The sequence below is a fragment of the Dendrobates tinctorius genome, unplaced genomic scaffold (assembly GCF_039654945.1).
Source record: "Dendrobates tinctorius isolate UK_male_01 unplaced genomic scaffold, ASM3965494v1 ptg000156l, whole genome shotgun sequence".
Lineage (NCBI taxonomy): Eukaryota > Metazoa > Chordata > Amphibia > Anura > Dendrobatidae > Dendrobates > Dendrobates tinctorius.
Genome location: NW_027361823.1, coordinates 4,488,417 through 4,612,449, shown reverse-complemented (window position 1 = coordinate 4,612,449; position 124,033 = coordinate 4,488,417). Strand labels below are relative to the sequence as shown.

At 45.1% G+C, this 124,033-nt stretch overlaps 1 protein-coding gene across 2 annotated transcripts; it reads left to right on the top strand.

Annotated features, from left to right (window-relative positions):
- The first annotated feature begins 34,082 nt into the window (after positions 1–34,082).
- On the top strand, positions 34,083–123,164 carry DNA2 (DNA replication helicase/nuclease 2). Of its 2 annotated transcripts, XM_073548145.1 has the most exons (21): positions 34,084–34,340; positions 38,488–38,655; positions 39,987–40,173; positions 42,483–42,628; positions 42,739–42,861; positions 61,754–61,967; positions 64,605–64,722; positions 68,774–68,939; positions 75,500–75,694; positions 79,210–79,440; positions 80,690–80,806; positions 82,310–82,419; positions 83,150–83,259; positions 85,557–85,781; positions 105,811–106,004; positions 106,908–106,997; positions 107,083–107,284; positions 107,397–107,486; positions 111,197–111,379; positions 120,611–120,759; positions 122,529–123,164. In XM_073548145.1, exons 1-21 carry the CDS (start codon positions 34,237–34,239, stop codon positions 122,569–122,571), a joined length of 3,165 nt encoding a protein of 1,054 aa, XP_073404246.1. In that variant the 5' UTR covers positions 34,084–34,236; the 3' UTR covers positions 122,572–123,164. The 2 variants fall into 2 exon arrangements, with proteins under 2 accessions (XP_073404245.1, XP_073404246.1); XM_073548144.1 differs by having other exon boundaries at positions 34,083–34,340; positions 120,611–123,164.
- Positions 123,165–124,033: the final 869 nt, after the last annotated feature.

Below are 124,033 nucleotides of genomic sequence, written 5' to 3'. Positions count from 1 at the left end.
TTAGATTTTTCCTTATTTTTAGAAACAGCACTGTACTGTTTGGCGGCATTCACATGCGTAAGATTTGACATTGATTTCACTGTGAAATTCCTTGCCAAAATCTGTGTCAGATCAACGGTCGCTCTAGATGACATTTCTGTGAGTGGGGCTTCTGGAACCTAATTTGCAAAGAGCACAAAGTATCCAGGCCAGGTTTTCTGCTGACATACACGGGCTTGTTTCATATTTTGCATTTCATTTCTTTTGGATTTTTAACGGAAAAGAAGGCATGGATCACGATCTTCCTCACAAAGTATGAAGCACATTTCATTATATATGATGCGTAAGCTGATTTTCTGTCTGAACTATATTTGTGTTGCAAATAAATATGGTAGAAATTGCCGTTCTATTGTAACCTCGCATATAGATGAAAACATATGGAGGAAAAGATCAGTCTGATCACACTGCTAGAATCATTCATACCAGCTTAAGAAATGAGTTTCAGGATATTTGCAAAACATTCCTTTCTTTTTCTCTTAATATACTGGTTGATAATGATATACTACCAATTATTATATTACATGCAGGCAATTCTTTCTAGGCCGCACTCTCCTAATGTTTTTTTGACTGCAGAATTGCAAAGGTTTATACCACTATTGGGTAGATCTAGGAATACAGTTGTGATGAATACAGCAATGCTACCATACTTTCTTTTTTCTCCATTAGTTTTCATTAATAAAAACTAGTATGGACAACAAGCAAGAGTTGCGCATAGCATCTAACCTGTGCTGGGAATATGTCTGGTTGCTGAGGGCCACAGATCATCTACACTGGTGTTCTTAAAGTTGTTTTCTGATTTCAGAAAACCCCTGTCTCCCAGCTGTAGTTTGTTTTATGCTTTACTTCAACTCCCCAGGTCCAGGGTGAGTCTCAGCCACTGTTCCTGGTTTCTTCTATTGTCTGCAGCGCTAACATCATGTTGACAGCGCTGCACTCAATTCATGGGTTCAGCGGCTCTGAGTGGTCGTTGCCCACAACTCTGACAGAGCTGCTGAGCTCCCATATTGGCTGCAAACAAACAGTAATTGCCACCAGGAGCAGCGGCAGAGACTCTGCACTGGACACGGACTGGGTGAGTAAAGCAGAGTATGTTTTTTGTTTTTTCTTTTTGTTAAACAAACTAGCTGCCCTCTACCGGAGACTCGCTCTTAATGATTCCATTCATATGCAGTATTCTTTAGAATTGCAATGTTTTTTTTTTGTTTTTTTTTATTGGTTTTATTGACCGGGGGTGGGGGTTCTGTTTTCTTGGCCAATCTGAAATTAGGTGATAAAAGACAGAACTATCTCCGGGGTGGGAATGTTGCAGTCCCCCAGTGTGTATCATGTAGAAGTCCTTCTACCTAGATGAGGACATGTCCACGATACTCGCTGGGTGCATGTGTAAGGCTGGAGTCACACTAACCAGCGCAAAATACGGTCAGTATTTTACATGCGTAATACGGATGACAGACCCCTAAATAGTGCTCCGTATGTCATCCGTAATCAAGGTGTGGTCGCGTATTTTGCGCATGTCAGCATCCGTATGGCGAGATTTTCTCGCAGGCTTGCAAAATGGACATATAATGGAGCCCTATGACAGGGTTTCTAAAAGATACCTGGTGCGTATTTCTCGCAAGTCACATGTGTGGTCCGTGTGTAATCCGTATTTTTTGCGCACCCATAGACTTGCATTGGCGTATTACGGGCGTAGTACGCTGACAATCGCAGCATGCTGTGAGTGGCACGGAGCGTAGGATACTGAGGAGAAATATACGGCTGGTGCAAGTGACCCCATAGAAAATCATTTGTCCGTGTCTAATGCGTGCTTTTTGCGCCTCTCACTCTCCCGTATTCCTTGCCAGTGTGACTCCGGCCTAACTCTTCCACTCAGACTGCAGTTGCTTCTGATTGGCATGAGTGTACAATCTCTTTAATTCTGTCTTAATGTTTGTCCAGATGGAGGCTGGCCAGACTTAAGGCCCCTTTACATTTAGCGATGCACCAGCGATCCCGACCACGATATGACGCGGTCAGGATCGCTGGTGCATCGCTAAATGGTTGCTAGTGAGCTGCCAAACAGGCAGATCTCACCAGCGATGCAGTAGCGGTCGGCGGTCGCTCTTACCTTTCAGACGCGCGAGGGTGACTACTTCCGCCTGCATCCATGGCTCGCTCGTCGGCGCCAGCAGGAAGCCGACGACGAGAAATTGACCAGGCCGATCTCGCGCGATCAGCGATAACCAGCGGGGGAGCCGGTCGGAGGTAAGTATCACATGCTCCGAGATCGCTGCTGCGTCACAAAATCGGTGACGCTTTAGCGATATTGCTAGCGATACCGCTATGTGTAAAGCCCCCTTTAGGAGTTGTCAAAGTACACTTTCCCTTTCCTAAATTAGTATTGCTTTTGTAAAGTCATTGTGATTTCTCCTGATTTTTAATCTACATTTAACTAAGTCTTCTTTAGCCTTCAGTAGAATTGATTGAATCCATATTCACATTTAAGGCTCAATATCAAATTTAGAAAATTAAGGCCTAAGCGACGACGTACGTTCTATTTTACTGCAGGGTCATTTCTGAAAAAAATATGAGAAGTAGACCTATTAGTCTTCCACTGTTGAATATTCTTCTTGGCAACTCATGATAACCCTGGGCTTGTTGTTGAAAATGCTGGCAAATTTCCAGTTTTTGTGAAGCTAATTTAAAGGTGACAACCAATATGGCTGCTGCACCTGATTGAAAAATGTCAGTATCTCTGTAAGCAAATAAAACAAACTGCCTTCTGCTTTCCATTTTACTTGGTCTGAAATAATATAGACCAGTGTTTACCAAATTCCAGTCCTCCCGGCCACCCAACAGACCTTGCTTTCAGGATTCCTTAGTATTCCTTGTATCTGCTGCCTTTCTAAAGGTACTGTCTCACTAAGCGATATCGCTAGCAATATCGCTATAACTTGTGACGTTATAGTGATATTGCTAGCGATATCGCTGTGTCTGATACTTACCTACGACCGCTCCCCCGCTGCTTATCGCTGATCGCGCGAGAACGTCCTGGACCGTTTTTCGTCATCAGCTTCCTGCGGCGCTTCCTGTGGAGAGACGAGCGTGGACGCGGGCGGGAGGACGCAGGATCGCCTAGTGTGACAGGTAAGCGATGTCGCTGGTGAGATCTGCCTGTGTGGTAGCTCACTAGCGACCACTTAGCGATGTACCAGCGATCCTGACCGCGTCATATCGCTGGTCGGGATCGCTGGTGCATCACTAAGTGTGACAGTACCTTAAGTCCATCACCTGTGCAATACTAGGGAAATCCAGAAATCATGATCTGTTGGGGGCCGGGAGGACTGGAGTTTGGGAAATGCAATGAATTAGCAATAACAGCTATGATGACCTGCTGCATAAGCTCATTAAGGAAAAATAAATTCTGTGACAAGAAGGATCTGTGGTCATGTAGGGTCTGTCCAGCAGAATCCTGGGGAGCGGCAGAACTGTTATTTCTAGTGTATTCTCCTCATGAGATGTAGAGTCTCTGTTCTTTAGCAGCAGTAGGACTACTAATGTTGTAAACTACTTTTTTGATACTGCTGAAGGTGATCAGAAAAACGTCTATTAACCCCTTACCTATAATGGACGTAATATTCCGTCCATGTGACACTGGACCTAATTCCCATGGACGGAATATTACGTCATAGCGATCAGCGGCGCCCACGTGTTGAGCGCAGCTGATCGCGGCCGGGTGTCAGCTGATTATCACAGTTGACACCCGGCACAATGTAGAATAAAAGAAAAAATAAAGATGCGCACTCGTGCTGTAGGAGGAGGTGCTGACTGAATGTGAATATACCACAGGTAAAAGTCAACGGGTAGACAGTCGCACTCAAAATTGAATGTCACTTGCATCAGAGTCATTAAAGGAATTATGATTTTTTTTTTTTCTCTTTTCAATAAATCAAGAAAAGTGAAAAAACACCGCAAACAGAGATCAGATTCTAAACATGAGTATTACACGGTTACGTTTCGACCTATACCTAGGTCTTTCTCAAACCATACTCAATAGGAGTGTCAAGGTATATGGAAAGAGGACAATTTTTCAGAGTCCCAAAGTAAGGGCTGTGGCAAGAGAGCGGCAGGGATCTGCGGTGTTGTCCCTGCCTCTGATCTCTGTTTGCGGTGTTTTTTCACTTTTCTTGATTTATTGAAAAAAAAAAAAATAAAAATCATAATAATTCCTTTAATGACTCTGATGCAAGTGACATTCAATTTTGAGTGCGACTGTCTACCCGTTGACTTTTACCCGGCACAATGTGTCAGACCGCCCCCGACATGTTAACCCCTTGCACACCGCGATTAAACACGATCGCGGTGTACCGGGGGTTAAAGGGAAGCATCGGCAGGGAGGGGGCTCCCTCCGTGCTTCCCTGAGCCCCCCACAGCAGCACAATGTGCAGCGCTGCTGCGGGGTGCTCTTTCCCTGCAGGTTCCCGGATCCAAGATGGCGACGGGGACCTTCGGGGGCCTGCAGGGAGCTGGCTTCCTCAGTGCCTGCAAAGCGCAGGCACGAGGAAGCCTTGTGCAGTGCCTGTGACAGATCGCTGATGTGACAGATCAGCGATCTGTCACATGACAGTTATGTCCCCCCTGGGACAATGTAATAAAGTTTAAAAAAAAAAAAGTGTAAAAATAATTTTTAAAAAATCGCTAAATTAAAAAAAAATCCCAAATAAATTCATTTTTTGGAAATTAAAAAAAAACAATAAAAGTACACATATTTGGTATCGCCACGTCCGTAAAGACCCGCCCTATAAAACTGTCCCATTAGTTAACCCCTTTAGCGAACCCCTTAAAAAATAAAAATAAAAAACGAAGCAAAAAATGATATATTATCATACCGTGGAACAAAAAGTGCAATAACACGCAATCAAAAAGATGCATATAAATATCCATGGTACCGCTGAAAACGTCATCTTGTCCTGCAAAAAACGAGCCGCCATACATCATCATCAGTAAAAAAATAGTTATAGCTCACAGCATAAAGCGATGCAAAAATAATTATTTTTTATATAAAATTGTTTTCATTGCATAAAAGCGCCAAAACACAAAAAAACGACCTAAATGAGGTATCGCTGTAACCGTACTGACCCAAAGAATAAAAGCGCTTTATCAATTGTACCGCAGGCGGAACGGTGTAAACGCACCCCCCAAAAGAAATTCATGAAACGCTGTTTTTTGTTCATTCTGCGTCCCAAAAATCGGAATAAAAAGCGATCAAAAGATGTCACGTGCCCGAAAATGATACCAATAAAAACGTCAACTCATCCCGCAAAAAATAACACCTCACATGACTCGGTGGGTCAAAATATGAAAAAATTATAGCTCTCAATATGTGGTGATGCAAAAACTATTTACAATAAAAGCGTCTTTTAGCATGTGACAGCTGCCAAATATAAATACCGCCATAAATAGAAAATCAAACCCCCGTTATCACCCCCTTAGTTAGGGAAAAATAATAAAATTAAAAGAAAATGTATTTATTTCCATTAGGGTTAGGGGTGTGTTGGGGTTAGGGTTGGAGTTATAATTGGGGGGTTTCCACTGTTTGGGCACATTAGGTGCTCTCCAAATGCAACATGGCATCTGATCTCAATTCCAGCCAATTCTGCGTTGAAAAAGTCAAATGGTGCTCCTTCCCTTCCAAGTTCTGCCATGCGCCCAAACAGTGGTTTACCCCCACATATGGCATATCAGCCTACTCAGGACAAATTGCAAAACAACTTTTGGGGTCCAATTTCTCCTGTTACCCTTAGGAAAATAAAAAATTGGGGGCAAAAATATCATTTTTGTGGAAAAAAATGATTTTTTTATTTTCACGCGCGGGCGTTATAAACTTCTGTGAAGCACTTGGGGGATCAAAGTGCTCACTACACATCTAGATAAGTTCCTGAGGGGGTCTAGTTTCCAAAATGGGGTCATCTGTGGGGGGTTTCTACGGTTTAGGTACATTAGGGGCTCTCCAATGGCAACATGACACCCGCAGACCATTCCATCAAAGTCTGCATTCCAAAACGTCACTACTTCCCTTCCGAGCCCTGACGTGTGCCCATACAGTAGTTTTCTCCCACATATGGGGTATCAGCATACTCAGGACAAATTGGACAACAACTTTTGGGGTCCAATTTCTCCTGGTACCCTTGGGGAAATAAAAAAATTGGTGACTAAAACATCATGTTTGTGGAAAAAATATTTTTTTTTTATTTTCACGCCCGGTCTAGTTTCCAAAATGGTGTCATATGTGGGGGGTTTCCACTGTTTTGGTACATCAGGGGTTTTCCAATCGCGACATGGTGTCCGATCTCAATTCCAGCCAAAAAAGTCAAATGGCGCTGCTTCCCTTCTGAGCTCTGCCATGCGCCCAAATAGTCGTTTACACCCACATATGGGGTATCGGCGTACTCAGGACAAATTGTACAATAACTTTTATGGTCCTGTTACCCTTGGGAAAATAAAAATTGGGGGTGAAAAGATCATTTTTGTGGAAAAAATATGATTTTTTTAATTGTACCGCTGTACGTTATAAACTCCTGTGAAGCCCTTGTGGGTTCAAAGTTCTCACCACACATCTAGATAAGTTCCTTGGGGGGGTCTAGTTTCCAAAATGGGGCCACTTGTGGGGGATTTCCACTGTTTAGGTACATCAGGGGCTCTCCAAACGTGACATGGCGTCCGATCTGAATTCCTGCCAATTTTGCATTGAAAAAGTCAAACTGCGCTCCTTCCCTTCTGAGCTCTGCCATGCGCCGAAACAGTGGTTCCCTCCAACATATCAGGTAACCGCGTACTCAGGACAAACTGCACAATAACTTTTGCAGTCCAATTTCTCCTGTTACCCTTGGTAAAATAAAAAAAATTGAACCTGTTGTTTTTTTTTTGTGAAACAAAGTTAAATGTTCATTTTTTTTTTTTTTTTAAATATTCAAAAAAATTCCTGTGACGCACCTGAAGGGTTAATAAACTTCTTGAATGTGGCTTTGAGCACCTTAAGGGGTGCAGTTTTTAGAATGGTGTCACTTTTTGGTATTCTATCATATAGACCCCTCAAAGTGGCTTCAAATGTGATGTGGTCCGTAAAAATAAAATGGTGTTGCAAAAATGAGAAATCGCTGGTCAATTTTTAACCCTTATAACTTCCTAACAAAAAAAAATTTTGGTTCCAAAATTGTGCTGATAAGTAAATATGTGGGAAATGTTACTTATCAAGTTTTCTGTGTGCCGTATCTCTGTGATTTAAGGGCATAAAAATTCAAAGTTGGAAAATTGCGAAATTTTCAAAATTTTTGCCAAATTTCCGTTTTTTTCACAAATAAACTCAAGTTATTTGAATTAAATTTTACCACTAACATGAAGTACAGTATGTCACGAGAAAACAATGTCAGAATCACCGGGATCCATGGAAGCGTTTCAGAGTTATTACCTCATAAAGGGACAGTGGTCAGAATTGTAAAAATTGGCCCGGGAGTTAACTTGCAAACCACCCTTGCTAGTGAAGGGGTTAAATCTTTTTACACATGAATGTTTTGTGATTGAATTTGCTTCTATTCTTGAGTTTGTAGTTATATCTTGACTGATTTTTGATGAAATGATACTGATATTGCACTGTCCTGTTCCCTCTCATATTAACCTCTTCAAGACCGCCCACAGTAGATAAACGTTGGCGCTTGCTGGGCTTTGTGCAGCGCCGACGTTTATCTACTGTCGGCGGTTTTGTGCCCCCCGGGACCCCCACATACCTTCCAACGCGGGGATCCCGGTGCGCAATGCATGCTGGGACCCCCGACGTCATCGAGACCTGATTGGTTCAGGTCCCGATGACGTCAGCGTCACAGCAGCCAATGGGAGCGATCGCTGGGAAAGCTGCTTGTTTCCCGGCGATCTCCCTCATTGTAACGCGGCTTCTCCCTCTGATCTAACACTGACAGCTGATCAGAGGTGAAGCAGCGTTATTGTGTGACTAGATCGCTGCCTGGCACAGCTGATCGCTGCCTGGCACAGCTGTGCCAGGCAGCGATCTTGTCACACAGTAACGCTGCTTCACCTCTGATCATCTGTCATTGTGAGATCAGAGGAGAAGTCGCGTTATTATGTGCCAGGCAGCGATCTTGTCACATAGTAACGCTGCTTCTCCTCTGATCTCACACTGACAGATGATCAGAGGTGAAGTGGCGTTACTATGAGTCAGATCGCAGGGCAGCGATCTTGTGACAAAAAAAAAAAAAAAGTAAAAAAAAAAAAAATGTTAGGGCTAGGGCTGGGATTAAGGTTATGGGTGTGTTGGTGTTAGGTTTGTGGTTAGGGTTATGGTTAGGGCTGAGATTAGGGTTAGGGGTGTGTTGGGGTTAGGGTTGGAATTAGAATTGGGGGTTTCCACTGTTTAGGTACATCAGGGGCTCTGTAAATGCAATATGACGCCCGCAGACCATTCCATCAAAGTCTGCATTTCAGAACGTCACTACTTCCCTTCTGAGCCCCACCGTGTGCCCAAACAGTAGTTTTCTCCCACATATGGGGTACCAGCGTACTCCGGACAAATTGGACAACAACTCTTAGGGTCCAATTTCTCCTGTTACCCTTGTGAAAATAAAAATTGGGGGCTAAAAGATCATTTTTGTGGAAAAAAAAATGATTTTTTTATTTTCACGCCTCTACATTATAAACTTTACTGAAACACTTGGGGGGTTCAAAGTGCTCACCACACATCTATATAAGTTCCTTGGGGGGTCTAGTTTCCAAAATGGGGTCACTTGTGTGGGGTTTCCACTGTTTAGGTACATCAGGGGCTCTGCAAACGCGACATGACACCCACAGACCATTCCATCAAAGTCTGCATTTCAGAACGTCACTACTTCCCTTCCGAGCCCCACCGTGTGCCCAAACAGTAGTTTTCTCCAACATATGGCGTACCAGCATACTCAGGACAAATTGGACAACAACTCTTAGGGTCCAATTTCTCCTGTTACCCTTGTGAAAATAAAAATTGGGGGCTAAAAGATAATTTTTGTGGAAAAAAAATGATTTTTTTTTTATTTTCACGGCTCTACATTATAAACTTTAGTGAAACACTTGGGGGTTCAAAGTGCTCACCACACATCTAGATAAGTTCCTTGGGGGGGTCTACTTTCCAAAATGGGGTCACTTGTGGGGGGTTTCCACTGTTTAGGTACATCAGGGGCTCTCCAAATGCGACATGGCATCCGATCTCAATTCCAGCCAATTCTGCATTGAAAAAGTCAAACGGCACTCCTTCCGTTCTGAGCTCTGCCGTGTGCTCAAACAGTGGTTTAGCCCCACATACGGGGTATTGGCGTATTCGGGAGAAATTGCACAAAAAATTTAGTGGTTCATTTTCTCTTTTTACACTTGTGAAAATAAAAAAAAATTGTTTTGAAGTAAAATGTTTGTGAAAAAAAGTTAAATGTTTATTTTTTCCTTCCATATTCCATTCATTCATGTGAAGCACCTGAAGGGTTAATAAACTTCTTGAATGTGGTTTTGAGTACATTGAGAGGTGCAGTTTTTAGAATGGTGTCAATTTTGGGTATTTTCTGTCATATTGACCCCCCAAACTCACTTCAAATGTGAGGTGGTCCCTAAAAAAAATGGTGTTGCAAATTTTGTTGTAAAAATGAGAAATCGCTGGTCAACTTTTAACCCTTATAACTTCCTAAAAAAAAAAAATTATGTTTCCAAAATTGTGCAGATGTAAAGTAGACATGTGGGAAATGTTATTTATTAACTATTTTGTGCGATATCACTCTCTGATTTAAGGGCATAAAAATTAAAAGTTTGAAAATTGCAAAATTTTCTAAATTTTTGCCAAATTTTGATTTTTTTAACAAATAAGTGCAGATCATATCTAAAAAATTTTACCACCATCATGAAGTACAATATGTCACGAGAAAACAATGTCAGAATCAGCAGGATCCGTTGAAGCGTTCTAGAGTTATGACCTCATAAAGTGACACTGGTCAGAATTGAAAAAATTGGCCCGGTCACGAAGGCAAAAACAGGCTCGGGTGCGAAGGGGTTAAACTCCCTTTATGGTACTTGCTGTTTCTTGTGCATTCTTTTTACTCCTTATTACACTAAATAGGCGTTTTAGCATGAAAAGTAATTTTCTATTTCGGTGCAACCCTTTAACCATTTGGAATGACTTAGGGTTGAATTTTCATGCCCTTGATTTTCTTGTGGTAAGTAAAGTTTTGCTATTGTCCATTCAGATGAATACCAATGACTTTCAGTCGCAGGCGTTTTTTCATTAGAAGCGTAGAAATTCACCCTTAGGTTATGTGCAGACGCTGTCGTTCCAGACAGCCGAAAATGAGTTTTCCAGCTGGAAACCGCTTCAGCAAATGCCAGCGTGGCTTTTTTCTTGGATTTTTTTTTTTCCTTTTGTTGATTCATGACTAGTGATGAGTGCTCAGATAAGGTCTTATCAGAGCATAATCGGTTGCTAACCTAGTGTCTTCAGCGTGAATGAAAAATATGTTCCAACAGGTAGACAGCCACAACACATGCACAGAAAAAAAATGTGCATCAAAAACTGATCATGGAAATTTATCCTTAAAGGAGTTGTCCAATACCCCTTCTCAATCAGCCTGTTTGCACCCAGCAAAATAACCTTATACTCCCATAAGATGCTGTTCCAGCAGTGTGTTGCACTGACTCTCCCTGGGATTGTTACGTGATCCCTGCACCCATTCAACACTGGCTTCACTCTCCCCTATCAGACCTCAAGAGGAAGTGATCGCCCAGCCGCAGCTCTGACTTCCTCTTGATGCCTGATTCGAACAAAGGAGGGGAGAGTGAAGTCAGCACTGATGACACGACTCAGTTGTCAGGTGACCAGGGGCTCCTTACCTGTCCCTAACGCTAGGGGGTGCCCTAGCTTGCCCTATTCCTCAGGTTACTTCTTAAGGTGTAGATGCTGGGGTCACATACCTTGCTTTATCTCCTGTATCCGCCCTCCGTCTGTACCCTTCCTCCACTCGGAACAGGGGAGCAGCCATGCACCGCAGTAGACTAACCAGACGAACAAGGGCAACTGAAAATAGTAGCTATACAAATATTCTCCCTCATATAACAGAGGAATGCATCAGGGAGTGGAGGATGGGGAAAAACCAAAATAGGAGGAGTGTGAGGAAAAAAAAATCAGATGTCACACAGAGCATCCGAACAACATCCAATTTTTTATGGACAGATTTCTGTTATAAACCTAGGAAACTGAGTGTGATCATGTACATGTTTTAATGCAGATGTTTGAAAGCAAATTGCACAAGGACGTCACATGGATATCACATGGATGTAAAAAAAAAACAGATGGCACGTGGATGAAAATTAGAAAAGAAATCAGAATTTTCTGAATGAAACCAATGACATTCATCCGCTCAATGCCGACTTTTATTCCCCATTGACTTGCATTGGGGTCGGGTTTCGGACGAAACTCCGACTTTTTTTTGCCCTAGTCGGACCAGTTTCATCTGACTCAAATTTTGTTTCATTCGGGTTTCACGAAACCCGATCCGACCAAAATCGCTCAACTCTAGTTGTTTTTTATTCGGTCGTCCATGACAGCACCACCTGAGAGAGGGGATCCTGTTGTGAGTTCATTTTCCGGTCCACCAGTTGTGAGTTCTCCTTCCAGGCTCCCTCTGGTGGTAACTGGAGGTAGTGAGGCTGATTTAATCAGTAGAAATCTGCCACCTGATAATGAGGATGACGATTGGACCTCAGGAATCTCAGACTGGATTTAAGACAGCCGGCGCCCTAGTCTGGTGCTGGTGATTCTTTCTGGCTTGTCAGGTCTTGGTTTTCAGCTCAGTTCCAGTCATCTAAATCTAATTTTTTTCTGCTAATGTTCACACTTGATTTTATTGGTCTATTCAGTTTTTTGTGTGGTCAGCCAGCCCCGGCTGGGGCTGCGCTAAATTTCCACTCTTATTTATCTGTATTTGCCAATTTGCTTTTTGTCACTTATTGGATTGGCCTCTTTTTGCTCTGTCTCAGAATATTTCAGAGTGTTGATATAGTGGAAGAAGTCTAGTGACTTCAGGGTTAATTTTGCTGTCAGAGGTGTTGGACTTTATTTTTGTAGGGTTTTTTGCAGATTGCAGATAGTGTCTTTCCTTTCCTATCCTTTCTAGCTAGTTTGGGCCCCATCGTTTGCTCAGCCTGTTTTCCTGCCTGTTTGTGCTTTCATCTTGTTTCACCGTCAATACATGTGTGGGGGCTGTCTTTCCTTTGGGGTCTGCTCTGGGGCAGTTAGTTTTCCCCTTTTCTTACTTCAGGCTTATTTAGTCCTCCGGCTGTGACGAAGCGTTTAGGACCATCGTAGGTACGCTCCACGGCTGCTGCTAGTTGTGTGGTTAGGATCAGGGATCTGCAATCTGCATAGTTACCAACCTCTCTGGTTTTCTGTGACTTTGCTTGTTTTGTTTTTTTTCTTCTCGGTGACCCATTCATAACAGGATCCGCCCTTCAGGAACAGGAAATCCTACAGATACATAAGGGCGGCACCTCTCCCACGCATCAGTTGGTTTCCTGTTCCTGGAGGACAGGATTCCCTACAGATCGTACCATCATGGAGGAATTCCCAGGACGGCTGTCTGACTCAGGTAGCGGGGGGGTTCTCCTACCTCGGCAGTGCGGGGTCCTCTGGAAGCGCCACGGTGGGCCCGGGCAGGGCTCCGCGACAGTGTGCGGAGCAGGTGGGAGTGGGGTCCGGCGGATGCCCGTCTCCAGGGCCGACACCGGCAGGTGAGTATGGATCCCCCCTCGGTCCCCGGTCCTCCTGGTGCCTCCTCCCTTCAGTCCAGGTTGCGGACGTGGGCCGGCGGCTGTGCCTCGGTGTTGTGCGGGGTCGGGCGCTGCCGTGGCGCTGGCGGCCTGCGCACCCCCGCGCGTTCACATGGACCGGTGTTGTGAGTTCATTTTTCCCTTCACCGTTGAGGTCTGATGAACTCCCTCCTCTGGTGAAGGAAGGTAGTGAGGCTGATTACCAAACACCTGGGCAGCTAGATGATGACTGGGTGGCTGGAATTGAGGACTGGATATAAGGCAGCCGACGCCCTTCTGCCTTGCTGGTGATCCTGCTGGATTCTTGGAGACCAGTCTGATTCCTGCGTCTCAAAGCTAAGTTTTTCTGCTCTGCTTTGTACTCTTCAGTTTTATTTTTGTTTTGCCTTGTTTTTTGGGAGTTCTGCCATCCCCGGCCGGGGGTGAGCTGAATTCCATTTTTTTCTCTGATCTGTTGATCTTTTGCTCTGTCTTCAGAATATACCTGAGTGCTGATATAGTCTTTTGAAGCCTAGCGACTTCAGGGCCTATTTTTCTTATCAGTCGGTTGGCACATTTTGGATAGGGTTTTTGCGGATGGCAGACAGCGGCTTTCCTATCCTGTCCTATTTAGTTAGCTTGGGCCCCATCATTTGCTCAACCTATCTTTCTATCTGTGTTAGTGTTTTCATCTTGCTTCACCGTCATTATATGTTGGGGGCTGCCTATTGCTTTGGGGTCTGCTCTGGGGCAGTTTAGTTTTTCACCTTTCTGTCTTTAGGCTATGTAGTTCTCCGGCTGTGATCGAGGGGTCTAGGGCACCGTAGGAACCCCCCATGGCTACTGCTAGTTGTTGTGGATAGGTTCAGGGGTCTGCAATCCGATAGCTGCCAACCTCTCTGGTTTTTCTGGACTTAGCTAGAATTTTGTTTTTTCCTCCTTCGGTGACTCATCATAACAGAATCACCAGCCATACCGCAGATCCTAGGGTACTCAATAGCAGGAGAGAATTGTAAAAAAAAAAAAAAAGAAAAAAAAAAGTGCCAGAATTTTATTTTTTTTTTTGTGCATATTTTTTCCTCTATATCTCTGAGGCCGTAGGGGGAATTTTTCTCTCAATGGAGATGAAGCAATTGTCTGATCGTGTGGAGCAGCTCGCTGCTGAAGTGCGGGGAATTTCCGCCTATCTTGCTCATTCACATGCTGCTGAGCCAAAGCTTCATACTCCTGATGTGTTTTTTGGGGATCGGTCTAAATTCTTGAATTTCAAGAATAATTGTAAATTATTTTTTGCCTTGAAGCCTAACTCGTCGGGGAACTCCGCGCAGCAGGTTAAAATTGTCATCTCTTTGCTGCGCGGCGATCCCCAGGATTGGGCATTTTCTTTGAAACCTGATGATCCTATTCTGAATAATGTGAGCGCATTTTTTCAAGCCTTGGGGTTGTTGTATGATGAACCTAATGCTATTGATCAGGCTGAAAAGACCCTGTTGGCATTAAGCCAGGGTCGGGATTCGGCAGAGTTGTACTGTCAAAAATTCCGAAAGTGGGCGGTCCTTACTACCTGGAATGATTGTGCCTTGGCAGCCCTCTTTCGGAAGGGTTTGTCAGAAACTGTAAAAGATACTATGGTGGGATTTCCTGCTCCCTCTGGTCTTGACGATTCTATGTCATTAGCCATTCAGGTGGATTGGCGTTTACGTGAACGCAAAACTACACAAGAGATCTTGCCACCTGTTGAACAAATGTCTGAACCTATGCAATGTGATAGAGTTTTGTCTAGGGTGCAACATCAGGAGTTCAGAAGGCGTAATAAGCTGTGTTTTTTTTGTGGAGATGCCTCGCATATTATTTCTGTCTCGTTATTTCTGAACGAGAGAAACGTTGTGCACACACGTTTTCTGTGGGTGGTGTTCAACCTAAGTTTCTTCTGGCAATTACTCTGATCTGCTCCGTGTCCACATTTTCAGCCAAGGCTTTTGTGGATTCGGGAGCAGCTCTGAACCTGATGGACTTGGATTTTGCTAAACGTTGTGGATTTCCTATGACACCTCTGCGGACGCCTATCCCTTTGAGGGGTATTGATGCTACTCCTTTGGCAAAGAATAAACCTCAGTTTTGGACCCAGGTGGTAATGCGGGTTGCCCCAGACATCAAGAAAATTGCAGATTTTTGGTGTTGCATAATTTGCATGATACCATTGTTCTGGGGTTTCCCTGGTTACAAATCCATAATCCAGTTCTGGATTGGAAATCTTTGTCTGTGGTGAGTTGGGGTTGTCGGTGTGCCGTTAGTGATGCTCCTGTTTTCTCCACCTCTCCCCAGTCGCATGATGTTCCTAACTATTTGGCTGACTTTTATGATGTATTTAGTGAGAATGAGTCTGCGTCTTTGCCTCCTCATAGGAGTTTTGACTGTGCAATTGAGCTGAACCTGGGGTGTAAATTCCCCAAGGGTCGGCTTTTCAATTTATCTGTACCCGAGCACGAGGCTATGCGATCCTATATTAAGGAGTCGTTGGAGAAGGGTCATATTAGACCATCCTCTTCACCCTTAGGTGCTGTTTTTTTTTTTCGTGGCTAAAAAGGATGGTTCATTAAGGCCTTGTATTGACTATCGTGCCCTCAACAAAATTACTGTTAAATATCAGTATCCGTTACCCCTGATTTCTGATCTATTCTCCAGAGTTAAAGGTGCTTGCTGGTTTACCAAGCTTGACCTCAGGGGGCGTATAATCTTATTCGCATTAAGCATGGGGATGAATGGAAGACGGCGTTTAATACTCCGGAGGGACATTTTGAGTACCTGGTGATGCCTTTTGGGCTCACTAATGCCCCTTCTGTCTTCCAGTGCTTCATGAACGATATATTCCGAGACTTTGTGGATACATTTTTGATTATCTATCTGGATGATATTTTGATCTTCTCCAAGAATTGGGACTCTCATGTGGAACATGTTCGGACTGTGTTCCGGATTTTGAGGGAGAATTCCCTGTATGTCAAGGGATCGAAATGCCTTTTTGGGGTACAGAGGATTTCATTTTTGGGATTTATTTTGTCTCCGTCAACTATTGAAATGGACCCGGCCAAGGTACAGACCATTTATGATTGGGTTCAGCCCACCTCTTTGAAGGCCCTCCAGAAGTTTTTGGGTTTTGCTAATTTTTATCGGAAATTTATAGCTAATTTTTCTGGTATTGCCAAGCCATTGACTGATTTGACTAGGAAGGGTGCTGATGTGCTGAATTGGTATCCGGAGGCTGTTTCTTCCTTTCGGGAGCTGAAGCGAAGATTCACTTCTCCGGTTTTGCGGCAACCTGATGTCTCACTCCCGTTTCAGGTGGAGGTGGACGCTTCTGAGATTGGTGCAGGAGCGGTGTCCCAAAAAGATCCTGTGACATCTAAAATGAATTCTTGTGCTTTCTTTTCCCGAAAGTTCTCCCCATCCGAACGTAACTATGATGTGGGGAATCGGGAACTGTTGGCCATGAAATGGGCAGTTGTGGAGTGGAGACATTGGTTGGAGGGAGCCAAATACCAAGTCGTGGTCCTTACTGACCACAAGAATTTGATTTACCTGGAGTCGGCCAAGCGCTTGAATCCTAGACAGGCTAGGTGGGCCTTGTTTTTCACACGTTTTGATTTTGTGGTCTCTTTTCGGTTGGCTCTTCCTGTCACATTTAAAACTCATAATGTGTTTCATAAGTCCTTGTTGAAGAGGTTTGTTGAACCAGTAGTTCCTGTGGTGGCACCTCCTGACCCTGTATTGGTTGAAGGTAACATGGAATATGAGGTAGAGAAGATACTGGATTCCCGTCTGGCTAGACGGAGACTCCAGTATTTGGTTAAGTGGAAGGGTTATGGTCAGGAGGATAATTCCTGGGTCTCTACCTCTGATATTCATGCCGAAAGATTGGTGCGTGCCTTTCATTGGGCTCACCCGGATCGCCCTGGTGGCATGGATGAGGGTTCGGTGACCCCTCCTCAAGGGGGAGGTACTGTTGCGAGTTCATTTTTCCCTTCACCGTTGAGGTCTGATGAACTCCCTCCTCTGGTGAAGGAAGGCAGTGAGGCTGATTACCAAACACCTGGGCAGCTAGATGATGACTGGGTGGCTGGAATTGAGGACTGGATATAAGGCAGCCGACGCCCTTCTGCCTTGCTGGTGATCCTGCTGGATTCTTGGAGACCAGTCTGATTCCTGCGTCTCAAAGCTAAGTTTTTCTGCTCTGCTTTGTACTCTTCAGTTTTGTTTTTGTTTTGCCTTGTTTTTTGGGAGTTCTGCCATCCCCGGCCGGGGGTGAGCTGAATTCCATTTTTGTCTCTGATCTGTTGATCTTTTGCTCTGTCTTCAGAATATACCTGAGTGCTGATATAGTCTTTTGAAGCCTAGCGACGTCAGGGCCTGTTTTTCTTATCAGTCGGTTGGCACATTTTGGATAGGGTTTTTGCGGATGGCAGACAGCGGCTTTCCTATCCTGTCCTATTTAGTTAGCTTGGGCCCCATCATTTGCTCAACCTATCTTTCTATCTGTGTTAGTGTTTTCATCTTGCTTCACCGTCATTATATGTTGGGGGCTGCCTATTGCTTTGGGGTCTGCTCTGGGGCAGTTTAGTTTTTCCCCTTTCTGTCTTTAGGCTATGTAGTTCTCCGGCTGTGATCGAGGGGTCTAGGGCACCGTAGGAACCCCCCACGGCTACTGCTAGTTGTTTTGGATAGGTTCAGGGGTCTGCAATCCGATAGCTGCCAACCTCTTTGGTTTTTCTGGACTTAGCTAGTATTTTGTTTTTTCCTCCTTCGGTGACTCATCATAACAGACCGGAAGGCTTTTTTCCCCTGTGCATCGTCGGGCACAGCGGAGCGAGCACCGGCATAGCGGCAGGGGAGGGGAGGGAGTGATGCGCAGGAGGGAGTGTCCATGGACGTCGGGAAGGGGGGGGGGAATTAGCCCCTGGCCAAGACACCTGTGAACCTGGGTTGCCAGGGGGGAAGATAAAAGGGCACAGAAACGCTGCAGAGCGGCTTTAGCTCAGGGCAGAAATGGATGACCCAGAAGCTCCTGTGACCCAGCTGGATCGAGAGCAGGAACGTACCTCAGAGAGGTCCCAAGCCAGCTCCCAGCAAAAGAAAAAATTAACAGGACAATCCGGCCATAGAAGTTCCTCCAGGCCGAAGGATCCAGCTCGCCCCCCTCCCGTGATCCGGTACCTACACCTTCTGCTCAGGGTAAGAGATCTTCGTGAATGTGCCCTGATGCAGTGTTCCCCTTTGTTTTCCTCCTATAGTGGAAGAAGTGCACTGACAAAGCAAAAAACAGGGAGTGCGCCCTTTGCAAATGCCCCTTGCCGAACGCCTACCCTAAAAAACTATGCCAGTCATGTATACGGCAGAAGGTAAAAAAAATTTAAAAAAAAGAGGGAGTAGTCCCAAAAAGTTACCATACATGCTTCCTTACCCTGTCCCTCCTCCTGTAGGTGGCGGAAGAAACCTCTGACTTTGCTACAAGTCTAAGGGAAATTATCAGGACGGAAGTTAAGGCCCGAAAGTCCATATCTCAGGGGGGAGTCATCTAGGAAAAGAAAGAGAGCAAGTTTCTCAGGGTCGGGCTCTTCAGCTGACCCTAGAGGAAATGAAGACTCCTCAGAGCCCTCCACCTTCTCGTCTGCGTCCTCTTCAGAGGAAGACGCCAGTCGTTTCTGCCTGGGTCTGGAACAAGTGGACAAACTAGTCAAGCCGGTCAGGGCTACCATGGGGATATCACACACAAAACCAGAACGGTCAGCGCAGGACCTAATGTTCGGTGGTTTAGACCCCAGGAAACGTAAGTTGTTTCCATTAAACGACAAGGTCCAAAATCTGATCAATAGGGAATGGAAGAAACCAGAAAGGAAAGGCTCCCTACCACCAGCTTTTAAGCGGTGTTATCCCTTAGAGGACGCCGTGGTGAACAAATTTGGGCAAAGCCCCGAAATTGGACGCAACAGTGGCTAAAGCGTCCAAAACGACATGGTTTCTTTAAAAGATCCACTAGATAAAAAGGCAGACTCCTACCTGAAAGGGATATGGGAAATGTCAGCTGGCGCCCTGAGACCGGCAGCAGCAGCTACCTGCACAGCCAGATCTATGATGGTCTGGCTGGACCAGCTGGAATCACAGTTAGAGGACAGAGCCTCAAGGGAATCTATCTTGATGACCCTTCTACAATCCAGAATGCGGCAGCCTTTTTAGCAGACACTTCGGCAGATTCCGCAAGAATGGCGGCCAAAGCCGCAGGGCTATCAAATGCAGCCCGACTGGCTATATGGCTGAAATGCTGGCCCGGGGATATCCAGGCCATATCCCAGCTTTGCTCCATCCTGTGTGAGGGGGAATATCTATTCGGACCAGTTCTAGATGAACGCCTGGAGAAAGTCGGCGACGATAAAAAGAAATTCCCTTCCCTGCCCACCCCTTCCTATAGACGTCCCTTTACTAGGAAGAGATTTTTCCGTAGACCATCCAGAGACCGGGGCAGATGGGAAGATAACAGTGACTGGATCCTGGGGTTGGTAGCCTCAGGCCTAAAGCTAGAATTTGCCTGTGCCCCCCGGAATAGTTTTAAGGTCACCCCGCTCAGGTCTTCCCTGGCGGAACGGGCTGCCCTAGAGACCGAAATTCACGACCTATGCAATAAAAGAGTATTGATAAAGGTACCAGGGGCGGAGAAGGGCGAAGGCTTCTACTCCCCCCCCCCCCCCCCCCCCATTTTTGGTCCGTAAACCAGATAATTCCTACAGGACCATAATCAACCTGAAGGCGCTCAACAGAAACCAGGTCATTCGGCCATTCAAAACGGAAAAGATCAATTCCACAATAAAGTTACTGTTTGAAAACTGCTTTATGGTGGTGTTGGATTTAAAAGATGCCTGTTACCATATACCAATCCATGCGTCTCATCAGCGTTTCCTTAGAGCGGCGGTTCATTTAGAGGGGTTGTTACAGCATTTTCAATATGTTGCCCTTCCCTTTGGTGTAGCAGTCGCCCCCCGGGTGTTCACTAAAGTTATAGCGGAAGTTATGGCCCATCTACGAGAGGCAGACATCCTAGTAATCCCCTACCTGGATGACTTCCTTATTGTAGGCAGAACAGCAGAACATTGTCTGGATCAATTGCAAAAAGCAGAATCAGCTCTGGAATGGTTAGGGTGGCTACTAAACATTAAGAAGTCCCGTCTACAGCCCATGAAAGTTCAGCAGTTCTTGGGCTTAACCCTAGATTCGCAGAATCGGGAGTGTCGTCTTCCACCCGAAAAATTAGTTCGCCTACATCAGCAGGTCTTGAACGCCTCCAATAGCCCTACCATGTCTCTTAGGAAGGCAATGTCACTCCTGAGTTCTCTCTCATCCTGCATCCCCGCAGTCCGGTGGACCCAGTTCCATACAAGGGTGCTACAGGGCGAGGTTTTACGCCATCAAAAAATCCTGGGCGGTTATCTAGAAGGGTCACCATGTTCGAATATTCTCCGACAACCAGGTCACCGTGGCTTACATCAACCACCAAGGTGGGACTCATTCCAGGCCCCTGATGGAGGTAGCAGAATGGCTGTTCCAATGGGCAGAGCAACATCTCCTATCTTTAACAGCTCTGCACATAAAAGGAAAAGAAAACACCACAGAAGACTTCCTAAGCCGCAACCTTGTAAAGCAAGGGGAATGATCCTTAAAAACGTCCATCTTCGACCTGATCGTACAAAAATGGGGGCAGCCAGAAGTGGACCTCTTCACCACCAGAGAGAACAGGAAGGTGCCTCAGTTCTGCTCTCTAAATCCCAGAGAGAGTCCTCTGGCAGTAGATGCTCTTCTGATCAAATGGGACTTCGGGCTAGCATACGCCTTCCCTCCCGTCTCTACTACCCCTGGTGATGAGGAAAGTCAGGAAGGACAAGGTGAGGATTATAGTGATCTCCCCGTTTTGGCCCAGGAGGGCATGGTTCTCGTGCCTCAGGACCATGTCGGTGTCCCACCCTTGGGTCCTACCAAACGTTCCAGACGTCATATCCCAGGGCCCAGTTTACCATCCTCAGGTAGCTGGCCTACATCTGACGGCGTGGATTTTGAACGGGCACTACTAAAGGAGAAAGGTTTCTCCCGAGCACAAATTAACACCCTGCTCAAAAGCAGAAAACCTATTACAACCAAAATCTACGTTAGGATCTGGAAAAGTTCCTTCAGGGTTCAGGGGTAGTAGCTGGGCAGTCCACTCCCATAGCACAGATCCTAGAGTTCTTACAAAGAGGCCTGGACTTGAGACTCTCCACCAGCACCCTTAAAGTACAGGTGTCGGCTTTAGGGGCGCTTTTTAACTGCAACATCGCCAGTAACTATTGTATCAATAGGTTTATTAAGGCAACAGGCAGGTCCAGACCAGTAGTGAGGAATAAATTTATGCCATGGGATCTAAACCTAGTCCTCACGACCATGACAGACACCCCATTTGAGCCTATCTCATCAGCTTCCACAAAAACCTGTCTCTTAAAGTGGCTCTTCTGATAGCGTTGACATCAGTCCGTAGAGTAAGTGACATCCAGGCGTTGTCCAGACTTACTCCTTACATACAATTCAGGGACGACAGGGTAATTCTTACACCCGATCCAGCATACCTGCCTAAAGTAGCCTCCAGTTTCCATAGAACTCAGGAGATAGTCCTTCCATCCTTCCTCCCTAATCCCACGAACGATAAGGAAAGGAAACTACACACTCTAGACGTTAGGAGATGTCTCCTAAGGTACTGTCACACTTAGCGATGTACCAGCGATTCCGACCGGCGATATGACGCGGTCAGGATCGCTGGTACATCGCTAAGTGGTCGCTAGTGAGCTGCCACACAGGCAGATCTCACCAGCGACATCGCTGGGGTCGCTACTTACCTGTCACACCAGGCGATCCTGCGTCCTCCCGCCTGGCTCCACGCATCGCTCGTCGTCACAGCAGGAAGCGCCGCAGGAAGCTGACAACGAGAAACAGTCCAGGACGTTCTCGCGCGATCAGCGATAACCAGCGGGGGAGCGGGTTGTAGGTAAGTATCACACACAGCGATATCGCTAGCAATATCGCTATAACGTCACAAGTTATAGCGATATTGCTAGCGATATCGCTTAGTGTGACAGTACCTCTAGAGTACCTGGCAGTTAACGACCCCTGGAAAAAAGATAATGCCTTGTTTATCTCCTATCAGGGCACTAGGAAGGGCCTTAGGGCTTCAAAAAGCTCGCTAGCGAGGTGGATTAGGGAGGCCATTTCATTAGCATACACCTCAAAGGGCAAACCGGCTCTGGGCAAGCTGAGGGCGCATTCCACCAGGGCCATGGCAACCTCGTGGGCAGAGAGATCGGAGGTCTCGATGGGCCAAATATGTAAGGCAGCTACCTGGTCCTCTCCGAGCACCTTTTATAACCATTATAGACTAGACCTGGGTGCTACCTCAGACCTCTCCTTTGGTGTCAGGGTTCTGCAGGCTGTAGTCCCTCCCTAAAGTAATTATTACTCTCTGTAATTCTCTCAGGTGGTGCTGTCATGGACGACCGAATAAAGTCGTAGTTACCGGTTAATGGTATTTTTCGGAGTCCATGGCAGCACCCGTATATTCCCTCTGTTTAGTTTAGTTTGGGTGTGCACTTCTTCCTCATATATGTACACGGGTAATTAGTAGTCGTGTAAAGTATTGTACATAAATTATGCTATTAACCTTGGTGGTCCTCTTGCGCTCTGTAAACCAATTGATGCTTGGGAGAGGTGCCGCCCTTATGTATCTGTAGGATTTCCTGTTCCTGAAGGGCGGATCCCCTCTCTCAGGTGGTGCTGTCATGGACTTCGAAAAATACCGTTAACCGGTGAGTAACTACGACTATTTGTCTCGCATCACCAGAACCATGAATCCTATGTGGTGCCCATAATGCTGTATGCAGGACTATGTGGGGCCCATTATTCTGTATGGAGGACTATGTGGGGTCCATAATACTGTATGGAGGACGATGTGGGGCCCATCATTCTGTATGGAGGACTATGTGGGGAAAATTATATTGTATACTGGTTAGCCTGTTCAAGTTTTTCATTTTGGCCCTCTGTGTGTGTTTGGCATCACTGGTCTAAGGTATTAGACAGATGGAGGAGGCTTCTCTGTGAATCTCCTGACACCCCCAGCCCCCATTGTTAGTTTTGGCAGCCAAAGATTTAACAAGATTTTAGTTGTATTAGGCCGGGGTCAGACTTGCGAGAAACTCGGACGAGTCTCGCACGTCAATACCCAGCACTCCAGCCGCACTTGGATCGCAGCGTTCAGCTGCATGTATTTCTATGCAGCTGAACGCTCCGATCTGAGTGCTGGAGGCAGTGCTGGGTATTGACGTGCGAGACTCATCCGAGTTTCTCGCAAGTCTGACCCCGGCCTTAATAGTTCAATTCCCAGAGGGTAAAATAAAGGATAATTATTGTTAATAAGGCTAGTTTCACATTTGCGTCTTTGTGCGCAGCGTATTGTGCGCAAGTAGAAAAGCATGCAAAAATGCGCATGCGTTTTTGCATTCGTTTGCGTTTTTATGCGCATGCGTTTTCTAGGTGTCACATTTCACAGGAGAAAAATCCTTGAAACAGACTCCACCAATGGGACACCAGTTGGCGTGTGTAATGGGAATTCATTATATAGACCCTGTTACAGCTGAATTCATCAGATTTTGCTGTTGATGAAGAAGATATGCTGCAATAAAAAAAGAGACATTAGTTCCTAATATAAATGGAGAAAAAAGTACAGTCAGACATTAGTTTTTTTTACTCACATTTCAAACAATGTTTCTTTGTGTAGGGGGTGGTTTAAACCAGTGTCTAGACATGTTTACTCTTAAAACGGATGCGTACGCAAACGCAGGCGTACGCGTGTCCATGCGGACGCCTGCGTTCCCATAGACTGTAATGCGTTGTTTTGACGCATTCCGTGCTCAAGCGTGCACATGCGGTTTTTTTACGCCTTTGGGCGGACCCAAAAATGCAACAGGTTGCGTCCGGCGCGTCTAGACGCACAACTGGAATAAACGCATGCGCACAAAAACGCCGACTAAGGCATGCAAACGCAAGACCATGCGTACGCCATGTTAAACATAGGTACGCATGATGCATGCGCATGGATGCGCTGCGCACAAAAACGCTAATGTGAAACCAGCCTAATAAATATACAGTCGTGGCCAAAAGTATTGACACCCCTACAATTCTGTCAGATAATACTCAGTTTCTTCCTGAAAATGATTGCAAACACAAATTCTTTGGTATTATCTTCATTTAATTTGTCTTAAATGAAAAAAACACAAAAAGAATTGTCCTAAAGCCAAATTGGATATAATTCCACACCAGACATAAAAAAGAGGGTGGACAAAAGTATTGGCACTGTTTGAAAAATCATGTGATGCTTCTCTAATTTGTGTAATTAACAGCACCTGTAACTTACCTGTGGCACCTAACAGGTGTTGGCAAAAACTAAATCACACTTGCAGCAAGTAGACATGGATTAAAGTTGACTCAACCTCTGTCCTGTGTCCTTGTGTGTACGAAAAGAAAGAAGACCAAAGAACTGTCTGAGGACTTGAGAAACCAAATTGTGAGGAAGCATGAGCAATCTCAAGGCTACAAGTCCATCTCCAAAGCCCTGAATGTTCCTGTGTCTACAGTGCGCCGTGTCATCAAGAAGTTTAAAGCCCATGGCACTGTGGCTAACCTCCCTCCCTCCGGAAAAGAAAAATTGACAAGAGATTTCAACGCAAGATTGTGCGGATGTTGGATAAAGAACCTCGACCAACATCCAAATAAGTTCAAGCTGCCCTGCAGTCCGAGGATACAACAGTGTCAACCCGTACTATCTGTCGGCGTCTGAAAGAAAAGGGACTGTATGGTAGGAGACCCAGGAAGACCCCACTTCTTACCCCGAGACATAAAAAAGCCAGGCTGGAATTTGCCAAAACTTACCTGAAAAAGCCTAAAACGTTTTGGAAGAATGTTCTCTGGTCAGATGAGACAAAAGTAGAGCGTTTTGGGCAAAGGCATCAACATAGAATTTACAGGAGAAAAAAAGAGGCATTCAAAGAAGAGAACACGGTCCCTACAGTCAAACATGGCGTAGGTTCCCTGATGTTTTGGGGTTGCTTTGCTGCCTCTGGCACTGGACTGCTTGACCGTGTGCATGGCTTTATGAAGTCAGAAGACTACCAACAAATTTTGCAGCATAATGTAGGGCCCAGTGTGAGAAAGCTGGGTCTCCCTCAGAGGTCATGGGTCTTCCAGCAGGACAATGACCCAAAACACACTTCAAAAAGCACTAGAAAATGGTTTGAGAGAAAGCACTGGAGACTTCTAAGGTGGCCAGCAATGAGTCCAGACCTGAATCCCATAGAACACCTGTGGAGAAATCTAAAAATGGCAGTTTGGAGAAGGCACCCTTCTAATATCAGGGACCTGGAGCAGTTTGCCAAAGAAGAATGGTCTAAAATTCCAGCAGAGCATTGTAAGAAACTCATTGATGGTTACCGGAAGCGGCTGGTCGCAGTTATTTTGGCTAATGGTTGTGCAACCAAGTATTAGGCTAAGGGTGCCAATACTTTTGTCTGGCCCATTTTTGGAGTTTTGTCTGAAATGATCAATGTTTTGCTTTTTGCTTCATTCTCTTTTGTGTTTTTTTCATTTAAGACAAATTAAATGAAGATAATAATACCAAAGAATTTGTGTTTGCAATCATTTTCAGGAAGAAACTGAGTATTATCTGACAGAATTGCAGGGGTGTCAATACTTTTGGCCATGACTGTAAATATATAAATATATGTTTTTTAAATATTCAAGCAAAAAATACTGTACATATTTGTCACTGCTGTAGGTTAAAGTCATTTGTTATTTTTACCATAATAGACAGAAAAATTGTGAGACACAACGAGTGAATTGCTTATTTTTTTATTTAAAGAAGGTAATGAATTCAAATTTAGGCTGTGTGCCCACGTAGCGATTTTTAAGCGTTTTTGCTGCGAAAACGTTTAAAAATTGTGTACAGAACGCCCCCCCCATGCATTCCTATGGCCTTCCGCACATGCTGTGCTAATGCTGCGCTTTTTTCCGCGGCGGAATCGCATCGCGGAAAAAATCGCAGCATGCTCATTCTTTTGTGCGGAATCGCAAAGAATTGCCGCGATTCCACACCCATAGGAATGCATGAGAATCGCTTACTTCCCGCATGTGGCTATGCCCACCATGCGGGAAGTTAAGCGTCTCATGTGCGGTTGGTACCTACGGTGGAGGAGAAGAGACTGTCCTCCAGGCCCTGGGTACCATACCCCTGTAAAAAAAAGAATAAAAAATAAAAAATCGGGGTATATTTACCTTCCGGCGTCCCGCGCTGCGTTCCCGGCCTAAGCGTTCCCAGTAATGCCTTGCGGCAAGGCCGTGATGACGTGGTCTCGCGAGATCGCTATAGCAACGCGAGACTGTCATCACAGGTCTCGCAAGGCATTACTGGGAACGCTGAGGCCCGGGATGGCAGCGCGGGACGCCGGAAGGTAAATATACCCCGATTTTTTTTTAGCATTTTAACATTCTATCTTTTACTATTGAGGCCGCATAGGTGGCCTCAATAGTAAAAAGCTGCTCACACTTGTCAAACACTATGTTTGACGAGTGTGACCAACCTGTCAATCACTTTCCAAGCGATGCTTCAAATCGCTTGGAAAGTGCTTGAATATCGCACGCGAAAATCGCGGCAAAATCGCGGTGAAATCGTGCTGAAAAAAATGCGCGATTTCTGGGAAGGAGCCCGGTTTTTAGTGTCCGGAATAAAATGCTACGTGGGCACATAGCCTTAAAAAGCTTCTCCCCTTTCGTAAAACTTTTCCTGATATGTGCAGGTCATTGTAAACAATCTGTCTCTATCAACCCTCCCGGGGTCCAGCGCTGAGTCTCCGCCACTGCCCCGGTCTCTGTTGCTTGGATGCAGTAGTAATATCACGTCGACAGCGCTGCAGCCAATCACTGGACTTCTCGGGTGTTTTTTTTTTTCGGGTTGTATTTTCCCCACTTACATTTATATTCAATGGCAATTTTTAAAACTGTAAACTCTGTATCACCTATTCCCACTGAGGTGAATGGGCCATTCATATGAAATGTATCAGAAGTGTTTTGTGACTGGATTCTACAGCAAAAGCCCCGTGTGAACACAAACTAAGGCTGTGTGCACACACTGCGGATTCATCTGCGGGTTTTTCTCGCGGAACTGCTGGTAAAGTGACCTGCGGTTTTGCTGCGGTTTGGCCTGCAGTTTCACTCCTCTACTATGTTAAAGGTGTGAAACCGCAGCGAAATCCGCAGAAACAATTGACATGTTGCGGTTTATAAACCGCAGCAAAACCGCAGCGTGAGCACAGCGGTTTTTAAAATCCATAGGGTAACATAGTACATAGTACTGTACCATGTCTGCGGAACTGCTGCAGTTCCGCAGGGCCAAAAACGCTGCGGAACCGCAGCAGAATCCTCAGCGTGTGCACATAGCCTTAGGCTGGTTTCACATTTGCGCTTTTGTGCGCAGCACATTGTGCGCACCAGTGCGCACCTATATTTAACATGACGTGCGCATGGTCTTGCGCATACTTGCGCATGCGTTTTTTTGTCTTTCGCGCCAGGCGCGTCAGACGCAACATGTTGCATTTTTGGTTCCGCCCTGTCTCGTCAAAAAAACGCTTGCGCACGGAATGCGCAAAAACACCACATTGGAGCCTATGGGAGCGCATACGTGCGCATGGTCTTGCGCACGCTTGCGTTTTTATGCGCATGCGTTTTTAAGATAAACACGACTGAAATGTGGTCTAGACAGTAAAAAAAAAAATTAAACCAAGGTGATAAAATGGTGTGGGCACTGGGATTCCACAATACTTTAAGGATTGCTCACGAGTGGACACACAGCACAAGCTGCACCAATGTAAGTATGAAAAACCTAATGTCTGGCTGAAATTTCAATACATTTCTATGTACTTATGTCTCTTTTTTTTTTTTTATTGCAGCATGTCTTCATCTGGTGAGGAATATGTCCCCGGGACAGGGCAAGAGGCAGAAGAAGTGAGTACCATGCTTCCGTATGGATTGGAAAAAATAAACACATGTGGTTAATTTTTTTTGTTTAATTTTCAGACCTCATCCTCCATCACGCCACCACCACCGGAGGAACGGCAGGAGCAGCAAGGCCAAGTGCGGGCGGGAAGACGTGATGTAAGTACAGACGGACTGTTTTTTTTTTTTACTTAATTTCTATGCTGGTTTATTTTCTTTTTTTTTTGAACTGCATTGAAAATTCTTTCAGGTGTTTATTTTTTTATGTTTTTGGTAAATTTTTATTAGTATTTTTTGGTAATTTTCCTTGTTTTTTTGTTGCTTTTTTGGTTACAGATTTTTTTTTTAAACTTATTTTCTAGGCTGGTTTTATGTTTTTATTTTTTTTTGGTATTTTTTAAAGTTTTTTTTTTAAATTTTCATGGTTGTTTTTTTCGATGTTTGTTGCTTTTTTTGCATTTATTTTCATTTAAAACAAAAATTTTTTTCATGGCTTGTGTATCAATATCTAAAGCTCAAAGTGTGTATGTATATGTGTGTGTGTGTGTGTGTGTGTGTGTATGTTTGTTTGTTTGGGTATATGGGCACGGGACTATGGGATGGCGGATATGTATGATGGTATATGGGCATGGGACTATGGGATGGAGGATATGTATGACGGGTATATGGGCACAGGACTATGGGATGGCGAATATGTATGATGGGTATATGGGCACAGGACAATGGGATGGAGGATATATATGATGGGTATATGGGCATGGGACTATGGGATGGAGGATATGTATGATGGTATATGGGCACGGGACTATGGGATGGAGGATATGTATGACGGGTATATGGGCACAGGACTATGGGATGGCGAATATGTATGATGGGTATATGGGCACAGGACTATGGGATGGAGGATATATATGATGGGTATATGGGCATGGGACTATGGGATGGAGGATATGTATGATGGCATATGGGCACGGGACTATGGGATGGAGGATAATTATAATTTTCTATAACTAACCACAGTTAGTTACTATGCCCGGGCAGCGCCGGGCTCTTCAGCTAGTTTTCGAGATTTTTTATTTTAAAATCTTTCAAAGATTAATGTTTGTCTTTCTTTTCTAGGCTCCACAGCGGGAGGAGGACCTCGCCCTGGACAACGACGAGCTCATCCGTCTAGTCCAGGAGCGAGTCCCGTTGTGGGACACCCGTCACCAACTGCACTCGGACAACGTGGTGATCCGGCGGCTCTGGAACGAGGTGGCCGCATCGCTGATGGATGGCTGGGACAACGCCTCTCCCCGGGTCCGCAAGGATTTTCGTAAGTATTTAAATGCAGTGTGATGCAGCAGTGATCTTGGCCGGGATCACCCATCTGTGTGTGATGCTATTAACTCCATGGAGTTTCTATCATCACACACAGTTGGATGATCACAGCCTCCAGTGCATAGTCTTACTTTTTTTCTTTTTTTTTTTTTCCACCACAGTGAACAAAGTCAGAACCCGTTGGCGCTCGATGAAGGACCGCTTCAACAGGGATATCCGTCAGGAGAATCAGGTTCGCAGTGGTGCTGAGGCAAGGACCGGCACGAAGTACAGATACCATCGTGCCTTGGCATTTTTAAGACCGGTCCTTGCCTCCCGAACGTAAGTATTTTCTAGTTGTATTGTGTTTTATTCTGTGCTTTTCTATTCCACAGGAGTTGGCGATTGTTAATTTATGGTAGTAATTTCTTTCTTTTCTTTTCACAGCACCTGGAGCAGCACCCTGCAACCTGGGCCCGAAGCGGTCCTTCATCAAGCTGCCCCGGACCCCTCCCAGCCATCCATCAGCGAGGAAGCACCTTGCAGGTCTGCACCACAGTCATCTGGAGACCAGGAAGCTGGTCGCTCAGGTGTTCCCCTGTCCCAGGTCTCTGCCACTGGTTTTGCGGGCACTTCCCGCCAGCAGCGGCAGAGGACCTCGGACAGGCCTCTCATGCCCGAGTTCGTTGAATTGAGCTCGGTCTTTCAGAGTAGCCTCAAGGCACTCTCCGATAGACTTGAGAGTGGTTTCCTCCTTTTGGACCAACGCTACAAGTCTATCGAGGGTCGCCTTGAGCGCCTGGAAGTCGACCTCGCCAGACCAGCGCATCATTTTTATACCCAAATAGCTCGGGACACGGCGGAACACCTTACCCCTGACCTCCAGTTGACTGTCATGCAGGCCTGCAACAATGCTTTTATGCAGGCTATGCAGCAGAGTAGGATTATGCAGCAGTCAGAGGTGGAATTTCCACCGGTGCCACCCCTGACTCGTTTTACAGCATTACCTACTTCTGCTGCATATCACTGCACAGCCACCACACTTCCAAGCCTCGCCGGACACCAATATACCGCCCCAAGTCCGAGTGCAGCTGGACACTTACCCGCCAACACCATGCCAAGCGCTGCTCCTGCCTGGCCCACCACTACTGCCGCCACCACCACTGGATGGCCCGTCGTCACCACCCCTGCCTGTAGCGCTGCCACCACCATCACCAGCGGGAGGACCACCCCGGTATGGACCGCCACAGCCACCACGCCTGCATGGACCGCCACCACCACCAGCACCTCGGAGCAGCATCAGCTGGGGGACCCGCATTCAATATTTACGGCCCCTGCCAGGACATCCACCACCACCAGCATGCCACAGCAGGTACAAGATCCTGGCAGGCGGTCCACAAGCGCCAGGCGGTCCCCCAGCTCCAGCCAGTCCACAGCCTCCAGGCGTTCCAGAGGCTCAAGGCGGTCCCCGGGGTCTAGCCAGTCCTCAGGCTCTAGCGAGGACAGCAGCAAGACGACGGGCCACCGTCCTAAAAAAACAAAGAGGAGGACTCTGACCCTCCCTCACCTCCCACTTCACAACTTTCCTTGCCTCGGCTCCCTTCCCCCACTTCTTTGGTTCCTCCTTCCCCTAGAACCCCTTACTCCACCCAAAGCCGTTCCTCATCCCTCCACACCCCCCAGTTTCCACCAACTAAAAAATAAGTAAAATAAATGTTATATTTTTATTTCAAAATAATGTTTGGTTATTGTGTCTTTCGCCGCCTGCACACACTGCGCCGTACACTATGGTTTGTTTTTCTTTAGTTTATACCGGATGGTCAGCCATCTAACTCTGAAAGGGATACTATATTTCATTTTTTTTTTATATATATATATATATATATATAAAAAAAAAATGAAATATAGCATCCCTTTCAGAGTTGGATGGCTGACCATCCGGTATAAAGTAAAGAAAGGGAAACCACAAAAAAAAAAAAAAAATTATTTTTTATGGTGGTTTCCCTTTCTTTACTTTAACCTGGGCAGGTGAGTAGTGGAGTTTATTAAGACACAGTACACTGGGTACAGGTATAAAAAAACATGTATTTTATTTTTAACAAACAACAAAACTATTAAACCATTTGATCCTGCCATGCTACACGACCCACATCGGATAAAAAGAAGTCCGCAAATTGGTCCCTCATTTGGGCAACTTCGACTGAGGACCGAAGAGGGTGCTGAGTAAAATCTGGCAAAGGGTTGGCAGCAGGCTCATCCATGTCAAAGTTCCTTTGCATTAACAAAATTGTGCAGAACCACGCATGCCTTCACCACCTCATCCACTGTTTCCATTTTGAGATTGATGGCGGTGCTGAGAATTCGCCATCTGGACACTAGAATGCCAAAGGCGCACTCTACAGTCCTGCGAGCCCTCGTAAGCCTGTAGTTGAAAATTTTCTTGGGGTGGTCCAAGTCACGGCTGGAGTACGTCTTCAGTAGGTTTGGGCACATCTGAAATGCCTCATCCCCAACCACTACAAATGGCAGTGGTGGAGTTTGGGGAAGAGGCCGTGCCAGTGGAAAATTGAAATGGTTGCCGTACAACCTCCAGCCCATATCAGAGTTCTTAAAAGTCTGTGAATCGTTGCCCCGTCCGAATGCCCCTATGTCCACCGCCACAAACCGGCAGTCTGCATCCGCAATGGCCATTAGGACTGTGGAAAAGTACTTCTTGTAGTTGTAGTACTCAGAGCCACTTCTTGCAGGTTTTGTGATGCGGATGTGCTTCCCGTCCACCGCTCCTAGGCAGTTCGGGAAATTGCAGACTGCCCAGAATTTCTCCGATATTTGAAGCCACTTTTCGGCAGTGGGCAATGGCAGAAACTCCGGACACAGAACATCCCACAGAGCCCTGCAGGTGTCGGCAACAATCCCGGATAAAGTAGAGATTCCCAGCCGGTACTGGAAATGCAGGGATGAAAGACTCTCTCCAGTTGCCAGGAACCTGCCAAACATAAAAAGAAAAAATAATTATATTTCTGTCTTGGGTATTACTAAAAACACTGAAAATAAAAAAGTACATGGCCTAACTATTTTGCATGTTTTTTTAATACAACATAGCAAAAAAACATTTTATAAAGGCTTGGGATTAGTACATGTCAGAAGAAAAACCATTATGCAAAAAAGCAATTTCCCAAAAATAATGTTAAAAATCAATAGCCAAAAAAAACCCTAATTTTTTGGATCAAAAAAAAAAAAATGGGATTAGTACATGACAGAAGAAAAACCATTATGCAAAAAAGCAATTTCCCAAAAATAATGTTAAAATTCAATAGCCAAAAAAAAACCTAATTTTTTGGATCAAAAAAAAAAAAAATGGGATTAGTACATGACAGAAGAAAAACCATTATGCAAAAAAGCAATTTCCCCAAAATAATGTTAAAATTCAATAGCCAAAAAAAACCTAATTTTTTTGACCAAAAAAAAAAAAAAAAAAAAATGGAAAAAGCCAAAAAAATTATGCAAACATAACAACATACATACCGTAAGGTGACAAGGAGCCTTTCTTCGGGAGGAATGGCACGCCGGAGCTGAGTGTCCCGTCTCCGGATGTTTCCTTCAACCATACCCAGCAAGTCAAGGAAGCTTTCCTGGGACATCCGTGTATAGTCAGCAAATTTCTCCAGGTTTTCCTGTAGCTCGCTGTACAGCGTGTGATATGCTCCACGGCTTGCCCAGAGTTCGATAATTGGATGCCTCCAAAACCGACGCCGCTGCCGTCTCTCCCTCTCCCTTTCTTGCTGGCAACAAAAGGCATACGCCTGAGACAGCGCGATGTCAAGATCCAGCTTGAAGCGGAAATTATCCAGACGCAGGTCCATCTTGACACCGGAAACAGCAGCAAAATCTGATGAATTCAGCAGTACAGGGTCTATAAAACATTCCAATGACACACGCCCACTGGTGACCCATTGGTGTTCAAGGATTTTTCTATTGTGAAATGTCACACCTAAAAACGCATGCGCATAAAAAACGCAACCGCATGCAAAAACGCATGTAAAACGCAAGTAACGCTGCGTTATTTTGACGCATCAGCGTGCGCATGACGAAAAAAAACGCGCGTTTGTTTTGCGTTTTTCTTTGCGTTTTTTATGCGCACGATGTGCTGCGCAAAAAAACGCTAATGTGAAACTAGCCTTAGGGTACGTTCACACGGAGGTGGATTTTAGAGTCAGAATTTGTTCCAAAATCCTCATGCAGTTCTGCTTCATATTAGCTTGGTGTTGTTTTTTTCTGACACGTAAAAAAGAAGCAAGACGTCAGTACACAAGACGATACCACATGGAAAAAAAAACCCCTAGTGAGAATGCCCATAGCGCACCATGGCACACACTTTCTGGTGTTTTTCCTACAATTTTCCTGCTCTTTTTTTCAGGTAATGTATTTTACCTGCACTTTTTCCTCAGTTTCTCTTTTTCATTACCACTCATGTGACTTACTGATGCCATTTAGAAAAATTGCAAAAATAAAAAACATAAAAACTGCAGTTAAAAATATGTTTTGTGCACAAGCTGTCTATAGTTGGTTTTTGACCCCAAAAAAACAGAAAAAAAGCAGCATAAGAAAGTGTGACTGTGGTACATGATGCTGCAAAAAGTGACTCATTACTGTGAGGCACTGGCAGAGCCTAATGGCTGCTGAGGGCGGTCCTGTCTGTGTCCTTGCTGAGGGGATGGACACTGCATCGCATCCCGTGTTCCCTTCCTGTCAGATGACGACAGCCACAGCCCGCTATCACTCCCCTCACAGCCCGCTATCACTCCCCTCACAGCCCGCTATCACTCCTCGCAGTGCGGCGCTGCCCCTGTTATGCGCGCGCTCATTCCGTTTCCCGCGCTGAACCCTGCGTTCGCTTTCTATGTTTGTACCGTGCCGGCCGCCGTCCTGACAGCGCGGGATGGTTGAACGAGCGGCCGCTGAGTGACAGTCACAGTGTACAGTGTGTGAGCCATGGACGCTCCCAGCGATGCGCGTCCTGCGCCCTCCGAGGATGATCTGCTGGAAATGATGATGGAGAGAAGTTTTACAGACTTGGAGGAGAAGCCCCCGGACAGGTAGCGGCTTTGCTTTATAGGGGTATCCAGTAACAGTGGTGCTGATGAGTGGGGTCTGGCTGCTGGGCTTGGCACCGATGGGCAGAGCAGGCGCTTTTACCTATTAGGCTAAGTGCACACGTACTGGAACTCTCGCGGAAATTACTGCGAGAATTCCGGAATTCCAGTCCGCGGGAAAATCGCATTTTAAATTCCCGCGATTTTCCCGCGGAAAAACTAGCATTTTGCAAGCGTATTTAGCTTGCAGAATTGCTAGCGTTCTCCAAGCGATCTGGAGCATCGCTTGGAGAACTGATTGACAGGTTGGTCAAACATAGTGTTTGACGAGTGTGACCAACTTTTTACTACTGAGGCCGCCTATGCGGCATCAATAGTAAAAGATAGAATTTAAAAAAAATAAAAAATGGTGTTATTCTTGCCATCCGACGTCCCGCGCATCCGTTCCCAGTAATCATTTGCGAAAATGCCCGCGATGGTGTCCATTCTCGCGGGATCGCGACGTCTCGCAGTCATTCGCGATCCCGCGAGAACGGACGCCATCGCGGGCATTTTCGCAATGGATTACTGGGAACGAGAGCGTGAAGAGAAGCAGGAAGACTGCGCGGGACGTCGGAGGGTGAGAATAACAATATTTTTTATTTTAAATTCTATTTTTTACAGGGATATGGGACAGTCTCCTCTCCTCCGGACCGTGGGTACCATCCGCAAATATTCTGCTTACTTTCCGCATGGTGTGCACAGCCACATGCGGAAAGTAAGTGGAACAATGCATTCCTATGGGTGCAGGATCGCTGCGATTCCGCAAATTAATGAGTATGCTGCGGTTTTTACCGCGAAGCGATTCCGCCGCGGTAAAAACCGCAGCATTAGCACAGCATTGCGGAATCCCATAGGAATGCATGGGATGCTTATTTTTCGCGTTTTCGCGGCAAAATCGCCCGGTTAAAACTGCGCGGAAACGCGAAAAAACGCCACGTGTGAACTCAGCCTTAGGCTATGTGCCCACGTTGCGTTTTTTAAGCCTTTCCGACGCTTTTTTTCCCCGCAGTGAAAACGCTTAATAAAAGCTAACAAAACACATTCCCATGCAATCTTATGGGATTCCGCAGTTGCTGTGCCCATGCTGCGGATTTTACCGCTGTGGAATCGCATAGCGGTAAAATCCGCAGCATGTCCATTATTTCTGCGGAGTCTCGGCGATTCCGCCGCCATAGGATTGCATTGAAACGCTCACTTGCCACACAAGAGGTTGGTACACAAAATGAGAATGCTGGGTCTGGGGGAAAATGTGTGAAATGGGTAACTGGCTTAGTGATAGAAAGCAGAGGGTGGTTATAAATGGTTTATTCTCTAACTGGGTCGCTGTGACCAGTGGGGTACCGCAGGGGTCGGTGTTGGGATCTATTCTCTTCAACATATTTATTAACAGTCTGGTAGAAGGTTTACACAGTAAAATATCGATATTTGCAGATGACACAAAACTATGTAATGCAGTCAATACAAGAGAAGATAGTATTCTGCTACAGATGGATCTGGATAAGTTGGAAACATGGGCTGAAAGATGGCAGATGCGGTTTAACAATGGTAAATGTAAGGTTATACGCATGGGAAGAAGGAATCAATATCATCATTACACATTGAACGGTAAACCACTGGGTAAATCTGACATGGAGAAGGACTTGGGGATCCTAGTTAATGATAAACTTACCTGGAGCATCCAGTGCCAGGCAGCGGCTGCCAAGGCAATCAGGATCATGGGGTGCATTAAAAGAGGTCTGGATACACATGATGAGAGCATTATACTGCCTCTGTACAAATCTCTGTTTAGACCACACATGGAGTACTGTGTACAGTTTTGGGCACCGGTGCTCTGGAAGGATATAATGGAACTAGAGCGGGTACTAAGGAGGGCAACAAAATTAATAAATGGGATGGGGGAACTACAATACCCAGAGAGATTAGCAAAATTAGGATTATTTAGTCTAGAAAAAAGAAGACTGAGGGGCGATCTAATAACCATGTATAAGTATATAAGGGGACAATACAAATATCTCTCCGAGGATCTGTTTATACCAAAGAAGGTGACGGTCACAAGGGGGCATTCTCTGCGTCTGGAGGAGAAAAGGTTTTTCCACCAACATAGAAGAGGATTCTTTACAGTTAGGGTGAGAATCTGGAATTCTTCCTGGAGCGTAACAATATTGGATCTTACAGTTATTAGGTTCTTTAGAAGGACGTAGTTCTGGGGATTTATGCTGACAGAATTTTATAGGCTGAACTGGATGGACTAATGTCTTTTTTCGGCCTTACTAACTACCGTGTGTTACTATGTTACTTTACGTATGTGGCTATGCCCACCATGCATAAAGTGTGCGCTCCATGTGCGGATGGTACCCAGGGTCTGGAGGAGGGGATACTCCCCTCCATGCCCTGGGTACCATATTCCCGTTAATAAAAGAATTAAAATAAAAAATCGGAATATACTTACCTTCTGATGGCCCACGGAGCCTTCCCGCCCTCAGCCACGCTGCCAGCATCTTACGTTCCCAGTGATGCTTTGCGCGAATCGCCTGAGATGACGTCGCGAGCCTGACGTCACAAAGGTCCTTCGCGCAAAGCATCCCTGGGAACGGAACGTACCGGGAGCGCCGCTGAGGAGATCGGGGGCCGTCAGAAGGTGAGAATAACCATATTTTTTACATCCTAGCTTTTACTATTGATGCCGCATAGTACTATGCTTGACAAGTGTGACCAACCTGTCAATCACTTTTCCAAGCGATGCTTCAAATCGCTTGGAAAAGCGATAGCATTCTGCAAGGTAAAAACGTGTTTTGCGGGAAAACGCATGCGAATTCCGCATGCGTTTTACCCACGGCAGGGAGTTGCGGAAATGCTGCAGATATATCCACAGCATTTCTGCAACGTGGGCTCTTAGTCTGGGGCCGCAGTGCACATCACCCACCAGCGCCACACTTGTCTCTTACCGGCAGCCCCATAGATGATGAATGGGGCGGTGTTCACACTGCGGGCACCACTGCTATTGTCTACCAGACATTAAAGTTGATCGGTGCTGGTCCCAGCAATTGGACCCCACTGATCACCTCTCCAGGGGATAACCTATTCGTAACAGAATACTCCATAAGCTTAAAGGGGTTGTCCAGTGGAAATAAGTTATTGTCTTATGGAGGTCCCGCTGCCTTGGCCAGCGCCGTATGGAGGTCCCGCTGCCTTGGCCAGCGCCGTATGGAGGTCCCGCTGCCTTGGCCAGCGCCGTATGGAGGTCCCGCTGCCGGGGACAGCGCCGTATGGAGGTCCCGCTGCCGGGGACAGCGCCGTATGGAGGTCTCGTTGCCGGGGCCAGCACCTATAGGCAAGACAGGGCACTTTTATCCTCGTTAGTATGGAGTGACAGTGCACGTGCTCAACTGACGCTCCATTCATTCTCTGTGCTCTTGGTGGTCTTTGGGATGTGTCCTTGTGTTTTTTTTTTTGTACACCATGTCAGCATATAAAACAAATGTGATCATGACTATAAACATGGGAAGTATCATAGAACACAGGTGTGAGGACAGACCTGCACCCCATTACTGGACCCTTGTGTCAGTAAGGTGAGGAGGGGGGAAGTATAATCCAGACCTGCTGCCCAGAGCTTATACTCGGCCTGCAGTCCTCACAGTTCCCTCTTTTACAAATTTCCTGGACATCGCCAGTATTTTCAGAAGATGCCCCCCTTCTCCAGAGCAGTCCAGAGGGTCAGCGCATTCACAGTTCAGGCTGCACCCCCCGATCACCTCCACAACAGTCACTGGTACAAGGGCAGCTCAATGTGGCAGTAACTTAGGCCAGGTTCACATTGCATTAAGGCAGTCTGTTCAACGTATGCGTTAAACAGACTGCGCTAGCGCAACTGCCTTTTTGGATCGTGTTATGCGATCGCGCTAGTGCAGATGCTTCATCTGCGCTAGCAGTGACGGACCCTCGGACGCTGCAGACCGTGTCCTAGGGTCCGTCACAGAATGACGGTACATCGCTAACGCATGCCGATTATGACCCGATTATGGGTGCGTTAATGCCGCTATGTAACGGATGCGTTAAACGCGCCGTAACGCAGTATGAACCCAGCCTTACTGTTCCTTCCTTTTTTTAGGCCTCCTAAGAAGATAATGCCCAGGACTAAACTTTGCCGAGGTCTGTACAATAGATACTGTGTCCTGGATGTGAGAGAGGTGTACGCAGCCCGAGAGGAGAAGCATCTCACCATCACCGCTCACCAGGATGGAGGAGACGCAGAACTCTGCATTCTGAAGGATGACTGGTAGCTATGATAATCAGCTTTTCTGGCCATATCCTTCTATTCTACATTGTTACATGGAAATGTACTGTCTGATTTTAAATCCTAGCCAAAGTGAGTTTTGCAGTGAAACAGCCCATTTAATATGACCTTAAAGCATTGGATGCCCTGCAGGGATTGTGCACATGTGGACTGAGCGCTGCTGGTCTTGTGGCCCCCGACTGTCTGAGAGTAAGGTCCCACAGTGATCAATAGTGTCGTCTGGCTGTGGAGTGAGTGAGTGAATCCACACATTGCAGTGATATTAAAGTGTTACTTGTATTTTAATTTGACTGAGACCACTGCTGGCTCCGGTGGTGATATCGGTATCACATGAGTACTTCAGCCAGTTATTAGCCACAGCGGCCATGTGTGGGCTTGGCACATCATTGCTGAACTGAATGTCGCCTGTCTGAGGACCACAGCATCGTCGGTGGTGGAATTAAAAATGCGAGTAAAGGTTTAAATGTCTCTTTATGACACAATGGCAAAAGAATATGTTCAGTCTTTCTGTAAATTGCGCATTTAGGACCCGAATCTTGGGGGTTTTTTTTGACAGAATTCTGGTGTAAAACACATGAAAATATTGAAAAATGTTGTGACTTTTGGTGTTTTTACACCAGTCCCGACCATCTTTTGCTAAAATAGGTCAAGATGGGGTGTGGCAAAGCTTGCACAAGAAATTCTGAAAAATATACACTGCTATATCGGTGTAAATTATGCCAGAAATGTATTCCAGTCCCTGACTGGAGTAGGATTTCTGGCAGAGGCGCATGTGTGTTTTTAGGTGTGCTAAATTCATTAAAAGGTGTGCTTCTCTTAATGAACATCTTAGTCCAGTGCTGTCTTCACTAGGACAAGACGAGTTAACAAAACACCAGTGTTTATGAATCAGGTCTGGAGTTTAACACCTCCATACAATGCTTTATGGGTACAGGTATACCAATGTACGTGGTTGATTCATCTAAAAAAAATTGGGTCTGCATGTTATTGGGTCCCCTTCCACTCCTGATTCCCATCTGGTGTGATGGCCGCAGTTATATGATTTTAGCCCTGATCCATATGTTCTAATGTCTGATGAGCCGCTATCGGAGGTTTCTGGGAGCAGTCTGCCACCCTACTGAAATGACCATACTTGCATGTTTATGCGGCGATAAGGGGAACTGATTGTCACCCAAATTGCTTATCTTCACGAACACTAGCGCTCTGCAATTGACTTGCATGAGTCAAGTATATATGAGTCTACTACCCCTGCTAACTGCGTCATCATCTTCTCCAGGATTGGTCTCATACAAACACTACTTCTTCCCCCACAGGGTTGGACTTGAAGTGAAGCCGGGAGATATTATTCACCTGGAGGGTAACATGACACCTCCAAATACATGGACTATAGACAGAGATTCCGGATATGTCATATTATTTCCTGACCTTCTCATTTCTGGTACCAGCATAGCAAACGGTATTCGATGCTTACGGAGATCGGTCCTAAGTGAGAAGTTCAAGGTTTGTTTCTTTATTATAAACTAGCTGAAGAGCCCGGCACTGCCCGGGCATAGTAACTAGCTACGGTTAGTTATAACAAATTATAATGGTTTCATATATATAGCTGAGTGTATAGCCCCGCCCACTCCGCATAGCCACATTCACTATAATATCCCACATCATCCCATCAGCCAGAGCTACCGGACTACTACCCCTAATATCCCACATCATCCCATCAGCCAGAGCCACCGGACTACTACCCCTAATATCCCACATCATCCCATCAGCCAGAGCCACTGGACTACTACCCCTAATATCCCACATCATCCCGTCAAAGACAGTGAAAGTAGAATAGTGAAATTGCACAGAAACCTGGTTCATTAAGATCCCAGGTTTTCTACTGATCAGGCTGATATTCTCACTTATCTGCCACCATAAATCTCACAGTCATGCTTTTCACCAATGGACAGGCACAAACCTTATACATTAGTACAGTAGAGAAACCTTCACACACATTTTCATGCACCGTAAACTTGTAATTTGTCCGGCTGAGTTGCTCATGGATGTACAGCATCTGTATGCAGTATAGTATCATATTTAATGGGTTGTTATGGGAAAAGCATTACGTGTTATATGGGTATAGTCAGGTGAATTATGGGGATAGTAGCACTTTAAAAAAACTCACAGCATCAGAGCACAATAACACATCAATAATGCATAAAAGTGTCTTTGAGAAAAAATTAAATCCACATGACATTTAATATGTGCGCTTTCCTACATTCATGTGTGTCACTTAATGATACCGCATGGGAGGGGGGGGATTCATTTCTGTCATGTACTCACTGCTCCTTTCTGGGGGACAGACTATGGCTGGGAGCTTATCTTCCCGGGGATGCTAGATTTGTCCCACCATGTCAGTGTCTGCTGAGGTGTTGTCAAGTGGGAAAACTTGCTCATAGCAACCAATCACAGCTCAGCTTCTTTTAACCAGCTCTTGTGAAATGAGAGATGCTTAGTGATTGGTTGCAAGGAAAACTGTTAGTCATAGCAACCAATCACAGCTTAGCTTCTTTTGAACAGCTCTGGTGAAATGAAAGATGCTTTGTGATTGGTTGGTGATACACACATGCATACATTTTTATATATAGAGATATGTCATTTCAATTACTTTTTTCTTTTTTACATCACCAGACGCAATTTTCTGTTAGTGCTGAAGGCTTCAAGGGGGTGGTCCAATACCTAAAATGTCCTTTATAAATATCCATGTTTACACACAAAGCACTTTTGCACAAGAGGATGTCATCAGGTGGTGCTGCGGTCACTTACCACAGTTTTTTTTTTCTTTGCCACCATCTGTAGATGTCCTCAATCCATTGCTCTGATAGAAGCTGTGAGAGAAGTAACTGAGACACTAGCACCTTGCTTCTGTCCTGGCCAGCCGGCTGGCCACATTGTCTAACTTCGAAAGGAGAAGTCATCGGGGATGTTGATAGAAGCAGTGAGTGACTCCAGCGCCGCTCCAGAGCTTCTATCGCCATCCTCCAACAAAATGTCATCAGGGAGCGGTGACAGAAGCAGGGTGAGTGACACCAGCGCTGCCCTACAGCTTTGAATCGTCATGGAGGTGAGGAGCACTGGCGCCACTCACTGCTTCTATCATCACTCCCGTTCATGTTTCCTTTTACAGTTAAAAGCTGTGACTGGTGGGGACAGAAACAGAGTGCAAACACCTTGATCTCTTCTACCACAGTTTCTGTCAGTGCCATGGTATCAGGACATTTTCAGAGAGTGGTAATAAAAGAAACTGTGGCAAGTGACTGCAGCGCTCATCCCTGATGACATCCTGCTCGAGAAGGGGTGATAGATGCTGAAAAGTGAGTGCAGCCCCAGCCTCCTGGACCGTCCTGTTTGAGACTCCCCTCAAACTAAGCGCCACGGGAGGTGAATTAAAGCAACACATTTAGGGATTTGCTGTATAGGGAGAATGTTCAGGAATTATATAATAAAGAAAATTCTGAAAGTGCTCAGGGTGTGAAAATAGATATTTATAAAGGACATTGTAGGTATCGGACCACCCCCTTTAGAGGAAGTATGTCGCTTGATTTGAGGCCCCTGAGGCTTTGTTTGCACACCACATTTACCGCATGCAGTGGTACAGACAGGCTCATCTCAGTGTTAGTGCAAACTCGTAGTCATTAGTGGCTGCCAGTGGGTATAGCACCGCCATCTCATGAGGCTATAACCTGGGGGTATAACAGGATTATAAGGGTGTTCTTGTAGAAAATTATTCATTTCTTTCTAAAACCTACTGCTCTACTGATTGCTTTTAGGTTTGTGATAAAGGTTCGAGGCAAATGTTGATTGGTACTATGTTGCATGACGTTTTCCAAAAGGCAACAGCTTGTGGGTTTCGTGAGGATGTTTTGCAAGACCTCGCTCTCCAGACTGTTTATGGGCCAAAATATCTGAAAGAAATGTAAGTAATCGAATACTGCTATTATTGGATAATAATGTAATGTTACCTTAAGGCAATGCTTATTTAATGGTTAATATTTTTTTAATGCTAGTGTTGTTGTTTTCTTCCAGGTATCAATTAATCTTAAATCAAGCTGACATTTTGCAAGAAATTGAAGAATATCTTCCATCGTTTCAAAAATGGACGGCCGACTATTTAGCATCTGTCACTCAAACTAACTGTCCACCTGGCCTGTAAGACCACTCATAATATTTTCACAAACTGTTGTTATATTCTTTCTGCATTCGGTTCATGACATCCATGTATAACAGAAGCCATGTCCGATTTGTCATATAACGGAAACTATGGACTTGTAACTGGGACTGTCAGAGTTTTTGATATTTTAACTCCTTTCTGACCGCTGATGGGATAGTACGTCAGCGGTCAGAGTCCCCTGCTTTGTGGTGGGCTCCGGCGGTGAGTCCACCTCAAAGCCGCGACATGTCAGCTGTTATAAATGTGCCCGCAATAGGCGCGAGTGGAATTGTGATCCGCTCGCGCCTATTAACTAGTTAAATCCCGCTGTCAAACGCTGACAGCGGGCATTTAACTACTGCTTCCGGCCGCCGGGCTTGACGTGAGCGCATCGCCGACCCCCGTGACGTGATCAGGGGTCGGCGACGTGTTGCCTTGACAACCAGAGGTCTTATAGAGATCTCTATGGTTGTTGCAGGCACATTGCTATGAGCGCCACCCTGTTGTCTTCGCTCATAGCAATGCAGTAAGTCTGCTACATATGGGCGATCCGCTAATCGCCGATATGTAGCAGAGCCGATGAAGTGTGGCATGCTTCTAGCCTCCTATGGAGGCTATTGAAGCGTGCCAAAAGTAAAAAAAAAAAAAAAAAAAAAAAAAAAAGTGTTTAAAAACTAAAAGTTCAAATCACCCCCCTTTTGCCCCAATCAAAATAAAACAATAAAAAAAAAATCACACGTACACATATTTGGTATTGCCGCGTTCAGAATCGCCCGATCAATAAAAAAAAAAAAAAGGATTAACCTAATCGCTAAACAGCGTAGCGAGAAAAAATTAAAAACGCAAAAATTACGGTTTTTTTGTCGCAGCGACATTGCACTGAAATGCAATAACGGGCGATTAAAAGAATGTATTTGCACAAAACTGGTATAATTTAAAAACGTCACCCCAGCACGCAAAAAATAAGCCCTCACCCGACCCCAGATCATGAAAAATGGAGACGCTGCGGGTCTCGGAAAATTGCACATTTTTATTTATTTATTTTTTTAGCAAATTTTGGAATTTTTTTTTCAACACTTAGATAAAAGAGAACCTAGACATGTTTGGTATCTATGAACTTGTAAAGACCTGGAGAATCATAATGGCAGTTTTAGCATTTAGTGAACCTAGCAAAAAAGCCAAGCAAAAAACAAGGGTGGGATTGCACTTTTTATTTGAAATTTCACCGCACTTGGAAATTTTTTCCCGTTTTTGAGTACACGACATGCTAAAACCAATGGTGTCATTCAAAAGTACAACTCGTCCCGCAAAAAATAAGCCCTCACATGGCCATATTGACAGAAAAATAAAAAAGTTATGGCTCTGGGAAGAAGGGGAGTGAAAAATCGAAAAAAGCTCCCATCATGAAGGGGTTAATGGCAAGGCTAGAAGTGGCAGTAGCCAGAATGTACTGGCTCTGTCTGGCCTGTTTTGACGTCAGTTGCAATCCGTGGGGGAGAGAGAGAGAGAATTTTTGCCGATCCCGTAACGGCATTTCAGGGTTAAAAATGTTCCCCGAGCAAAGCTTCCGGGCATGCGCACTTCAAAATAGCGGACCGTCAAGAAAAAAAAACGTTGCAGAGTCTGTCTCATCCGCCCGGGAGACGGTAAAATTTTGGCGGATCCGTCAAAAAACTGGTGTGACGGACGACTGTCAGTCAACATCCGCCACTAATGTAAGTCTATGGGGGAAATTTTTTTCGAAAATTGGCGGATTTTGACTGACGTCAAAAAACTGAAGTGTGAAACAGGCCTTATGGTACAGCCATATAGGAAATTTCCCACTGTGGTTTGCATTTTGCTGCAGATTTCATGCTTTCTATTGCAGAGGGTGAAATCTGCAGGGAAAATTGATCCACTCTGAAGGTCAAATCTGCGTTACCAATTAATTAATGCTGCTTTTCATTGCAAAACTTGTAGGGGTTTTAGAAAATGCTGTCAAGTGTTGATACATTTTGTAAAAGTACACTGCTTTTTATATAGATTACCGTATCTACTCGTGTATAAGCCGAGATTTTCAGCCCATTTTTTTGGACTGAAAGTCCCCCTCTCGGCATATACTGGGTCGGAGGGGGAGTGGGGGGGTGTCAGAGACCATACTCCCCCCTCCTGGCACGGTCTCTGCAGCCCCCCTGCTTCCCCCATGATCTCAGTGTCCCAGCTGTTCCTGCATTCAGCGGTCACGTGGTACCGCTCATTAAACTCATGAATATGTGCATATTTAATGAGCGGTACCACGTGACCGCTGAATGCAGGAACAGCCTGGGACGCTGACATCATGCTGGAGGCAGGGACTGAAGAGACCGGGCGCCAGGAGGGGGGTGGTGAGCATGACGGGGGAGCAGAGCAATACTTACCGCTCCCCGTTCCATCGCTGTCTCCGGGTCCTCTGGCTGTGACTAGAGTTGAGCGACTTTTGTTTTTTTATGGTCGAGTTTCGTTTCGTGAAACCCGACTTTTCCAAAAGTCGGGTCGAGCAAGATCGGCCGATTATAGGGAAAAGTCGGGGTCGTCCCGAAACACGAAACCCAATGTAAGTCAATGGGGAATAAAAGTCGGCAGTGAGAGGAGGACAGGAAACACACCTACAGTGCTCATTTGAATGCCAAAAGCATCAATTCTTCTTACTTAAGCTGGTCACCCTTAATTAACTTCATAATACAAGTTACTCACTGAAAAATGGGGGTTATTTGGCTAAAGTTGTGGAGGGGTAGGGCTGGCTCCAGGTTTTCATGTGCCCTGGGCGAAAGAGCGCCCCTTTAACACATAATACCACAACTCATCATGCTCCGATACGGCAGAGAAATAGCGGTATAGTACAATGAAAAATACTTCACTTTTTACATCTCATGACGAGGCCCATCTATTTCTCCATACAGAATCATTGGTCCCATATAATGTTTGAAACAGTATATGATGAGCTCCACATAATGCTACAGTATATGTTGGTCCCCATGGATGAAGCTCCACTGTCTTATGGGCCCAAATAATGCTCCAAACATAATGGGCCCCATTTCTAATGCTCTAGTGTATAATGGGCCCTGTAAATGCTGCTCCAGTGTCTGATGTCCACCTTTGGAATGTTCCAGTGTATGGTGGGCCCCATCTATCATTCTCCAGAGTATAGTGCTCCCCAAAAATTGCTGTCCCAACATTGAAAACAATCAAATACGTCTCCTCGCTAGGGAATCCCTGTACTAGTCTGGACTCCTCGTCGTCCCCATCTTCCATCTCACTGCACAGTATTTCAACCTTGCAAGTGCTGTGATCCTGAGCAAGCAGGGGGGGCCCACTCGTTGGCGACGGCACTGGCACAGGGCCCCTGATAGTACGGTGGTGTGTCTGATGGCGGGTGGGCCGAACCTGCACTTTCATCTGCAGCTTCCTCTTTGTCACCGTGTAAGATGGAACTGTATATGGGAAGGGTAACCTGAGTTTCATCAGGGTCAGATTCAGGCCGGGTAGCGTGCGAGGGGAATGTAGTGGTCTGGGTCAATGTACCAGCAGATGCATCGAGCAGTGGCTGGGCATCAGTGCACTTGTGTCGCCCCCAGGAGTACGGTCGCCACAGTGGCATTATCTTATTCCTAGGGAGTGTGATGTCATGCTTGGGAGCAACGAAGGATCTCTCTAGCAGGTTAACTGATTGGGCGGCGTTATTCCCACGAGTCATGACCCTCCAAACAGCGTTCATGAAGGCAAAGTGTTTGTTTTACGTGGGCAGTATGGTTGCAAAGCTGAACCTTAAAGGAATGTCCAGAAGGGCACCACCAGGAGTGGAGCCTACGGCGTAATTTGACTCAACAAGGGGAAACCTCAACCATGCCAGCTACAGAACAGATGCACACATTACAAGCTTAATTCCGTTAACGAACGAGAATCCGTCATGCCTCGCGGTCCGAGTGCGGCTTACTAGAGGGACACGTGAGGCTCTTGCACATGAGATTGGCCAATAACTGGTGTGTCATGCCCTTACATGTCCGTGGCTGCATGTGCGCTACACTGAAAAGGCCAGCGTTTGTCGCTTACAGGTGCAGATAACCCGCTGAACAACGTTAGTGATGGGGATCACTGATTACAATTATTACTCGCGAACGATGATTTCCCAGTAAGTGCAGGTCAACCGCAGTTCCGCAATTAGGCCTAACCGTCATTCCTGAAAAAAATGAAAAACTTACGTGTGCAAACCACAGGTGCTGTAGCTTGCTTAACAGCTCGCTAGCCGTTCTCACGCCCAGTATGGGTTACACGTGATTGCACAAAGGTGAGAAAGGGTACCGTATCCCCGGATAACATGTATGGATAGCGTACACATTCAAAAGATATGTCTATACATCAGGAGGCAGGCTCAGACGGTGTAAGGCCCAGTATGGCTTGCAAGTGATTGCACAAAGGTGAGAAAGGGTACCGTATCCCCGGATAACATGTATGGATAGCGTACACATTCAAAAGATATGTCTATACATCAGGAGGCAGGCTCAGACGGTGTTAGGCCCAGTATGGCTTGCAAGTGATTGCACAAAGGTGAGAAAGGGTACCGTATCCCCGGATAACATGTATGGATAGCGTACACATTCAAAAGATATGTCTATACATCAGGAGGCAGGCTCAGACGGTGTCAGGCACAGTATGGATTTGACGGCCCAGACTACACAGCGGAGGAGCAGGGAGAGGTAAAGATTGCAAATGCTGGGGCCCTGCCCAAGCAAGGGGGGGCCCACTCGTGGGCGTCGGTACTGTCACTGGGCCCCTCATAGTACGGCGGTGTGTCTGACGGCGGGTGTGCACCACCACCGTCAGAGACACTTGATTGCACTATGAGGGACCCTGTGCCAGTGCCCGCGCCCAAGAGTCGGCCTACCCACCTGTCCAGGGCAACGGCACTCGCACGGTGTCGTGCGCTAGGTGGTGACCCTGGCCATGGGGGGGGGGAGGCAGCACAGTTAGGGAGTTTTAGAAAGTGGCATATGTTGATGTTGGACATTCAGCTGATGCAAAAGGCGAAATAGGTCAAGTCCCAGGAAGAGGTGGACCAAAGCAAGCCATTTTTCTGTCACCCTATGTGTCATCAGGGGAAGGTGGGACAAAATCCTTGGAAACCCATGCATGGTTCATTTTAATGAAGGTTAGATCATCCACATTTTGGGTTGACAGACGGGTCCTTTTTTCTGTCAGGATTGATCCAGCTGCACTGAAGACTCTTTCTGATAGCACACTTGCAGCTGGGCAAGCGAGCTCCTGTAAGGCATATTGTGCCAATTCAGGCCAGGTGTCCAGTTTAGCAGCCCAATAGTCAAAGGGGAATGACCTGTGTGGGAGAACATCGATATGGGAGGAAAAGTAGTTTGTAACCATAGTTGACAACTGCTGTCTCCTGTCACTTTCCATCGATGCTGTATTACCAGTTGTGTGAGCGGTACTTGAAAAATCAGTCCACAACATTGTCATGAAACCCCTGTCTCCAACGCCACTTCTGCTGTGTGCACCATGAACACCTCTGCCAAGCTGCCCCCGGCCCGTACGGCTCGTGTGAGAACCATCACCGCTGCTGTGTGCTGGGAATGCCTCAAGCAACCGATTTACCAGAGTTGCTTGTTTATTAGCTAATATTAGGTCAAGGTTCTCCTGTGGCATGATGTTTTGTAATTTGCCTTTATAGCGTGGATCCAGGATGCTGGCCAACCAGTAGTCGTCATCGTTCATCATTTTGGCAATGCGGGGGTCCCTTTTTAGGATCCGCAAGGCATAATCTGACATGTGGGCCAATGTTCCCGGTGTCAATGATGCACTGCGAGTGCTGGTTGGAGGAGCACTTTCTGGCAAATCCACATCCCTCCAGTCACGCACAAACCCTGTACCAGACCTTGCCACGCCAACATTTTCACTTGCCCCACGAGATGCATCCTCCTCCCCTAAGTAATCATCCCCATCATCATCCTCCTCCTCCTCTTCCTCCAACTCGTCCAGGAGAGGTCCCTGAGCAGACAATGGCTGAATGTCATCAAGGATTCCCTCCACCTCTTCCTCCTCGTCAACATTGGCTGCAGACGCCTGCTCCTTAAGGTGCATCAAAGTTTGCATGAGCAGACGCATAAGTGGGATGCTCATGCTTAGGATGGCGTCGTCTGCTCTTACCAGCCGTGTGCATTCCTCAAAACACTGAAGGACTTTACAGAGGTCTTTCAGCTTCGACCACTGCACACTTGTCAACTCCATGTCTGCTCTCAAAGTGCCTGGCCGTGTATCCTCCCACAAATGCATTATGGCCTGCCTCTGCTCGCACAGCCGCTCCACCATGTGCAGGGTGGAGTTCCACCTTGTTGCAATGTCGATAATGAGGCGGTGGTTGGGAAGGTGGAGCAATCGCTGCAGCTTCTGCATACGAACGGAGTGTACAGGTGACCGGCGGATGTGCGCGCACAGTCTTCGCACCTTATGGAGCAGGGCTGTTAACTCCGGATAATTTTTGAGGAAGCACTGCACCACCAGGTTCAAGGTGTGAGCCAAGCAAGGTATGTGGCTGAGTTTTGAAAGGGCTATGGCTGCCACAAAATTACGGCCGTTATCACTAACTACCTTGCCTGCCTCAAGATGTACACTGCCCAGCCATGACTCAGTTTGTCGCTTCAAGTACTCAGCCAGCACCTCGGCGGTGTGTCTGTCGCCCAAACACATCATCTGCAACACAGCCTGCTGACGCTTTCCACTAGCTGCTCGATAGGGGGACACCTCGTGTGCAACAGTGGCAGCTGCAGATGGAGTGCTCGTACGACTGCGCTCTGTGGACGAGCTTTCGCTTCTGGAGGAGGAGGGTGGAATGCCTACAGCCAACTGTTTCCTATACCGTGGGCTAGGCAGCACTGTCCCACCACCGCTGTCCCCTGTGGACCCTGCATCCACCACATTAACCCAGTGCGCAGTGATGGACACGTAACGGCCCTGGCCATGCCGACTGGACCATGCATCAGTTGTGAGGTGCACCTTTCCACTCACTGACTGCTTGAGTGCATTTGCAATGCGGTCTTTCACATGATGGTGGAGGGCTGGGATGGCTTTGCAAGAGAAGAAGTAGCGACTGGGTAGGTCATAGCGTGGTACTGCATAGGCCATGAGTTCGCGGAAAGCTGCGCTTTCCACCAACCGATAGGGCATCATCTCAAACGAGATTAGTTTGGCAATGTGGGTGTTCAAACCCAGTGTACGCGGATGAGAGACTGAGTACTTTCTTGACCTACTCATAGTGTCTGGGAGGGTGAGCTGGACTTGAGAGCTGCATATGGTGGAAGTAGCGGTGGACAGGGCGGACTGAGAGAGGGTTGATGATGGTGATGGAGTTGGTGTTCTTTCTGATGGCCTAGATTCAGTATTTCGTTGATATAACAGTGGGATTCCCTGACTGCTGTGGCCTTGCAACGACACCTCAACATTTGCTGCTGTGCTAACCGGTGGGCTTACAGTGGGGGAAACAATGTAGCGTTGCTGACTACCTTCTTTGTGATCAGTTGCACATGTGGCACTTGAGGTTTGGTGTTGTGTCCACGCTTGCAAGTGCATGCTGGTTAAATGTCTAAGCATGCAACTGGTATTCAAATTTTTCAGATTTTTCCCTCGGCTAAAGGTCTTTGCGCACTTCTTACAGATAACCTTGGCCTGATCATGAGGATTTTGTTCAAAAAAGTGCCACACTGCACTCTTCCTACTTTGGCAGACATTTTGCGGCCTAGCACGCTGTGATGTTTTGACCCTCTGGACAAGCTGTCCAGCAACTCTTTTGATTTTTGGAACCTGTCTTTGGAGTGCTCCGGGCCTGCCAGATAACAGCTGTTGCGATGTTGATGTCTGCTGTGGATGCTCCTCATCTGAGCTATTGGAAGCAGCACCCTCTTCCCCCAATGGATGCCAATCTGGGTCAACAACTGGGTCATCCATCACCTCCTCTTCAATGTCATGTGCACCTTCCTCTGTGTCACCGTGTATGGTGGTATAGTGTGCGGGAAGGGGCACCTGAGTCTCATCAGGGTCAGAATCTGGCTCTGTACACTGCGAGGACAATGTTTTGCTCTGAGTGAATGTACCAGCAGAATCATCTATCAGCGGCTGTGCATCAGTGCACTCCATGTCAGATTCATCTTGGCATGGGTAATTCACCATTTCACTTGATAATCCAGGCATGGTATGTGAAAACAGCTCCATGGAGTAATCAGTAGTATGGCCTGCGTCATCCTTCAATCTTGGTTGTGGTGAAGGACACAAGGAAAGGTGTGGTTCATGAACATGAGCCTCCAATGACGACTCAGTGCTTTTACTTTTTACAACTTCAGAAGAAGAGGCGATAGAGCTGGAGGCTGAGTCAGCAATGTAAGACAAAACTTTTTCCTGATGCTCTGGCGTTAAAAGCGGTTTACCAACTCCTAGAAAACTAAGCCTTATGGAGCCAGACGATGACGCAGGCTCAACACCTCCTGCATTCGGTCCTATTTTGCTTTTGCCACTACCATCAGATCCACCACCAACACCATCATTACCAGCTGCCAACCCCCACCCAATTCCACGGCCTCTTCCACCAACCTTCCTCATTTTTGGTAGAAATGTAGACAAAATCCTACAAACTACACTCACTGGCCACTTTATTAGGTACACCTGTCCAACTGTGTGTTAAGACTTAATTTCTAATCAGCCAATCACATGGCGGCAACTCAGTGCATTTAGGCATGTAGACATGGTCAAGACAATCTCCTGCAGTTCAAACCGAGCATCAGTATGGGGAAGAAAGGTGATTTGAGTGCCTTTGAACGTGGCATGATTGTTGGTGCCAGAAGGGCTGGTCTGAGTATTTCAGAAACTGCTGATCTACTGGGATTTTCACGCACAACCCATCTCTAGGGTTTACAGAGAATGGTCCGAAAAAGAAAAAAAATCCAGTGAGCGGCAGTTCTGTGGCCGGAAATGCCTTGTTGATGCCAGAGGTCAGAGGAGAATGGGCATACTGGTTCGAGCTGATAGAAAGGCAACAGTGACTCAAATTGCCACCCGTTACAACCAAGGTAGGCAGAAGAGCATCTCTGAACGCACAGTGCGTCGAACTTTGAGGCAGATGGGCTACAGCAGCAGAAGACCACACTGGGTACCACTCCTCTCAGCTAAGAACAGGCATCTGATGGCTACTTTCAGCAGGATAATGCGCCATGTCATAAAGCTCGAATCATCTCAGATTGGTTTCTTGAACATGACAATGAGTTCACTGTACTCAAATGGCCTCCTCAGTCACCAGATCTCAATCCAATAGAGCATCTTTGGGATGTGGTGGAACGGGAGATTCGCATCAGGGATGTGCAGCCGACAAATCTGCGCCAACTGTGTGATGCCATCATGTCAATATGGTCCAAAATCTCTGAGGAATGCTTCCAGCACCTTGTTGAATCTCTGCCACGAAGAATTGAGGCAGTTCTGAAGGCAAAAGGGGGTCCAACCCGTTACTAGCATGGTGTACCTAATAAAGTGGCCAGTGAGTGTATATAGTAATGTAAAACAAGGTACAAGGTGTCTATAGGACAGGGGAGATTTAGATTTTCTGCAGACACTTGTGAACACTGGACACTTGGATTGTGTGAGGCCCACTGAATATCACAGCGCTATGTCACAGGCTCGATGGCACAGGTGTGAAAAAAGTGACTACAGGATAAGGGAGATTTTGAATTTCTGGGAGATTTTGAATTTCTGCAGACACTTGTGGACACTGGACACTTGGATTGTGTGAGGCCCACTGAATATCACAGCGCTATGTCACAGGCTCGATGGCACAGGTGTGAAAAAAGTGACTACAGGATAAGGGAGATTTAGATTTTCTGCAGACACTTGTGGACACTGGACACTTGGATTGTGTGAGGCCCACTGAATATCACAGCGCTATGTCACAGGCTCGATGCAGCAGGTGTGAAAAAAGTGACTACAGGATAAGGGAGATTTTGAATTTCTGCAGACACTTGAGGACACTGGACACTTGGATTGTGTGAGGCCCACTGAATATCACAGTGCTATGTTACAGGCTCGATGGCACAGGTGTGAAAAAAGTGACTACAGGATAAGGGAGATTTTGAATTTCTGGGAGATTTTGAATTTCTGCACACACTTGTGGACACTGGACACTTGGATTGTGTGAGGCCCACTGAATATCACAGCGCTATGTCACAGGCTCGATGCAGCAGGTGTGAAAAAAGTGACTACAGGATAAGGGAGATTTTGAATTTCTGCAGACACTTGTGGACACTGGACACTTGGATTGTGTGAGGCCCACTGAATATCACAGCGCTATGTCACAGGCTCGATGGCACAGGTGTGAAAAAAGTGACTACAGGATAAGGGAGATTTTGAATTTCTGGGAGATTTTGAATTTCTGCAGACACTGGACACTTTTGGATTGTGTGAGGCCCAATGAATATCAGAGCGCTATGTCACAGGCTCGATGGCACAGGTGTGAAAAAAGTGACTACAGGATAAGGGAGATTTTGAATTTCTGCAGACACTTGTGGACACTGGACACTTTTGGATTGTGTGAGGCCCAATGAATATCAGAGCGCTATGTCACAGGCTCGATGCAGCAGGTGTGAAAAAAGTGACTACAGGATAAGGGAGATTTTGAATTTCTGCAGACACTGAACACTTTTGGATTGTGTGAGGCCCACTGAATATCAGAGCGCTATGTCACAGGCTCGATGGCACAGGTGTGAAAAAAGTGAATTGTAGAATTGGGCAGAATAGGAATCTCCCTAGAGTGTAGGTCTGTAAGAACGGAATAAGTCCTCCACTTATCCTTCCACAGTGACACACAGCTTCACTGTGGCTGTGATAACAGCCGTTACACGGTACTGTGTGAGCAGCGTACACCGCTGTATGGTGTGAATAAATGCACGCTCAGTACCTTAGCAGGACAAAAAAAAAATTGGGATTGCTTTTAAAAAAGCAGTTTGCAGAGCAGTGGGGAAACAGCAATGCAGCTGTCAGGAAGCCTTAGAAGGCAGCCTAACAACCAACACCGCTGATCCACCACAATATAGCCTCCCCTTGCACTGCACACACAGTGACTGGTGTGTTGCACAGGCAAAATCGCTAGCAGCAGAAGCAGTTTTTTGTCTTCCCTGCCTAACGCTCTCCCTACAGAATCAGCAACCTCTCCCTATGCTAAGATCGGCAGAAGTAAGATGGCGGTCGGCGTGCACGCCCTTTTATAACCCCTGTGACGCCCACCAAAGCAAGCCAATCACTTGCATGCCCTTCTGAAAGATGGTGGCGACCCCTGCCTATGTCATCACGTTGTGTACATAAAAATCCCCTTAAAACACAATTTTATTAATGATCATAAAAACACACCTTCCCAGTGACGTTGAAAAAATGTCAAAAAATAAACCTAGTATAAGGTGCTGCATAGCCCTACATTAAGGCCTAACTGATACCTTCCTATCCGTGGAGGTTGGCACCCTAATAGTACGATATTGGCGCCCCCACTCAACGAGGACTATCCCTCACTTCCCTAGTGATCCCTAGTATCACAGAGGGGAAAACAATTTCCAAGATAGAACAGTAATGAAAAGATCAGAATGCCCTAGGACTTATGCAGACCAAACAGATACAGCAATAAAAACATTTACCACATCATGATATCATGTGACCCACAAAGATAGCAGCTATTCTCACTTGGAGAGATAAACATCCTCAAATACAATCAGCAATTAATAAAAAGGTCACTTATCATGTCTCATGGGGGACCCTCAACGCGTTTCCCCGCCGTAGCGGTTCATCAGGAGGAATAGTCCTATCAAAGATATTGTTGCTGCTTCATGCCTGATACCTTCAATAATAGTGGCACCAGAAGTCTAGGAAACCGGATTTAAATAACCGGTGTGATTATTTTGCATACCACCCACTATCCGGCAGTCCAATCGGTGTGAAGATGCAAATAACTAAAAGCCAGGTGTGCAGCAAAAAATGTCATATACCTGAGAGCCCGCCGCTGCATTCGAAATTCAAAGCGGAAGGAGGGGTCATTAGCGTGCGTTCCACCGTGGGGCGTATCCAATATGGCGCCCATACTTCCGGTCGCGCAACCCCCTCAGCGGGTTGTAGCCTCCGGAACCATCCTGTGCGGGCAGAGCGGAGGGGAATCAAAGATGGGATGAATGAATGCATCTCATATGCCTGTTTTTTATGACCTTTGATTCTCTGGTTGGTTGAACTTGCCCTTTTTTCTGTTATAGGGGGTTATGATAAGGGGTTCTATATGTCTGGCATATTGGATGATGCCTGTATGGCATGGACCACATTGTATGGTTGATTTGATTTATCGCATAGCAATATGCATATTTTTATTTTTCTACATTCCTTGAATTTCTGATGTGCAGCATTATGCCGAATATGAGGACATTGGTACTACTAGATTTATTGGGGTCATCCTTACTGTGATAAATCTGTGGGACATTGTATTGCGGGCAGACTCTTTATTTCCTGGCGATTTCATGTGAGGCGCTCTGTTTGTTTACATCATTGAGTAGGGAGAAAACATGTGATCGAAAGGTCCGGCCCACATTGGTGATGCGCCCATTGCTGGTTACTATGGGCGTGTCCGGGAGCAAAGGGGAAACATGTGACCGGAAGTGCCGGCACCATCTTTGATTCCCCTCCGCTCTGCCCGCACAGGATGGTTCCGGAGGCTACAACCCGCTGAGGGGGTTGCGCGACCGGAAGTATGGGCGCCATATTGGATACGCCCCACGGTGGAACGCACGCTAATGACCCCTCCTTCCGCTTTGAATTTCGAATGCAGCGGCGGGCTCTCAGGTATATGACATTTTTTGCTGCACACCTGGCTTTTAGTTATTTGCATCTTCACACCGATTGGACTGCCGGATAGTGGGTGGTATGCAAAATAATCACACCGGTTATTTAAATCCGGTTTCCTAGACTTCTGGTGCCACTATTATTGAAGGTATCAGGCATGAAGCAGCAACAATATCTTTGATAGGACTATTCCTCCTGATGAACCGCTACGGCGGGGAAACGCGTTGAGGGTCCCCCATGAGACATGATAAGTGACCTTTTTATTAATTGCTGATTGTATTTGAGGATGTTTATCTCTCCAAGTGAGAATAGCTGCTATCTTTGTGGGTCACATGATATCATGATGTGGTAAATGTTTTTATTGCTGTATCTGTTTGGTCTGCATAAGTCCTAGGGCATTCTGATCTTTTCATTACTGTTCTATCTTGGAAATTGTTTTCCCCTCTGTGATACTAGGGATCACTAGGGAAGTGAGGGATAGTCCTCGTTGAGTGGGGGCGCCAATATCGTACTATTAGGGTGCCAACCTCCACGGATAGGAAGGTATCAGTTAGGCCTTAATGTAGGGCTATGCAGCACCTTATACTAGGTTTATTTTTTGACATTTTTTCAACGTCACTGGGAAGGTGTGTTTTTATGATCATTAATAAAATTGTGTTTTAAGGGGATTTTTATGTACACTAAGTCTTTTCCAATCTCCATGAATTAGTGATTTTTTCTGGTTTAAGTTTGTTCTGATATGGCCAGTTTCTTATCAACCCCAATTAATACTGAGCTTTGGGCACAGGATGCCAACCAGGTGTTTTCTACAAATCCATTACTTGATAATTCTGATAGCCCCTCTCTTAAAACTTTATTTAAAGACCTCTATCATGCCTACAAGGAAAATATAAAATCCTGGTGGGAGATAAGGGGGTTGGAAAGTTACATTAAAAATAAAATTGTACCCAAGGGCTTACGTATTAATATACAGCCCTCTCCCCGAACGGCCAATCCTGAGTTTCTTGCTAATTGGATTAAAGAGTCTGTTGAGTCCTCTACTCGTTTTATGTTACTTCTCCTAACCGAGGAGAAAAGGTTGTTTGAGGAATCTACCAAAAAGTTAAATGATCTAATTGAAAAGGCAAAAAAATTTAAAACTGATCCTGATTTTGTACGAAGGGAGGATATTCTTCAAACATCAGTCGAGAAATTTCAGACCAATCTTAAGGATCGTAAACACTTACAATTTACACGTGACTGACTGACTTTAAAGAGAACAGGGCCTACGGATATCAAGTGGTGAATCAAACTGAGGTATCTTCCTCAGATATTGATACATCTGACACTGAACGAGTAGATAACTCAAACAGTCTCCGGGGAAGAAGTGGACACAATAGGTCGAGATGGCGTCCATCAAGAAATCAGCACAGACAAAGGGATATGGGGGGAGGAAGGGGTGTACAACATTCCTCCTCGGGATCATCATCCTCTGTATCACAATCTTTTTTGGACAGAGGTCCAACAGTAGGATACGACCTGAGGAGAAAAATGTAATTGATCAGGGGCAAATTATCAATTTGTCATCATATGAATTGTCTAAAGATGAATATTGTGTGTTGCAGAAGGGTCTTAATTTTGTACCAACTAATACATTTAACTGCTTTAATTGGGTCAAAGATCTGAACTTATTTTGTCGCAATCTGAAATGGAAACTTTTCTTTAAGCAGCATGACCGTGAACAGTGTCTCCAATTGGGTTTAGCTGAAGAAGACATAGAGGGCCTGGAAGCTCTGACTAGTCTCCTAAGGGAGAACGAGCAACCACGGGGTTTGGGCCCCTTCACTACCCTGAAAAATAGGAGCACCAGGATGCCACCTAATAATGAGGTTTTGAGCATTGATATTTTTACCAAGATGGTGGAGGAGGATCTCCGTAAAATTTCAAGTATAAATCAGAGTCATCCATCTAATCTTTCTCGTTTTGAAGAGTTGGCTCTTGAGGGACTTGAAAAAAATGCCAGAATAATTATTAAGGCCTCGGATAAGGGGGGTAACCTGGTGCTTCTGGATCATAATAAATATAGGGCAATGTGCTATGCGCTCCTGAATCATGAGGACACATATGAGGTCCTACGGGATAATCCAACATCTGGATACAAAAATGAGTTATTATCCATTCTAAGTGAAGCTAAAGAGAATAGGGTGATTTCGGATAATGAATTTCGGTTTTTATTTCCGAATTCTCCCACAATAGCAACTTTTTATGCATTACCAAAGGTTCATAAGGGGTTTGAACCACTTAAAGGTCGCCCTATAGTTTCTGGAATAGACTCGCTCACTCAGAATAGTGGTGTATATCTGGATAAAGTCCTAAGACCATTTGTGACCACATTACCGTCCTATATACGTGACACATCACATTTGTTGAACCTGCTGGAGGGTGTTGTTCTGGAGGAAAACACCCTGCTGGCGTCTATTGATGTGGAGGCACTGTATAGTTGTATTCCACATGAGTGGGGCTTGAAGGCGGTTACCCATTTTCTACAAATGAGAGCAGTTGAGTGTCAAACACATAATTGTTTCATTAAAAAATTGTTGGGATTTGTCCTCACCAGGAATTACTTCCTCTTCGATTGTAAGTACTTCCACCAGCTCAGGGGGACTGCGATGGGGAGCCCCTGTGCCCCCACGTATGCTAATATCTTCCTGGGCTGGTGGGAGGAAACCCACATTTTTGGGGGGGAAGAGGAGTGGTGGACTCCGTTTATCAATCTATGGGCCAGATATATCGATGACATTCTGATATTCTGGTCTGGCCCTGAGTCAGATTTTCTTCGTTTTATTGAATGTATCAATGGGAATATAGTGGGACTTAGATTTACCTCAGAGTGTCACACCACAAGTATTAACTTCCTGGATTTGACGATTTCAAAGAATGATGATGGAAGGATTAGTACGTGTACCTATCGGAAGCCTACTGCAACAAATAGTCTGTTGAGATGGACAAGCCATCACCCGGAACCTTTGAGGAGGGGGATACCCAAAGGGCAGTTCCTTAGGGTTCGAAGGAACTGCACGGAGTTGAGTGTCTATAGAAAACAAGCCAATGACCTATATAATAGATTTAGAAACAGGGGTTATCCCCCACGTTTCTTGAATGGGCCATGGCATGAAGCATTCATAGCGGATAGGCCCTCTCTCCTCCAGTCAAAAAAAGAAGATACTGTCAGGGACACTGTTGTCAGACTTATTGGCACGTATGATGGTCAGTCAGACAGGGTGTACCATGTTCTTAAAAAGCACTGGGGGATACTCTTAGCTGACCCGAACTTGAAGGGGCTGGTACCATCTAAACCCTCTATTACATATAGAAAAGGGAGATCTATAGGGGATCGGCTTGTGCACAGCCTCTACCAAAGACCCAAGGGAACGGGTACATGGTTAGATAGAAAACCTTTGGGCTTCTTCAAGTGTGGGGACTGTACTAAATGCAAATATATGCTTCAATGTAAAACCTTTATGAGTTCACACAATGGTAAGACCTTTTATCTGAGGGATTTTGGAAACTGTAAATCAACAGGTCTGGTCTATAAGGCCACGTGTACCTGCCCATTGGATTATGTGGGAAAAACCACTAGAGAATTAAGGGTGAGGGTGGGTGAACACCTGGGGGATATCAGAAATAAACGTGATACCCCTGTCGCCAGACACATCAATGGTATACATCAGGGTCGAATGGGTGACATCACTTTTAATATGATAGAATTAATCAAACCAAGGGCTAGGGGAGGTAATCTGGACAATTTAATTCTGAGACGGGAGTGTGAATGGATGTTCAGACTGCAATCGGTCTTCCCTAATGGGATGAATGAATGCATCTCATATGCCTGTTTTTTATGACCTTTGATTCTCTGGTTGGTTGAACTTGCCCTTTTTTCTGTTATAGGGGGTTATGATAAGGGGTTCTATATGTCTGGCATATTGGATGATGCCTGTATGGCATGGACCACATTGTATGGTTGATTTGATTTATCGCATAGCAATATGCATATTTTTATTTTTCTACATTCCTTGAATTTCTGATGTGCAGCATTATGCCGAATATGAGGACATTGGTACTACTAGATTTATTGGGGTCATCCTTACTGTGATAAATCTGTGGGACATTGTATTGCGGGCAGACTCTTTATTTCCTGGCGATTTCATGTGAGGCGCTCTGTTTGTTTACATCATTGAGTAGGGAGAAAACATGTGATCGAAAGGTCCGGCCCACATTGGTGATGCGCCCATTGCTGGTTACTATGGGCGTGTCCGGGAGCAAAGGGGAAACATGTGACCGGAAGTGCCGGCGCCATCTTTGATTCCCCTCCGCTCTGCCCGCACAGGATGGTTCCGGAGGCTACAACCCGCTGAGGGGGTTGCGCGACCGGAAGTATGGGCGCCATATTGGATACGCCCCACGGTGGAACGCACGCTAATGACCCCTCCTTCCGCTTTGAATTTCGAATGCAGCGGCGGGCTCTCAGGTATATGACATTTTTTGCTGCACACCTGGCTTTTAGTTATTTGCATCTTCACACCGATTGGACTGCCGGATAGTGGGTGGTATGCAAAATAATCACACCGGTTATTTAAATCCGGTTTCCTAGACTTCTGGTGCCACTATTATTGAAGGTATCAGGCATGAAGCAGCAACAATATCTTTGATAGGACTATTCCTCCTGATGAACCGCTACGGCGGGGAAACGCGTTGAGGGTCCCCCATGAGACATAAGTGACCTTTTTATTAATTGCTGATTGTATTTGAGGATGTTTATCTCTCCAAGTGAGAATAGCTGCTATCTTTGTGGGTCACATGATATCATGATGTGGTAAATGTTTTTATTGCTGTATCTGTTTGGTCTGCATAAGTCCTAGGGCATTCTGATCTTTTCATTACTGTTCTATCTTGGAAATTGTTTTCCCCTCTGTGATACTAGGGATCACTAGGGAAGTGAGGGATAGTCCTCGTTGAGTGGGGGCGCCAATATCGTACTATTAGGGTGCCAACCTCCACGGATAGGAAGGTATCAGTTAGGCCTTAATGTAGGGCTATGCAGCACCTTATACTAGGTTTATTTTTTGACATTTTTTCAACGTCACTGGGAAGGTGTGTTTTTATGATCATTAATAAAATTGTGTTTTAAGGGGATTTTTATGTACACTAAGTCTTTTCCAATCTCCATGAATTAGTGATTTTTTCTATGTCATCACGTTGCCCACAGTGTCCGTGGATCCTGATTGGCTGAAAAAGAGCGCTAAACAAACTTTTGAAACGCGACTTTGGCGCGTAAGTCGCCGACCTCGTGGCCGACCTCATCCTAGGGTCGGGTTTCATTTCATGAAACCCGACTTTGCCAAAAGTCGGCGACTTTTGAAATTGTTCGACCCGTTTCGCTCAACTCTAGCTGTGACATTTAGCGGAGGGCACGATGACATAGTCAGTGTGCGCCCTCTGCTAACGTCACTGCACAGGACCCGGGAGACAGCGATGGGAACGGTAAATATAGCCAGTGCCGGGTGCCTGAGCCAGCAGCTACACCGGCACCTGGCCCCCAGCGACGGAGAGGTGAGTATGTTTGTTTTTTTTGTTTCTTTTTTTTTTAAATAGCAGCATATGGGGGGGGGGGGTATTTGTGTATGGAGCATCTATTTGGGCCACCATTAACCCTTGTGCAGCATATGGGGGGTATTTGTGTATGGAGCATCTACTTGGGCCACCATTAACCCTTGTGCAGCATATGGAGGGTATTTGTGTATGGAGCATCTACTTGGGCCACCATTAACCTTTGTGCAGCATATTGGGGGTATTTATATATGGAGCTCCTACTTGTCGGCTTATACACGAGTATATATGGTATATGAAAAATTAAACTGTAAAATCATGTCAAAAAACATCCATCGCCCTGTCTGATCACACTATTAGCAGAGGGAATATGCCAGCATCTACAGAGCTAGACATAAATTGCTGTTTCACATTCTGCTTTTCTTTCCTTACTAGACCATCAGCTAAAAGCATTACGGATACCAGAGAGGTCCAGGTGTCAGAATTTCTGGATATTGAGGAAAATGTCTGGTCCCCTAGATTTGGCCTGAAGGGAAAAATTGATGTTACGGCCAAAGTGAAAATACACCAGAAATCCAAACTAATTAAAATTATGCCGCTCGAGCTCAAGACTGGTAAAGAATCAAACTCCATAGAGCACAGGAGTCAGGTAAGTGAACAAAATTAGGCAGCTGGTCCCCCATGGTTATCAACTCTTAAGGGTTTTTACACATAGCGATATCGCTAAAGCATCACCGATTTGTTGACGCAGCAGCAATATCGCTATGTGTGATACTTACCTCCGACCGGCTCACCCGCTGTCCATCTTTGATCGCGCAGCTCCATTTCTCGTCGGGCGCTTCCTGCTGGCGCCGACAAGCGACGCGAGGACGTCAGGATCACCGCGTCTGAAAGGTAAGTAACGACCGCTAGATTGCTGCTGCATCGCTGTGAGATCTGCCTATGTGGCAGCTCACTAGCGACCATTTAGCGATGCACCAGCGATCCTGACCGGGTCGTATCGTTGTCGGGATCGCTGGTGCATCGCTAAATGTAAAGGGTCCTTTACCCTAAATTTTAATCAATCTGTTTATGTGCACACATTCAAGATTTGCAGCAGATGCAAATCCTGATGTGTTGGCGGAAAAAAAAACTTTTCTGCATTGCTTTTTTTTTTTTTCTCTCATTCTTTTATGTTGCTTATTTTTCCCCACTTATTGATATGGGTGAAATCTGCTGCAAAAATGTTGCAAGAATTGACCTTCTGCAGATATAAATCTGCAGTGAAAAAATAACCAACGTGCACCTAAGACTTCAGGAATCTCATTTACTTTGTTGGTACTGGTAAAGAAATGCTTCAGCACTACCGGGTCTATCACGGGCCTTGAGAGATGGAGCGTCAAAGTAAAGTGGTGTGCTTTAATATCAAAGGTGTTGTCCGGTTTTAGAGTGGTTGCAAACTCGCAGTTTATGTGACTACAGACTTGTTAATCTTCACGTTGCTCGCACCATACTCTTGGAGCTGATGGTCATGTGGCTGTAAGTGTGAGATTTGCATATTTCTGGCCACATTCCTACTAGACTATCCGACCTCGCTCAATACACTTCAGGCCCGGATTGGTAATATAACCAACCGGGCATTTTCCCGCTGGGCCGCTGTCATGTGGGCCGCGGGCGGCAGCGCCTGCTCATCTGGCCGCTTGCCAGCTGATGCGGCCACTGGCCTCGCTGTTCCTCCTGCCGCCGGCCCTCTGCGGGCACGGCGGTTATAGTTTCCAACCCTCCCGCACTGCAGGGAGATAAGCCACCACGCACCCCATCCTCGCCGTAGCATGAGACGTCTCCCCCCCCCCCGCAGCCACTCACAGCGTCTCTTGCCTGCTCTCTTCTCTGTTCACAGGACCTGTGATGAGGTCACAGGAGGGGAGGAGTCAGGGGTCACAAAATAGGCTAGGGACCTGACCTACAGCTGATGTACGCCCCACATGGGTAAGCGTGGTTACCATAGCACCTTCTTTATTCATTTGCACTAAGCACTTTAACTCTTACCATACATTTTTGTGTTTTGCACAGTATCCACATGATGGCATGTTGTCTTGTATCCCATTATTAGGGTTTAGACTAAGGGAACTGTGACATAAAAATCTCTTAATGAGTTTAACATTGTGCTAAGGGGTTTTTTGGTCGCATTGGGGACCAAGGTGTTATATTTTCACTGACGCTGTTGTCTGTCCTTTTTTGTGTCATCTCTGCCACCTGATCATATTATTGTATTTTCTTATGTACATGTTTCAATAAAAATTGTATACATTTTTTCACTAATATTACTTGTTTGAGTCTGAATGTTGGGCATTATACTCCAGAGTTCGATATAGGTTTAAAAGATATTATATAGTCACCATGTGACTAGTGGGCCTGTGTAACTTCATATGCCAGGGCTGAATTTTAGTCCCAGTCCGGCCCTGATACACTTGCATTGATCAAGGCCAGTTACAGTCTAGACGGAATGTGGCTGAAAATATGAAAATCTCTTGCTTGCGGTCACATGACCACTCGCTGTCAGCAATGGAGAATCCTCAGAGAGCAGAGCACAGTGCGTGCGCTGTGAGGATTCATAAATGTGTAGTCACGTAGCGTACCTGCAAACTTGTAGTTTAACACCAGACAACCCCTTTAAAGGGAATCTGTCACCCCATTTTTGGACTATCAGCTGCAGCCACCGCCATCAGGGGCTTATCTACAGCATTCTGTAATGCTGTAGACAAGCCCCTGATGTAACCTGAAAGATAAGAAAAAACGAGTTATAGTATACTCACCCCGGCGTTCGGTCCGGTCTCATCCGGCGCCTCCCATCTTCATACGATGATGTCCTGCTCCTTATTTCTCCCTCGGCTCCTGCGCAGGCATACTATATCTGCCCTGTTGAGGGCAGAGCAGAGTACTGCAGTGCGCAGGCACTGGACCTCTCTGACCTTTCCCGGCGCCTGCGCACTGCAGTAATTTACTCTGCCCTCAATATGGCATATTAAGTACGCCTTTGCAGGAGCAAGGAGGAGGAGGACGACATCGTATGAAGATGGGAGGCGCCGGACCGGACGGCGATAGCAAACCGACCAGACTCCGCCCCCAAGTGAGTATAATCTAACGTGTTTTTATTCTCTTTCAGGTTTCATCGGGGCTTATCTACAGCATTACAGAATGCTGTAGATAAGCCCCTGATGGCTGTGGCCGCAGCTGATAGGCCGAAAATTAGGTGACAGATTCCCTTTAATTGATTTATTTTCTGATGCATGTCTTTGTTTTCCAGGTTATTTTATATACTTTGTTGAGTCAGGAAAGGAGAGAGGATCCAGAAGCAGGCTTACTTTTATATCTGAAGACTGGAAATATGTACACTGTGCCTGCAAATCGTATGGACAAAAGAGGTTTGTTATATACGAGTTGTCATGTAACTTATATTAGTTATTTGTATTGGTCAGGGCCTACAGAAAATCACATTATTAGTATGTGTCTTCTGATTTAAGCTTTCCTAAGCTCAGTCACATTCCTATATACAGTCTGAAATAGGAAACTAGCTGGGAGCAGAAAAGAAGTATACAACTATACATACTATTACAGGAATTATATTATGTTACACTAGAAGGATACATCCTACAGATATCACCACACATCAGCTAGAGCTATACCTCTTATTATTCATTAAGATACATTTACATACTGTAGTCCATTACTACTGCTTGTAGCTGATTTATAATGATCAGCCCAATCATTTCAGCAATCACCCGACAAGCAAAGCGCTTATTTATGCCGCCATAAAAATGATAATTGTCGGCATCTCATTAAACGCAATGTGCTGCCGATAACTTGATGATTTGGAACAGAATCATCATAGTGACAATTGATCTATTCCTTTTGTTTTCATCAGGCAGTAAATGGGGGAAATCCTTGTTGCATATAGTTGATAGTTTTAGCTATATCAGCAGTGAGGGGTTAAAGGGTGTGATGAGCGTCAGCTTACGCTGAGTCGTTTTCCTTTTGAATGAGTGGACCCTCTGGGCCGTGGCACCCACCCAGCTAGGGCGAGCTGACCTAGTGAGAATCCACCCCCTATACAGGGAGTGTCAGGGGCAAGACCAAGGGGGTGAGCCACCACAGCAGCTGGACCAGACGGCCGTTTCAGGGAAACAAGACAAGGCGAGACAAGACGTTAATTCAAAGTAACTTCATTAAGGAACACTTCAGGGTAATAACAAGTGCCAAACGTAAATACACAGGGAACACATAGCAAAGTGCGTGCAAGGGCACGCCGAGGTCCAAGGCATGGTACGTGCAGATGGTAGGCAGGGCACGATGACATCGGACTCCGGACAGCGGACTACGATCAACCGAGACATCAGACTCTGTAGCTCTGTAGGCGATCGGCAGGATCCGGACATCCGAAAGTAAACCAGGATTCCATGCAAGGAGACAAGATAAGGTTAGGGACATGATGGGTGTCAACAGACACGCCAGGGTCAGGTACAAGGACGGAGGCCTGCGCGTGCAGAGGGCAAGGCAGGGAGAGGCACAAGGACGGTGGCCTGCGCGTGTGAGGACACGCCAGGGACAGAGTACGAGAGCAGGGTTAGGGCCTGTGCGTGCAAGAGGGCAAGACAGAATACCTTGGCAAAACCTGCGCGTAATTTTATAGAAGCACGGGGAGGTATGCCATGGGCAGGCGAGGGCCTGTGCGTGCTTTAGAGAGCACGGAAAGCACAGTGCGGAAACGGCGTGAAGTGCAAGGAAGCACAGAGCGCACGGCTGGGGCACTGGCTAGTTGATCGGGCTGTGGCACTGACAGACGGGCAAGACTCCAGCGAACCCGGCTGAGGCATGGCAGTGACACAGCTGTCACTGACCAATGAGCACGGCTGCGGCACAGGCAGGCGGGCACTGCTGAGTCACGAATAGGAGGCTAGGAAGGCCAGGTGCATGCGAAGAGCACACGAAGTATCAGAGACAAGGCATAGAGTATGAGGCAGAGTCCTGCGCATGCAAAGGACATGCCAGGGAGGTACAAGACGAAACCTGCGCATGCCGAGAGGCACGCCAGGGACAGAGTACAAAACGGAGGCCTGCAAGTGTAGAGAGACACGTCAGGCACAGGGTACAGAACATAGCAAAACAAGGAAGCATAGCGAGGACAAACAAAGCACGAAGGACAACACGAGAGAAAGCACGAGACAGGAGACTGAATACGAGCACGGAGCGTGTGCAGAGACGCACGACAGAGCAAAGTGCAAGGGCACAGAATAGAGGGAGCAACCCAGCAGACCAAGCAGCCATGCAGGGAAGCAACACAATACTCAGGTCCTGAGCATAGAAAGGGGCGGTCTGATATAGGGCATAGCACCTCCACTTCCGGGTCAGGACCAGGGAAGAACTTCCAGTTCAGATCCTCCAGGATCACAGGGAGCAGTCACATGATCAGGATTCCAGACATGCAGGGATGATTGCAGAACCAGTGCTGAAACCTAGGCAGGTCACATGATCAGAATTCCAGACATGCAGAGATTATAGCAGAACCAGTGCTGAAACCTAGGCAGGTCACATGATCAAAGTTCCAGACATGCAGAGATGAATGCAGAACCAGCCTCTGCTGGAACATAGGAAGGACACATGATCAGGGGTTCCAGACATGACGAGACGATCACAGAAGGCAGAGCAGAAACGCAGGCATAGCGCAGCTCAACAGTCATGAGGTGAGTGTGCAGTGTGGAACATGCAGGATAGCAGACATGAGATGCGCGTGCACACCGCTCCAGGGGTCATGAGGCAAAACAGACATGGCGAGCATGACAAAGGGCTGTAATTAGTCCTCATTAGTTTCTCATGAACAGCACCATGGAATTAATGGCGCTATATAAATAAAAATAGTCCTCCTACTCTACACCACTAGGCGGCAGTGTGCAAATGAAGGAGAACGCGAACTTCACAAATGTGTATACTGTTTTATTGGTTCATACACCTGGGTGCTTATCCTAAATTCTTTTTTTTTTGTAAACCATATCACATGCACAAAAGTCACAATATTGTCTTTGTAGGGGTCATTGACACCTCTGCAGGCTGTCTAGTACTAGATACAGAAATGACACACTAAATGGCAGAAGGAAAATCGTACCTTAAAAAAAAGAAAACGGGGAAAAGGAGAAAGTGTGAGCAAGTTGTTGCATGTTCTAACCGTACACGGAATAATATGCAGCTGTTTGATGGAACATCATGAATATTGTCTTCCACACTGGAGTTTCCTATATTCTTTCTCATTATCACATTTAGCGTACAGTGTAACACCGGTTTGAGATCACCACAATTCTGCTTACTCATGGAGGCGTTCTTATAAGAGATAGTGATGTTTCTATACATAGCGAGCTCATAAAACTACCTATTCCATAAGTCGCACGGGCATATAAACAAATTGTCTAAGTTTCATCCAGAAACCTTGGACAACTTTTTGTTTTTTCACTTGTCATCTGTGTGCAATCTGTTTTTATAATTTTTAACAGCATCAGTTATTAATAATTACAGGACCATTTACAGATTCCTATGTTACAAAATTGCAATGTATCAGTAAAAAAAACACAAACTAAAACCAAAACGGTTCTGTACAGCTATTCATGCATGTTTGTCATACTGTGTTCTGTTTCTGTGTCTTAGTTCTTGGGTGGTGCGAACAGGGTCTTATTGACCCGTTCAGTTTTTGTGCATGTTTCATGTGTTCTGAATCTATTGATTTCTTGCTTATGCAAGCTTTGGGAGATCCCCGCCTCTCTCTTTTGGGACATGCATAAAAAGCCATTTCGCTCAGCGAGCCCATACCGGGCAGCACCTTTCTGAACCCTGCTCATGAAGGTATATTCACATGTTCAGGTTTTTAAATATATTAGATAGGACTGCTCCGAGAAGGGTATGCCTTGACGCAGCGGAGTGGCTTAGCGTACATTTTTTTGCAGAAAAACGTATCAACAAAATACCCTGGTTTTGTTAACATCTTTTACTAGCACTTGCTACTTACAGTTACATATATTTTACAGCAGAGTATTTATGCACGTTTGTCATACTGTGTTCTGTTTCTGTGTCTTAGTTCTTGGGTGGTGTGAACAGTGTCTTATTGACCCGTTCAGTTTTTGTGCATGTTTCATGTGTTCTGAAAAAATTGCAATGTATCATTAAAAAAAACACAAACTAAAACCAAAACAGGTTCTGTACAGCTATTCCATGCGGGATGCTTTTTTTTTTTCTTTCCTTTTCTTTTCCAGCTGATCAATAGAATTGAATCGGCGAAACTCATCTAGTGCATGCTGCGATTTTTTTTTTTTTTTTCAAAATTTTTTTTCACGTAGATTCGATCCACGAAATAAAAAAATAAAAAGTTTGTGTGTGTATATATTTATTATATTACTCACTAGGCTTGTTAATATTTTCTGTCTTTTTTTTCAGAATTATTGAAAATAAGAAACGAGCTGTCATTTTATTTGACAAATTTGGTACATAAATCTGACAATGGATCCAAAGGAGCAAAGCTTTCTTCTCTCCCATCACTAATTGCTGACAAACAAGCTTGTAAATATTGTTCTCAACTTCGGAACTGCGCTCTTTACAGCAGGTATTGGGTGGACTCTTCATTACTGATGCTATAAGCTCAGCATTGTACACATACATGGCCCAGAAGGACACCCATAATTGTCAGGATTGAGCTGCACAATTTTTCACTAAATTAGGCCAGGCTATTTGTTTCCATATAGCATTATACAAGTTTAGTCGAAATACTTTTCTAAACCAAATGGCATAAAATTACGTGTAATGAACCTTTTCTCTACAATGCCAATTAGAAGTAAATAGAATTTATTAGAGAAAAGATTATACTTTTCAGTGGTATACTGATCAGTCCAATAGGCCTTGCATTTTGTTGGGGTAATTAAGAATTACCACCTAAAGAAAAAAAGGTGTCTCCCCCTCGCCAGGCTACACCTGCCTATTGGCACCAGTAAGTGAGCAATATGCAAGGCAAAAATATACACAATGGGAAGAAACTACCAATACGCCAAACAGGGCACAAAAATAGGCTGTGTCCACCCCCCCCAATGAAAGATACACGGGACTTTATGGTAAGTCCTAAAATATCTCTTTTCTTGGCTCTTTATTGGGAGATACAGAAAACCACAGGGTGTGCTAAAGCAGACCCAAGGGTGGGTAATTATAGAAGTAGGTGTAAGGCAACTCCGTCAGGTAGTCTCCTGAATGACTGCCGTTTCAGCAGCTTTTTGACCAGATGTAAAGGTTTGAACCTTGTAAAATTTTGTGAGGTGTGGACGAAGTTCCAAGTAGCAGCCTTGCAAAGCTTCAGAATGGAAGCCTGATGACAAACAGCCCAAGGGGTCCTCACTGCCGTGCAGAGTGAGCCTTCACCCCCGGCAGAAGCACTATATTCTTGGCCTTATAAGCTTTCAGAATGAGAGCACAAATGCAATGAGAAATTGTCACCTTGTAGACAGTGACCCTCGACTCGTCATTTCTTTACTGACAAAAGGAGAGTTTGTGATGTACAGCTCTGATCAAGTCAAGATTGTGTAAGGATTGCTACACTGGATGATAGGTATAAGGAAAGAGTGAAGAAAGAACAATGTCTACATTAAGGTGGAAAAGAGAAACTGCCTTAGGAAGGAAAGAGAATACTGGACACAAAACCACCTTATCCAAGGAATGGAAAGCTACAGATCCAAGCCACTAGTTTTGATACTTGTCTGATGGAAGTGGAAGCAATTGGGGGCACCACTCCTAGTTTATTTCAAAAGGAGGTCGCAGTAAGGCATTAAGTTCCCAGGTATACACAGGAGGCTGGTAAGGAGGAACAGCGTGAGCTATACCCTGAAGAAAAGGCCTGATTTGTGGCATGAACGCCCAATTTTTCTGAAAAAAGATAAATGGGGCTGAGACATGGTTTAGCGAGGGCATTGAGGGCCAAGCAAGGCTCAAACTTGAATGCGAGGAAACATGGGAGTGAAAGATAACATAGGGTTGACTTCGTTTGACTCACACCAACAGAAGTCTTTTTAGATGTGATGGTGAATGAGACGAGGAGGGATTCTGCACCTTGATCTGGTGTAACAGGCCATAGGATACTCGAGTCCAGACTATACCTTGGGTTAAAGCAGTAGTCCAGTCAAAATACGGTTTGACCCGGAACAAAATCCAAGAAACCATTTTATGATTTTTTTTATTACTATTATATGTGGGGAACAACATATTAAAAGTTTTCCAAAAATTGATCACCACAAAGGTCCTAACTATGATGTCATAAGACGATGACAGCCATCGCACTAAAAATAACGAATATTTCCCTATTTCAAAACTGTAGCTTTAGGTTACAGAAGAGTTTGCATTTTGTATACTATATATTTTCATATAACAATTTTTATACAAAGTTTTATACTAACTACATGGACAGGCGAGGTCATGACGTCATCAATGACGTCATGACATATATGTACATTTCTAGAAATTATAGAATTAATACACAGTGCATTTTAAGACCTACTTCATCACTGAATAAGCGTGTCAGGTCAATAGTCACTATTTTCATCATCAGACACTGCTTCCTCACTCATACTGTCACGATGCCCTTCTTGTCATGGACCGCATACCCGTGAACAGGTAAGTCCGTGTCTTTTGCGAGTGCACCGAAGTGTACTACAACCACGAGAACAATTGCAGTGAATTATTTTCAGAAGTGTTTCTGGCGCGGATGAAGTATCCATCATCACTGGAACTAGACTGTTGTTCTGCAATTCCCATCCCAATTCAGTAGTGTCCATGGCCTCACCATTGTCCATCCAAAGCATCACTTGGAGGTAACTCCGAAGGGCATGATACTTCTTTGCAGAGGAGGTCGGTGGCAGTCGTTCAGGTGTAACAAAGATTTTGGCTGAACCAACTTTTTTACAGAGAGTAGAATACCTCATTGCAGACAGATTGTCTCCAGGTTTGCCCCCGAACAATGCCACCATCGCTTTACACCCAGCGTCTTCAATCTCAGCTCTGTTTTTGTTAGGTGTGGAAAAGATTTTAGCACAGCTATTTAAGACCAAGTCTCCCTTCAAAACCTTGTGTAGTCCGAGCTTTTTTCCGATTCCAAAAACCGCGGAAGTGGTATCGCAACCCGTGAATGCATGAAGGAACAGAAGACTGCTGCAGACATGGTTTCCCAGGAACTTCTTCATAACCTTAATGTCGTATACTGTTGCAGGACTCCCTTTATCCGAGTAGAAATAAAGCTTGTTGCCATCGCTGGTTGACGCGTGATGAAGTAACAACACCAAAAGATCTGTATCTTCGCCAATGAGACTAGTACTTTTTTTGGATGACATTGACACTGCTGCCTTAACAATCTTCACATCTGCATCCCCCTCTGATTGTATTACGTGGCAACCTCTGTCATTCATGCGCTGTGAAACGAGATTGATAAGAGACTGTTTGTTCTCCACATTTGAAAGGAAGTCCTCCTTTTTCCCGACAAATTTCGTTCCTTCAGCAGTGTTCACTTTGTTACTTGTTCGTTTTTTGCGCCGTCGCTGATGGGTAATGTCCTTAGTGTTTGGTCCTCCAATGTAACCATCAAATACTATCGTAGCCTTACCATAGTGCTTTAGTGTGAAAGATTCATAGTCTTCTGCGATTGAACAATATGTCTTTCCTTCTGACCACTTCAGTCGATGGAGAAGAGAACCTCCGTCAAGAACATAATGTTCCACTTCTGGTACATCCTTGAGTACTGCGTCATCTGAACTCTGTTCATTTATAGCAGCCATCAGTTGTGCTTTGTTTGGTTTGCGTAAGAGATGTTTTGCCTCAAAGAGGAATGGTGGGTATGGTGAAAGTTCATAGGCCATCACCTCATCAAAGGAAAGATCAGTAGTTTGAGACATCACAAGAAACCTTTGGAACAAAAGAGCGGGGTCTATTGTTTTATCCTTAGCAATGTCAATAGCCTCACTGGATGCCAGGGTCTTGGCTTTCATTGACCGCTTGTACTTAACTGAAAACAATGATTGACCCTCCTTTGTTGCCACTATTTCTCTGCCAATGGTGAACAGGTTATGGACATTCACATCCTTATTTGCATTGACACCGGTGATAATGTTGCAAAGAGACACTTCATCAGAGAAAGGTGAAAAGGTCTCGAGATTATCTGCAATTTTCTCCAGGTCTTCACGATCTCTTCTTGTCCTTGACGTTCTTGCCTCCTTGTGTTGTTCACTGGTGACAAAGCTCTGGCGAGTGAAACCCTGCATTGCATCACTGTAGGAAGAGGACACTGGCACAGACAGAGTCCACAAGGCCCTCTGATGTTCAGACATTCCACTTCCTCTGGTGAGTCCTCCTGCAGTTTTTAGGGAGGGCATCAGAGCTTGCTCGATGACTAGGTCGCAACCCAGGCCTGCCCAGTACTGATCAGTCCGCCTTACAACATGCAAGCCATTCATAAATCTATGGAAGACTGATGGTATATCATCTTCCAGAGTGGTCATAGACTGGAGGTAAAGGTAGGTGGCCTTCACATAGTTCCCATGCCCAGCAGCTGTAAGAATGGGCAAACATTCGGCTACAGCATAAAGGTGCATCAGCCAGGATCCTGTACGATCTGCCTCGATAAGCTCCCTTGCAATTCCAACCATCTGTTGGTAATTCAGCCATAGTTTACTGGTGCGAGAGTGAGCGGATAATCCGTTTCTTTTGGTGGACAAGAGGTGGACAATTTCACTAAGGCAGGTAGAAGTGATGACTGAATTCAAGTCACTCTCCCCTGTCAGTGACCGAGCATACAACTGCTCAAGTTCTTGCAACAGGTCTGCAAAAGCGGGATGGTCGCAAAGTACTTTGTCTGCAACTTGCTGAGTAAGACACTGATCAAGGAGGAGATGGCCACGAACTGCATGCTGAACTGCCTTTCCAGTCATGATGTGTTGCACAGCATTGTCACCGTAAATTGTTCCCAAGATCTCTTTGATTCCACTCCCATCCATCAACGTTCCTATGGCACCCATAAGATTCATCAATGTGTGGAAGCTCTCGAGCATCAGGACAACCTCTCGAACCGGACTGTCTTCAGGCACCTCGTGTTTGATTTCTGACGCCGGGTAGCACACAGACTAACACTTTTTTTTTGCACCAGTCAGGTACACCTCATAGCTGCCCAAAAGGACGCCCAGGACAGGCATTGCTCGTCTTCACTAACACATCAACATCAATTGATAGTTGGAATAAATAGACTGCATTCACCACATATTAAGGTGCAGGCTTTATTTTCAAGTGTAGGGGTGTCTTATAGATATGGTGAACCCTCAGGTAACCCTAAATGAAGGTCAATGGACACAGGTGGCTGAATTGAAGGAATTGCTTAATCACCTATTTACCATGACTAAAAAAATTACAAGCTGAGGATTTAACTCCTGGCATTTTCATAAGGGAGTGGTAGAACTTGCTATTTTGCCTGTCCCAAAGAGGAAATTTAATCGCAGATGGCATTTCTGCTTCAATGAAACGGAGAGAGACACATCTATTGGAAAATAAAATTATTCTGGCAGCTGTTTATGTGGACCCAAGTCATCGTATACTGCTTGATGATCAACAGCATACTAAAGGAAAAGCTCTGACTGAGGTAGCAGTTAGGATGAGTGGCCTACAGGAGGACTGCCAGGCGCAAGAGGACTTGGGTCCTGACAGTGCTACTGGTGCCATATCTTCATCCTCATCAGATGAGGAGTTTGACTTTGACAAGTATTTGGATGATATGGAGCAGGCAAAGCGTTGCTGCAAGGAAAAAGATTTCACTCTGTCTCCTATAGCAAGCAGATTGACCATATTTCAGCAAAATGTTTCACTTGCTCTCAAAGAAAAAGAAAAATTCAACCGTTCATCAAAACTGACTGTGCATGAGGCAATTCCTTTATACTTGGAAATTGTTAGAGATGTTGCCCATGTGCATACAGCTTTGCCTCCAACCCAAGTTAGTGTAGAGAGGTTGTACCAAACTGTAGATTTTGCCACTCCTAACGTTGTAGCAATTTCTCAGATGGTTTTTTTTCTGTTTTTGCAGCTTAAGGATGGCTTGTTTCACCTGCATGGAGAGCTCCTTTGACCCGCATGTTTCCTTCACAGCAAAACCTTCCAAATGCAAGCACCACACCTCAAATCAACTCCAGGCCTTTTATCTGCTTAATTGAGAATGACATAACTAAGGGATTGCCCACACCTGTCCATGAAATAGCCTTGGAGTCAATTGTCCAATTACTTTTGGCCCCTTTAAAAACAGGGTGGCACATGTAAAGGAGCTGAAACTCCTAAACCCTTCATCCAATTTTAATGTGGATACCCTTAAATGAAAGCTGAAAGTCTGAACTTCAACTGCATCTGGATTGTTTTGTTTAAAATTCATTGTGGTAATGTCTAGAACCAAAATTAGAAAAATGTTGTCTCTGTCCAAATATATATGTACATAACTGTATGTTATGCATTTTCTTTATTCAATAAACTAATTTAAAAAAAAAAAAAAAAAAAAAATATGAGCAAATAAAAAGTAAAAAAATAAAAATCCCCATAGTCAGAAAGCGACCTGGGACTCCATACCTGTGAGACTAAGCTGGTATATTCATGCCTGTAGGCAGGTGTAATCTGCTGAAGAGGAGCAGACTTGCCTTGTCTAGTTTGTAGTTCTTGGTGGCAGCCGCGTACACCCATGGTTTCCTGTGTCCCCTGAAAAACCTGTATTTATTTGGTATACCTATACTGACCCATAGAAAAGATGATAAAAGTAATAGTTATAAAGGGAAAAGAGATGGAAGAAAAATGGCTGGTTTTCCAATGGGTTTTTAGGAAGGTGTAAAAGTGCTTTAGGTTTTGTTCACAGGTAGTAGTCATGCTGCAGATTTTACCTGTAACAGCCTTGTGTTGCTGCAGACTTTTTACTGTTTCCATTCAAGAAAAAGCGATTGTGCAGGAAAACGGGCACGGGGCAGTTGCAGATAAAAGCTGCAGTATGACCACAGTGTGTGTACGTAGCCGTATAAGAAAATGTGGACCTTTTTAATTTTCATATTCTAATTTTCATGTAAGTAATATGGCAGGTTTTTGGTTGACATAAGTTTTTATTTTATTTTCCACATCTAGATCTGTAGAACAGCAAAGTGACAGATTTTATATCCCCAATGACATGCTTCCAGTTATTGAGCATGAGACTGCACATCTGATGGTGTCCCACCTGCACTACTTCAATCTTTGGTGCCTTATGTGCTCTTTAGAAGCATTAGCAAAAGAGTCAAAAACTGGACGAAAAAATATCTGGATGCTTTCATCAGAAGAACGGTAATGGTTATGAAGGAAGTTCTATCAGATGAATGCTTTTGGAGACTTAGAATATACATCTGTGTTGACATCTCTAAGCTATGTTTCTGGGATTTAATATCAAACTCTCATGTTCTAGCCCAGCCATGGCGTATTACATGTGTCATTGCCGTAGAAAAGGTTAAACTGTTCATTATAGGACAAATGTCGAAGGTGTCCATGATGGAGAAGGCAGACAGCAAAAGCGGTGCTGCTTTTATCCATGATGGTTAAGGCATAGAGCAATAGGTGTTCTGCTTTTATCCTAGATGGTGAAGGCGTAGAGCAATAGGTGTACTGCTTTTATCCCAGATAGTGAAGGCATAGAGCAAAGGTGTACTGCTTTTATCCTAGATGGTGAAGGCATAGAGCAAAGGTGTTCTGCTTTTATCCTAGATGGTGAAGGCGTAGAGCAATAGGTGTACTGTATTTATCCATGATGGTGAAGGCGTAGAGCAATAGGTGTACTGCTTTTATCCCAGATGGTGAAGGCATAGAGCAAAGGTGTACTGCTTTTATCCTAGATGGTGAAGGCATAGAGCAAAGGTGTTCTGCTTTTATCCTAGATGGTGAAGGCGTAGAGCAATAGGTGTATTGCTTTTATCCATGATGGTGAAGGCATAGAGCAAAGGTGTTCTGCTTTTATCCTAGATGGTGAAGGCATAGAGCAAAGGTGTTCTGCTTTTATCCTAGATGGTGAAGGCGTAGAGCAATAGGTGTATTGCTTTTATCCATGATGGTGAAGGCATAGAGAAATAGGTGTACTGCATTTATCCATGATGGTGAAGGCATAGAGCAATAGGTGTACTGCTTTTATCCATGATGGTGAAGGCGTAGAGCAATAGGTGTATTGCTTTTATCCATGATGGTGAAGGCATAGAGCAATAGGTGTACTGCTTTTATCCTAGATGGTGAAGGCATAGAGCAAAGGTGTACTGCTTTTATCCTAGATGGTGAAGGCATAGAGCAAAGGTGTTCTGCTTTTATCCTAGATGGTGAAGGCGTAGAGCAATAGGTGTATTGCTTTTATCCATGATGGTGAAGGCATAGAGAAATAGGTGTACTGCATTTATCCATGATGGTGAAGGCATAGAGCAATAGGTGTACTGCTTTTATCCATGATGGTGAAGGCGTAGAGCAATAGGTGTATTGCTTTTATCCATGATGGTGAAGGCATAGAGCAATAGGTGTACTGCTTTTATCCTAGATGGTGAAGGCATAGAGCAAAGGTGTACTGCTTTTATCCTAGATGGTGAAGGCATAGAGCAAAGGTGTTCTGCTTTTATCCTAGATGGTGAAGGCGTAGAGCAATAGGTGTATTGCTTTTATCCATGATGGTGAAGGCATAGAGCAAAGGTGTACTGCTTTTATCCTAGATGGTGAAGGCATAGAGCAAAGGTGTACTGCTTTTATCCTAGATGGTGAAGGCATAGAGCAAAGGTGTTCTGCTTTTATCCTAGATGGTGAAGGCGTAGAGCAATAGGTGTATTGCTTTTATCCATGATGGTGAAGGCGTAGAGCAATAGGTGTACTGCATTTATCCATGATGGTGAAGGCATAGAGCAATAGGTGTACTGCTTTTATCCATGATGGTGAAGGCGTAGAGCAATAGGTGTATTGCTTTTATCCATGATGGTGAAGGCATAGAGCAATAGGTGTACTGCATTTATCCATGATGGTGAAGGCATAGAGCAATAGGTGTACTGCTTTTATCCATGATGGTGAAGGCATAGAGCAATAGGTGTTCTGCTTTTATCCTAGATGGTGAAGGCGTAGAGCAATAGGTGTATTGCTTTTATCCATGATGGTGAAGGCATAGAGCAATAGGGTGTACTGCTTTTATCCATGATGGTGAAGGCATAGAGCAATAGGTGTATTGCTTTTATCCATGATGGTGAAGGCATAGAGCAAAGGTGTTCTGCTTTTATCCTAGATGGTGAAGGCATAGAGCAAAGGTGTACTGCTTTTATCCTAGATGGTGAAGGCATAGAGCAAAGGTGTACTGCTTTTATCCTAGATGGTGAAGGCATAGAGCAAAGGTGTTCTGCTTTTATCCTAGATGGTGAAGGCGTAGAGCAATAGGTGTATTGCTTTTATCCTAGATGGTGAAGGCGTAGAGCAATAGGTGTACTGCTTTTATCCATGATGGTGAAGGCATAGAGCAATAGGTGTTCTGCTTCTATCCTAGATGGTGAAGGCGTAGAGCAATAGGTGTATTGCTTTTATCCATGATGGTGAAGGCATAGAGCAATAGGTGTACTGCATTCATCCATGATGGTGAAGGCATAGAGCAATAGGTGTACTGCTTTTATCCATGATTGTGAAGGCGTAGAGCAATAGGTGTACTGCTTTTATCCATGATGGTGAAGGCATAGAGCAATAGGTGTTCTGCTTTTATCCTAGATGGTGAAGGCGTAGAGCAATAGGTGTATTGCTTTTATCCATGATGGTGAAGGCATAGAGCAATAGGTGTACTGCATTCATCCATGATGGTGAAGGCATAGAGCAATAGGTGTACTGCTTTTATCCATGATGGTGAAGGCATAGAGCAATAGGTGTACTGCTTTTATCCATGATGGTGAAGGCATAGAGCAATAGGTGTACTGCTTTTATCCATGATGAAGGCATAGAGCAATAGGTGTATTGCTTTTATCCATGATGGTGAAGGCATAGAGCAAAGGTGTTCTGCTTTTATCCTAGATGGTGAAGGCATAGAGCAAAGGTGTACTGCTTTTATCCTAGATGGTGAAGGCATAGAGCAAAGGTGTACTGCTTTTATCCTAGATGGTGAAGGCATAGAGCAAAGGTGTTCTGCTTTTATCCTAGATGGTGAAGGCGTAGAGCAATAGGTGTATTGCTTTTATCCTAGATGGTGAAGGCGTAGAGCAATAGGTGTACTGCTTTTATCCATGATGGTGAAGGCATAGAGCAATAGGTGTTCTGCTTCTATCCTAGATGGTGAAGGCGTAGAGCAATAGGTGTATTGCTTTTATCCATGATGGTGAAGGCATAGAGCAATAGGTGTACTGCATTCATCCATGATGGTGAAGGCATAGAGCAATAGGTGTACTGCTTTTATCCATGATGGTGAAGGCATAGAGCAATAGGTGTTCTGCTTTTATCCTAGATGGTGAAGGCGTAGAGCAATAGGTGTATTGCTTTTATCCATGATGGTGAAGGCATAGAGCAATAGGTGTACTGCATTCATCCATGATGGTGAAGGCATAGAGCAATAGGTGTACTGCTTTTATCCATGATGGTGAAGGCATAGAGCAATAGGTGTACTGCTTTTATCCATGATGGTGAAGGCATAGAGCAATAGGTGTACTGCTTTTATCCATGATGAAGGCATAGAGCAATAGGTGTTCTGCTTTTATCCATGATGGTGAAGGCATAGAGCAAAGGTGTACTGATTTTATCCATGATCACGAAGGTATACAGTTTTTTTGTTTTTTTTTCAATGGTCATTCATTTGTGTTGTGTTTGTTGTCTTTCAGAGAAGTAGACGGACAGTGTGTTGGAAACCTTATACGTATGGGAGGTGTACAGAGTGTGTGTGATGGACAACACCTTCATTGCTTCCAGCGCCGTAGTGGTGATATTCCAGCTACAAACCTGATGACTGGAGACAGAGTTGTAGTTAGTGGAGAGGAAAAGAAATTCCTTGCTCTCTCAACTGGTTACATTAAAGAGGTGAACAGAAATAACGTAACCTGCATTTTGGACAGGTACGTTAACTTCTTTATGTATGAGATCTCATGGACAAAAGTATTAGGACATCTACACATAACACCTACATGTGCTTTGTAGCATCCAATTCTAAATCTATAGGCATTACTGTGGAATTAGTCACAGCTTCCCCTATACTGGGGAGGCTTTTTACAAGAGTTTGGAGTGTGTCTGTGACTATTTTTTGTCCATTCAAAAAGAGCATTCGTAAGGTAAGGCACTGATGTTGGTGAAGAGGGATGGGGGCTCACAATCTTCGGTCTAGTTCATCCTAAAGGTGATCGATAGCATAGAGTTCAGGGCTCTAGACAGTCCAGTTCTTCTACATTAAACTCGCCCAACCATGATGAAGTTATAGACCTTGCTTTGTGAACTGGGCCACAGTCGTATTGGAACAGAAAAGGATTTTCCCCAAACTGTTCTAAAAAAGCTGGAAGTTGTCCAAAATGTCTTGTTATGCTTAAGCAAGAAGATTTCTTTTCACTGGAAATAAAGGGCCTAGTTATTCTCCACCCTTCTCCAAACTTTACAGTTGGCACCATGCAGTCTGGTAGGTGATGTTCTTCTGGCATTCACCAAACCGCAAACTCATCCACCAGATGCCTGATTGAGAAGTCCAGTTCGTCACTCCACAGAACATGTTTCCAATGCTCCAGAATCCAGTGGAGGCTTTACACCACTCCATCCAATGCTTGGCATTGTGCTTTGTGATGTATGGCTACATGCAGCTGCTCAGCCATGGAAACCACTACCATGATGCTCTTTGGGCACAGGTTTTGAGCTGATAACACCAGAGAAGGTCTGGAGCTCTAAAGTTATGGATTCAGCAGAACTTTGACGACTTTCATGCACCTTCGCACTCGGTGACCCCGCTCTGTATTATTTTTTTTGTGGTTTACACTCTCTGGCCGAGTTCTTGCAGTTCCATCCACTTCTCATTAATACCACTCATAGTTGATGGAATATTCAGAAGTGTAGAAATGTCATGAAAGGACTTGATACACCGGTGACATCCTATTACAGGGCCACATTAGTGCCATTGACCTCTTTAGAAGAAGCCATTCTTTCACTAATCTGAGTAAAAGCAGACGGCACGGTGAGTGCTGGATGTTATACCGCTGTGGTTAATGGGACAGAATGAAAATCCTGAATTTAAAGATTAAGTGTGTCCCAATACTTTTGTCCATATAGTATATGTCAAATACTATATAACCCCAAAACCTAAGTCTCTTCTTACTTTCATTACAGAAGTTTAGCAAAGATACCTCAAGGTACCATATTCAGACTGGATCATGAGGAGGGGGGTGGTGGCATGGAATCCCACCTGGGAAACCTTTCCAAGCTGATGGAAAATTCTCCAGCCAGGTTTGTTCCTTCTTTTGAATATTTTTCTTGCGGCTTCTTAGACATTTCCCGCAAAAGGACATAACTATGTCCAGATTCCAAGTAGTTTACTGCAGTTGGGTGTATAGTTACTTCCCAGGAAAACACATCAGCACCAATGAAGATAACTTCTTCTCGTGTCCATAAAATGACAAAGTTTAAACACTCCTCCCGTGTCGGCGCCGTTCCCGCGGTGTCGACACTAGAACTCCTGGGGCTCCCGTGCTGCTGTTGTGACACCGGCGTTCAATCTGCACTGGTGTCACTGTTCCCTGCCTCCTGTTGAATTGAGCATGAAGAGGAAATCAGAGATCAGCTGCAGCCCGGACTTCCTCTTCATGTTTGATTTGTCATAAGGCAGGGACAGTGATGCTAGCACTGATTGGATGGTGGGATCACGTTTCACAGCAACCGCACGAGAACCCCGATACAGTGAGTGCCAACACTGCGGGAATGGCGCCGGCATGGGAGGTGAGTGTGAGCTTCATTATTTTATGGGGGACGAACATTTTGATCTAGAAGGGGTTGTCTTAGTAGTGGACAACCCCTTTAGGTTATTTTGCAAAAGTAAAAAAAAACATATAGATTGGGCATCATTACAAACATATCAACATGCAGAATAAAGTGAACATGTAAATTATACTACACAGTGAGCTCTGTGTTATACTCACCATTCTCCGTCGTCTTCTGTTCTTGGTGCCGCTCCGGTCGTCTTCTGCAGTTTGTGACCTTCCAGAACTCTCCAGTGTTTGCTGGGCGAGCCGGAAGTCACTTCTCAATTTAAGTCTGAGGGCCAGAACGAGGATCTGGTAGACTTGCAGTGGGAGCTTCTCTGTTCAGAAGCTGCAGCCACAAGATGGCGCCTTAGGATCAGAGCGGTGCCGGGAACAGCTGAAGATGACGGCTGGTAAGTATGTTAGGGTCAGGGATGTTAGATTAGTAGCATCACTCCAGCGCTGAAATAAAAAACCTGCTGTTAGTATGTTATATGTACCTGAAAATGGCGCTATTGCCAAATTCATCTCTTTCAGGGAAAAAGGAAGCCCTCATTTTTGTCTCCAAAAAAAAACAAGTTGTGGCTCCTGGAGTGTGGCAATAAAAAAAAAAAAGTGTAATAAAGACCAAAATTGACTCTGGTGGAGAAGGGGTTAATGTCACCACCGATGCCAACGCCTTACACTGGTACTAGAAATGGAGGCTAGCAGTTACACAGATCAGCAGTATGACAATTGTATTTCAGTTATAAGATACACGTACGAGCATGGTAAATGCACAAGTGAAATTATACCAATAATTACACCAACGTGCCTGAAAACCTTCTGTCACTCAGACAGCAATGACGTCACCGAGTGGGTTGATTTATGTCTTTTGTGGCTTGTTATTATTGGAATGGATCTTCAGTTCTTGCTGTAATATTCCACTTATTATTCTGTGTAATACAATCTATGTAGCTCCCACCTTTACATTGTCTGCTCTTCTCCTCAGTGCGAAGCTTAGAGATTTAATTATCGATTTTAAAAAACCGAGCTTCATCCAATATTTAAGCAACGTTCTATCCCATGATGCAAAGGACACCGTGGCAAACATCCTGAAGGGTAAGAGTATGTGCCTCAAGTTAGAAATTAAATAAAAACGACCCCTGGTATTTTTGCTTTTAAATTAATGATTCTTTTCACTTTTACACTTTGTGGATAAGTGGCCATAGACTGGGAAGGTCCTGCACACACATGATGATATTGTAGTTCCTTAAAGGGATTGTCCACTACTAGCACAGCCCCTTATTGAAGCATGTTTGACCCCAGAAAAACAACACTTCTACTCCTCTTCGGTGTTGGCACTGGTTCTCCCAGTGATTGCATCACATTATGTCACGCAATCCGTGAGGTCAATCATCACTGGCTTCTCTTTCCACCTTCAGACATGTCGGACCTCAAGAGGAAGTGAGCGGCCCTTCAGCTCCTCCTCCCTCTTGATGTCTGATTCGTCTGAAGGTGGGAAGAGTGACACCCGCACTGATTGGCCGCAGGGATTGCGTGACACCGAGAGAGCGAGTGCAAACTGCATTGGCACCGGAGGTCTGTAAGAGTGTTATTTTACCTGGGGTGAACATACTGATTGAGAAAAGGCTTTCCGAGTAGTGGACATCGCCTTTAATTACTTCTGAAATAGTTGCTCACTTTCAACACTGAGAGCTGCGTGTTTATCATAGAAGATTGTGACTTATGTATGTATAATAGTAAATTATAACCTTAGGTGAGGGTGAGATTGTTTCCTTAATGTTACAGTCCAATTTTTTTTTTAGAATTTTCTTTTTAATTCTTCTAGGCCTCAATAAGCCTCAGAAGCAAGCCATGAAACGTGTCCTCCTGTCTGAGGATTATACACTAATTGTGGGCATGCCTGGAACAGGGAAGACCACGACCATCTGTACTTTAGTAAGATTGTTAGTCATTGTGTTGGGATTTAGCATTGATCGTCTGCCTGTCTTATGTTATCTTTATGTATAGAGGTAGTGTTTGTGGGTTTGTGTATATATTTAGATTTTATTACATTTATTTTAAGCTTTGATTAAGGCTGCAGCCATTATTCCTTATTTTAACCAGCTACTGATTACTCAGATCACCATCTGCCGTGGGCTGAATTACCACTCGCTGTATAGATTGAATAGTTAGTTAATGAACTTTTTATTATTATCCTTTGTGATAGTTCAATTCACGTGGTGGTATACCAATGTAGAAAATGGGAACACTGTCTCTTTAAATCCTTGTAGGTTTATTTTAAGGCAGCATAAACCAACACGTGGGGAAAATAAACTCAGCCTTTCCGGCTAGAGCAGGGAAAACAACAAAGAAAACAAAACGCTGCAACACAGTCCATACGTTGCGGCTGGCACACCGCTCTGGATCAACACAGGTTCAGTGTGCGCTCGACAAGCCACTGGACACTCCTCTCTCCAGGCTAGCTGAACCCAGACTGCCTGTAGAGCCCATTTATTAAACCATAGACCATGTGACTTTTTCCATCATGTGACTGATCACATGATCATGACATCACACAGGTCCTGGCAGCTCTGCCAGTGGAGATAAAGTGGACCTCCTCCCACCCGCTCAATGAAGGTCCACATGAAACCAGCCCTTTATGCAACTTTAACTTAACCCACACAACACATAGTGTGCTGGAGGAAAATACACTGGTTTCATATCACTGACGCCATTAAGCGCAGTGACACATATCTCCCCTCTATTACCTAACCAGTGACTTTGTCACACCCTGTAAAGTTAGGAATCTTTGTATTTAACTTATTTCCTAATTTTGCTTTCGTCTATCTTTAAGACCATGGTAAAAGTGCGGACTTTACTGCCAAAACTGAGAGACTAAATTTAGTGTGTGAGCATAGAGGAGCTGAGAATCCCACTCTGGGTGTAGGGGGTCTTTCCAGTTTCTGAAGTTTAAATAAGCCACTGCTGGTGCATTTACACTGCACGATTATCCTGGGAATGCTTGTTTTATGAGATTTCTGCACTGTAAATAGGCAAAACTCGCTCATCAGTCAGGTGAAAGGAGCCTTTGGTTTGCACAAAAAGATGATCATTCTCTGCAGCACATCGTCCCGCAATCAGATTTTGGATAGTTTTTGATGGTGTATTTTTGCTGTGCAAAAAAAAAAGCGCAGCGTATTACAATTCCATCAAAATGGATGGGATTTCTGATTTTTGCCCACTGTGCTGCTTTTTTTTTTTTAAATAAATAAATGCAGCATAAACTGTGGTGTTTGAAATTCACAAGATGTCAAATTCTTTAGTAAGTGTGCCGAGTTTTAGTTGTGGATTTCATCTATAGAATCTCAATAGATGTGAGAAATTTGCAATTAAAAATGCATGTAATCCTCACACGATTATAACAATAAAGTTTTGTCAAAGCCAATTACCAAGAAGCATCAAAAACAAAGCAACTTTATTTAAAACGTGACGAGACAAAAGCAGCAGCGGCAAATACACGATAAAAATGCAACGTAAAAACTGCAAATAACCTAATTTACCTAATAGGTGCAGAAATGCTACAGAAAATCTGCACCATCAAAAACCTCGCCAAATACTCTACGTGGGAACGTGACCTAAGACAGCATGAACTAGGCAGATAAACCAGCACTTTCAGTCTTATAGATAGAAGTTAGCAAAATAAGCTAATGGCGTGTATTACTAACTTTTATGAAGGCTAATAATTACATTAAAAGGAAAAGAAAAGGGGAAATGTCTTAGGAGAAGGTGTATTCCCATCACAGACCTCTAGTAGGAGACGCTCTTGACATGAGTTGCTCCTGCATGACAGAAAATGCTCAGCTTCTATGAAGCCTGAATATTAGAAATGAAGATTTCTGCTTGAATTGCTCCTAGTAAATGGTCTCCTTAATAAATAAACCAACTCTAAGCCCATGTTCACAGTTTCCATCAGTATTTGTAGCCAAGACCAGGAGTGGGTGATAAATCCAGAAGTGGTGACGTGTTTCTATTATACTTTTCCTACGATTGTTCCACTCCTGGTTTTGGCTACAAATAGTGATGACCAAATACTGACCATGTGTACTTGGCCTTATGATCCTTGTATGTGAGGCAGAAGCCCAGGTATGGTAAATGTGTCCCCTCATCGCCCTCCACCTACTTTCCTCCCATACCGATGAGCTGCATTTAGTGTAGGCTTCTTGTATTTGGTGACGTGTTGTGCTCCTTTCCAGGTGCGTATTCTCTATGCCTGCGGCTTCAGCGTGTTGCTGACCAGCTATACTCACTCCGCTGTAGACAACATACTCCTGAAACTTAAAAAATTTAAGGTTGGATTTTTACGCCTGGGAAGAACACAGAAAATTCACACAGAGGTGCAGAAATTTGGTGAAGAAGAAATTTGCAAAACCAAGTCTATAAAGTCACTAAGTGCTTTAGAAGAACTCTACAACAGTCAGGTGTGTCTAGGGACTGTCACATCTACCGTTATCTGGTCTTGGGGTCACCTCCCCACCCCTTATCAGCTCATATCTCTTCCTTTTTTGTAAATTAACTCCTCTGGGACTGGGTCATTTATTTTCCTTTTTTACTTTTTTTTTTTTTTTTTTTTCCCCTTCAAAGAGTCATATCATTTATTTTTTTTTTTTTTTAATTTTCATTTGCTGCCAATCACTTGACCATTTTATGTACTTAAAAAAAAAAAAATCCAATTCCATCATATTTATTTTTTGTGGGGTTTGATTTTCACAGCGTTCATGTGCGGTAAATATGACCCCGCAAGCTGATTTTTGTAGTTCAGTCTGATTACGGCAATACCAAACTCGTCCCAAAAAAAATTGTTTTAATCATCACAATTTGGAGAATGGTAACCTTTTTCAGTCATGAAAGTTGGCCCCAATTCTGGTATATATGGCCCTCATCCTCATCCTGATAGATATGGCCCCATCCTCATCCTGATAACACCGTGTGCAGAATTATTAGGCAAGTTGTATTTGAGCGGATTCTTTTTATTATTGAATAACAACTATGTTCTCAATCAACCCAAAAGACTCATAGATATCAAAGCTTAATATTTTTGGAAGTTGGGAGTGGTTTTTTTTTTAGATTTGTCTATCTTAGGAGGATATCTGTTTGTGCAGGTAGCGATTACTGTGAAGAATTATTAGGCAACTTAATAAAAAACAAATACCCATCTCACTTGTTTATTTTCACCAGGTAAACCAATATAACACAATTTAGAAATAAACATTTCTGACATTCAAAAACAAAACAAAAAAAATCAGTGACCAATATAGCCACCTTTCTTTACAATGACACTCAAAAGCCTTCCATCCATAGATTCTGTCAGTTGCTTGATCTGTTTATGATCAACATTGCGTGCAGCAGCCACCACAGCCTCCCAGACACTGAGAGGTGTACTGTTTTCCCTCCCTGTAGATCTCACATTTTATGAGGGACCACAGGTTCTGTATGGGGTTCAGATCAGGTGAACAAGGGGGCCATGTCATTATTTTTTCTCCTTTTAGGCCTTTAATGGCCAGCCATGCTGTGGAGTATTTGGATGCATGTGATGGAGCATTGTCCTGCATGAAAATCATGTTTTTCTTGAATGATACAGACTTCTTCCTGTACCACTGCTTGAAGAAGGTGTCTTCCAGAAACTGGCAGTAGGTCTGGGAGTTGAGCTTCACTCCATCCTCAACCCGAAAAGGTCCCACAAGTTCATCTTTGATGATACCAGCCCATACCAGTACCCCACCTCCACCTTGCTGGCGTCTGAGTCGGAGTGGAGCTCTCTGCCCTTTACTGATCCAGTCTCGGGCCCATCCATCTGGCCAATCAAGAGTCGCTCTCATTTCATCAGTCCATAAAACCTTAGAAAAATCAGTTTTAAGATATTTCTTGGCCCAGTCTTGATGTTTTATCTTATGTTTCTTGTTGAAAGGTAATCGTTTTCCAGCCTTCCTTACCTTGGCCATGTCCCCGAGTATGGCACACCTTGAGCTTTTCGATACTCCAGTAACGTTGCAGCACTGAAATATGGCATCTTGGCAGCTTCACACTTGATTTTCCTCAATTCATGGGCAGTTATTTTGCGCCTTTTTTTTATCAACACACTTCTTGCAACCCTGTTGGATATTTGCCATTAAACGCTTGATTGTTCGGTGATCACGCTTCAAAAGTTTGGCAATTTCAAGACTGCTGCATCCCTCTGCAAGACATCGCACAATTTTTGATTTTTCAGAGTCCGTAAAATCTTTCTTCGGACCCATTTTGCCAAAGGAACGGAAGTTGCCTAATAATTAAGCACACCTTATATAGGGTTTTTGTCATTAGACCACACCCCTCCTCATTACAGAGATGCAAATCACCTTATTTACATAATTGGCAGTTGGCTTTCAAGCCTATACAGCTTGGAGTAGGACAACATGTATAAAAAGGATGATGTGATCAAAATACGCATTTGCCTAATAATTCTGCACCCAGTGTAAAACGCCCCATACTCATCCTGATATACATGGACCCCATCCTCATCCTGTTATATATGGCCCCATCCTCATCCTGGTATACATGGGCCCCATCCTCATCCTGGTATACATGGGCCCCATCCTCATCCTGGTATACATGGGCCCCATCCTCATTCTGGTATACATGGGCCCCATCCTCATCCTGGTATACATGGGCCCCATCCTCATCCTGGTATACATGGACCCCATCCTCATCCTGGTATACATCGCCCCATCCTCATCCTGGTATACAGTACATGAACCCTATCCTCATCCTGTTATATATGGTCCCATCCTCATCCTGGTATACATGGTCCCCCATCCTCATCCTGATATACATGGTCCCCCATCCTCATCCTGGTATACATGGTCCCCCATCCTCATCCTGGTATACATGATCCCGTATTCTCATCCTGCTATACATCATCCCCCATCTTCATCCTGGTATACATCACCCCATCCTGGTATACATGGTCCCTCATCCTGGTATACATGATCCCCCATCCTCATCCTGGTATACATGGTCCCCCATCCTCATCCTGGTATACATGGTCCCCCATCCTCATCCTTGTATGCATGGTCCCCCATCCTCATCCTGGTATACATCGTACCCCATCCTCATCCTGGTATACATCGCCCCATCCTCATCCTGTTATATGTGGCCCCATCCTCATCCTGTTATATATGGCCCCATCCTCATCCTGTTATATATGGCCCCATCCTCATCCTGTTATATATGGCCCCATCCTCATCCTGGTATACATCGCCCCATCCTCATCCTGGTATACATCGCCCCATCCTCATCCTGTTATATATGGTCCCATCCTCATCCTGTTATATATGGTCCCATCCTCATCCTGGTATACATGGTCCCCCATCCTCTTCCTGATATACATGGTCCCCCATCCTCATCCTGATATTCATGGTCCCCCATCCTCATCCTGATATACATGGTCCCCCATCCTCATCCTGATATACATGGTCCCCCATCCTCATCCTGATATACATGGTCCCCCATCCTCATCCTGGTATACATGGTCCCGCATCCTCAACCGGGTATACATCATCCCCCATCCTCATCCTGGTATACGTGGTCCCCCATCCTCATCCTGGTATACGTGGTCCCCCATCCTCATCCTGGTATACGTGGTCCCCCATCCTCATCCCTGGTATACGTGGTCCCCCCATCCGCATCCTGATACACGTGATTCCCCATCCTCATCCTGGTATACATCACTCCATCCTCATCCTGGTATACATGGTCCCCATCCTCATCCTGGTATACATCACTCCTTCCTCATCCTGGTATACATGGTCCCCCATCCTCATCCTGGTATACATGGTCCCCCATCCTCATCCTGGTATACATGGTCCCCATCCTTTTGTACGTCGTTCCCCATTCTCATCCTGCTATACATGGTCCCCCATTCTCATCCTGGTATACATGGTTCCCCATCCTCATCCTGGTATACATGGTCCCCATCCTCATCCCTGGTATACGTGGTCCCCCCATCCGCATCCTGATATACGTGATCCCCCATCCTCATCCTGATATACGTGATCCCCCATCCTCATCCTGGTATACGTGGTCCCCCATCCTCATCCTGGTATACGTGGTCCCCCATCCTCATCCTGGTATACGTGGTCCCCCATCCTCATCCCTGGTATACGTGGTCCCCCCATCCGCATCCTGATATACGTGATTCCCCATCCTCATCCTGGTATACATCACTCCATCCTCATCCTGGTATACATGGTCCCCATCCTCATCCTGGTATACATCACTCCTTCCTCATCCTGGTATACATGGTCCCCCATCCTCATCCTGGTATACATGGTCCCCCATCCTCATCCTGGTATACATGGTCCCCATCCTTTTGTACGTCGTTCCCCATTCTCATCCTGCTATACATGGTCCCCCATCCTCATCCTGGTATACATGGTTCCCCATCCTCATCCTGGTATACATGGTCCCCATCCTCATCCCTGGTATACGTGGTCCCCCCATCCGCATCCTGATATACGTGATCCCCCATCCTCATCCTGGTATACATGGACCCCATCCTCATCCTGGTATACATCGCCCCATCCTCATCCTGGTATACAGTACATGAACCCTATCCTCATCCTGTTATATATGGTCCCATCCTCATCCTGGTATACATGGTCCCCCATCCTCATCCTGATATACATGGTCCCCCATCCTCATCCTGGTATACATGGTCCCCCATCCTCATCCTGGTATACAGGATCCCGTATTCTCATCCTGCTATACATCATCCCCCATCTTCATCCTGGTATACATCACCCCATCCTGGTATACATGGTCCCTCATCGTGGTATACATGATCCCCCATCCTCATACTGGTATACATGGTCCCCCATCCTCATCCTTGTATACATGGTCCCCCATCCTCATCCTGGTATACATCGTACCCCTTCCTCATCCTGGTATACATCGCCCCATCCTCATCCTGTTATATGTGGCCCCATCCTCATCCTGTTATATATGGCCCCATCCTCATCCTGTTATATATGGCCCCATCCTCATCCTGGTATACATCGCCCCATCCTCATCCTGGTATACATCGCCCCATCCTCATCCTGTTATATATGGTCCCATCCTCATCCTGGTATACATGGTCCCCCATCCTCATCCTGATATACATGGTCCCCCATCCTCATCCTGATATACATGGTCCCCCATCCTCATCCTGATATACATGGTCCCCCATCCTCATCCTGATATACATGGTCCCCCATCCTCATCCTGATATACAGTCATATGTAAAAGTTTGGGCACCCCTATTAATGTTAACCTTTTTTCTTTATAACAATTTTGTTTTTTGCTACAGCTATTTCAGTTTTATATATCTAATAACTGATGGACTCAGTTATATTTCTGGATTCAAATGAGGTTTATTGTACTAACAGAAAATGTGCAATCTGCATTTAAACAAAATTTGACCGGTGCAAAAGTATGGGCACCCTTATCATTTTCTTGATTTGAACACTCCTAACTACTTTTTACTGACTTCCTGAAGCACTAAATTGGTTTTGTAACCTCATTGAGCTTTGAACTTCATAGCCAGGTGTATCAAATCATGAGAAAAGGTATTTAAAGTGGCCACTTGCAAGTAGTTCTCCTATTTGATTCTCCTATGAAGAGTGGCATCATGGGCTCCTCAAAACAACTCTCAAATGATCTGAAAACAAAGATTATTCAACATAGCTTTTCAGGGGAAGGATACAAAAAGTTGTCTCAGAAATTTAACCAGTCAGTTTCCACTGTGAGGAACATAGTAAGGAAATGGAAGAACACAGGTACAGTTCTTGTTAAGCCCAGAAGTGGCAGGCCAAGAAAAATATCAGAAAGGCAGAGAAGAAGAATGGTGAGAACAGTCAAGGACAATCCACAGACCACCTCCAAAGACCTGCAGCATCATCTTGCTGCAGATGGTGTCACTGTGCATCGGTCAACAATACAGCGCATGCATAACGCCTTTTTGTATGACCAAACAACTCAATCTTTGTTTCATCAGTCCACAGGACCTTCTTCCAAAATGTAACTGGCTTGTCCAAATGTGCTTTTGCATACCTCAGGCGACTCTGTTTGTGGCGTGCTTGCAGAAACGGCTTCTTTCGCATCACTCTCCGATACAGCTTCTCCTTGTGCAAAGTGCGCTGTATTGTTGACCGATGCACAGTGACACCATCTGCAGCAAGATGATGCTGCAGGTCTTTGGAGGTGGTCTGTGGATTGTCCTTGACTGTTCTCACCATTCTTCTTCTCTGCCTTTCTGATATTTTTCTTGGCCTGCCACTTCTGGGCTTAACAAGAACTGTACCTGTGTTCTTCCATTTCCTTACTATGTTCCTCACAGTGGAAACTGACAGGTTAAATCTCTGAGACAACTTTTTGTATCCTTCCCCTGAAAAGATATGTTGAATAATCTTGGTTTTCAGATCATTTGAGAGTTGTTTTGAGGAGCCCATGATGCCACTCTTCATAGGAGAATCAAATAGGAGAACTACTTGCAAGTGGCCACCTTAAATACCTTTTCTCATGATTTGATACACCTGGCTATGAAGATCAAAGCTCAATGAGGTTACAAAACCAATTTAGTGCTTCAGGAAGTCAGTAAAAAGTAGTTAGGAGTGTTCAAATCAAGAAAATGATAAGGGTGCCCATTCTTTTGCACCTGTGAAATTTTGTTTAAATGCAGTTTGCACATTTTCTGTTAGTACAATAAACCTCATTTGAATCCAGAAATATAACTGAGTCCATCAGTTATTAGATATATGAAACTGAAATACCTGTTGCAAAAACCAAAATTGTTATAAAGAAAAAAGGTTAACATTAATAGGGGTGCCCAAACTTTTACATATGACTGTACATGGTCCCCCATCCTCATCCTGATATACATGGTCCCCCATCCTCATCCTGATATACATGGTCCCCCATCCTCATCCTGATATACATGGTCCCCCATCCTCATCCTGATATACATGGTCCCCCATCCTCATCCTGATATACATGGTCCCCCATCCTCATCCTGGTATACATGGTCCCGCATCCTCAACCGGGTATACATCATCCCCCATCCTCATCCTGGTATACATCATCCCCCATCCTCATCCTGGTATACGTGGTCCCCCATCCTCATCCTGGTATACGTGGTCCCCCATCCTCATCCTGGTATACGTGGTCCCCCATCCTCATCCCTGGTATACGTGGTCCCCCCATCCGCATCCTGATATACGTGATCCCCCATCCTCATCCTGGTATACATCACTCCATCCTCATCCTGGTATACATGGTCCCCATCCTCATCCTGGTATACATCACTCCTTCCTCATCCTGGTATACATGGTCCCTCATCCTCATCCTAGTATACATGGTCCCCCATCCTCATCCTGGTATACATGGTCCCCATCCTTTTGTACGTCGTTCCCCATTCTCATCCTGCTATACATGGTCCCCCATCCTCATCCTGGTATACATGGTTCCCCATCCTCATCCTGGTATACATGGTCCCCATCCTCATCCTGGTATACATGGTCCCCATCCTCATCCTGGTATACATGGTCCCCATCCTCATCCTGGTATACATGGTCCCCATCCTCATCCTGGTATACGTGGTCCCCCATTCTCATCCTGGTATACGTGGTCCCCCATTCTCATCCTGGTATACGTGGTCCCCCATTCTCATCCTGGTATACGTGGTCCCCCATTCTCATCCTGGTATAGGTGGTCCCCCATTCTCATCCTGGTATACGTGGTCCCCCATCCCCATCCCTGGTATACGTGGTCCCCCATCCTCATCCCTGGTATACGTGGTCCCCCATCCTCATCCCTGGTATACGTGGTCCCCCATCCTCATCCCTGGTATACGTGGTCCCCCATCCTCATCCCTGGTATACGTGGTCCCCCCATCCGCATCCTGATATACATGATCCCCCATCCGCATCCTGATATACTTGATCCCCCATCCTCATCCTGGTATACATCACTCCATCCTCATCCTGGTATACGTGGTCCCCCATCCTCATCCTGGTATACGTGGTCCCCCATCCTCATCCCTGGTATACGTGGTCCCTCCATCTGCATCCTGATATACATGATCCCCCATCCTCATCCTGGTATACATCACTCCATCCTCATCCTGGTATACATGGTCCCCATCCTCATCCTGGTATACATGGTCCCCCATCCTCATCCTGGTATACATGGTCCCCCATCCTCATCCTGGTATACATGGTCCCCCATCCTCATCCTGGTATACATGGTCCCCCATCCTCATCCTGGTATACATGGTCCCCATCCTCATCCTGGTATACATGGTCCCCATCCTTTTGTACGTCGTTCCCCATTCTCATCCTGCTATACATGGTCCCCCATCCTCATCCTGGTATACATGGTCCCCATCCTCATCCTGGTATACATCACTCCATCCTCATCCTGGTATACATGGTCCCCCATCCTTTTTTTTACGCATGGCAAGCTATAGTTTTTTTTTTTTGTTTTTTTTGTTTTTTTTCAATTCTCCTTTCTGGGGATAAGTATAACAATTTGGCCACTTTTTATTGAATTTATTTGCATGCAGTGAATTGATTTAACCCCTTAATGAGTCAATACGTCTTTTTACTGACCTGAGATATAAGAGAATATCATCCCCATACAGGTGACAATCCAGCTGCTGTCAGCTGTCCACTATAGCTGACCAATTGCTCTATCACAAACGATCAGTGTTGGCACCGTCCCCTTAGTTGCTGCTGTCAAAAGTGACTACATCAGAAAAATGGTTAAAAGATTGTGGGGGCTTCCGCTTTAATCTAATTGACACACCGAGATCATGATTGTGTTGGTCCTGATGTTTGCCATAGCAGTTCATGGCCAAATAGCCGGCACCCGGATATAGCGGTCAGTTCAGAAGTTAGTGACATTTAGGTGGTAAACAAACATTTTTTCATTCCTTCTATACCACTTTGCATTAATTCCTGAAAATCACCTGAAGGGTTAATAAACTACCTGACAGCAGTTTTCAATGTCAGGGGGTGCTGTTTTTAAAATGGTATCATGTTTGGGGTTTTCCAATGTATAGCACCCCCAAAGTCACTTCAAACCTGGATAGGTCCCTCAAAAAAATAAATTTTGTAACTTTCCTTGAAAAAATGAAAAATTACTACTACATTTTTAAACCTCCTAAAAGGCTAACAAAATAAATTAGCATTTTAAAAATGGTGCTGATGTAAAGCAGACATGTGGTATGACTATCTGGATTAAACTGATACATTCAAAGTTTGAAAATTGCAATGTTTTTACATTTTTATCAAGTATCTGATATTTTTTATCAATAAACACAAAGCATATCTCCCTAAATTTACCATTCTCATGAATTATAATGTGCCACGAAAAAACAATCTCAAAAGTAATGGGATTTGTTGAAGCATTTCAGAGTTATCACCACTTAAAGTGATATTGGTCAGAATTTTAAAAATTTGCTCCATCACTAAGGGTTTAAAAATGTTAATTCTGGCTTTTCAAATCTTTCCTTTATGTTTTTACAGTAGAGGTTAGATTTATACTTTTTATAGCTTTGACTCTTGCACATGTCTGAATACCAGATGTGTTTGCTTTTATTTCATTTCCTGTCGACTTGAAGGTCAAATCAAATTATTATTCTTTAAAATATTTTTTAAAGCAATCCTTAAATACATCTTTTTTCTTTTTTCCATTCCTGATGAAACCTATGGATGGCGGCAACGGCGACCTTAAGGAAGCCCTCAGCCTCCACCGTAATAGACCGACACCCAGTGATCATGTCAAGGGTGAGGCGAGGGGCCTTTGAATGGGCAATGAGGACCCATTTAAATCCTGCTGTCAGTGTTTTTTTTTGCCACATATAAGATATAAGATGTGGGCAGCGACCATTTGCTCATCACTGGCATGTTCACAATGGGCAGTGATCGAAAATGAACGTTCCTGTGAACGCCATTAGAAACAAAGAAATATGGAGCTTCACATATTCAGATTAAGACTGAGATCAGACAAGCATATGAGAAATTGTTTGATTTTTTTTTTTTTTCGTATTGTTTGTTTGTTTGGTTTTTTTTAGGTCATGTTGCAGCAAAGTATCCATAAAAATCTGATAATATACCAATGATCCATTTGGGATCTGATATTTAGTTTTTATTTTTTTAGACTTTTATAGACATGTCTCATCCGAAATACAAAAGACAGTAGTGCATGCTGCAATATTTATTTCTTTATCGCTTCATTGGGGGACACAGGAAACCATGGGTGTATGCTGCTGCCACTAGGAGGCTGACGCTATGTGGAAAAAAGGTTAGCTAGTTAGTGAAAAGATTCACTATATTAATAACATCAATAAAATTATTTGATGACAGATGGTATAGATGGTTGGAACTCAAGTCTAAAATAGAAGAGGAGTTTATACCTTGAACCTTTGTTTTCTCTTTTTTTTTTTTTTTTTTTTTTTATTTATGATGTGCCAAAATTTTATATATATTTAGGTGTCTGCCTGTGCCCTTACAATTGTTTTTTTGTTCTGTTCTGTTCATTGTTAATTGCACTCATTTCAAGTGCTGATATGATTGTAATGGTATTATACTGTAATGTTTGATTTACATTACTCTAAATTTCATCTGGGTATGACTATATGAATGTATGTTTTACATTTCTACTATTCTGAAAACTCTAATAAAAATCAGGGCTGTGGAGTCGGTAGGCCAAACCTGCGACTCCGACTCCGACTCCTCAGTTTCCCTTACACCGACTCCGACTCCAACTCCGACTCCACGACTCCGACTCCCACACATATTGCTTATATTTAAGTGAAAAATTTATTGTAGTACAATGTGAACCTCAGACATTTAATCATTTTTATGATCCAATAATCAAGATATTTAGACAGAACAGAATATATATTGGTGTACTACCCGGTTTTCATTCTTTTTGGTACAGATACGATATGGATAGACAGATATAGATAAATGGATAGATAGAGCAGATTTCTAATCTGCTTTTGCTATTGAAAACACTATCTATGAGCTCAAAAACCTTTCAGGTGATGCGGTTTTTTAAAAAGATGATCAGCTTTTGCAGCTGAAAAACGTATCCTCAAAAAACACAGGAAAAACGCTGTGTGTGAATGTAGCCTTAGATCAGGAATAGAACAGCCATTTATAGGACATTTCATAACTTTCCCAAACTCCTATGAAAAAATATTCAGCACATCCTGCATTGAATTACTGTACCCAATTTATTATATATTTTAGGAGTCGGAGTCGGTCCATTTTATACCGACTCCAACTCCGACTCCGACTCCACCAAAATGAGCACCGACTCCGACTCCACGACTCCGACTCCACAGCCCTGATAAAAATATTGTTTAAGAAAAAAGGTTAGCTCCTCCCCAGTAGTATACACCCCACCGACCGAAACTAGGATATTCAGTTTTAGCTTGGTGTCAGTAGGAGGTGGACACGGGTCTTTCATTAGACCCATATCCACCTCAATGTGTGTCGTTTCTTTTCAGGTTCATGGAGGGATACAGTGTGAATAGTCCCTTCTGTACTCCCACGCAGAGACTACGAGTACGGCGTGTACTGCTACCCCATATTCTCATAAGTCAGGCCGGCAGGACCCCAACCCCTAACACAGGAGCCTCTGTCCCCTACCCACTCGCCCCCCAGAGCCTGTCAGATTGAGGAGAAACGGACGTCCTACAACGCGGGAATTTCTGACGTTCAATCTTTCGTGGATGAGGAGGTACATTCCACCCCCCAGGTCCCAGCAAGATAGAAGATTATGAAAGAAAAGAAAAAGATTTTCCTTTATTTTGGTAGAGGGCATTAGAGGTCTTTCACCTTTAATTCCGATGGAATGGGGCCACCAGGCATTCCATTGCGGCGTTTTTAGGGCCCTCCATGCCGCTCCCCCATGCTCTGGCGGTCACTTGCTGTAATCTATGTCCTGGTTTCTCTCGGGCCTAGTTGCAGGGGTGGTTCCCACCGTCATCTCAGCTCTTCGGGCGGGCTTTTCTCCCAGTCTGCATGCGTTCGCCGTCATCTTGCTCTCCCCGGTCCCGGCGGGACCTTTTCTACAGTGTGCACTTTTACTTGAGGGTCCCATGCATGCTCCCTGCGGTCGCCATCTGCTGGCTCCTGGACCTGGAAGGTGGCGCTTGCTCCAGCTAACAAGCGGGGTGCGGAGTATAAGCCAGGCACAGCAGAATGGAGCTTAGCGGGGCCACACTATCCGCAGGGTCAGTGATGGGTGAGAGAATCCATCATTCCTAATGATGCGGCTGTAAAAGGCGCTCTAGTCTTATAGTAGCCTGGAGCCGTGCAGTCACTGGTGTAATAGTAATCTAGAGCCGTGCAGTCACTGGTGTAATAGTAATCTAGAGCCGTGCAGTCACTGGTGTAATTTACGCTCTAGAGCAGTGCAGTCAACAGCTTTGGGTATTGCAGTACACGACGCTGCCGTCATCTGTGCCACTGCCCGCTCTACGCCCTCCACAGGGAGATGGGCCATTATAAAACCTGCCGTATGGCGTTCACCTGGTAGAAGGTTTCACTTGCCCATTTCCCCTCGGAGATTTCCGTTTTGTCACTGCAGTGGTGATTTCTGCTATTCCAGATCTGTGCCTTGATTTTCAGCACAGCAAGGCTTGGCCATTGCCCTACATATAAAGATGCTAGAGCCCTGGCATATCAAATGCTTCCATATCTCCTGTCCACAGGCACTCGTCCTGCATCTTCCTGCAGCCCCCTCCGGATGCTGGCATTACACTGCTCTAAGCAGAGAGGGAAGCTGCTCCTACGCCTTTACGACTGCAGTGTTTGGGCCTGAATTCCAGCTGGATAGAAGTTCGTGTTACCCAGCAATATCCGCTGTGGCTCAGTGGATAAAGAAGCTGACCACAAGTCGCAGGCCCAAGGGTTTGAACCCAGGCGCGTAACAGAGAGTAGCGTTTAGTCTCCTCCTGATTCCAAGCCTACTGTTCTACCGTCAGGAGAAATGACAGGTCAGAACATGCCTCATGACAGATTTCGTGGTGCGGCTTACTACACGTGAAGCTGTTATTCTGCCTAATGCCGTCAGGAATCCAGACCTAGACCACAACACAGAAATCGCTCTCTCCTGAACCCTTCTCCGGGGTTCTCCCAATGCTGATTTAGTCACAGGATACTGTGAGCCGATTGCAGTTGTGCGCTATCCGCTATCCAGGCTTCAGACGCATCACTTACCATGTAGTAGGGTAGTTTGAAACTCATATTTCAGCGGATCAGACGTGTTTCTGACTGACTGATGCAGTGGTACTGGTGTTCTGTACTGTATTCAGATGAGTTAGGCGCACTCTCCTTCATGTTCCTCGCGTTCAATTGCAGCAGTACTCTATCCGTTATCCAGGACTTAGATGCGTCTTCTACCAGACGCATTTAGTCGATACATGCAGTCTTTCCTGTGGCTCAAACGTTGATTGCTGCATCGGTCCGGCTCTTCTGTACCATTGTCAGGTGAGTCAGAAGCGCCCTCTATCACATTCCTCAGAGTGCTTTGCAACATCTTCCTATGCTCCCGTCTGTTCACCACTCAGTTAGTGTCGAGGGAGCTATTTAGGGAGGGCTAAATTAACCCTTCACGGTTGATACAGTGATTTCCAAATTAATTCATAGGGCGTTGGGAATGACCACACGGAGACGGGGGTCTCTGTACGGGAGGATCCAGGCAGATCACTAAGCCCCTTTATTTTAGTCACTTTTATAACATTTTGCTTAATTATGCAAAGTTCTCAACTAGCAATAACTTCATTTCCCTTTGTAAGCCAATAATATTGCAAGAAAACCAGAATATGTCCCTAGTTACGTGACGTAGAGAATAGAACAATAGCACATTCTTTTAGGGTCTCATATCTCCTATCTTGTACAAGCTAGAACAGTCTAGTTTCATAACAGCTGTGAACTTTCACCTAATTACAAACTTTATCTTGTAAACAACAAAATGGCGTCGCAAGCACAAAAATGGAGTCTGAAGAACAAGATATCCCATACATCTGAATACTGTACTTCACAGTCCCCCCTAGATAAATTTTGTTAACACATATGCAGCATCAGAGGTGCTATCCCAAGCCATAAGCTCGAGGGGTACTGGTCTTCACATGACTGATGCCGTGTTCTTAGTCATGGCTGTCGTGGCGCACCCATCCCACCTGTATACTACAATTTACGAATAACAATTTTTGATAACGGTGGTGAAGATCTTTTGTAGGTAGCCATGTGCTTGGCTTCAACATCTTCATCAAGTAGCCTTTTGAGATCGGTGCAGAGAAAAGCAGGGGCAACGACACCTTTGGTATCATCATTAGCTGTCTTAGTGCAGAATTTCCTAATACATACAGGAATACACCAAAGAACAAGTTTTAGTATCACATATACAACAAGGATACAGACAGCAATGTGTAACAAGCTTTGTAAGATCCCAGCTATCCAGCCCCCAATTTCCTTAAACCAATTGGCTGGACTGAGAAAGGAGAAGGTGTCTGACCACCAACTGTCCTTATTATGATCATTGTCTTTATCGTATTGATCTCTGAGTCTTTGAATATCTTCTAACTTTAACTTTTACCAATAATAATATGGAAAATGCGGAAAACCAAAACATCATGCCCCTTTATTTGCTATTGGTTTGTTGGGTGATGAGGAGGACTTGAACACATTGAACAGCACGGTCAGTTTCTTCTGATAACTGCTGAGGCTGGAAATTCGCAACTGGGGGCCTAGTGCCAAACAATATCTCATATGGGGACAGGCCATATTTTGCAATAGGGGTAGTACGAATGTGGTATAGTACAATGGGTAGGAGCTCTGGCCATGGAGCTGTAGTCTCCTGCATCATTTTGGTCAATTGTCCCTCCGTGTGCCGTTCAGCCTCTCTCAACTTTCCCTCTGGATTGTGGGTGGTACGGAGTATGGAGGGCTACAGTGGATCCAAGTATTGTCAGAACTTTTTGGTACACATGAGAAGAAAAGGCCGGACCTTGATCACTTTCAACAACTTCTGGAACCCCATATCTGCATATAAATTCCATCACCAGTTTCTTCGCTGTGGTCTTCGCAGTCATGTTGGTAACGGAATGCTTTCGGCCAACTGGAGAACCGGGGCCCAGTAGAATTTTTTGCACCAGTGTGAGGGCCTGATTTCTTTCCTCGATGTGTAGGTCCATGTGCTCATGTGGCAAAAGCAGGGTACATCCACTTAGGGAGACACACGAGTTGGTCCTTTTTTTCCAGAGACCATTATCCATTTGTGCCCCATCAGTCTTCCATTGCTTCACCTCTTCCTTTGGAGACATTCTCTGCATCGTCATTAAGTGGTCTCGCGGGGTCCGACAGAAAACTTCAGTCTGTTGGAGATCATCAGGAGTAGGGTCAATGCTTCTTGTAACTGTTTACGCTGAGAGCGTGTGGTCACCATAGCTAGTATGGTTGGTTCAACGGGTAAGAGAGCGGCGGCTTTTGCTTGCATATTCGCAAATGCATTGCCAACAGTCTGTGGACTGGTCCTAGGACCATGCGCCTTAACTTTGATAATAGCAACCTGAATAGGTAATTTGATCGAGTCCATGAGGGTTTTAACAGCTTCAGCATTTTTCACTGGGGTTCCGGCAGTAGTAGTAAACCCTCAATTGGCCCATAGAGCCCCAAAATCGTGAGCAACACCAAATGCATACCGTGAGTCCGTGTATATATTAGCCCGTCTGTTCTTGGCCAAAGTACATGCAGTAGACAGAGCCTGGAGTTCTGCTTCTTGTGCTGACTGTGAGGGCATATCTCTGTCCTCTGTGTCCAGATGGTGTCCTCTGTGGTAACAGCATATCTCGTGTGGATTCTACCAAACTCGTCAGCATATCTTGAACCATCCGTGTATAACACCAGATCAGGATTTGGGAGTGGATTCTCACTGACATTTGGTGGTGTAGCTGTTTCTTCAGTCAGAAGTTGGGAACAATCATATTGGAGATAATCCTCATCACTGCCATCTTTCCTTATAGTTCATTATGCCGTCTTTTAAGGCGTTGTAAAGGGGTTGCATTATGCGGGATGCATCCGGTATCCACTGACAACAATAAGTGCATAGTCCAAGAAAACGCTGGAGTTCAGCTTCATCTTTTGGGAAAGGAAGGGAGCTGGCAGCTATTTTTCTTTCTTCTGCAAGGTGTCTGGCACCCTGAAGGAGACAGTGACCCAAGAATATCACTTGACCAAGGCAGAACTGAAGTCTTGAGGCCAAAACCCGACAGTTCAGTGCTGCCAGATACTTAAGGAGGCTAACAATGGCAGCAATGGCAAAAGACACCTGCTCATATTTTTTTTCTTTTTTTTGCAAACTGGTTGGAACTGTTTTGGGCCCCTTGTGGCATCTGTGGGAAAGGCATGAAAAATACAGATTTCCTCATTGTCTTAATCTACATAGGAATTATATAACGTAAGAACCATCTGACCATCATCTTGGAATTGTATTCTGTAGCGGAACTGTGATAATAAATCTGCCCCTAGTAAATTTACAGGACATGTGGGAGAGTTTACAAACTGAATAGTAACCTCGGGGAAGGGTTTTATGGGGTTTATAAAAGTATATTAATTGGGTCTGCCATCTACTCCGATTAAAACAGCGGGAGTATAACAATTTCTCTGAAAGTGTTCGAGTTGGGCACAATGCCAACATTGGCAGGGAGGGGCTGGGGAGAAAGGTTCCTAGTCATAGGATTAGGAGCTGAAGTCTAAGGGGGGGCCAGAGTCTGCTGTATGAGCTGAAGGGCACACTGATGAGGGACAAACTGTGTGCTTGCAGCCGCGCTGAGCGCGATGGTGGGGGCTGGAGCAGCTAATAGTTTGCTTTTTTTTTTCCTCTCTGCTGAACAGACGGGTTAAATTTTTTAAAAACTTTTTTTTTTTTCCTTGGATACTCATAACCACTAGCAATATTGGGCATAGCGGGGACTGAGGCTGGCAGCGATGGCTGATAATAGATACCGTGAGCGTTTAACAAAGAAAAGGTGGGGGCTGCGACTCTCAGTCTCCTTGTACAATTGTCATCTAGCAGGGAGACCTCTTCTTTCAAATCATTCTTAACTATTTGCCTGCCTGACACATCAGTATCAATCTTAGTTCCTTCTTAATCAATCACTTCCTCACACCACAGTCACTTTCTTGAACCACAATACATCCAGTCCTTGCCATAATAATAGACAATTTTTCTTCTTCAACATAGCAGTAACAGAAACAATCAGAATTCACTTCCTCTCTTCTTCCTAACACCTTCGTCACACAATGTGCCAAGCCACAAAATTCTTCTTTTCCTTCCACGGATTCTCTCAATTAGAGCTAAATATCCTTACTTCAGTTGGGCACAATACTGGAGCGGCCGTCTCAGTTTGTTCCACCGGGTCAACCCCCTCTGGGAAGCCCAAAATTCGCGGTACTCAGTGAAAGGAGGAGGGCGTCTCACACTATCCCTCCGGACACCTCAGTCTTCGATCACTTCACCACGCCTGATTATATCCCATACATCTGAATACTGTACTTCACAAGAGGTGTCTGGTATTCATCACTTCTGGTGGGCTGCAGCTGAGGTTGCAGGCCGTTTTCATGTGAGCAGAGGCAACTTCTGCTGCATGCTTCATGATCAATAACATCTGTGGTCTGTTAACAGTTAAACAAAAAATCTACCACGTACAAACGGAGTGGATCTCAGTGCCACAGGGTGAATCTCGGCAGCAGCATAAGTGGATACTCCATTTTCAGGTAGGTCAGACATGCTCGTGTCAGGTACCGGATGGTCGCAATTTTTCCTTCGGCCACGCTCTGGTCCCTGAGTGTGACTTGCTCCACAGGGGCTTTTCCACACCTTCTGATTATTCGGGCTTACCTCTAACTGCCCAGTTGGTCAGCTTACAGTGCTGCCCTCAGGTTATCTTTACTATCCAGTGTGTTACGCCTATCATAAATGATTAGTCAATCGTAGTTTATAAGTTCTGGCTGTCTTACTGAGTCAGAGCCCACATGTATACCCTCACTCTTAATGTCTGTTCACTATTCTATCCTAAGGGCCTTTGAGCTACCACAATACCGAAGCTCCCTGTCTATTTGTCAGTACTTACCTATTCTTTCTTATACACACCGGATAAAGCCTCCAGCAGCTCCAGGATGTGACTTCCGAGCGTGACAGGAACAAGTCTCCCACCTCGGACAGGAATGGGATCTTTCTCTGCGCAAGCATCGACCAGGGTAGAAAGCTGCTCCAGTCCTGGATCCAATAAGGAGTTTGGTGATAAAACGTTTCTTCCTTCAGCTAGATTCGTATCTTTTTCACTGTTATCCTCGGGCATGTGTTGTCTTATACTTAGGTAAGCGGGTCCACACACTGCAATCCTCTCCCCGTTCCAGAGGGTCCAGGACGGATTCGGTCGCCCAGATGTTCATAGGGAATGATCTTCTTTTCGTCAGCCTAGCTGTCTTCTGGAGTCTATGTGCTCCTTCCTAGAGCCAACTTTCCATGCAGTTGACATACTCCAGGTTTTTTCATGGACTTTCCTTGTTCGAGTGCTCATTTTTTATTGTACTTTCAATGCCCATCTAGACTATTTTTTCCATACCCAACCTCATTCCTGTATGCTTGAGTTTAGCTTCCTATTGATCTCAGTCAGCGAAGTCGTCCAGTAGTCTACGTTCTACCTGCTTAGTCGAGCAAGCAGTTGCCTCTTCAACGGTTCTCCCTTTCTGAGCCATTTTGTTAGACTGAGCCTACATCGTGGCGCTGTGATTCAGGATATCCCTAGGTCCCCTTCAGTACGTCTTCAGCGTTTGGCTCTCTAGCAGGTTCACAGTAGCCTACTCTCAAGTCTTTCCTTGTCATTTTCTCGGAGACCTTAGTCCAGCCGCTTCCAAAGAAGGAAGCAACTCGGTATGTCTCTTCTCTCCTGATGAGCGAACTTATCCCCAAAGAAGTCTCTCACCAACTTGCCTTTCCATCGTTTCCCATCGGTTTGGCTCCAATTGGACCAAATTATTAAGGAGGTCACCGGAGGGTCGAGCTCTCTCCTTTCTCAGGCTAACCCTCGTCGTTCTCCAGTGTTTTTTTTTCTCAGCGTGACTTGTTGGGTATCTAAGATCGAGTCCATCCATGTCTTTTCAGGAGGAAATCTCTTCGTTCAGTATTTGCTTTCTGGGTACCGCATGATTTTTCTTTTGTTCCATGAAGCCTTTATCCAGGCCCTGATTTCTTCAGGGTTTTGGAGATTCCTGCGTTTTTGTGAGGGATGGGTCCATTTGTTTTTCATTTTATAGCTTTCCCTTTCAGGCTCTCACCCACTTCCGGAGTCTCGCAGAGTCTGTGGCTGTGGTTGTGCACTTTCCGTGGATCAAAAGTTCACTGCTCTTCCCATACCTCACCGATGTTCTCCATGGCTCTGTCCATCATTCTTAATTCCTTTCCTTTCGTCCGGCTCGGACTTACCCTTTTGTAGCGCTCTCTCATCAGGCTACCTGGCCAGAGCGACGGTGTCTATCAAGCTAAGGCCGCCCCTCCCCCCTTTTTTCGGTTCATGGGCTTGGCGTGTAGCGGTCCTCCGGCCTCCAGGTCAGCGGATGCTCGCTGAATCCGGTCGCCAATTGTAGGTTTACCAGGTCAGGAAAGACCGCATTCTTCTGGGTTTAGGCGCACTCTGCCCGGACGGTACTCTTAGGGCCTCCGCCCGGCACCTCTGTAGAGTGTTGATCTGTCCCAGATGTCCACAAAATTTTTCAGAGCCCATGCCTAGCTTCGGTGGATGCCGGCTTGGGTAGAAAGACCTTTTAGGTGATCTTGCTAGTGGCGATGGTGAGTCCTTCGTCCTTATTGGAGTTGTCTGCTGTTCCCTCTTGGGTACTGCTTTGGGACATCTCATGGTTTCCTGTTTCCCCCAATGAAGCGATTGAGAAAGCAGGATTTTTGGTTTCTTACCGTAAAATCTGTTTCACGGAGCCTTCATTGGGGGACACAGCATCTTCCCAAGTTGAGCAGCTCTGTTTATTGTATTATACCGTAACAGTTTGTGTTTTATTTCTTGTATTTGTTGCTTCTCTTACTGCTTTCTCACTAACTGAATATCCTAGTTTCTGTCAGTGGGGTGTACACTGCGGAGGAGGAGCTAAACTTTTTTCTGCATAGTGTCAGCCTCCTAGTGACGGCAGCATACACCCATGGTTTCCTGTGTCCCCCAATGAAGGCCCCCGAGAAACAGATTTTACGATAAGCAGTTTCTGAAACGGCTCTGATCTGAGCCTTATTGTATTACATTGAATGCAGTCTGATTATTACTCACAGCACAAATCCGTATATTATGCTTTTCTGAAAATCCCAACAGATTTGTAAATTCTGTGAAATAATTTTCAATTTTTTTCTTACCAGCCTGTTGTTGCGACCACATGCATGGGTATTAATCATCCAATCTTCACCAGAAGGAGGTTTGACTTTTGCATTGTGGATGAAGCATCCCAGATCAGTCAGCCAATTTGCCTTGGTCCCTTATTTTTTGCAAACAGATTTGTTCTTGTGGGCGACCATCAACAACTCCCACCACTCGTTCAAAGCATGGAAGCCAGGTATGTGCCGTACAGAATGGCTGCTGCGGAGTCTGATTAATCCTTTGCTTATATAATATAGTATTTATTATGTTAAATATATATTTAATATTTATTATATATTATATAACCTTCAGATAAATAATTCAAAGCGATAGATACACTCGGGATTATTACTATGTGCTAATGCATTTTTTCCCTTTGGTTGGGGAATTATTGGGGATTTTTTTTTCATTGTATCATTTTGGGTTCCTGAGAGAGCGGCGATAGGCGATGTGTGTGTTATATTCTCGCACTACACACATTAATGAAGAAAAATATTCATACAAGGGCTTCTTTAATCCTTTTGGTGCCATTTTTTTTCTCTACTTGCTTTTGCTTTTCTGATAGCCAGGACAATATTCTCACCTTTGACATGTGAAAATAAGATCCAAACTCAATTTCTATTTGCTTTAAAATAAGCCTGAGCCCTGAATTTCTGCTGTAGCGGTGATCCAGGCTGAGAAGTGGCTACTAGTAGCCATGGATAGCACGGTGGCTCAGTGGTTAGCACTGTAGCCTTGCAACACTGGGGTCCTGGGTTCAAATCCCACCAAGGACAACATCTGCAAGGCGTTTTTATGTTCTCCCCGTGTTGGCGTGGGTTTCCTCCGGGTTCTCCGGTTTCCTCCCACATTCCAAAGACATACTGATAGGGAATCTATGAGCCCCAATGGGGACGGTGTCAATAATGTTTGTAAAGTGTTGTGGAATTAATGGCGCTATATAAGTGAGTAAAATTAATATCGTATCTCATACATATTTGCCTACTAAGTTGCCACCCTGGCTGAACATATGAAATCTGAAATAATGCCAATTCATGTGCTGCCCAGCCAATAAATGTGTGCAAGAAAAATTAGATCTCTTACGTTATTGTTTCCCCAGGGATTTGGGAATGAGTGAGAGTTTGTTTAAGAGGCTGGAGAGGAACCAGGATGCTGTTGTGCAGCTGAATGTGCAGTACCGTATGAATAGGTAACGCGTCATTGATACAGATTGTGAATATGCAACGTGAGCCTTTATCTGCGTTCTAGTGACAGCTGTTTTGTGCCTTCTCTAGCAAGATAATGGCTCTGAGCAATAAGTTAGTATACGAAGGACAGCTAGAATGTGCCTCTGAGCGGGTGTCTGCTGCCATTGTGCAACTCCCTCACCTCCAGTCTCTGCAGCTGGAACTGGAATTCAGGCAGTCTCCCGAAAATGTGTGGGTCCGAGATGTCTTAGAACCCAGCAACCCAGTCTACTTTCTTAATACAGAGCAGGTATGTCACAAAAAGCTATTTTAATAAAAATATAATCTAATGGTCGAAGTATAAGTTATTTTTACTGCATATGTAAAGATCATAGTTATAATGTTTTCATTCTGCATTCTAGATCCCTGCTTTGGAAACGGAAGAAAAATGCGGAATCAGTAACTGGATCGAAGCCAAGCTGGTGTTCTTACTAACATCTCTGTTCCTAAAGGTCGGTTTGGCTACTTGTGAAGCTTAAGCCACCACTTACATGCCAGTATCTAAGTTATATAATGTCTGGGTAAGTTCACACTAGGAGGTTTTTTTCTGCTGCAAAAACTGATCCCTTAGAATCATAGAATAGAATCATAGAATCGTAGAGTTGGAAGGGACCTCCTGGGCCATCTGGTCCAACCCCCTGCTCAAAGCAGGATTCGCTAAATCATCCCACTCAGATGTCTGTCCAGCCTCTGTTTGAAGACTTCCATTGAAGGAGAACTCACCACTTTTTGTGGCAGCCTGTTCCACTCATTGATCACTCTAACTGTCAAAAAGTTTTTTCTAATATCTAATCTGTGTCTCCTCCCATTCAGTTTCATCCCATTGCTTCTAGTCTTTCCTTGTGCAAATGAGAATAAAGTTGATCCTTCTACAATGTGACAGCCCTTTAGATATTTGTAGACAGCTATTAAGTCTCCTCTCAGTCTTCTCTTTTGCAAACTAAACATTCCCAAATCCTGCAACCTTTCCTCATAAGACAGGGTTTGCAGACCGGTCACCATTCTGGTCGCTCTTTTCTGAACTTGCTCCAGTTTGTTGATGTCTTTTTTAAAATGTGGTGCCCAAAACTGGACACAATATTCCAGATGAGGTCTGACCAAAGTGGAGTAGAGGGAAATAATGACTTCACATGATCTAGACTGTATGCTTCTGTTAATACATCCTAGAATTGCATTTGCCTTTTTTGCTGCTGCATCACACTGTTGACTCATATTCAGTCTGTGATCTATTAGTATACCCAAGTCTTTTTCACATGTGCTGTCACTTAGCCCTATTCCTCCCATTCTATATATGCTTTTTTCATTTTTATTGCCCAGGTGTAGTACTTTGCATTTCTCCCTGTTAAAAACCATTCTGTTAGTTGCTGCCCACTTCTCCAGTTTATTTAAATCTTTTTGAATCCTCTCTCTCTCTTCTCTAGTATTAGCTATCCCTCCTAGCTTGGTGTCATCAGCAAATTTAATCAGTTTACCCTCAATTCCTTCATCTAAATCGTTGATAAAGATGTTGAACAATACATGGCCCAGGACAGAGCCCTGTGGTACCCCACTTGAGACATTCTTCCAACTGGATGTGCAGCCATTTACGACCACTCTTTGGGTCCGATCACTAAGCCAGTTATGAATCCACCTAACAGTTGCCTTGTCCATTCCATACTTAGTCATTTTTTCAATAAGGATTGTATGAGAGACTTTGTCAAATGCTTTGCTGAAGTCAAGATATACTATATCTACAGCATTTCCTTGATCCACCCAATCAGTGATACCGTCATAGAAGGAAATTAAGTTAGTCTAACATGACTTATTAGTTACAAACCCATGCTGACTCTGTTTAATCACTTAATTCTTATCCAGGTACTGACATACATGTTGTTTAATAATTTGTTCAAAGATCTTTCCTGGTATAGAAGTCAGACTCCCCGGCCTATAGTTGCCTGGGTCCACCTTCTTCCCCTTTTTGAAGATAGGAACAACATTTGCTCTTCTCCAGTCTTCTGGCACTTCTCCTGTTCTCCAAGAATTTTCAAAGATTATGGAGAGGGGTTCAAACATTTCTTCTGCTATCTCCTTCAGTACTCTGGGGTGTAATTCATCTGGACCTGGAGACTTGAATTCATTTAGGTTAGCTAAGTGTTTCCTCACTATCTTTCTGTTTATAGATATCCTGGATTCTTCTATTCCCTTAATAGGACAGTGAATAACAGTTGATGTTACATTTTCTTTCTGAGAGAAAACAGATGCAAAATAGGAATTTAAAAGTTCAGCCTTCTCAACATCCTGTCTTACCATTTCATCATTTTCATCCTGTAAAAATCCTATAGCATCTTTGACTTTTCTTTTACTTTTGACATAGCCCCAAAATCCTTTATTATTGCTTTTGACATCTCTTGCAAGCCTCAATTCATTTTCAGCTTTAGCTAATCTGATAAAAAAAATCAGGAAAGAAGCTGCAGAAAAAAACAGGTTTCACTTGCAGTCTTTTTGGCATGCTAGATTTGTCTCTTGCGCATGCTGATAAAGTTTAGTGCAAAAATTCTACAGAATCAGGTTTTGGCACAAAAAAAACGAAGCCAAACCTGATAACTGCATTTTTGGTGCGAATTTTCAACATTTTTTCACCACCCATTCATGTCAATGGGTGAAAAAAACAGGAGATGTGAAAAGCATGAAAAGCACAAAATACTGATGAGAAAAATATCAAGGGGTGTGATTTCTGAATTCTTGTAGACATATCTGGTATTGTAATATGCAGCTGAAAATTTGCATTAAAAACACCTAGTGTGAACTTACCCTTATAATGTTAATCTATATAAAGTTACTATGTTGCTATTTCTTTTAACGTTGCATGGTGCTGTAAATGCAGGAGTTAGGCTAGTTTCACACTAGCGTTCTGGGCCGCCGCTAAGCCGCGCCCCCTCCAGTCAGTTCCTCCTCTGATCGCATGACACTGCATGCGATCACTGTACCCTATATTTAGCGTTGGGTACGCTGACCGTGTGCTGGTATGATTTTGCTGGCGCTGCGCACTTTTGGCGCTGGGGTCATTGCAGGCTGTAAGATTTCTTGAAGATTTGGGTTTTCAGGTTCTGTGTGATGGTTCCGAATGTGGCAGATAATGGCACATGTTGGAGCACAGAATTCCACAGGATGGGAGACACTCGGGAAACGTCTTGGAGGCGATTGGGTAAATAACATACGAGTGTAGAGTAGAGAAGGCATTCACGTGTGGACTGTAGGTGACATGTTAGTTCGCAGATATACAGAGACGACAGATTATGGACGGCTTTGTTAGCAGTTTGGACTGGATCCCTGGGGAAACTGGGAGCCAATGAAGGGATCTGCTGAGGGGCGTAATAGCGAGGGGAGAGGTGGGTTAATTGGACACTAAACACATTGCATTACTTAAAGGGGTTGTCCACTACTAGCCCAGCACCTTCTTAAATGAAACTGGGCCCAACTGAAAGCATAAACTGCTTGCATTTACCATCTGGAATGGCACCTTTCCAGTAATGTCGGAGCTGGGTTTACCAACGCTCATGTGCTATTGGCTGCAGTTCTGATGTGACATGACGATCATCGGCCACTAAAGAGCCGCAGCGCTCACACTCTCCAAAGATGTCCGAGGGAAGTGTGAGCAACACAACCAATTGGTGGCTCATGGTACATGACATGAGTGCCCGCTGGCTCGCCACCAACATCGCTGGAACAGCGCCTGTCTAGGAAGTGAGTATAATCCGTTTTTATTTTCAGTTAGGCCTTATTTTATTTAAAAAGCAGTTGCACTAATCCTAGACTACAACTTGTATTATTATCCAAGGCTGAAGTCACAATTCTGCATACTTCATTCTTGCAGCATTTCTTGCTGCCTTGGTGCCTGTACAGATCTTGCCTTTGTGATATGCTCTCTGGGAAGGGACACTTGACTGTAGTTGGATTTGGCAATAACCAGCCCTCTCTCCACACTATAGAAGTTTCTAAGGCTGTTAAGATGTTTGCCAAACAGCATGCTGACTGTTTCTAGTAGCAATCAGTAAAACTGCGATTCCATCTTTAGGCTGTAATATTGGATCATGGGTTGTAGTAAGCAGCCTCTTTGCTAAAATCAGCCCTTGTGTCTCAGAATATGCATTCTGACCATGCAATATTTCTTCTCCATTACTAGGCGGGATGCAAGCCCTCAGACATCGGGATCATCGCTCCATATCGGCAGCAATTAAAAGTGATCTCTAGTTATTTTACTAACTTGTCATCAAGCGGTGTAGAGGTTAACACTGTGGACAAATACCAGGGGAGAGACAAAAGTATAATCATCTTGTCCTTTGTGAGAAGCAATATTGACGGGAAAGTAAGTTTCAGTCTACTCTGCAAATCTTGGTTTTACAGTAAGAAAAGTTCTGGCTGTAAAAATGTGCTCAATGTAAATGTTAAGCCCCCCTAAAATATGCTCAGTGTGAAGGTTATCCCCCCCCCCAAATATGCTCAATGTAAAGGTTATCCCCCCCCCCCAAAAAAAAAAAAAAATGTGCTCAGTGTAGAGGTTATCCCCCCCCCCAAAAAAAAAAAAAAGTGCTTGATGTAAAGGTTATTCTCCCCCCAAAAAAAGTGTTCAATGTAAAGGTTATTTCCCCCAAAATGTGCTCTATGTAAAGGTTATCCCCCCCAAAAAATGTGCTCATTGTAAAGGTTCTTCCCCCCCAAGATGGGCTTGATGTTAAGGTTATTCCCCCAAAATGTGCTCGATGACTGTACTGGTTTTCGAACAAAATGCTTTGTAGTGAAATGTGTCGAACATCTGTGATTTTGAGAGAGCTGTGTGGAACCTGTAGATATGTACTGAAGAAAGGAGCGGCTAGGAAGAGTGGGAAAGACTCTTGGGGAATAATGCAAATGCCAGACTATAGTTTTCATGCTAAGTTTGGTCATGTGAAGGCATCCATTGTGTATAGTACAGATTTCAGTGCCCTCTACAGATATTCCATACTTCATGTTTAAAGCTGAAAAAACATTAACTTGTACCTAGGAACGTGAGAACTTTTGAGCTTTGAAATATATATTTAATACGGCATCAGCGTATTCTGCAACGCTTTACATTTCAGAGGAAACAAGTACAAGCAAAGTGAGTCCCCACAGATTAGAGGCTTGTTCACACACTGCATTTTTTCCCCCCACAATTTTCAAGTGAAAAAAAATGCTGCCTTTTCCAGCACCAGCAGAGGAAATGAGATTACTGAAATCTCTTGCACATGCTTCTTATTTTTTTCTTTTAACCATCAAAGCAAGTTGTTTTTTTTTTCAAATCTGCCCAAAAATATAGATATTTTACCTAGCGTCTTTCATGCAGAAAAATATGCGGTAAAATACTCAACGTGTGCATGTACCCTTACCTTACAGTCTACATCCATAGTCAGGATAGGCGGCCCTGCTCCCAGGAACTTTCAATCGATGTGAAAAAACTTCTAAATTTGTTCTACAATAGTGATGAGCGAAGGTTCTCAGATATCGTGTTACCTGCACGCACGTGCTTGGGTGCTGTCCGAGGGTCTTCGGCGTGCTTGAGTAATATGTTGGAGGACAGGTGGCTGCATGTCTTACGGCTGTTAGACAGCCACAACACATGCAGGGATTGACTGACAAATGGACAATCCTCACGTGTTGAGGCTGTCCAACAGCCACGAGAAATGCAGCCACAGAGACTCGAACATACAGTGGGTACAGAAAGTATCAGATCCCTTTACATTTTTCTTTCTTTTTCTCCTTCGCCTCATTGGGGGACACAGAGACTGTGGGTGTATGCTTCTGCCGCTAGGAGGCTGACACTAAGTATAAAAAAAAGGTTAGCTCCTCCTACGCACTATACACCCTCGCCCCTATTGCGGGCGGAAATCCGTTTTTTGCTTAGGCCTGTTTCACACATCAGTTTTTTTGGTCAGTCAAAATCCTCTAAAATGGCGGATAACGGATCCGTTCCTGTACTGACCACAACGTTTGGCACCAGACCGTTATTTTAACGGATCCGTCAAAGGGAGAATTTTAAAGGAACCGCTGCCTGGGGGGAGGGAGAATTTTTCAGCCGCCAGAACAGAGTTTAGGGTTAAATTTGCGGCTGAGTGAAGTCTTTTGGGCATGCGCAGTGAGAAATGCGGATCCGGCCGCCCGAATAAACGTTGCATGGTTCGTTCGGGCATGTCGGCGGACGTCAAAATTTTGGTGGATCCGCTAAAAAACGGATCCAACGGATGACCATCCGTCAAGATCCGCCGGTAATGCAACTCAATGGAGAAAAAAACGGATCCGCCAAGAAAAATGGGGTTTCCGTTTTTTTTTTTTTTTTTTTTTTGCAAAACGGCGGATTTTGACTGATGGACACAAAACGGATGTGTGAAACAGGCCTTAGTGTCCATGGAGGCACACATCTGTTTTTTCTCCAGACCTTTTCTTCGTCTTTTTCCCATGAAGATGTGACAGGGGCAACGGATCCTATTGAAAGGGTCCGATTTCCCCAAACCATCAACGGGCGAGCATGTGTGAGTGTCCCTCCACGTATCCTCTCCCGCGACGTGGGACACAATGCCTGACTTAGCCCTAACCACCCCTAGGTATTGACACTATGGGCTGTACAGAGGCACAAGACTAGTCCCCACTGCAGCCCCCACTGCTCCACCAATGCTCAGACTGCAGTGCTGCAAGGTGGCGGACGGTCGCTCTCCTCACCCCCTGAAGGGGTTAGATGGAGCTAGGGTGCCTGCACCGTCCTATCTGGTTTTTTTTGTCAAAGACCCCCTCACATACCTGCGCTGCAGGCAGAAGAGGATCATCGGAGAGAGGGTCTGGGAGGGCTCCTGGAAGTCTTCGGGCTGGAGCCCACATCGCTAGCCATGCAGAGAATATATCAGGCGGCAACCTGGAACACCGCACCGGTCAGTAGCGCCATACCGTCCCCCCTGGTCGGGTAGGGGGAAAAATTGAGACCGGAGCTAGGCTGCGGCCGGAAGTCCCGCCCCCGGGACCACGCATCACTTCCGCCCGCCCTGCATTGGGCGACGATAGAAATCGAGGCCCTGGCTTCGGAGCGCGGCTAGGCCGCAAAGTGGAAGTACCGCCCCTAGGCCCGTTTTCACAGACTGGCACGCACCGCAGATGTCGGCGCGCAATCTGAACGAAGATCCACATCGGGGGGGGCGCAGCACTGGGGTAAGTGCCCGAGAGGCCACGCTACAGGGAAAAACGAGGTGCTACCTCCTCCCCATAGACCCAGAAACGGACAGATACAGCATGTCCGAGAAGGAAAAGACGCACACGTTCTTTTACGCTACATGCATCTCGTCGGGCTGCGTTTCCGCGGGTGCAGAGCAAGCGTTTATGCGAAGCCTGCGATTCCGAATGCGCCCAGGAGCCCTCCCCTGCGACCGCGACCTATGTGTCAAATCCCCCGGAGTGGGCCCGATCACTGTCACAATCCATGGCGTCGCTTACGAGAGCATTAGAGTCCCTTCAAGCCCCAGATAAGGGCAGGGACTGTGGCTTGCTGTCTTTAGAAGGAACCTCCACCTCACTAGAGCCTCCGGAGGAAACAAATCCACACGGTGTCACCCAGTCCATCCGGTGCCTTGGCATTCGTAAGCTCTGCTTCTCGCTCCCCGTCACCAGTGGTTGATAGCGAGCAGACCTTGGATTGCGACTCAGATGAGCCCCTTGACCTGGATACTCCAGGGTCACGTGAAACTAGACAGCCTCATATAAGCCGTTAATCAGACCCTGGGGATTGAGGATGATCCGCAGCGGCTACGAGGCATAAGGTGGCATTTAAGTGAGCGAAGCACCCGCACAGAATTTTTTCCTCTCACCCTGAGTTTGAGGACATAGTGCAGCGGAATAGAGAACGTCCAGACCGGCGTTTCTTGGGTCAAAAGGCACTCGAAACAAGGTATCCGTTTGCTCCGGACCTCCTTAAAAAATGGATGGAATCCCCGATAGTGGATCCGCCGGTTTCACGCCTGGCCACTAAGACCCTGTTATCTGTCTCTAGTGTTTCCTCGATTAAGGATCCCACGGACCGCCTTATTGAGAGCTTAGCTCGGTCAGTATATGAGGCGTCAGGGTCTGCACTCGCTCCCTCGTTCGCAGCAACTTGGGTAGCTAAGGCTATGATATCAATCTCTTATCAGAAGAGCCCTGTGGTTGAGGACATGGCGAGCCGATTCTACTTCTAAGAAGTCCTTGACTTCCCTGCCTTATCAGTGCGGCCGCCTATTTGGGGAAAAGTTGGACTAACTTATCTCCGACTCCACAGGAGGAAAGAGCGGGTTTCTCCTTCAACAAAATGTCAAACCTCTTTTTCGTCACCCTTTTCAGGCACGTTTTCGGGCCTTTTGCAACTCCGGGTGGACTACAGGGCCCAATTCCACCGCCTCAGGCTGCCCAGCCAGGAAAGGGAGCGGCAGGTCTCATATAGAGCCAACCCATTGGGGAGAATGCGTGTTCAACAGTCAAGATCGAGAGGATCCAGATCCCAAAGATCATCAGCCAAATGACTTGAGGCCTTTACCAGACGACACCAGCAGGGTGGGCGGCCGCCTACTCTGGTTTCACCACGTCTGGGCCAGTGTCGCTCACGACGCATGGGTAGAAGAATTGGTGTACTCGGGTTACAAAATAGAATTTGTCAGATGCCCTCCAAGACGGTTTTCTTTCCTGGCTTCCCAGGGTAGATGCCCAGGCAAGGGCTCTATTGGGAGCCATCAAATCGCTCCAGCACAACGGAGTCATTATTCCAGTGCTGGAACACGAAAGAGCTCCGTGATTCTATTCCAACCTCTTTGCCGTTCCCAAAAAGGACGGGTCGGTCAGGCCTGTGTTGGACCTGAAGCTTCTGAACAGATTCGTCATGATCAAACATTTTCTGATGGAGTCTCTCCGTTCAGTCATATCGGCCATGGAGCAGGGAGAATGCTTGGCCTCAATAGACATCCAAGATGCATATCTGCATATTCCCATTTTTCCTCCTCATCAGAGGTTCGGCCATGGAGCAGGGAGAATGCTTGGCCTCAATAGACATCCAAGATGCATATCTGCATATTCCCATTTTTCCTCCTCATCAGAGGTTCCTACGCTTCGCCATCAACAATCAACATTTTCAGTTCGTAGCGCTACCCTTCAGGCTAGCCACGGCTCCCAGAGTGTTCACAAAGGCTATGGCAGTTGTCATGGCCATACTGCATTCTTGAGGCATAGTCGTCTTGCCTTATCGGGACGACCTCTTGGTCAAAGGCCCTTCAATACGGGCATGCGAGGAAAATATCAGCATCACGCTGGATACGCTTGCCCGCTTAGGGTGGTTGGTCAATGCGAAGAAGTCATCCCTTGTGTCAAGCTCAGAAGATCTCCTTCTTGGAAATGATCTTCGACACTTGCCGAGGGTTGGTGATTCTCCTTCAGGTAAAGGTACTGGCTCTCTGGCAGGGCGTCCGGGCACTTCGCCAACCAGTCCCTCATACCATTCGATCTGGGATGAGGATTCTAGGAAATATGGTGGCAGCAATGGAAGTGATACCTTTCGCCCAGTTCCATCTTTGCCCCCTGCAGCACGCCCTCCTGTCAGCTTGGGACAAGAACCCTTTCACGCTCGATCTGCAGTGTCGTCTGTCCTCTCAGGTCGGACAGTCTCTCGGATGGTGGATAACCAGTTCCTCTCTGACCCAGGGCTAACCATTTCCCCCAGACCATTGGCTTGTGGTGACAACCGATGCCAGTCTCCTCGGCTGGGGAGCGGTGTTTCACCACCACACAACCCAGGGACGGTGGTCGCCACAGGAGGCATGCCTCCAGATCAATTTATTGGAGATACGAGCAATTCGGCTGGCACTCCAGAAGTTTCATCACCTCCTAGCAGGCCGCCCTGTCCGAATTCAATCGGACAACCACGGCGGTGGCTTAGATAAATCACCAAGGGGGCACTCACAGCAGAGCAACCTATGCGCGAGGTAGGGCATGTTCTTCAGTGGGCCGAAGCAAACCACTCAGAGTTTTCAGCAGCTCACATCCCGGGCGTGGAAAACTGGGCAGCAGACTTTCTCTGCCGGGAGGGTCTTGCGTCCGGAGAGTGGTCTCTACATCCCCAAGTCTTTCAGCAGATTTGTCAGCGGTGGGGAACACCGGATGTGGACCTGATGACTTTCAGAGTGAACGCCAAGGTGCCCACATATGTCGCTCGGGCCAGGGACCCGCAGGCAATTGCGGTGGATGCGTTGGTTCTGCCATGGAACCAGTTTCGCCTCCCTATCTCTTTCCCCCGCTGCCACTACTTCCGAGAGTCGTCAAGAAGATCAAGACGGAAGGTGTGCCGGCAATCCTGCTGGCCCCAGATTGGCCCCGTTAAGCGTGGTACGCAGATCTAATGCTGCTACTCGCCGACGTCCCTTGGCGTCTACCGGAGCGCCCGGATCTACTTTCTCAAGGGCCGATTTGCCACCCGAACTCAGGGGCCCTGTGTTTGACGTCGTGACCGTTGAATCTTTGATTCTAACCCAGGCAGGGTTCGGGAGCAAGGTGGTCGCTACAATGATTAGCGCCCGGAAGCCTGCTTCAGCACGAGTTTACCACCACGCCTGGAAGATTCTCGATCCCCAACATCTTGGCTTTTCTCCAGTCGGGCCTAGACTCGGGCTTGGCCCCGAGTTCCCTCAGGAGACTAATATCGGCCTTATCCGTTTTGTTCCAGCGCAGAATTGCTACCAGTTTGCAGGTGAAGACTTTTATCCAGGGAGTCTCCCATTTGGTACCTCCCTATAGGGCGCCTATGGACGCCTGGGACCTTAACCTAGCACTAAGTGTTCTGCAGGAAGCTCCATTTGAATCACTGCTGGATGTGTCTTTGAGGTACCTTTCCTGGAAAGTGGTGTTCCTGGTGGCCATCACTTCTATCAGGCGGGTCTCGGAGCTGGCGGCCCTATCCTGCCGAGCTCCGTTCCTCACTTTCCATAAGGATAAGGTGGTGCTCAGACCAGCCCCTCCTTTTCTCACGAAGGTCGTGTCCTCATTTCACATTAATGAGGATGTTGTCTTGCCTTCTTTTTGTCCAGCACTGGTACACCGTGTGGAAAAGGCTCTTCACACGTCAGACCTGGTAACAGCCTTCCGGAGGTACGTGTCGAGGACGGCAACCTTTCGTCAGACGGACATGCTGTTCGTGCTCCCCGAAGGGCGCAGGAAGGGACTCGCTGCCTCAAAATCGACCATAGCCAGATGGATTCGTTTGACTATTCAGGAGTCCTACCGCATTAGAGGCACGCCGATTCCAGCAGGGATCGGAGCGCACTCTACTCGGGCTTTGGGCGCTTCGACATCAAGCTTCGACGGAACAGGTTTGCAAGGCAGCAACCTGGTTCAGCCTGCACACATTTGCCAAACATTACAATATCCATACTCAGGCCTCAGCGGATGCGAGCCTGGGTAGAAGGATTCTCCAAGCAGCGGTGGCGCACCTTTAAAAAAGAGATGCAAGTAGCTTGGATCGGTGAGTTAATCTCCCACCCAGGGACTGCTTTTGGACGTCCCACAGTCTCTGTGTCCCCCAATGAGGCGAAGGAGAAACATGGATTTTTGTGAGAACTCACCGTAAAATCCTTTTCTCCGAGACGCTCATTGGGGGACACAGCACCCACCCTATTAGCCAGTTGGCTCTTGTTTTGTTTAAATTAATATATGTTTAATTATTTGATATAGGTGTGGTGGTTTTCGTTGAACATGTTGTACCTGTATTAAGGCTGATTTTGTTGTCCTCCTACTGCTTTGGCACCAAACTGATTTCTGCCCGCAATAGGGGCGAAGGTGTATACTGCGGAGGAGGAGCTAACCTCTTTTTTTCACTTAGTGTCAGCCTCCTAGCGGCAGAAGCATACACCCACAGTCTCTGTGTCCCCCAATGAGCGTCTCGGAGAAAAGGATTTTACGGTGAGTTCTCACAAAAATCCATGTTTTTCATTGCTGCCATTTGGTAAATTCAAAAAAGTTCATTTCTTTTTTTCTCATTAATGTAGACTCTGCACCCCATCTTGACTGCAAAAAACAGAAATGTAGAAATTTTTGCAAATTTAATAAAGAAAAAATGAAATATCACATGGTCATAAGTATTCAGATCATTTGCTCAAACACTCATATTTAAGTCACATGCTGTCCATTTCCTTGTGATCCTCCTTGAGATGGTTCTACTCCTTCGTTGGGGTCCAGCTGTGTTTAATTAAACTGAGAGGACTTGATTTGTAAAGGCACAAACCTGTCTATATAAAAGACCTCACAGATCACAGTGCATGTCAGACCAAATGAGAATCATGAGGTCAAAGGATCTGGCCAAGGAGCTCAGAGACAGAATTGTGGCAAGGCACAGATCTGGCTAAGGTTACAAAAGAATTTCTGCAGTACTCCAGGTTCCTAAGAGCACAGTGGCCTTAAATGGAAAAAGTTTGGGACCACCAGAAGTCTTCCTACACCACGCCGTCCAATTAAACTGAGCAATCGTGGGAGAAGAGCCTTGGTGAGAGAGGTAAAGAAGAACCCCAAGATCACTGTGGTTGAGCTCCACAGATGCAGTAGGGAGATGGGAGAAAGTTCCACAAAGTCAACTGCAGCCCTCTACCAGTCGGGCCTTTATGGCAGAGTGGCCCAACGGAAGCCTCTCCTCAGTGCAAGACATATGAAAGTCTGCATATAATTTGCTCAAAAGACTCACAGACTATGAGAAATAAGATTCTCTGGTCTGATGAGATGAAGATAGACCTTTTTGGTGATAATTTTATGCGGTATGTGTGGAGAAAACTAGGCACTGCTCATCACCTGCCAAATACAATCCCAACAGTGAAACATGGTGGTGGCAGCATCTTGTTTTTCAGCTGCAGGGACAGGACAACTGGTTGCAATTGAAGGAAGCATGAGTGCGGCCAAGTACAGAGATATTCTGGATGAAAACCTCTTCCAGAGTGCTCTGGACCTCAGACTTGGCCGAAGGTTCACTTTCCAACAAGACAATAACGCTAGGCATACAGCTAAAATAACTCAGGAGTGGCTTCAGAACAACTCTGTGACCATTCTTCACTGGCACAGCCAGAGCCCTGACCTAAACCCAGTTGAGCATCTCTGGAGAGACCTGAAAATGGCTGTCCACCAAGGTTCCCCATCCAACCTGACAGAACTGAAGGAAGAATGGCAGAGGATCCCCAAATCCAGGTGTGAAAAACTTGTTGCATCATTCCCAAGAAGACTCATGGCTGTACTAGCTCAAAAGGGTGCTTCTACGCAATACTGAGGAAAGGGTCTGAATACTTATGACCATGTTTTTTCAATCAAGATGGGGTGCAGAGTGTACAATTAATGAGAGAATAAAAGAACTTTTTTTGAATTTACCAAATGGCTGCAATGAAAGAGTGAAAAATTTAAAGGGGCCAGAATACTTTCTGTACCCACTGTACACTGTATAAGTCAAGCACGCCCGAAATACTCAGATTACACCCGATGATGGTCGGATAACACTATATTTGAGCACATTCGCTCATCACTGTCCTACAACTTTTTTTTTCCTGAGCAGCTCGGAGATCTTCTGAAGGATTGGAGGAGACTGAATGTGGCCCTCACAAGAGCCAAGCACAAGCTCATAATGATCGGCTGCGTTCCTACACTGTGCCGCTTTGATTCCCTGGAGAAGTTGATTTGTCATCTTCGGACTGATAATCTCATATCCTTTTTTTTGGTGCTTTTTGCACTGTACGGAAGGGAGACAAATTCTAATACGTAACTAACAGTGGGTAATCCTTGTCAGAGCAAAGATGGAATAGTGTGTACAACTGTGTATAAGAAGGGCCCTGGTGACATAGGTGCAGATGAGGGCGTCCAAAGTCAGTATGGGAAAAGTTCATTCTTTTTATACCTGGGTCTGTCACTAATCTATGAGAGCATCCTCTACATTTATAGGAAAGTCATTAGCAATCATAGATGAGGGCTCATACTGAAAAGTGAGGCTGTGGATCTCTTTGGTGTAGGGTATGGTAATTTGTCTGGGTACTATGTTTCTGGGGATCGATCATTGATATAGGGCCACTGGGAACTGTCTTGAAAATTTTTTTCTTTCTGTAGGTTTCTGTTGTAGAAATATACACTCGTCAGTGAAATTGCAACACCAAGAAGGAAAAGTCGTGGAGTTATGGAAATCACATGATCGATAGACCTGTTAATGATATGGAAATTATGAAAAAATTACAAAAAAATTTCAAAACCCCTTGATCTATTCAGTATAGAGTATGAGTGTCACACGTAGAAATCCCTGCACTTACACGTCGTGGCTGCTGTCATTGAGGTTGTTAACGGTTGTCTGCTAAATAGTTCTGCCACGCTAAATGCACTAGGACAAATCAACAAGATCCATTGCTGGCAGCTCCCTGTGCAATTGCAAACCAATGACATGTACACAATTGGAATATCACAGTTGCTATTCCCAGGATTATGGTTTGTGGTGGCATAATATATGGTAGCTGGACCCCTCTAGTCTTCATTCCCGATACACTAACCGCTCGGCGTTACATTGATTTGGTCGTGGAATCGTTGGTAACACCATTCTTGTTCGTCTCATTGGGGGACACAGAGTCCATGGGATAGTCTGCTGCCACCTGGAGGCTGACCCTATTAATACATCTAATTGAAAATTGTCTCCTCCCCTGCAGACTATACCTCGCCTGCTAGTATTAATCATTCAGGGGTTAGGGAACACTGCGGGGACGGTAAGAGTTTCCTGGGCTGTCCTTCTACAAGCATCAGTTCTGCAGTTATGCAAGGCAGCATTTTGATGCATATCTTTTCTAGATTTTACACCACACCTTTTACTTCTGCAGACGCACGTCTTGGCAGGAAGATGCTACTGTCAGCAAGCGTGGAGAACTTCTACGGCAACAGTATAATATTTGGATTTTCATTCCCACCCCAGGGACAGCTTTGGGACGTCTATAACTTTTACTGTCAGCTTTGATGGAGCCATATGAGGACTTTTTTTCTGCCTTCTATGACTCTGTAACCACTGGCTGATGGAGTTGTCTGGCAGGATCGGAGTTATCTATGATCGTGGCCGTTAAAGTGGTCTCTGCAGGTGATGGTGCTGTTTCATCACGGTCATGATGTACGTTGCTCAGGAACGCTATACAGCTAGTGGGTACAGAAGAGCTTTTCTTACATAGAGGCTCCTGTGATTTTGGTCCCTTTCTACCTATTTCTTCAAAGAATCAGAACTTGAAGCACTAAAATTGTAATAGGGATAAGAGAACATTGTCAGTATGTTGGTAAACACATTTATTACCTGGTAAGATTCAACATTTATCAACGAACATTTGCTCTTAGTTCTTCACACTTCAAAGGGGAACTTTTATGTCACGTGTCAGAAGAGTTTTCAAGTGTCCCTTTAAGAATGCCTGTTCAATGAAATTAATCTGTTGGGTTTATTCTCCTTAACACCAGCACATCTGCAATCTCCCTCCAGGGGCCCATGAACACTTACCAATGTGATCCATGCAGTGACATCGGGGGATGGCGATATCACTCAGACGTATTTAAGAAGTTTACATTTCATTTTCATATCTGGAGATTCTTTTCCAAAAATCCATTGTACATAATGTGAATGCGGCGTTCCCGCTTCCTGTGTATAGACCCGTCTCATAAATGGCCGCGCCGCTTCCTCACCATTTCTGTCGGATGTTAGTGTAAACGTTGCAAGTGAATTGCCATTAAGTATTCATTAGACGGATTGATTACTTGGTACTGCGAGTGCGCTCCTGACCTCATTTCATCCACTTCTTTACTGTTACTTGCTGCTGTGTATTTCTAGGTATTAGATTAACTGTTTCCTTATTGAAGAGAATAATCCCCATGTACTGTACCCTAAACAGCCCTCATCGTGCTGTTGCGGACACACGATCGGCTGCTCAGTCGTGTAACCTATATGCTATGATGTGATGAGGAACTATTCAGATTGCAGTTTATACAATCTGGTCACCAATAATTAAGCTATGAGCTCACGTTATTTATGTCTGTTTTGTATTATTTATAGGATTTCTTGCGTTTATTTTTATGTTTATACTACAATAAAATGTTAAAGACTTTTCAGTGTGACTTTGTGTTTATTGAGCAGGGTGTGATCACAATAATGTGGCCATACAAAGTGTATGGATGTCTACTGACGCTAGATATTTGTATGGCAGTGGCTTAAAAAGAAAATATGTTCAGCAGTAATTTTGATATACCACCTGTTGAAATCTGGTCTTGCTGCTATCATTACCTACAACAGGTAAAAAACTTATTTTGCCTTACATGCCAGTCTATTAGGTCCATACTTTTCATGATCTATTACTTAATATTCACTTTGAGTGGGCAGTTAACCCTTAATCAGCATTTTTCCAGAATTATAGGTGCAGGAACTTCCTCTCACTTTCTAGCATGCTTTGCCCTTCTCCATTGTCCTGTGTCATGTGGCGTAAAGGGCTGTGGAGTCCGAGTCGGAGCCCATTTTGGTGGAGTCTGAGTCGGTGTCATGGAAATTGAGGAGTCTGAGTTGGGAGTCGGAGGTTTGGCTTACTGACTCCACAGCCCTGGTATGAGGGAGACTTAATCGTGGAGCCGGTGTCATGGAAATTGAGGAGTCGGAGGTCGCCACAGCCCTGGTGGCGTGCCTAATCTGAACTGAAAGCCTTCCTTTCTAATATCCTTGTTGCAGTTTGTTTTTTTGCTAATGTTCTAATATCTAAGACATGCCTCCACTTACTGAATCTGCTAGAGAGTGATTAGACTTTCTAACAAGCAATGGATCTATTGAAGCAAAACATTAGGGAAATTTATCATTACCCCTACATCAGTGTTCTGGCATAAAAATAAGAGCAAATTAAGACGTGCTACATTAATTGCAACTTTATATTTTTGTTTTGTCACTAAGCACCCACTTTGAGAAATGTGCATTATCGAAAGATGGGGTCAC

Coding starts and splice junctions, on each gene's coding strand:
- DNA2 (XM_073548144.1), top strand. CDS start 34,237: ATGGACGCTCCCAGCGATGCGCGTCCTGCGCCCTCCGAGGATGATCTG. Junction 38,656..39,986: donor TGCATTCTGAAGGATGACTG/GTAGCTATGATA, acceptor CTTCCCCCACAG/GGTTGGACTTGAAGTGAAGC. Junction 42,862..61,753: donor ACTAACTGTCCACCTGGCCT/GTAAGACCACTC, acceptor TTTCCTTACTAG/ACCATCAGCTAAAAGCATTA.